Source organism: Anarhichas minor, unplaced genomic scaffold (genome assembly GCF_050575085.1).
Source record: "Anarhichas minor isolate MPS153535 unplaced genomic scaffold, ASM5057508v1 ptg000017l, whole genome shotgun sequence".
In the NCBI taxonomy this organism is placed as follows: Eukaryota; Metazoa; Chordata; class Actinopteri; order Perciformes; family Anarhichadidae; genus Anarhichas; species Anarhichas minor.
Window position 1 is genome coordinate 6090570 of NW_027466463.1, and position 144179 is coordinate 6234748.

Sequence of the window (144179 nt, forward strand, 5' to 3'; positions counted from 1 at the left end):
TAACACGCTGAATTTAGCATGTAGCTTCAAGCACAGCTGTGCTAAATGACAGCCTTGTAGAGACGCCTGCATGGTTGTAGACTTGTTGACATTCTCACCGTCATCATCTCTTCATAGGAGATGTGCATTATGCACTCTTTGTCTTCAGCATTCAGCCAGCTCTTCACGTGATCAAACCACGAGCCATACATAACTAGAAGGAAAGAGAAAATCACAAACGCTCCATCATCACGAGTCACTTTGAACGTTCACGTCTTTGCACATGTTACATCTTATCACGATACATTTCACTCTTACTGCCAATGGCATACAGCTCAGGTTACTGCCTCTTACTCTATTAAGTATTATGATTATTGACATATATGTTAAAATTGAAACAAAATTGAGTACGACCTTTTCCTTGAAAGAACGTGTGGAGGAAGTCGCTCTGCAGGCCCGGGTTGACCAAGTGGGAGGCCATCCCATGATAATGAAAGGCAGAGGTGAACACATCTTTGGGGTTCCTCATCACATTGATGACCTGGAATGATGTTATCACATCCGTTATTAACTTAGATGTTTTCTATGACATCAAAAGGTAAAGGTGTGCCAATCAGACTTGCCCTCGGCTTAACGTCAAAGAAAGATGGAGGCATCATGTTGTACTGGAAATGTGTAGTTAACATGCGTGGAGACGGCCTCTCCTCGAGGTTAAGGACGGAGGCCTGAGTCGTCTCCAGGCAGGGAACACGCTCCCAGGTGGGGAGAGTCTCAATAGAGGCCGGATCTCCTCCGCTCATGATCAGAGGGACAATCTCCTGCGTCCAAGTCGTACCTGAGGAGTAGGACAGCAGGAATGTCCTGAAATCTGTAGGTGGACTTCAACACATTTAATAGTTTAATTAAATTAATTAAATTAAATTGAGTTAATCATTGGGGAAAAAAAGGCTTTTTTACCTAAATGGAGGGGGGGGGGGGGGGGGGGTCCTCTTTCACGGAATCCACCATGTTTCTACAGTAGCCTAGAACGGACAACCCGTACACTGGCAGAGAGGGCCTTATTATGTCATCCGAAGGCAGGGATACCGAAACTCAGAACAAAACGGGCCCCAGTGCTAAAATATGAATTGAAAAAGCCCAGATGTTACTGGTGTTTTTTTATTAATACCTTTTAATGTTTTGGTGTAACTTATTATCATGCTGCAGCGCACATCTCTGCTCTCTCTGTCGGGCTGAGCTCCTCCAACTACACGCACACACACACACACACACACATACCTAGACACACACACATATCTTCCATGGATACAGTTCATTGAATTGATAAGAGTAGCTCCTTGTATTAATAAAATCCTTAAGATAACTCTCCCTACTTGAAGCCATCGAAGTTCTCCGACACGCGTGGAAATGGAGGGGTCAGCGAAAACGGTATTTAGTTGGTTGCAACACACCACTCGGTGCCACTAAATCTCACACACTGTTCCTTTAAATAAATAAATAAACAAATCAATCCCGTATTAGTCCCGCAGTGGGGGAATTTATTCTCTGCATTTAACCCATCCCTAGTAGGGATTCAGTGTCTTGCTCAGGGACACTTCACCACAGCACAGGTGGTAGCCAAGGAACAAACTTGTGATTAGTGGACGACCCTCTCTACCCCATGCGCCACGGTCGCCCCATAAGGAGTGGATGATGGTTGCAGGATGAGTGGAGGAGTTTGGGGGTTAGGGGGTTTGAGGGAGGAGGCCCTTGGGCTTCAAATCAGTTGAAAAACCGCTTCAGCTCATCAGCCCAGAATTCCCTTTTCATTTATTTCGGGGCGGTCCGTGAGCGTCTGTCTAGCGCCATAGTTTGTGCAGTGTGTCCCGCTCGGCTTATTAAAAAAACGGTGGAGCCTGTTGGTGAGAGAACCCGCTGCAATTGGCTGTCGAGTTTAAAGGTGCATAATATGAGATTTGGAGCATTTCAACTGCCTCCAAACGGCTCGTAGCTAGCGATGCTAGGAGCGCTAACAGTAGCCTACAAACTACGGCAAACGTGCTGACAGGGCTAACAGTGTTTACTGGAGGGGGAACCGGAGGGTGGCTGCTATAGAAGAAAGAAAGAAAGAAGCGAGCAGAACAAACCAATTGGGGTCTGATAAAGTCAATCCCACCTGACCATTATACATGACAGCTATTGCACTTCTGTCCATCCCGAGAGAGGGTTCCCTCCTCCTCTGTTGTCCTCCCTGCAGTTTCTTCCTTTTTCTTTTCTGTTAAAGTTTTTTTTTCATTTTTGGGAAATTCTCTTATTTGCTTTCTTGCAGAGATATAGATGAGACGATTTCACATGGCTTACATGAACCAAAATAGACGGCGCGTATAGAGACACGACCACTACCACCCTGCGCTTAAGTGTGCAACATGTTTTTAATGAGGGTGCAATGCATGCAAAGGCTCAGCCACTAAGGTGAGGTCCCTCTCTGGAGATGCCAAAAGTAGCATTTGTCTTTCACTGATCTGATAACCGTGCACTGATTTTTTCCTGTCTTTATATTTATGGCCAAACACAAAATAAAATTATGTTTTTTTTAATACCTCACATCTGATTTTTTTTTCGAGATCTCGCAAACTACTCTTTTTTTTCTCAACCACTACATCATATTAAAATGAACTGCTTTTAACAGTAAAATGTTTGCATGATGACGAACTCACTAGTAAAAAAAAAAAGACTGCTTACCCGACTTGGGATATGTTGCAATGATGATATCATCCGGACGAAAAGAAAACTCCTTGAAGTATTTCAGGCTCTCTGCAGTGTGCCAATATTTGGGGATATAGATCCCTCTGTAAACTGTGTATAACTCTGCCTCAGTCATAGCCCAGAGGAACAATGAGTAGGTCCTCAGTAGAGTTAGTCGGGTACAGGCTGCTGTCAACTGGGGGCTGTTGGGTTCTTGTCTTTACTGTCGACTGCTGACACTCCTCTGACAAAAACCTGTTCAGGTGGGTGTTGTGGGTGGGGTTGATGTGTATCTACAGAAACTTCTTTAAAGTTTCTGTAGACCTACAGTCCGTGTTGTTGGAATAAAACTGAAGATATTTGCAATTTTACTTGGGAGATGTTTTGCAAGAAACCCTACATGCACTCAAAACAGAAAAAGAAATATTAAACCCCCCCACTCCCTCAAAAAAGCTGCTAAACACATATAGCCTTACACAGACTGCACTTCTATTCTTTCTTTTGCTAATGCAATACAAGTTTCTCAAAACGGCACTCATAGGCTTCTTCCTCTGTTTTCGCTGGCTTTTAAACAGACATTCTCAAATCTGCAGCTCAAAGTAAAGCCCGACTGTGAGCATGATACTATTTGTTGGTGTCTAATTATTGTACCATGAGTCAAAGGCAGACTCTGAGATGAGTTATGTCATGCTGGCATTAATGAGAGCAGGTTTTCACCTCGTCTTCCAAAGTGTATCCAGACTTTGCACGTGGTAATATTTGTCCAAGTCTTATCCAAACCCATGTTTTGAAGAGCCAGACTCAGGTTTGAATTCACTGAGCTATGTGTGTGTCACCTGTGACCGTGTCTGAACAATGTGTGTATTCAGCCACCTTCTTAATCTGCACAATTGTGGGTGTTATTTGTCTTGTTGTTTTGGTTTCAAAGCACATTTACTGTCCTGGTCTCTTATCGACCCTTGTCAGCATCTTTTCCAGCTAAAAGCCTAACGAGCTCAATCATTAGCTGCCCAGTAGCAAACAGCAGTTTGTTACTGAAAGTGATGGCTGGCCAATGACAGCTCCTATTATTTCTATGAAGACCTTTTATCATTTTGATTGTGGCTCCTGTACTGTGTTTCTTTAAATGATTTAGAATCTTCACAATAAATAAGTGTATTTTATTTGAATTGTATGGACACTATTGATACTAAACCCTACAGCAAAACAGATGGTAAACTGTATTGTAAGAATAGACATTAAATGCATAGAATGACAATTAGCATGGTGAGTTTATTTTGGCATGATTGTATGAAGTGTATCATACAACGACTTTGAGCTTGTTGAACGTTGAATTGCCGGTGTATTTGAGTTTGAATGAAGTCTTTTTGAAGACACTTTGTAGCACTGGTTGTATTCATTCTATCACAAAATACAGAAGTGGTCGTTGCAATCACAACTGTGAGATTCTCAATCTACTGGGTGAATCTTTCTTTAAATGACAAAGCATATATTTTGATCCTGGATCTCCTTTAAATGTTGTGATATCAAGGAGAATTAACAGCATCCGCAGCAGAGGCAGTAGAAGTAATATTAGTAACAAATAATTATAAGAAGTTGCAATCCAAGTGTCGGAGTTACGTGCAACTATAGACTTCCCTGTCATAAGGCTCAGCCTCAGGCCTGTCCATTACACTGTCCCTGCTCACAGTGTCGTTAAGGTCTCGGGGCTGTGCCTGTCTTAGGTTGTCCCCAGCTTTAACAGGGGCATCTTACCTGTGACAGTTCTTACCTTGTTTACTTGTATGTATGTGTTTCTTTAAGGCAGCAGCAGGTGGTGGTCACCCTAACAGGAGGCACCTGGGCCCGGTGCTCTCCGAGTATAAAGCTCCGCCTTTCTGGCAACGAGGGCGGCCAGGTTGTGACAAATTGGGGTTTCGGCCGGTTTTGATGGGACACAGGCGTGTTTGATTGGGAGATGCAGTAGTTTGCATCTATTTCAGCATAGAGATTGGGTTTGTATGGGGAGTGGGAGTTTTTTTTATCTTGTCTCAGTGTGAAAATTGTGAATCAATGTAAGTTATTGTTGTCTGGCTGGTGTACTTAGAGTAACTTTGATGCAAACGTTGTTCCCCTGCCAGGTTCAGTGGCGTTACACCTTTGGGTTTCGTCTTGTTTGTTGTTTTTTATTAGTGTTACAGTGAGCACATCCATGGTTCAGGGTGAATCGCCAGTTTCTGGTTGCTTTCTCTCGCCACCGGGCTTCAGTGCGTAATTAACTGCATGAAGACCAGGGTTGAGCTTGTATGCAGGTAGATCATGGTTAGGCAGCCAACTAGAGGGGAGCACTTGTATGCTGGTTAGGCCATAGTCTGTGGTTTGTGCACCAGTAGCATTCACTATTCGTTTCATTGTTTTCATGCATTAAATATGGAGTGTTGGACTTCTTTGCTTCTCCCTCCGAGAAGTTTTTAGATCTCTGCACTAAAGAGCAGCTGCTGAAAACTGCAGAATATTATGAAATCGACATTGGTGATAAACGTCTAAAGGAAAGAGTGAAGGCCATTTTGAAATCCAATTTAGTTGAAAAGAAGATTTTGACTGAAGATCCATCAGCTGTTTTTCAGGATGCTGCGCGGTCTCCGCCCCAAATGGGATCTTGTTTAACGACTGACAAACAAAAAGTTACTTACGTTACAACTTGACCACGACAAATTTAAACAAGCAGAACTGGAGAAAGAATTAGCTGTTGGAGAGGCTGCGCCAGCAGACCGAACATGCCAAATTAGAGATGGAGCAGTTTAGACTGTCATTAATTAATGACTACGTGACTACGATTACGTGCTGACGCACAGGAGATCACAGGGCTGGTCACAGAGACATTGGTGCTGTCGGTGGCGGGGAGTCATTGGGCCGGCATGGTAAAACTTTTCAAAGGCAGTAGTAGTCTGCATAATGCAGAAAGAGTTCAATTATTGTCACAAACGGGGAAACTGGAAGGTTGACTGTCATTGGTTCCCATGTTAAAGGTGTTTGTTTAGCCGCACCCGTTTCTCAAGTCATCACTCCTCACTGTCCTGACATGTCACGACAGTGACCCGACTAACCCGTCATAGGTGAACCAGTCTTCCATACTCATGTTTTAACTCATTTTAAACCATGTCCTGAGTCTCTGCATGTTGTAAAACAACACAAGTCTCAGTGTTCTTGCACACTGTGCCTGCAGCACGCCAGTGGTGTTGAGGTCAAGTAAGGCCTACTCGTGGCTGTGCCTATCTTGTTTGTCCTCAGGTTTCACAGGGGGCATCTTACCCGTCATAGATTTGTACATCACTGTGCTTCAGCTCATTTACAACTCTATTTAAATTTGAGCCTTTTGAACACATAATACATGAAGGCAACATTTGAACTGAGCATGTTTTTCTTTCAGGAAGTGCTGTTGGGCAGATCACACTGCACTTGGGGCCAGTGTGATGTGCGCTGATAAAATATCTGGTGTCACTATTGACGGTGATAGAGATTTCTCCGTGTCCGTGAAAACGTCCCAAGTTGGTGCAGGTAACGTTTTACCAACTCATTACTATCGATCTGTTACATTTGTTCTGTCCCGACATTTCAGAAAAAAAACCACTGCTTTCCTTTCAGGAACAGTAGATGGAACACTGCCATCCTCTCAGGTACGGTGACATTGGTACATGCCTTTATTGCAGCGTTTCACTCGTTTTTTTTGAGTAAAGCTGCTGCTGATCCAATGGACATTTGCTAAGTGAGCTGAGCTTAACAAAACTCATCCCATCCATCACATTTCTATACTCTCTTATCCCCGTTTCATGAAAACCTCATTCATTTAGGGTTGATAAAGAAAACCTGCTGTCTTTCACAGGACCCTGCTGTGAAAATAATCATGGAGCACAAGGTGGAACTCATCGACAGTCTGAGGGCGGATCACTTCTTCCTTCTGCAGCACGCGCACGCCAAACATATCGGCGCACAAAGACAATATTGGACTTTGAAGCATATCTCACCGCCAGAAGAAGCTGTTGCTAATCTGATCGATCAAGTGATTGTTAATGGACAAGAATCCTGCTCTCTGTCTTGAAGTTCTCAAAGAGCCTGATGTTCTCCAGACCTATCTGCAGCTCATTCAAATCACAAAACAATGTTGGAAATGCAATGTCTTAGCTATTAATGTAATTGATAAAGAGGCTATATATTTTTTTTTTTAAATGGTTGTGAAGATATGTTGAGTGATATGAGTTTGTCTTGTCTGTGCTTGAGTTTGTACTTTTGGTGATGTTATCTAATGCAAATAAATGAGATTGAGCAGAGATTCAGGCTCAAGGCCTCATCTATTGTCAGTTGGAGACATTTTTTTATTGTTGGCTGTGTCTGACTGATTTATGTATTTCACACTCTGCATGCTTTTATGCTTTGTGCCTCTGACATGGATGTTTTTTTAGTGTCAACAACTACAGCATAATGTTTCTAGGCCATGTTTCTATTTTAACATTGTCATCCCTCATTTTATTTGCGTTGTGTGTGTGTGTTGACTTTCAGAGCCTCTGTGTTGCATGTCTTGTTTGTACTTGACAATGTATAACCGTTTTATTCTCACTTTTTTCATTGTTTGTGCACCCATTGTAAAGTGTCAAAATTGTATAACCTTTTAACTTTAATCTTATCTTCTGTTTTTAGGTTTATTTTTGTAACATCTGCCTCTTGGGACTACAGATGAAAAATAACCTTTTGGCTAACTCTGGCGCATTTTGCAGAAATGTCTTTATTAATGTGCACTGTCCCGTATCAAATAAACCAATACATTAAATTTGTAAATGTTTATTCCTTCTGACTGGATTCTCCCACACAAATGGACAATTATGTGGTTGCCACGTTCAACAGTTTTGTTTCCAGTAAAAAGTATGATGCAATGATCATCCAACCTTTCAAAAGCTTTTACTCAAGCTTTTGAATACTACGTCAGACTATTGCGACAGAATCATGTCAATAATACTTTAAACTAAGCATCTAAGAAACATTGTCATCCTCAACCACACAAGTCTCCTATTAAGGAATGATAAGGCATTCATTTTAATTGAAGGACCCTTTAATGACTTTAATATCTGCACACCTGATCTGCTGTTAAGATGCAAAAACGATTTCTGTTCTGATACTCTGCAGCTCTTTTTCAGCAGGTAAGTGGTTGAACTGTTTAGTGATGGAATTAAAGAAACAGGTGGTGCTGTAGAGGTGCTGGCCTGTTTAACACGGCAGCTCACCAAGATAAGAGGACAACAAATGATCTCTTGCAGGTGGAGAAAGAAAAGGCCTCTGTGTCCCAGAACATCACAGACAGCACACGAGCACAGAAACCCCCTCACACTAGATATTGGTAACATGTATGATGACTCTGCTTTCGGCCCGCTCACTCTGCCATTATGTCTGATATTATTACTGAAACGTTTTTCACAAAGTATACAGGCAAAGCTTGATTATTGAAGAATTGTGTCAATTTGTACAAATTATTTTCCAGTTTAAGGCGCCTGCATTAGGCCTGATTTAGCAGCTGTCACACAGTCGGACGCTTTGTTTCACATGTAATTAAGATACAAAAGACGCACACATTGTATAGAGACAGTAGTAAACACATGTAAAGCACATGTAGGCTATTTGGTGCTGTTTGTTACCAGGATATTTCAAAAACAACATAACAGACTAATGGCATTTATTGGATAGTTGGGCCATGAACAAGGGAACAAGTGATGTTTGATGGGATAGCACCACCATGTGGTCATTTATAAAGCACTTCATATTTTGGCTGATAACTCCTAAAACACGAGGTCTAAAATCAAACTGGATTTCTTCGTAAATAATGAATCTGCCCAGACACAGTGTTAATGTTGTATAGCATCTTTCAAACTATACTGATGGCTTAAGTTTTTGTGCAGCACTTTATTTACATTAAGACAATATATTTTTGTATTACAAGTTTCCTGAAATGATTTGTTTATATATGCAAATGAGGTATTCTCTTATTAAATATGTGCTAATTTAATACATTTCCAGAATAGAAATCTGAACCAGATTAAAAAGGGGAGTTTTGTATATTTGTATCACTACATGAATCTGAAAATACTGTCAACATGTCAAGCTTTGACACATGCATTTGAGGACAAATACTGAGGTCATAGAACCTAAAAATAAAGTTATTACACTACTTCATTTTGCTTTTCATGTGTGCAGTGTCTCTGCGTAGCCGAAACTGAATCAATCAAATGTCATTAACAAAGAAGCTGCAATAACAAAGATTAGTACTACTTGATAATAAATGACAAAAGAGTCTGAAATAGAGTTTTTAGATGGGAAGGAGCTGATTGGCTCGCCTGAAATTCACGTTACCATGATGCCAATGGGCAGCAGACACAGAAAACCTCTGTCATTTGTTCAAAGTTCAGCATTTTGAAGAGTAAAAGTATGTTTTATATATTATTACTATTGTTAGTATTGTAACACAGACCCGTGTTGTGAGCGGAAACATGTGCACCCTGCTGCAGACTGACATATTGAACATACTATTTAAGTATGGGTTGGCACCCCTGATGTGAATATGTTTGATAGTGATTTTTATGCGGTGGAGAGTCATGATGTTGAAGCACTATACACAGCCCAGAGAATAATCCTGCGAAAATGTATTTATGTAGAAAAGTTAAAAGTGCAAACAGTAAATACACTTTAAGCATTCTATGGGATATTAGTGGCATTACTGTCATGACAACAGAGCCAGCTATAAAGTCAAAGTTCAAGATAAATCAATTATTTTTACAGTCAGACTCATCACACGTCTCAACACTACAGGCAGAAACATTCACATAAATGGTTTATGAAGCTTTTATTTAAATAAATAAATTGATTCATGACATACAAATAATTTAGTGTTTGTGGCAGTTTATTCACGTTCAATTGTGGGAAAGTGTCAGAAATATGGCTTTATAGCAGTTACATTATGTTCATTATTTATAATATTAGCTCTCCTTAAATTGATCGCTGGAGCAAACACGTTTGGAAACGCGCAACTTTTACTTTAAATGCGAGCTGTCTCTGTTTACAGCTCTCGACTCCCTTTACTCAATGTTCATTATTAAAGTCGGATAATGGAACATCTGACGTTTTGGTGCGCTGAATTGCATCGCACATTGAATTGCATCGCACATGTTCATTTAATGCGACAATAACACAGACAAAGCGCAACCGCGTTTAGGCAGCATCGGCTATCGAACAACGAACTCACACACAGCAGATACATTTACATTAACACAAGTAGACCAATGGCATTAGGTAATACACATGAACTGACATTGTTCATTAGACAACGTGAACAATGGAAAACAAATTATACTTCGTGCACGGACCGTCATCATGTTGCCCCCCCATAAAAGGGTCTGTTATATTATCTATATGGTAAAGGTGTTATAACTGTTTTGTTCCCGGACAAAAATAAATTCAGAATTGAATGGAAATCACACCAATGGAGGATTAAAATGTATTTATTGCTGAAACAACAACAGACTAATGAGCTAACTAACACTGCTTTAAAAAAAAGCATGTGGGTAATTAATAATAATAAGGACGTAACAATTACAATAAACTATGAACCCTGCCATAAAGGAAAACAATGAAATGGCTGACTTTCTGTGACTATGAGCCAACCAGGAAGACAATATGTTTTTTTATGGTCCATTTAGCAACAACCACCGCATATCAAATGACTTTTTCCAGAAGATGGATAAGAACTAAATCTAAATCCAAGAATGGCACTGATGTTACACCTGAGTTGGTGCATGTTACTTTTGACATCATGCTGGTGTTGCAGCGAATATATCTGTAATTGCAGGCTGTTGGGCTGACGGCGGCCGGTTAAAACATTTTTTAACACATCGACTGGACCTGGTGTTGGACTTGACCTGAAATAGTTTAAGTTGGTCTTGACACACACCCCTGCGTAGAAGTCATCTACTGCTTGAAATGAGGGCTGGACCAGAAATAGCAGCAGTGATGTTTGGAACCCAAACATACCAAACTCTCTGGAACGCAGCCTCAGGTGCACACGTCAATAATTACTATCACGCTATCACGATGTAAATGAACACGATGCAAAAACTACATTGAGCAGCTACAAACCTGGTGCTCAGTTTAACCAGGAAGTAGCTCATTTTATAGTGCTTTTTTAAATCTTCACAATCACATATCCTTTTGTTAATGTCCATGTCCTGAGCTTGAATGCTAAATAAGCTCTTAAAGTCATCTTTAAGTGCGCTCGTGGTGCATTAACAGTCTTGGTTAAAAGATGGCGTCAGCAGTCGGTCTGTAGAGCCTCGGCCATCCAATCAGATCGGGCCACCAGTAACCTCAGTCTGTCACCCGATGACTGGATCAGCTCCTTTCCACTAACAGAGGTGGAAGAGACAGTGGAAAAAAATCTGTTATTCAACTTTGATATTTAAATGTTTGAGTTTGCTCAGATTTGAATCCTCCTCACCCCTGGCAGTCCAGTCCGAGCAGACTGACTCCATTAACGGCCAGGATCCTGTCTCCTGGTACCAGCTTTGCACATCGGGCTGCAGGGGAGTCGGGGACCACCGCGCGGACGAAGATGCCTTTCACCCTCGTGGAAGTGTCCTAGAAGGTGAGGTCAACATGTCATGGCACACTGCAACTTATTTTAATCCCACATTAAAAAGTACAAATTCTCTTTCGGAAGCTGACTCATGATATCAGTGTTCCCACCATCAAAGTAGCTTGAAACCAAACCGCTGAATGTATTGTAGGAAAAACATAACCACAGACTGTCCTTAAATAAACTGCCACTGAGAACAGATCTACATTCGATAGTAATAGTGTATGCAATGTGCAGTATGCTTTTAGATAGCAACTAAATCTGAAACTGGTAACTTGCTTTAGTTTATTGTCATTTTATGTGATCTGCATGGTTGTGATTCGCTGAGACTGTAAACAGCTACTGTGGTTGAACTCACAGTCACTGCACCACTATTCGGTCTCTTACAGCAATGCTAACGCGCTTATGTTTAGCAGTTGTACCAGGTACCATGTTCACGATCTTTGTTTAGCATGCTAAGATTTGGCTACTTTGCAGGGGCGTAGGTTTCATTTGAACTCATACAAAATGCAGGCTCTGTGCTGAGTTTTTCTGCATCGATTAAGGGTGGAAAAGTCTCCATTCGTGTAAAGGAAAACACAAAATATATACTGCCAGATGATAATGCAAATTGTGGCCCATGTGAAACCATTTTACGGGATTTTTGTTACATAACGCATCTACTAACGCCTCGTAACAAGCATACATATGTGTTAGTTGAACCCAAACCACGATCTATTCCTAAAGCTAAACAAGTAAACATAAAAACTAAGTAAACCTTCATTGGGAGTTTATTTTGAAAGGATATTATGTATGTTACGAGTGGAAACTGACCCAACGTGTTAGGGACGGTTGCCATGAACTCGTAAGTCAAGTGAAAAGTAGGGTCATTTTCCTCATAGACTTCCACAAAATTGGACTTTTGCTACCAGAGGTCAAGTTTAAGACCCTTAAACATTAGTTTTACTCTCCAGAGCCGGAGGTTGCCGTCTGGTTGCCAGTAGGAATTTCTTAGACTTAGCAGGATGAACTTCACAGTTTGACAAAAGTCCCTGAGGGAGTTGAGGGGTCGCGGTGAGCTCAGACTTGTCTTTAGTAACAGCAGGACAGAGGTAGAACTATGAACTATGTACTATGTACTATGAACTACAACACTCACCCTTGTGTCAACCAGGGCAAGACCAAGTCCTCGTTCACCTCGCTCCAACTCCAAGCTAAAAACCTCATCATTACTGTCATCGACATGGTCAACCGCCTCTCCCTCCTCCTCCTCCTCTTCTTCCTCCTCCTCCTCTTCTTCCTCTTCCTCTTTTAAGTCGACAAACCTCTTCACGCTGGGGCAGTCTGACTTAAAACGGTCTACTTCCAGTGCAGCGAGACATTCAAACACTAATCCGCCTATGGAGAAAAGAAAAGGACATGCTAAGTTTTATTTTACCGCAGACAAACACGAACGGTGATGTAGCCCTGTTCCGTACCTTCATCACGTGCGTCCACACTAGAAGACCAGGGAAGCGTCTCACCGTCACCCTTCATCCATTTATCAACAGGATCTATGAGGTGGGGGGTGTTGGGCGGGGTGAGGAGACAGGAAGGGTCCAGAGCCGACCTCCTCGTGTCGCCGGGCTCTCCGGTCTGCAGCTCCAGATCTCTTAGCTTCCGGGACAAAAGGAGGACACCGCACGAGGTGAGCTCGTCCGGGTGTTGGGTGGAGGAGGGAGAGGCAGGCGATGAGGTCGATGGAGGTAAGGCACCAAAGGTAGTGGAAGGGGACTGGCGGTCACGGACAGCAGCCTGGGATGAGACCATCTCAACGGGCGATGTGTTTGAAAGGACTTCCGTCTCAGTCAGTTTAGCCTCCATGGGACGACATATAGACCAGTCAGGATCAATTAGAAAAGCATATTTGACATGAAGGCGAACGCTACCAATTTTACACATCATAGTGTGTTTATAGAGCTTGAGCAGTACTAGTGTGAAAATGAATTGTACTAAGCCTTTTCTGTCTCCAGAGGGAGCTGTGTGTCTGATAAATTCCCTCAAGCGATGCCACTTGACTTTACATACGTTGGCATCAGCCGACTCTTTACCAATATGCTAACTTTGCCACGTCGGCCAAGTGAAAATCTTACATGAATTATATTTCCCAACTGCTGTCAGTATTATCTACATTGTCCAGTATGTAAAAATCAAAAGGTACGTACCTCCTCAGTAGCTGTGACCTCATTGGACCGCGAGTCAGAAAGGGCCGCCATGAACTCTTTGAGCTTGTCCAGCTGTTCCCTCAGGGCTGCATCTGTTACCTGCCTGCCCAGTAGGAACTGGTAACCCTCGTCCGGCAGCACCAGAGGATGGTGCGTGTCGAAACTCTCCAGGATATCGGCTGAGGAAAGAAAGGGGTCGCAACTTGAGGATTATCATCTTCACGATTGGTATTGGTGTGAAAGAAAGTAAGGTACAGGGAGGAGAGTTGACCAGGATGTGGACCTCTCACCAGTTTCGTGTGCTGCGGCCCGGTCGTGAACAGATGGAGTCCAGGTGTGTCTGCAGGGAGATGCTGGGCTGTAAAGACTCAGCAGGTGGTTCAGCTGGGCCGGACTCAGGGCAGGGTAGTCAGACCGCAAGGACACCCAAGATGTCTACACACACACACACACACACACACACACACACACACACACACACACACACACACACACACACACACACACGTTGTAGTTAGAATGTCATGGGGAAGCTGAATTACCTTGCCGCTTTATTTTTTATTTCTTTATTCTGATTCTTCTTTATCAGCTGGCCACAGTCCTGTCCCACCTGAAGTCAATGGGAATTGTGCATGCAGACTTTAAACCTTTTTTATAAATATTTGTTTTATTCAGGACAACTCTTTTTATATAAATAACTGCATATAATGTTACACAGAAATACTCAAAGATTTGAAACCGATATCCTTTTTCGCCTACTCTGCAGAAATCACACCACCTCCTCAGTCTGTTATGTCTCTGGTGATTATTTATAGTTGGATAAACCCAACTCGGCTGAAAGTGTACTGTGTATGTGTGTGATCTGTACCAGCAGTAAATTCTTTCTAGGTGTGGCCAGCAGATTGATAGCTGACGAGAGTGTGTGTGTGTGTTCTGAGGCCAGGTCTCCCAGTCCGGCTGCATGAGCCCAGTCCAGGAGCAGGTCGAGATTGGCCCGCATGCGTACGCCTCTGGTCCACTGGTAGAAACCTGGCTCGGATCCTGTGTACACATCGGGGGAGAAAGTCATCTTTGAAATCACTTCTTCGTTCATTTACTTGGGTTTCTCAGCTTTAAAGGTCTAGAGCAGAAATCTGCCACCTGCCTTTTTCATGAAATTTAGGTAATTCAGATTGGACAGGTTCTCAGGTATCAGTAATATTAACAACTGCCAAAGCAAAAGAATAATCCAAGCAAAAATGAAAGGATAAGTCTGGTATTCAATATTATTCTTGCCGTCAATGAATCTCTTGAAAAATGAATCTATACTATCAAAACTAACAAGGAATGTGTGTGTAACCAAAGTATGTGTACATTTACTACCATGAACAGGCAATATTGTTAATTATGTGTCAGTCCCACATACACTGTTTTAGTGCACCAGATGTGTATTATTCCACGGCTGAAAGTAGTCCCAACAAGTGCACTATTTTCTCCTGTTTGAGTTACGTTTGGTTCAAAACTACAAAGACTTATGTCTCCAGCAGGCTGAGTGTTACAGTGCTACATCTACAGTATATATCCATCCATCCACGCATCTATCGGTCTACTTTGATATATTCTAAATTACGTTCCCATAAACAGAACCAAATTCTCAATTACATTTCGAGGGAGCGTATTTTCCCCTGGATTACGTTTGTATTTGACATATCATGAATGTATTTCATCAAAGTCCACAAAAGGCGACATAGGGTGGAGTTTGTAGTGAATGGACTGGTCAAACTTTCACCCAGGATACTGGTGTTTGTGTCCTCTGTGAAACCAAAAGTAATGTACTTATTTTAAGCCAAAACGTCATCTTTTACTAAACTTAACCAAGTAGTTTTGTTGCCCAATTGGTTCAGAAATGTTATTCTGTCAACGCCATTGAACCTACCGCAAAAGTTATGTCACAAAGAATTATCGGCCAGAGAAAGTGCGTATGTGAGTGAGTTTAGGAGTCTCTACTCTCCAGGGATTCTAAGCCTGCATGCTCCTGTGTGCCGAGCTAATACGATCTATGTGGACACTCGTGCACTGGTACCTCTCTCCATGAGCGAGTTGAAGAGTGACGCGTTGATGAAGTAGAAGAGGTAGCCAATGAGCTGCGAGGAAATCTCCGGATGGAGCTGACAGTCTCGCAGCAGTCTCCAGGTCTCTGTCAGAACATCCGCGAGATGCTGGATCTCACCTGGGACCTGCAGTCCACAGCTCTCACCACTCTCGGCGGTCGCCTGCAGGTCAGGACTCTCCCTGAACGGGTTGCAATCCAGAAGGGCCGGCAGGACGGGGTAGAGGACCTGATGAGACAGAATCGGTTGAATAAAGGGAACTGTGCAGCTCAGTATGAGACTGACTCTCCATATGGAACCGGAGAGTGTTGACAATTCCTGCGGGTCCATTTGAGGTTGGAAAAGTTAACGTTGTGTGGTGGAGGTTCTGATCACTGGGATAAACTAAAACATGAAACCATCCTAACCCAGATTTCAGACCACCCATATTGTCTCAGAGCGTCTGTCTCTCTGTTTCTCGCAGTACCACCGAGATGATACAAGAGAAAAGGAATGAGAGCGACAGTTCGTAACATTTCCTCCTTTTTCTTGAGAGCAAGCCTGAACAACGATAGCTTTGTTCGGGCTAATTGTACACAGACATCCCCCTTCCCCTCCAATCTCACTCTTACATCCACCGCGCTTCCGAAGCCAGAGGCCGCCGTAGATCCACATTCCTAAAAAAAGCTGAATATGGCTCATGTGGGCTTGGCATGCCGCTGCAACAGGACTGCTGAGTGAAGAGTTCTGAAGGAATCCACCCTGAGCAGATCGGTTTACATCTACTGTAAGGCCCCTGCGAGCCAGAGCAGGCCAAACATGAAGAGCAGAACACGACAGCCACGGCTCCCGTCACACATGTGACAATGGAAAAAGGGCGACTTATTAAGCCGAATCATTTTGCAGTGTTTCTGGTTGGAAAATGTCACTCAGCGGAGCCAAGCCAGAGGAGATTCATTCATTCGGGGATCACCACATGCATCCATGGCACGCATTGTTCGGGAGTCCAAAAATAACTAACAAAGTGAGCATGCTGTGTTGTCTGCTTGTTTGTGCATTCATTGTGATGGACAAGCAAACACACAGTCTGCCCACAGGCCTGTTAAAGCGGGCTCTGTATTCACTGTGACGCGTCTTCAGTTGGAATAGCTGCTCACCAGTGGCGCCTCTTGTTTTCCACCCCGCAGCAATTACCCCTCGCAGCGGATGGACAGGCATGAAACCCCCCAAAGTAAACAGAGATTTCAGAAAGTGTCGCCACGCAGCACAGCAGCACAGCAGCACAGCAGCGTCACCATCCGTGTTCCCATTTGGAGCGAACAAACTACAGTGTAGTTTGGTAAGAAGTTGGCTGTAATCCACCAGTAAACAGAGTGGAAGAAGGGGTAGCGGTTGCGAACTGGAAACAAAACAAGTCACCTTGACCATTTAGAGATCTATGAGTGAAAAAATGGAGAGGGATCTTCAGGAATTTGTTTCAATTGGGCAAGTTTTAGTTGTTCTTTCACGTCAGCTACTATTGGACGTGTTTCAGACAAGCGTTCACACGTTATCGGAATATCAGAGAAGACGCCTACAGCAGAAACAGCTGATCAGTCATGTCATTTAAATGTTTGCTTTGTCAGAACTTATTCTGCAAAAGTGTTTCCATATCCCATTCAGCCCATCAAAACTTTTTTGCACAATTGAGTAGGCTTTATTTCTTCAAAATGCGCATTCAAATGTGTGAATGGAAACGAGGCTACTTTCTGTCTTGTTGGATGGGAGGTTAAAGAAAAGATGATGTTCAGCTCAGCCTTCTCTTGTTTGCCTTGTTTTCACCGTGGAACATTAAAATGTGCCCTGCACAAACTCAACCCTGGGTCACACACCGACATAAATCACTATGTCAACTCGCTGCACTAGTGAAGGGGAAAGGATACATTCTAGGGTAAATCATTAGGGCCTTAGCCAGATTACTCCTCAGCTTGACACCGGTGACTTCACCACATTCCTCACAAAATCTGGCCTGTCAGTCCAGGAAGAGATGTGGACAGGAGCCCGCTGTGAAGTGACAGTCATGATGGATGACACGACACGCCCGGATTAACTGGCGAGGACAAGAAAAACTGAGACCATGTCCACACCGAGCCAGCTAAATCTGAAAACTGCTGTTTTTACCCGTGAGAGTTGTGCTCGCACCACAACAGCATTTTTGTAGAGATCTCCATCCGCTCTGAAGTGACACACTGAATTCGTCCTCCTTTCTATTTAGTTATTCTTAATGCTTGTCATCGGTGTCACAGGGTCGGATTCCGCAAAGTATTCGGACAAAATCATGCAGGTTCACCAGAAACTCCTTCAACTCAGCCTCCAGCAGCGAGCAGGCCACCGCCTTTGACCTGCAGTCTGAGCGGGAGGAGAAGAGCTCCGCGCCCCGGCAGCGACGGCTCCTCCCCCGACCAGGAGCAGAGCTTCGCCTCGCTGCTCCTCCGGTCCCCGCTGGGAACCAACACCGTCACCACGCAGCTGGGCCCGCTGGAGGGAAGGGAGGCACCGGAGAACCAGAACCAGGACTGCACAGAGCAGACTGTCAGACCCCGCTGCAGTGAAATGAGAGGTTTTCTGAAAGGGACTCTGGTGCTCGGAAAACACTACCGCGTTTGTCCACAGGGGCCACCAAAATCAATGCAAAGTGAAAGTTCCTTGTAGTAGCTTTAACATTACCTGCTGAGTCCAAAAAATGTGCAAACGTAAAACCACACATCTGAACACCCAAATATTTATTTTTTGTTGTTGAGCTATTTCATGCAAAATTGACTCTCAAATTATCGTATGTACAATAAACAAAGAAACTGAGACTCACTCTCCACTTCTTCCAAAACTCACTGCTCACACTGTCTGTTTCTAACTGAATACTTCTGAATCTCCCAATCTTAATAGCCAGAGGAAGAATAGCAGTTCTCTAAAGATCTTTGGCTTCTAGATAAACGAGATACAACATGTGAATCAGGGCCAAACTCTTGTTTGCTGTAACATGCATGCACGTGCTTAATTTTGATTTTGACAAGACAATCAAACCATTTTTCGGCAAACTTAAATAAAAGCTTACGTTTAATACAGTTAATATTACAAGACAGATTTTCTTGTACCCAACCTCCTTGGCAAACGTTTTCAGTTGTCAGGACAGGGGAACTCAGACGTCAAATGTAAATTACATCCCGCAAGTTCAAACTTCATGAGCATAGTGTGTTATATTTTATAGATTATTTCTAGATTTACTGACAAACCCCATCTGGAAGTCATTTGGTTCATCAGGCAGACTTGCTGAGAGAAATACGTCTGGGGCAGGTAGTTAGATAACCACATCCTCCTGCACTGAGCAAAAAAAAAAAGTGCTGCCTAAAATCTTGCAGCACAGCAACTATTCAGGAATTCCTTTAGTCTTCTCTTTAGAGATATAATGTCATATCACTGACGTCCTTCCTGCGTGGGAAACTGATACAGAAGATGCATCCAGCTCATTGAAGGGTCTGCGCGGGAGAGAATCTGTGTGCTCATGCAGCTCAGCTGTCAGTTATGATACCTAGTTCAGCTACTGACTGAGGAGGAGTACTGTAAATAGGCCAGTCTCATCATTAGTATTTTTTTGGATGGTGTTTTTTTACACACGACCACAAGGCTCAAATGGAAATTTGCCTGAAACTTTCCCGGCAAGCTTCCATGTAATATAATGGGTGTGGTGCTTCAAAACTGCACACAACTGAATTGGGACTCCAATGAAATTCTGTTATTTTCCAAGTAACATAAAGAGCTCGATACAAACTTTACACAATCAGATTGTGTTTAAAGCTGTGGCATCAGTAAGCCTGTGAGCCTCTCCTTAGAGCCTAAATTATTTTTCTTCTTCGAGGGGGTGATGAGATAAATGCAAAAAAATAATGGATGGACGTGTTTAGGAGAGTTTTGATCTAAATCCTTTATTCATCACTTCCCAATAAAGCAGGGGTATAGGCAGTTTTATCTGGCATCATTGGGCAAAAATGTTATAATAACATTTTCGGACATATCGTAATTCAAGTGCTCTGAGAGAAAACTAGACTTCTGCACATCCTCTTGCCTCTGTTTCCAGGCTTTAGAAAAATTAGCCTGTGATAGAGAGACTTAGATGTTGAAAGCCTGATTCAACGGTGGAATATACTGTATATCCTGCAGGAAAAGCTGCTATTCAAGCATTGGCAACAACTGCCTAGCAAAGCAACCCCAAAAACAGGAAGACAGACTTGTTAAAAAGATACTGTTGGACAATAGACTTTTATAGAATCTGACTTATTTTTGCAACTGGAGGAGTCGCTCCCTGCTGGTCAGTAGAGAGAATGCAAGTTTTTAGACACTTCTGCATTGGCTTCACTCGGCAGAACCGGAGGTTGCTGCCGGCTTGGGACAGAGAGGGGAATTCTGCGGGAGGAGGGCTCTATTTAAAAACATGGCCACTTGATTCTGCTGAAAAGTAATTGCCATTTTGGTCATAAAAAAACCCGCCAACGCCAGCTTTTGACCAAGGAAAATAAAAACAAATCAGCAAATATTGTACAAAAATAAAAGCAGCATTAATGATCACCTTTGGCCACTAGGGGGCAGTGGAACAACTTGCACACGCAATGTTGACATGTTAGTTGTTATCGCTAACGTGTTAGCAATCGATTCTCTAATGACACATCGAGCAGGCATAGTAACATTAACGTTCTTTTTGATTTGGACTTATTGGACTTATCAATTACTTATTACTTACTTATTGGACTTACCAATAATTCCAATATTCACTCTTCTTTTTTAGCTCCCTGTTGTTCTCCACTAACATAAATATTTGTTTCCCTCGCTGCTAAATGCTCTGCTTTGTGCACCAGCCAATCGCTGACTTTGTGTGTCTGCTGTTTGCTGTGAGTTTAGCTCCGCAGAGCTGCAGAGTGGAGTGATCATTCTCTAACGGTAGTTATGACCCGGCTCACGTCATAAGTAATCATTGGATCCACAAGTAAAATGAAAATACAAATGAGTGGCAGCTTTAAGATTTTGCCCTGTGCAGCTTTTATTTGCCGAGGAGCAACTGTTCCTGCTTACTTGTGTCTTTCAGCATTTCACACGGGGAACGCATGTCTTTGTCTCTCAGCCTTTTTATAAGGTTGAACATGTCCTGTGATGAAATATTATAGGTTGCAATGTAAAGCTTCCTTGGCAGCGCTTGGAGATCCCTGGCTTGGTTCCTTCATCCTCCCCTAACACACACACACACACACACACACACACACACACACACACACACACACACACACACACACACACAAAGGGCCCTTGGTGTCCTGTCTCTCTCCCATGTCAGAATGCCACAAGTGTGGTCTGGCAGGGTGGCTGGTTGGTCTATCTAGCTGTCAGAGTGGCTATATGGGCTCTTTATTCCCAGCCCGTCTTTGATTATTTTCCTTTCCCTTAAACGACACATCATAATCATCAACGAACGGAGTCGCCACACAAGCCGGCATTGACTCCTCTCCTTTGGCCAAGAAAAGTTCCTTGTCAACGAATGTATAAGGATGGTTAACTTTCCCATTCAAGACACTGGAATACTATTTAAGTACATAAATGGTGCATCTATTTATATTCTGTGCATGCTTCAACTATGTGCTTGGTCATCCTCTCACCTTGGTAATGTAGTACACACACTGCTGGAAGGTGAGCATGAGGACCTCCTCCAAAACAGCCATCGTCTCCTTGCTGGCTGTGCGGACACCGGACAGACGTAGTGCCACCAGGGCTGGAAATCACACGCATTAATAAATGACACAGTTGTAGCTCAGAGGTCCAGTGACATATTGAATGTGTGTTTTAGTTTCACATGGGCAACTTTAAACCCTTTGTCAGTGAGATAGAAAAATAAACGTTGGACTTTTTTCCACCAAGAAATGTTCAAATGTGTCACCACTGAAGGTGAAGAAATGAAGGAAGTGTTCCAGTGAGTAGACAGACTGACAAGTAGAAAAATGTTTTTGTATTTATTTCTTAACTTTCAACCTGCTCAATCTTGCAGGGAGACGTTTGCGTCCAACACATAAACCATATTTGATTTGGTAACATTTCGCTTAGGAAATAGGACCCTATAGTGCAGCTTTGATTCTTCACATGGTCACATGTTCATTGTATCAAATTCCTAGCTCAATAGGTGACTAACCCAAGTTCTCCACCTCCTTGCTCTCGTCATCGTCCGTTCCTTCTTCATCATCTTCCTGTCCCTGCTCTTTTCGGGTCCTCCACTCCAGAATAAGAGGCAGCTGGCACTGGATGAACTGCAGAAGCTCCAGACTGTTGGACATCCACACCGCCAGGGGGCGCAGACCTGAGATCGCCTCGGGCCGCCCGAGAGCCTGGAGATCCTCCGGGTTTGAGCCTTCACCGCTGAGACTGCAATACAGAGAGGGAGATCTGCAGTGTTAGTCTGTGAACTGTGACGCGAGTGATTGCTGAAGAAATACAGTAAGGTGCGCTTACTCTTCAGGCTGAACTGCAGCTAGGTCCTTAGTGTGCTCCTGTGTGACAACAAAAAAAAGTAAATGTAAATGTAATATCATAGTAATAACCTTCATTCATACAAAATTGCAGATGGCAATAAAGTAAGAAAGAAAATCCATAAAATACGAATACAAAATGTAGTAAACCACAGGGGAGGTGCTAAATTCCAAATTCGGTATATATCTATGATGAGGGATTGCCTCCAAACGGCTCTCAGCGTGGCGACGCCTGAGCTGTCAGCTAGCGACTAACAGCGGTAACAGTGCAAACAAGTGCAACAGTGCTGACAGAGCGAATAGTGCTAACCTGAGAGGCAACACGGAGGTGGGCGTTGCACTTCCCTGGCAATGTCTCAGGTCGGTGAAAAAACAAAACTTACTGAATCAATATTAAAACGTGATTTGTCCCGTATTGTCGTGTACATACCTTTCAGTATAAGGATGGGTCCTCCTTATTTAGACAACAATGATTATATATGTATTTTTTTTAAATCCAAATTACTGCTGGGGACCTTGATATCCCAACCAGCCGATCGCCCATAACATCTTTTTTTCCCCACAACTCACCCACACAGCACTCTGAACTCCGCTCGCAATGAGCAACAGCAGCCGGCGCAGGTCTGAGGTGTGAAGACATGTGGACGAATACTGCAGGCAAAGACACAGCAAAAATGCAACGGTCAGCGGAGGTCCGTCTTTGACGCTGGTCCTTCCCATAGCAACTATCTCCTTGACAATGCGCTCCTCATCGTCGCTCTCATACTCCAGAGTCGGGCTGTGGCGTTCGGGTGATTTTGAAAAGGGAAGGCGTGTGTTTTGAGGGCTCTGGAGGTCGACGGAGGTTGTGATGCAGGTGTCACAGAGGACTGTTTTTCTGGTATGGCTCGTTGTACTGGCAGAGGAAGTGTGACCCAGCATCCAGGGGACAGCAGTCATGCCGGGCTCAGGAGTGGCATTGTCCTCTTCCTTCGTTTCCAAGACAGAAACAAGAATAATGAAGCATGATTTATCGTTTTATATGTTCTCGCTTAAGGAACTTGGCAAAAAGAAGATCTTAATAGAGAGAAAATAAAACAGTTAATATTTTGCACATGTTACAATCTGCCTGTCCCTTCTGTGTCCCCCTCTCACCTTTTGTGCCGAGGCGAAGGGATCCTTGAACAGAAACAGGTAGTGCAGTCCCATCCCGATGACGTCACCGGGGTCAAGCTGCACTTCTTTTCTCAGTGCTTCGCCATTCCTCGTGACCGCGCCATTCGGACAGGGCCAGAGCACGGTGGGGCCGCCGACGCCATGCCGATGGAAATGGCAGTGCCTCGGGAGGATGTCGGTGGCAAAGAGAAGGGTGTCCGCCTTTGTGCCGTCGTCATGATCACTTTGCCGACCAAATGCAATGTTTGGCCCAGCGAGTAGGTAGATGACAAAGTCCTGAGGGCGGAGAAAAATGACAAATTACCACACAATCTGCAACAATTGCGTTGATCTTCTCCATTCTTTTGTTTTTTGTCTCAAACTCATTACAGCACTGTTTATTCTAATTTTAATCTTCTATCGATATGTTCCTGCAGGTGCTGTTCTGTTCTTCTATGTTTGATCAGACGTGCTTATACTAACTAGCTAGCTCACCTCTCTTTCTTTACGGCGACTACAGTTTGTATGGCTGTGTTAGCAAACAGTTTCCTTTTTCCCACACTCAGTGGACACGGAGCGACATCGGCATTCATTTGACGTCATGTTTCTGGCCACCGGACGAATCCAAGTCCAATATTCACTCTCCTTTTAGCTCTGCTCTGTCAACGTGACAACAGTCTCTCTCAACACCAGCAGTCTGACCATGCGGAGGTATTAGAATACTTGATCCAAGCCTGATTAGACACACAGTCTTTCATTGATCACAGATTAATAAACGAGCACAATTCGCAGGGTTTGACATTCCTCTTGTGATGCCTGTCTTTTTCAACGGGACAGATTTAACCGGCTGAATTAATTCACAAATAAACTCCCTAAACCTTGTTCACAATAGTGTTTCTCAATGGTAGATGATTATATTCTTACGACGGGTCTTTTGGGAAAATAACTGTGACGCAGAGCCTCTGCGTGCCTGCATGTGTGTGGCAGTTGCTCGCCGTTAACACCATGTGTAATCAGCCAGGAAGCAGTGCCAGGGTTGTCTTTTTCTGTTTCCTGATCAGTGTTTTGAAACCTTTTTTCTACGTGCTGTTTGCTGACCTTTCCTATAATGATTCTCTGTCTGTCTCTCTCTCTTTATCCTGAGAAAACATGCTGTTGGACCACTTTACAGTGAGTAAAGGGCATATTGCAGTAGTTACTCCACTGATCAATTTAAATGTAATACAGTACACATGTCAACATGTTAGCAGTAAACCCTTTAGTTACTGTAGCAAGCCTGTCAAGCATATGCAGTTTACAATAACAGGGGCAGATTCTGAGCAATTTCTGAAACATTTCAGTAAAGGGTCTTTTAGGATGAAGGCTATCTGATGTGTTTGGCAAAAAACGCGATCTCAGCAATTGTTGGCTGGGGTTGCTAAAGTGTGAACTTCCCAAATCTGATAAAGAGCAGAAGCTGTTAATGTCCCAGGACCAGCTTTCACACAGTGGGAAAATACTGCTGTTCTTGCTAGTCCTGAATGGGGATTTTTTTTAACATAACCTGTAACCATTCAATTTAATCTGTAATTGGTTAATAATGTGCTCCGTGGCCTTGGAAGTGATGCTGGGTTACAGGTAAGGTAGTTAGCCAAACATGCTAACAATTGTAGCTTACATTGGAGCAGATAAACACATGCCTTACTACAGCTTTTGCTCTTGTATTTTTGGTTTTAAAAAGGCTTAAAAAAAGTACACCACCCCTCCAAACTCTTTAAATTCCACAATTCCCTTTCTGGGGAGGGATTTTAACAGTCAATAGAAAATGGGAATGACAGAGCATTCTGGGGTGGCGCCACCATCTTTGGAGGATAGCTTATGTAGCTACAGTATCTGTCAGAGAGAGGTGACGAGATGACGTATTTTTTTGTAAACCAACCCTTGAAGTTAGCAACGCATTGGTTCCCTCGACAAAAGGTGTACTGACAACTTTTATCATAGAACACAACATTAGAATCTGTTTGTTAACCACAGACCTTATTTCAGGCATCTAACCAAAATCCCATTAAAAGAAAAAAGCATTGATTTTGTGGCAACTGGAAGAGCAACAATTTTGACTCACTTTTGGGTTTTAGGCCTCATTTCTGCAGTACTATCTGTCATTATCTGTCAATCATCAGAAAGGAGACATAGAATGGTCAAAGGACCTTGAAAGCTTGCCACTTGTTACAGTCGCTGATGTTGGCGCCTACACCTAGCCTGCAATTCAAAAAACTGGACCAATGATTTAACCGGGGGTTTCATGCCAATCCGAAGCCATAGAAGAGCTCAAAACTGTGAGCTGCGGGACTTTTACTGCCAAAACCAAGGGACGACCAAAATAGCTCCTCCAACCCCCCCAACACTGTTGTGTGTCTGAATGAGATACCTGTGCCGGGCTGCAGCCCTGCAGCAACAGCAGGTACGGACAGTCGTGAGGAGGGTGAATGGAGTACTGTGTGGTGTTATCGTCGCTGCTCTCCGTCTCCTCCCTCTCCGACTCCTCTCCTTCCCGCTCGCCCCTCGGCCTCGGCGGACAGAGGCCCTCTGTTTTGGGCTGCGACCCACCGTCCCCCTCGGAGGGGACTGCCGGGCCGTGAATGCGGTTCTGTTCCGGGCTCCTTCCCAGGCCATCGGAGCTATGCGCCGAAGTTTGATTCAGACTCTCGCTTCGATCCTTGCGACATTCATCATGATCACTGTCCTGTTTGGCCTCTGTGTCAGAATCTAAGAGGTCCATCTCACTTTTGCTCCTCCACAGTTTGTGGCCTCGTCCCGCGGTCCTCTCTATGAGGGTGGAGGTCACTCTGGAGCGGCTCTTCTGCAGCTTTCGAGCCTGGGCATTGATACCTAACGGGGAGATGAATGAACAAACAAAACCGTTGGGAATTTGATTGAACCCTGCAGTACAAATATGTGCAAATTGAGCTGCTATATAAATACGTTAAGCACATGAGTAATGGCATGTAGCGATAGGGCAACACGTTTTTTTCCTCAAATAAGCGGAGGTGTGTGTGAGCCCATTTGTACGTCATGTGTAGGCCTACATGCCAGAGTCAACACGGAGAAGCCCCACACAGGAAACAGACCTCAGTGGAAAGAAAGACAGAGCTCATGGAAATAAAATAGAAAAGGTTCACCCACTCAGCAGGCATCCACAAGCTGACACTGATAGAGAGCTATCACAAGCTGCGCCATTCATAAAAGCAAAACACAAAACAGGACGCACTCGTACATCGCGGCCACAGCTGTGTCAACCACAGCCGGGGGCCCTGCGGTAGAAATGACAGTGAGTGGTTCACCGTGCACATTCACGCACAGTGCCGTGGTGTCCAGCATGCTCCGCTGCATCATGCTTTGTAAATATCAGTGGATGAGATCATTTGCTGTGTAAAGCTTTATTTTTAAAGCTTTAATTTATGTTAAAACTGTAAAGTGTTAACGAAAGGGTGTGTCACCAAGTGTAATCGATTCGCACGGTGTCTGCTGTCTTTATTGAATAAAAAGAAATGATTCTCTGTCGTTTTTTAATGGCAGCAAGAATGAAATCGAAACCAAAATTTGCAACAAATTGAAACAAGGAAAACAAAAAAGAAATCGTGAAGCTATTAAAATATGGTTTGGTCTGTGTGGCTTGGCGATTTTTTACTGGAAAAACAACATGCCAACAAACCACATTTTTACTGTGAGAACTCTAAAACTGGATTTAACACTGACAATACTTCATTTAATGGCACAAGCTGTTATTCCGGGACATGCCGACACCCTGAATGAGGATGCGGGTTCTGACATACCGGCAGTGACGGTGTCTTTGTCTTTGGATGTCTTCTCCTCTATCGAGCTCCTCCTCTGGATTTCGAACCGCCGCGCCAGGCCTTCTCTGGGTTTCCATAGCGACTGCAGGATGAGGGGCCTCTCGTTGTCGCTAACGACGCGGAACCCCTCCGTCCTCCACCGATGTTCTCCGGTGGAGCCAATGGTGTCGCACAGAACATAGGACTTTGCCTCCTCCTTGCCCAGGCCATACCTAGATGACAATGTCAAGACAGATGTTATCATCAGGATGACAAAAGGAACGCAAGAAAATGAATTTAGCAATCCAATAGTGCTTTTGGAAACTAGCTTCTTGCATTGTAGAACGCATTTGAAAACAATGTCTATGCCTAAGACTTGAAAAGGTTTCAGTGCTCGCAGCATCTCATTCATACCCCCAAAGTGTCCAACCCAGTGATGATGGACTTGAAAGCATCATAGACTGAACCAATTTTCAGCAGTCTTTTCTAATTTTACTACATACACAAACGGGTACTGCACAAGTATTCCCATATTATTTATTATTTTTGAAGCAGTTATGAGTACATAACAATTCAACACATGGGGGCCACAAAGAAAGACTCTGTAAAATGCACCCTTGCTCAATTCAATACACGTTGTCAACACAGTCTTGGTTGGTCTGACTCTGACCAGGAGCTAATGTTAGCTAATGTTAGCTAATGTTGCTGTGTGACTGACATTTGTGAGTTCATGACTCTTCTCCACTCGTGTTACATGCTCGCATTTAGCTTCATCCTGTAATTGTCACTGGTGGCCGCAGTTCAGTAAAAGTCACATAAAATTTGCTTTAAACCTGCATTAGTCTTTTTTTTGGTCACTAGGGGGCAACGCAACAAGCTGGACACACAACATTGACATATTACCACAAAGTTGATCCGCTGAAAGTATTAGCAAACAATTGCCTTTTTTTTTTACACACCAAGCAGACATGCACCACACGAATGTTCACTTTACTTTTAGCTCTAGCTTGGTCCTAACCAACTCCTGACAGCAAATGTCTGGCTCTTTAGCAGCTATGTACTCCACTAGAGTCGGGTGATAATCTGTGGGTTCGTCACTACAAGCGACTCCTTTCACAACAGACATTTGATCCATCATGAATCTAAAAGCATCAATTAGAGCAACTTTAATTTAAAATACTTCAATGTACAAATATGCTGACTGATAGAGGGTTATTAGCCATTTCCCTGAACTAATCCTCATCATATCCTAACCATGGATCATCCATTGGACCTGCATAAAGCACAGAAATTAACTTATTAAAAGTCGTAGTCTTGGCAGTGTGCTTGATGTATTTGCTAACCCATTACTGAATAAGAAATCAAGCAACGATAGAGCTAAATGTCACTGTAAAATTCTCACGGAGGGAAAGGAAAACTGATTTACTCTTTCCTCTACAGGCTGAATACCTCTCGTATTAATCATTCCATTATGTTTTTGGATGAAAAGTAAGCAGAGGCTGACAGACATTCACTCTCCGGAGAGACCGCCTTAAAAGCCTTGGCCCGACACTGGCTGTCTCTCACACGAATCTGTGGTTTGTTCAAGACCCTTTCAGAACTACTAAATAAACTATTTGGCACACGCACACACATGTGTGCACTGCACTGCAATTATCACAAACAGAACAGTGGGTCAGGTCAACTTTCATCTGAAATATACTAATCACAACAGCATGAACATGCCCTCCTTTCATCAACCGCCAACGTTTTGTGCATGGAGGACCGTTATGACTGCTTTTTATATACAAATGACGTAGCGCAGAGGTATACTGCAGCAGAGGAAGCGCGTGGATGGACTTAATATAACTCACACAGGGACCCACATACGAAAGCAGACACATATGGTGGACAGACGCATACACACACAAGTGCACAGATTACACATGGTCTCACCGTTCGAGGGCCTCTTTGACGAGCTCTTTGGCACTGGAGTGCGTGGTGGCCAGGACGCTCTTATAGTGAGCTCCCTCGCAGATCTCGTTTCCAAAGATCTTCAGGATCCCTGGAGCCGTTATCTGATTGGACAGCTCGGACGGGTCGTCCGCTCTTAAAGCATCTGCGGGGATCACTGCCAACGAGACGTGACAACAAAGGGAGGAAGTTTTGATGGTGGGTCTCAGTTGTGGTTCCTTATTATTGATGGCAGATTTGCCATTTATCATAGACCCAATCATAACATACGCACTATGAGTAAACATACCTATCTATACGAGCAGGAAATTATATGTGTCAGTTGAGCTCCATTTCTCGTATGCAGCAATGCCATTCAAAATCACATCACAAAATCTAGCACTTTAAGTATGAATATTGACATTTGTATGTATTCTTTGTTTAGACTATGGTCTCAATTTCAGTGATTTAAGTCTCCCTTTTCCCTCAACACAATATGAAAAACAGTGACAATGACTGCCACTTGTCTCCATGATGGTTTTGTTTGTTTACCCACAATTAAAAGCCCCTCTCAGCAATTTAGGATTGCACTTTCTTAAAGTTAGGTACTCAGTTAGCTACTTAGTTACTCAAGATCAAAGCGGCTGCTATAGCTTTTAGTTTCGAGAATGGTTCAAGCTCCAAACAATGCTGAATCCTACGTTTCCCATAATGCAATCGATTGCATTTTTTTGTTAGACCCTTCGTGCCAGTTAAACGCCCTCGTCAAAGTCCACATACCCGCTCAATTCTCTACTCAGCCGAGCTGGAATAACCCTGATGACATCATCGGGGTCCCTCAGAAAAGCTCGTCCAGACTTTACGACTGTGACGAGTAATCTGAGCCTTTATCTGTAAAACCGCTGGCTCTATATATCATCACAACAAAAATCCCTGGATAAACATGCAGGGAGAAGTGTGAAGTCGTGGTGACTTACTGCTTCCCTTCCTGGCTTGGATGGACAGCGAGGCCCTGATTCCCGCCGTCAGCGCCATAGAGCCAGCATTGGAGTCGGGGCCGCGATGAAAGACGCCCGAGAGGCGGTTAGTTTGGCGATGGATGCGGCTCCTGCCGGGCTGTCTGGCGGCCACGGCCTCCGCTGCCCTGCTGGTGGATGAACTGCCAGCAGATGAAGCTGATCTGATGAAAGGAGGAGAGGTCTGTGATCAAGACGCTGAATCCCTTCCAGCTGATTTGTACTGTACCTCTGACTTTGACTGGCTGTGGAAGGGCAGTAAGAGATGAAGGAAGATTCCCTGTAGGGTGCTGCAGGAATTAGTCCTAAAACCCCAAAATGAGTCAGCATTTTTGCCCTTCTGGTTCCCTCAACTCTTATTCAATGTTTTTCTTTAATGGGCTTTTGGTTAGGTGTCTGAAGTAAGTTATGTGATTAACACAAGCTCAAGATATTTTCATGTTTTGTTTGACGATTTATGAAATGTGTCAGGAAATACCCCTCACGTGAATTTTGAAGCTTTAACGCGTCTTAAAAAAGGCGATCGCTAAAAAGTAACATGACTGGTCGGCCTTTAGCTTCAAGGTGGTGATGTGAAGTCACGTGACCGTGTTGTGGTTCCTTCGTAGCCATAACGTTAGCTTTTTTACTTCTGCCAATTGAATTCGCGCTTTGAAAATCATAGAACTTGTGTTCATTTGTGAATCTTGTTGAACAAAAGGTGTAAGTATAATAAGCGTTTGTTTGCCGAAGAGCTTATTTTCTGCAGAAATCCCAAAAGAAAAATCCCATTGGCTTTTTGTCGAGGGAACCACTGCGATGCTAACATCCCAGGTTGGCCTATAAAAACATCATCCTCGCAGAGTTCCACGCCATCGTGTGAACAGAGGGATGGGGGAAGGCGAGATCAACTGTTTGTATGAGAGAAAATATAATGTTGGCATGAAGAAAATATTTAGTAGATAGATGGTGGGAAAAAACGAAGCACAAAACATTCTGCAACACAACATCATCACAACCTGCATCACAGAGGTCCTATAATCTCGCTACAATGCAGCGCATACATACATGTCTGTCTTTGAGCACAATGCCGTCCAGTCCCCTTCACCATGCCTCCCTCAGCTCTCTGCTCTCAGCACATTAATGAAATAATGAAGTGTTGTTTTACTTCTGACCAAGCCTGTAAGCTTCTTATCGCCGCGGTTCAAAGGTTCTCTGCACTTTCACCACCCTTTGGGTATAAAAGATTTAAGGTTTCTGACCAATGATATTAATGAAGCTGGTTGCTGCAGAACAGACAGAAGGCTCAGTGATGGAACATGACGGCACATGAGCAGCATGTCAGTGGTTTGGTGATTTTGATACATAAAACAGCTTTGAGGTTGATGAGGAGTTCAGCGCTTAGTTTAAACCTGGAGAAACCAGCGTTCAGTTTTTATGAGTTTAGTGTTTCATTTTGTCTTTATTCCATCAGATCATTCTCCAGCCTCCCCTTTAACCAATGAAAGCACTTCTCCTTCTGATAAAAAAAATAGAAGAGAACTAGTAGACTGTATGGGGTTTCCCAATGACTTTTCATGAGCACAAGAAGAGAAACAACAAAAAGTGACAAACAAGACTCTAACATCATGACTCTCTCACAATTCATTTGTACAAAGAGGAAAAGCCCCCGCGGGTCACACTCACTGCTGGGATCCATCACTTGTCTTCCTTCCCAATTTGACAAACCGTCTCTGTGGCGAAGCTGCGGGTAAAACCGGTGGTCTCGGTGGGAGAGAACGCAACTCCTCGGAGGAAAACTTCGTCTGATTCATTCCCGTCTGACGGACTCGGGTGCTCCTGCTCGACTTAAACTCTTCCAGATAATTTCACTCGCGAGGACAAGCGGTTACCATCATTGCGTCCCGTCGGTCTGCGATGTGCGCGGATCGCTTCGCGTCATTCCAGGGGGGGGGGGGGGGTTCATCCAGGACAGGCGTCACAGTCACTTAATTTTACGCACAGGCGCCGCAGATGTTTCAGCCCTCATCCAGCTGTTGGAGCTGCTGAGGGGTGCGACGGCAGCGCGTGAGCCCGAGGGTGCAGCTTTACTGTTTCTGTGACGCTGACACGTCAGGTGAGAACTATTATAATTATTATTATTCACTCCGCGCGCAGCTGGAGGAGGCAGTTTGGGTTCAAACTCTGACCGAAACCGCTCTCCAGATGTGCGTCGACAGCGCAGCTGCTTGGAGATGCCAAGCGCGCGTACACACCCGCCCACCCATGCTAAAACTTTCAAAATAAAATCCTCACAGGAGAATGAGCTTCAGGCTGTGTTTTTTTTATCTTCATTCTAAAGCCAGATAGCTAATATTTCGGCAATGAGAAAAACTCACGATTTGTAGAGTTCCACTCAAAGCAGCAGAGAAACGGTCCTCCTGCCCACCATGAACCGAGTGAACCAAAGGACCAACTGCTGCTGCGTTCATGACACCATCTTCTGGCTGCGCACAGATCTGAATTTATAGTTTAAAAGTAACGAGCTTACTGTTCTAGTATAAGCCTGATTTATGTTATCACATGTCTTAACTCACCTTGAGTAAAAATATCAATAGCTTTCTTTAGTCCAACCTCACTAACATCATCACTATCACTATAACATTGTGTAAGGTTGACACATAGTGGGCTGGATTTCATTTGACAGTTTTGTTTAACAACAAAACAAGCTAGCTATCCAGCCATGCCATGCACTGATAGACTACACTGATTTTTGTAAATAAGATAATAAAAAAAATGATATGAAATTCAATTATATGTATTAATGTAACCAGCGCATTCATTTAGAACAATAAACAGGCAGTTCCACTGAAGTGAATTCGATGTATGAAATTGGTGTATTGTCCCTTTAAGTTCAAGTTTGTCCACATGACTTTGGATTTCAGTGGAGGACACTTCATCACAGTGTTGCCACTTTACTCAATGTAAGTAAAGGATTTAAGTACTTAATATAGCTAAGAAGGTGATGCCAATCTTATTGATCCTAATCCTATGATACATCCACTCTTACCAGGATTACTGATGCTAACACTGATACAGAATATAATGACTAATGCTAACATGAGGCTGCTAATACTAAAATAGACCATTGTGCCAATATTAATACTAAATATGATGCTAATACTTCACCTAATATTGATGCAACCTCCCCCTGCTTCTTCTACTATGTTAATGCATGAGTATTAATGCCAACAATCAACATGGCCCTGATCCTGAGGCTGTGTGTGCCACCAGTTGACCACTAGATGGTGAGCCCTGCAAACAGCTGAACCTCCTGGTGACCCACTGAACAGTTTACGTGTGTACATTGTTTACAGGAACAATTAAATCAAAGGTTCAACTGTGAATTTTTTAATTCATTTTGTCAAATTTTTTCAAAGGCCGTGTTCTCTATGAAATCATCATCAAGACTTCCCAGGGCTTTACTGACCTATAATGCCCAACTTTCGAACATTCATTTTGGTTTATTGTAACCTGACTTTATAGGTCGCCTGTACAATTCAAACATCAGCCAGTGGGGCCCGGAGGGAAATCCCTCCAGGCATGCATGGTGAGATAAAAGGCCCTGGGCCCTTCTTGCATAACTTGAAACCGCTGATACCCGAGGACCTGCGACAATGGATAAATACAACACAGGGCTTCCCTCGCGATGAGTTCACCCCGGCAGGTCCCTCTGCCGGCTGGCTTCGTTGGCATCGGAAAGGAGATCCAACTAATCGCAGCAGCATCTGTGTGCCAAGGGCTCTTCTTGGAACACTGAGGATTTAACGTCCCGTAATCAGATTCCCCTTGTTGAACGAGAAGGAGTGACACCTGCAGCAGGACTGAGACTTAACAAAGCCTCACCGCTCCAGAGAGAAGGAATTCCACTACAATATAACTTAAAGTCGAATGTCTTTCCTAAACATAAAGTTCCCTCTCTCCACCAACGTTGGACAAATCAGCTATTTTGCATCACAAACCAAATACAAAGCAATGCACTGTGTAATTCTAACTCTGTCTTTCCTCTATGGTTTGGCCTGAAATGATTTGCATGCAGAACAGGCCTTGGTATATTACGCTTTTATCTGATGTTTTTTTTATTGTCAAAACTGATTAATCAGATAAACCACCACCACAAACTCAAAAGATTACTGAGAACTTCAAAGATCAGTGACTCTTTAACTCAGGCGGCTGTAACCGTAGCAACTACAGCCCAAACTAAATCAGACGGACTCGGTAGCTCTCATGTGTCCTCTGTAATGTTTTTTAGGAAATGTCAAACTGCAGGGATTTGAGTTTATAAACATTTTTGGGAGTTTCACTTGCAAGGGAAGAGTGCATCATATTGTGATCCGACCCGGCGATGTAACTGTAAAGCGATATGTCTCATTAGGGACTTTTTCACACTAACTGTTAAAGCAGCAGTTGGTATCTTTTTAGGAAAATAACTTTTTTTTGTCCCATTTGCTCAAACTGTCACTATATCCTGACAGTAGTACATGTGACATTTAATCTGTGGGGGAAAAAACAGGTTTCTCTGCCTCATTAGCTTTTGCAAGATTCCACCGTGGCCCAAGAAAAACAACCAATCAGAGGCGACGCAGCGTTTTAAATCCCTGCTCGTGAACTCTAATCAAACTGTCAATAGGCGGCGCTTGATCAAATATAAATCTAAAGATTTAGTCAGAAACATATTAAGAGCAAGGTTAAGCCGTAAAACGAGAACGTCTGCTCCGGGTTGCTGCATTCTGACACCTTTTGCCCGAGCTTACACAGCTTCATCAGCGCTGGGCTGTCAGCTGTTTCACACTTACATCTTTAAATGTGGGATATCCCACCCTGATCCCAGAGGTCTCACTAAATCCCCCTCCAAGAGCACAGTTATCTCTGACCTCTCTCTGCGATCCCTGACATGGAAAAAGGGTGAGATGACTACTGTGAATCAAGGTTCTAATACGTTTTTAGTTATCTATCCCTCTGGAGACGTCGGCCCCTTTGCATTTCACCCTTCCTAACAAATTAGAAGGAGCTGGTGGCCACGGGGCAAGCGAACAGAGACCTGCATCTGTTCTGTTATGAGAGGCGACAAGTCACATGCTGTGTTGAAGATGCTTTCTGTCGCCGCAGTTTTGTTTTCACTGAAAGATACTTTCTTCTTAAAACCCAAAACCATTTCCACGGCCTTGAGGGGGAACCGGTGCTGATGGTCCGGGAGTTAGAGACGCGTTTCCCCCACCTTCACGTGCAGCTTCCTGTCAGACAGGAAGCAAGCCATCCACTGCTGGGAAGAGATTGTCCTGCAGCAGAGCCAGATTGAAGCCGTTAACGGCAGAGCTGAGGTCCACAAACAGGATCCAGGCATAGGTTCCTGAGGGGTCCAGCCAGGCCCTGGAGGATGAGATGAACATACCTGTTGGCTCTGTAGAAACTGTGGGGGGTCAAGGAGTGGGTTAGTGATGGTTCTGAGGCAGGACTTTAGGGCCCGTTCTGTCATCATTAGGTCCAGTTGTTTATTCGGGGACAAGTTGGCATTAGATAACTCTTCATTTGCATATTCAAAAATAACATTTCAAAAGTATTAGAAAATCTGAAAAATTATTGTCTCAATGTAAGTAATCAACCGAGGAAGTTTCACCTATTCACCTGTAGTGCCTTCAAAATGTATGTCATTTCACATATCCATAAAGGCCGTTTTCTCCAAATTATTGTTTTCTCAATCTCTACTTCAGGAGCACTAACAAACAGCAAACTTTCTAGTTTCATTCCCATCTATATTCTGAAGGATTTCACTGACGGGTTTATTCCTTTAATTCGTAGCCTGATTTATACAACATTTTAGACCTAAAACATGGCAGAATGGATTTTCTGTTGACAGTAATTTCTGATTTATGGAGAGATAAAAGGAAATATCCTATATTCCCTCTGTAAAAACTTGTGACATTAAATCAATTTTTATTTGGCTTCATCCAATCTTCAGGTTTCAGTTCTGGAGATGTATGCTAATTGGCATAGATTGTGGAGTGGCAGAGCAATCGGCCTACTAACATTGCTAGTGTGTACAGAATTGCTTGAGTAAACCTTCCGGGCTGTAAAATGAAGGCTTTACATTCCTTAAATGTCTGTAATGTATTCAGCTATATGGACGTATGAAGGTGCAGACAGACACTCAATGGGTGGGGCTGAGGACCTGTTGCTGCACCTCTCCCACACACAGACGTATCATTGTGAGGACCTGACATAAGCCCAAACCTCGTACATTTATGTAACTCACTTCACCCCGACCCTCTGCTCCTGACTGCTGGTCCTTCATGAATTGTGAGGACCACCAAAATGTCACTCTGGCCCGGCTCTAGTCTGCCTGTAATTATATTCCTCACTTTATAAAACCGTGATGGCATGATTCAGCAAAAGCGACAGATTTCAATTTGTTGAGTCATGTGTGTCATGTTGTGTGTGTGTGTGTGTGTGTGTGTGAGAGAGAGAGCACGCCCGTCGTGCTTGGACTGTACAGACTGGGATGTTTTCAGGACTGCTACCAATGAGCACCATGCACCAGGGTGAGTTACAACAACGACAAACCCTGGCTGAACTCAGCGGTTGCATACGGATCAGGCATTTAGCATGTTTAGAGAGTCAAAATACAGGTTTAGCAAGGCAGTGAGAGACGCTAAACGACAGCACTCTGAGAAACTGTAACACCAGCTCTCAGCAAGTGACTCGGTCACTCAGTCAGATCACAAGCCCAAAGCCCCCCCACTCCAGCAATGACGGAGGCCTGCAAGCTGGTTGCCCCCGAAGGCTGCGTTCTTTCCCCTCTGCTCTTCTCCCTATATACAAACAGCTGCACCTCAGTCACCAGTCCGTCACGCTCCTGAAGTTGGCGGATGACACCACCCTCATTGGACTCATCTCTGGTGGAGATGAGTCCGCCTACAAGTGGGAGATTGACCATCTGGTGAACTGGTGCGGTCTGAACAACCTAGAGTTCAACGCTCTAAAGATAGTGGAGATGGTTGTGGATTTCCTGCTCCTATCACCCTGTGTGACTCCCCCGTCGACGCTGTGGAGTCCTTCCGCTTCCTGGGCTCCACCATAACCCAGGACCTCAAGTGGGAGCTGAACATCAGCTCCATCACCAAGAAAGCTCAGCAGAGGATGCACTTGCTGAGGCAGCTGAAGAGGACAATGATGGTGCACTTCTACACAGCCATCATTGCGTCCATCCTCTGATCCTTCGCTCTGCTCAGAGGGTGATTGACTGCAATCTGCCGTCCCTCAACGACTTGTTCGCCTCCAGGACCCTGAGGCGGCGAACAGAGATTGTAGCCGACCCCTCTCACCCAACTTGGACACAAACTATTTGAGTCCCTATCCCTCAGGCAGGAGACTGCGGTCCATCAGGACCAAGACCTCACGCCACATGAACAGTGTCTTCCTGTCTGCAGTTGGGTTCATCAATAAAGCCCACTGACTCAGACACTTACATCCCCAGGACAATTTCTTACAGTTACACACCCTTGCACATCTTTTCTCTATCAATATACACTTGCAATTTTAGTAATACTTGTTTTAACATAATGTTATTTGTTTGTTTATCATATAAAAATTGGAATATTTTCTATTTTTAAATGATGTCACATACTAATGCTTATTGTTATGCACCATTCACCTAGTCAAATTCCTCCTATGTGTAAATTTTGGCAATAAACAGAGAGAGATAGAGAGAGAGACAGAGAGAGAGAGGGGGGGACAGAGAGAGAGAGGGGGGGGACAGAGAGAGAGACAGAGAGAGAGGGGGAGAGACAGAGAGAAACAGAGAGAAAGAGAGAGAGACAGAGAGTGAGTGAGAGGGGGAGAGAGAGAGAGAGAAGGGGAGAGAGAGAGAGAGAGAGCGAGAGGGGGGAGGGGGCGGGGCCAAGCAAGCTGACACCCTGCCATCATGACAACCTCCCATTCAACTTATTCTCCGCTGACTCCGAGACGACTTTTCTTTTCCGTCTCTCAGCAGAGCGGAAGTTGCGGAGCGTTTCTCGGCGCAGGTCGGTCCACGCTGTCAACAGAAACCGAAGCGCCTCCGCAACACGTACCGTACCGGTCTGTGTGGCATGTGACAGTCAGCGAGCGTTTTTTTTTAATTTTTTTACCGCAAAGGAACAGGGGAAAGCTGTCGACCGGTAGCGAGGTTTAAATAGCTCTCCGTCGGTTCCCACGGTCTCCCGCCGGCTGACAAGAGATGGAGCCGCTTTGCGGACCAGAGCTCCCTTTCTGGGTGAGTACGGTTTCCCGTCACTCGCTGTGGTCCGCTCCCCTGGTTTTTCCACGAGTGGCGTGTATGTTACAAGATAGCCTACTGTAACTCCATTGGCCGTGTGTATGTATGCATGTGTACTACCTGGCAAGGTTGAGCAATGTTATGCCATGCTTTTCTTTTCTTTTCCGGGCAGCCATTTAGAAGTACACCAGCGGTCATAGCTAAGTATATATATAACCCTCTTAATAGCCTTTACTGTGTTGACAAGCTCCCAATTAATGCCGAATTACGTATCGTTTGCTGTATAGAGAGGCAGGACACTGTGCTGTCCTCGAGGACATGTACTCCTGTAGGAAACTGTAAGATTATATAGCTAAATATGAATGTTTTGTAGTATTTAGTGTACACCTTCGACACGATAAGGTCGGGGAACTTATCTCAGAGTCAGTATACAGTAGCTACGTCCCTCTAGGAATAATACAGTGATAGTACACTAGAGATAACAATACTACAAAGTATGTATCTAATGGATAGCATATTAAACACATGCTGCAGTCTCATTGGGAATATTTCTGCATGGTGATAAAATCACATAAAGTATAATAGCTACTTTATACACATATCATTGTAGACAAAATCACCAACAAGAGATGCATATCACTGTTAGTCACCACAGACACCCTATCAGTAAGTATCATGAGTACTATAGGAGATAAGAAATACCGTAGTAGGGTATTAGGATGAGGTAGTACCACACACAGACACGTTAAATCCTAATGGGAATATTATGGAAACTTTCTATTTCTTACACCACTTTTCCTCAGAGAGCTGGAGGATGACGCTCTGTTAAAGGTAACCGGGGTCACACAGAGTGCCTTTTCTACCCACGCAAATAATAATGTGTGTTTAATCCTGTGAATGATAAACATGGCAAACACGCATTCCCACAGCCATAAATCAAACCACTGGTTCACATTGACATCTGATACAGATCTGCGCAAGTTCTGCCATGAGACGTCATCGAGGACTCTTTGAATTGGATATTACACTGAGGGCCGGCTTGTTTTTGAGGTGATCTGAGGTGATCTAAACTGGTTGCTGCTGTTTACGACCACTTCAAACAAACAGAGGCAGTTGTAATCACCCCCAGCACTCAAAAATGCATGTTCTGTGCGAGTCGGTTTAAACACGAAGGCTTCAGAACAAGGACTTCATTTGCAATCTCATTGTTTGTAAAAAATATGTCAGATACAACCGGTTTTATCTCCAGTTGATAAAAGGTGAAGCTCAAAATAGACTTACGTTTGTAAAACCAGCACTCCAACAGCTCCTTGCTTTGTAAGGAAGATTAATTAACAAGCTTTCAAGCGATAGCCTGCACACAATCTTGACGGAAAGGGGCTTTAAAGGTCCTGTGTATCTGCTAACACGCTGATATAATGGTTGCTTTTCACTTTCAAGTGTCACCTTCAAAAGATCAACATCTCTTAGATCTGATCCCAAAAGCGTGCCAAATTTGAGACCACGCTTGCTGAACAAGAACTTTGAAATTGTTGCATTTGACTTTTGTGTCAGTGTGTCACTAACATGGGGAAGTCTGAAACATTGATTCCTGTGCAACAAAGTAACAATATGTTCCAATTGAATTGTAAACTCTATCTAATAGGCTACCAGATTAGGACTGCAACTAAAGATTGTTTTCGTTATTGCTACATCTGACGATTTGGGGCAGTGTGTAGGAATTGGTGGCATCTAGCAGTGTGGTTGCAGATTGCCACCAACTGAATACCCCTCTGCTGAAGCCAGGTGCAAAACCCCGGTAACGCTTAGAGCCTCGCTCTGAGGCCATCGTCGAGTGTTGACAACGAACGTGCGTATTATTTTTGGAATCATTTCATGTGACAGGTTAGGAGATTGTGTGCACTGCTATCGCTGGTGCATTTGTTTTGCAGGGTGGGTTAATGCGTCACTCATTGGAGCAACAACAGCAGACTGTGGCGTGGATGGCATGCAAATGTTGGAGCGTGTTATAGCTGGATTCTGTGACTGGCATGTGGGACATGATTTACATGTTGCGTGAGCTGTGCTCCCTGTCTGACTGTGCCTGGTCATAAAGTCCAAAATATTGAGATTGAAAGTTCATTCTTGATGTTCGCAAACAGCAGTTGGTAAAACAATCTCGCTACAAAGGCCAATAATAATGGTTCACTGTGAGCATTTTTAGGTAGCCATGTCCATCTCTGCTTAAAGGCGCAATGTGTAAGAACTAGCCACATGCTCCAAATGTGCCCACTTCAAAACATCCAAACTATCCCTTTAATACAGCTGTTAAAAAAAAGGTCAGCCTTGAATAGCATTAATAACTGGATTTGATTTAATAATCAAAAATTGAAAATCCACAGTTCTATGACAATTGGGCAAACTTCATTTGCTTAGGAAGATCATGAGATATAATCAAAAGCTCCTGAAGAGCTTCTAATGGACCTTTTGGTGAAATAGTTTCCCTAAGCCCCGACTAACGCATGAATTGACCGTGTGCTCCAGTTACAAAAGCTACAAGGAGTGTATTCACAAGGAGGCGTAGCAGCAGCAGACATAATGTGTGGCAGGCAGCACAGACATGATCCCAAACCCATTCATCAGCAGCAGTTAATACCAACGATTCAGACTGTCAGCGGCGGCTTGGGTTACCCTTGTGTTGATGGAGAGCTCGGTGTAAGCTATAAGGTGTTGCATAAGTCTGGACATATTTCATGTCCTCCCTAGTCGAGGTTTCGCTGCTGTAGGCTGAGGCTGAATAGAAATTGAAGAAGTGAAAGTCACGATGTCATGGAGGGGCGTTTGGTGGGAAAGTTCCCTGCTTCCCAGTAGTCAGCATGTATCTGTTGAGGGTTTTTTTCCGCACTGTGAATGACTGCAGGGAAATAATAACAGTAATGATAATGGCTCCATAAAGTAAATTCAGTATTTTCTTATCTAGGTTTGGCTTGATGAGTCATTTGTCATTTCTTTGATCCCAAATTTCGTCTCAGTTAGAAACATCTCACAATCATTGCATCCGAATATTTGCCTTCCACTCGCCCATCCACTCATTTATCATAGATTTCACTTGTTAAAACCAACTTCCAGAACTTAATTCAAATTAACAATTAAATATAAAATGTTCCATCAATACAACTTCCCTGCACCCGATTGACCCGTCACTATAAGTTCCACCCCTGAACGCAGATTGGCCAATCATAGTGTAGTATTGGCCTCGCTCCGACAGGGTCCGACATCTATCCGGCTCTGCTCCATAGACTCTCATGCAATGGTTTCAGATTTCCTTAATTTTCAGGCTGATTTCGTGGATTTGGAGCTGCTCACGGTTTAATGTTGTGTAATAGTGATGCTCGTTACCCAGAGGGGTTAGAAGGAGATATACGTTTCTAAAACATTACATTGCTACATAAAAAACCTGGGGAGCTAACATTAGCAGCTAGCGCATATTGTTCACCCTTCTGTCTGCTTCTCTCTTGATAAATGAAAAAATGATAATGTTAATTCATGGAGTTATCCATATCTGACTGCAGGCCGGCCTGTGATTTATTATCCTTCCTGTCTGAGTCACTTCCTGTGTGTTCTGCAACAGTTTTATTGGTTTTCACTTTCAAGTAAGACAGAAAGTTGCGTCTAAAGCACACGGATAGGAATGTCTATGTCTGCATTCAAGGAATCCGTGAGCGTCCAGTAAACTGTGAAGAACACAGATACATGAATAACACTGCTAATGTTTTCCATGTCGGAGTGCAAACGAACAGCAGCGATTCCTGTCTTTACTATCATCGGCCTTAACCAGACAGATTTTCAGTGTAACAGGGAACAGATGGACAGCCTGCAGCCATTTATTCTCTCAAACCTCTGAATACACTAGAAAGCACCCCACACCACCTGCACTACTTTTAGAGGTGTGTTGGCTGACTGTTACTGACTTAGACTCCACAAGCTGGTACAGATTGACATAGCATTAACTGACCCTTCGCTAGGTCCCGCCCCTCGAACACAGACTGGCCAATCAGCGTAGTGTCGGCCAGCTCAGACCAGGGTACGACCATCCAGCGACCATCCAGCGGTGCTCCATTGACTCTCGCGCTATCGTTTCTGATTTTCTTCATTTTTTTCAGGCTGGTTTCGAGGATCTGGAGCGAGTCATGAGCCCCTTTAACACAGCCTGTTCACGGCGGGACTGTTGCTCCGTATACCTTCTGAGCAGAGGGCGCGATCCTCCTGGATATATTCTGGAAATGCATATTGTGAAGCCTTCTGTGTGCTTCTCTTTGAAATCGTCTTTTCACAAAAAATGAGATCATATTTATTCAGAGAGTGCAGTTAGTGACAGTGTGGGCTCCATGGTAGCTCTGACAGCTGGACAGAGTAGCAGCCGGGGGCGTTAGATAAGAAGATTGATATCATTACCGTAAATATGAGACTACTAGGGCTGCAACTAACGACTATTTTGATAATCGATCAATGTGTTGACTATTAGATTGATGGATTATTGATCAGATAAAAAGTGTTTTTTTTCCCCAGTGTTTTATTACAAAACAAGACTTAATTCTGTGTGTTCTTGTACAATGCTTTTACTTTTCTTTCTTTGCTAGTTACTGTTGGTCATGATGGTGCCCCACATCTTAAAAGATAAAGGTATTTAAAAAACAAGCAAAGCAGGCAACTAATTCTCTCATTTTTAATTATTCTTAATGGTCAGATTGGTTTTTAATTTCACTTCTTTATTTTAGCATCAACTGTCTTTTAAATGTATATTTGTAAAGCTATTGAGCCATAAATTATGTTTATTATCATATTTGATTGGATTTTGCTCAAGGAAGTTTCTGTTGTGAAGAAATGATTTACTCAACCCCGCTCTGACTAACGGCATGTTACAATGTTACAGCAGTGTCTCTCCAGCTTAATGTCCTGTTAATTAGCTCGAGCTGAATCTGCCGTCTCTGGCGGATTTGTGTCTGGACAAATCAGGTTGATTTAAAAACGTAACGTAGAGAGAAACCTTCTGTTTGTGTTCTCTCCGTTCTGTGATGGATCAACAGAGCCAGGCTTTGGGGCCTGCCCTGGTCGTGAAATATATTTGTAGAGTGCTGAAGGGAGTGTTGTGGTTTGGAGGGTTGTTCCTCTTCTTGCAGATTTCAGACTGCTGGTCTGCTTCCCTCTGGCTGTTTCAGAGCTGCGATGTGATACTGTGGTACTGTATGGGCGACTGTGGCGAAGTGGATAGCAGGGCCGTACTTCAATCAGAGGATCGGTGGTTCGGTCCCCGGTTCCGGCTCCGCTAATTGCATGTCGATGTGTCCTTGAGCAAGACACTTAACCCCAAAAATTGCTCCCGTAGAAATGTGATAGAATCTGAATTGTAAGTCGCTTTGGATAAAAGCGTCTGCTAAATGACTGTAATGTAATGTAACGTATTATGCAGACTGTAGACGACTATATAACATGCTACAGAGGGTTGTGTTGAGAGTGTCGAGTGTGTGGGATGCTCGCACACGCTGTTGAGCCTTCTCCGTGTGATGGGCCGTATTATACAGACGAGGCCAGCCCCTGTAGTTTAGCCTAAGCAGATACAATGAACTCCATTCTCTCCTCCAGGCATCACTACGCCACTATATCTATAGATAGCAAATAGTTGTTTGTTTCTATACTATGACTAGTAACTATATGTTAGAGCAGTGGAATTTGACAGGCAGGGACTGGCCTACTGAGCGACCCCGGCATTCAGATGAGGTTGCCCTAACAAGCCACGAAAGACAGCTTTGGAAGTTTAGCATGAGCAGACCGTAATGTAATGTAATATACTGCTAATGTAAACTTCCTGCTTCTTCACAGTAAAAGCTTTCCATCACTCAGCCTCAGGAATGCTTTTACTGTGAAGCGGGTACGGCGATTACTCATCGTTCAGAGAGAGTCACTTCATATCTCTTGGGCGCCTTCAAATCGAGCGACGGGGAATAAATAGAACTAAAAGTTCAGGTCAAAACGGTGCACGGTGCCGCATCGCTCCTGGCCAGTGGCAACCTTCTGAGAAATAACAGCCGACCAATTCTGTTGATGTATAACAGGCAGCATTTTTGTTTGTATAACTTGATCTTGTTATTCTTGTTAGTCACTGAGTATTGAGAAATACAAAAAACTCTTTCAGTGAAAAGTGTTTATTTGCACAAGTTTACTTTAATGCGTTATAGAAAAACTCCATAATCGTACACACACTTCTACTCTGCTTCAATGCCATCATTTGCCACACGGCCTTTATTAGAGCACATCAGACTGGAGCAGGTTTCTGTTTGTTTTTGAAGTCGGGCTTTAGCAATAGATCCCTGTGGCTCTGAAACCGTCCGTTGATAATAGCTCGGTGCTACGCAACAATCCCACGAGTGAAGAAACCCACGGGGGGGGGGGGGGGGGGGGGGGCACTCTCTGCCTCATCGTCTAGAGGACTGGTTTCAGGCTCCCTGTTCTTTGATTGTGAGGTCTAAGCCTGACCCACTGAAGCCGGCTGGCTGTAATAGCAAAGCGCCTCACCCCTTTTCTTTTTCTTTTATCTCACCTTTTGTTGAAGTTTCAAGTGTAGTGATAACAGCCTGAAAGTCTGTGAAGTGGAATGAAGGGCAGCCATTATGCATTTCCTAAGAGTGTGTTAGGAGCAGCTTTTCTCTCCTTTTTTCATGATTATCATCAGAAAAAGTCTGCTTTGGTTATGAATGATTATAATTTCTGATGCCTTTGTCACCATTTAATAGCTTCTATTTGAAATGCTCCTCACGGTGAGCTCTGGACTATTAATGCTTATGAAATGTGTTTGAGTTCAAGATATTTCGTTATCAACAATGCTGTGAATTGATATTGATCGTTAACTTTGTCAAGCCTCCACAAGTTCTTCTGTGCAGAAAACCGACTCTGTATCAGGTGAATCATTTAAAAAAAGGGAGTGACCACATTCTTTCATAACAACCAGAGGAGCCTTTATTTTCTCCCCTCATCCATGGAAACAATCTCCCGTTTTCACTTTCAGAAGAGCGTTAATATCCGCTATCAAATGTTTGAAAAGTTTCCCCCTTGTCGTATTTGCTCACATGAATGTTCCTTTTGAAAGGCGAACTACCGTAGCAGAAACGAATTAAACCCCGTCTAGTTTACATTCAGTGCCTTTTCTCACCCGTGTGTGTGTGTGTGTGTGTGTGTGTGTGTGTGTGTGTGTGTGTGTGTGTGTGTGTGTGTGTGTGTGTGTGTGTGTGTGTGTGTGTGTGTGTGTGTGTGTGTGTGTGTGTGTGTGTGTGTGTGTGTGTGTGTGTGTGTGTGTGTGTGTGTGTGTGTGTGTGTGTGTGTGCAAGTGCAAAGACAAACTCCTCGCCTGGTACGGTCAGTTAGTAAACATGATATTTGCTCGCTGCCTTTCCCCCCGTGTGCAGCGGGAGATATCTGAATGCTTTTAAATTTGACATTTACTTTTCCATGCGGAGTGAGATAGGGATGTGTTTGGTACACGGTTCATATACAGTCATGAAAAACCTGGAAAAGTCATGGACAAAAATAGATATATAAAGCCAGAATTTCGTGGTCGTTTGCCTCACAAATACCTGTATAATAAAGCACATGTAGTTCAGTTAAGATCAACTGAAAATAAATCTATATTTGTGAATTTTTAAAACAACGTGAAATTCAAATCTGGGTCAAAAAGAAAAGAAAATCAGCGAAGCTTTTCGCTCGTGCTCAGTTCAATCTTTCCTGTCAAGAAGAGTAATGAAACCACCAGTTTAACATGCTGCGGGCTTAGAGCTCATGAGCCAGAACGGACAGAACTACTGAAGGAGAGATGGGCGTTTCACAGCTGCCCCTACACACACACACACACACACACACACACACACACACACCAGCACGAGCATCACCCATCACCTCCTTACCACTACAACACTTTCAAACACACACTTGGCCTTACACGCGTGATTCACGCAGGTGGGTGTGCCGGTGTATCTAGCAGCTGTGTTTATCTTGGTTCCATCTGTGGGTGGGCCCGAGTCAGCGTTTGTCCAGGGGCCCACGGGAACCGCTGTGTCACTATGATTCATGTTTACTTTACCTTTCTCCTCCGGATGTCCACTGGATCACTTGGTCATTGTCCCTCTGCAGCAAAATAAATGAATCATACTGTTTTCATACAATGTCGTGGAAAAGTTTAACATTACCATATCGCCACACGTAGAGCTCGAGTTTCTTACCTTGGTGAACCCAAGCCCGTGTTTTCAGGTCCCTGCATGCTTTTGATTCTAGTGTGGAAGCAGCAGAAGTGACCTAGATTGATTAAAGTGCTCAAGTTAGGCCGAGCACGTGGTCGCCCTTCCCCTGGGCAAGTCACAGACAAACCTGTGCTCCAGGACAGACCCAGATTCGGCTAAGCCGCTGCCCTCGACCTCGACCTCTCCTTCGACTAGGAGCAGAGCTTCCCCTCTCTGCTCCGCTGGAAGCCAACACCGACACCTCCACCCTGCTGGAGACCCAGGCCGTACTGCTGGACCCGCCTGAGTGAAGGGAGGTACGGCAGAACCAGAACCAGGACCGTGTGGGGCAGACTGTCAAACTCTGCTGCAGTAAAATAAAACGTTTCTAAATGGACTCTGGTGTGGAAAACATTACTGCTTTTTGTCCACAGAATGAAGTCCTCCTAGTAGCTTTAATATAACTGATTAACAGCTGCAATAAGTCTCTGATCTGATTCATTCAGGAAGAGAACACAGTATCACAGTTGTGAAGCTCTGTATGCACTTCAGTACGTCACATGGTCTCATTCCTCAAAAGCGGGATTGAATTTTACGTTTGGTATTTGGTATTTCCTGCACACAGGCCCACTCCTGCAGCCTCCGAATCTGAAAAGACCCGTTTAACTTGCTTCTCTCAGCTAAAGCTGGTTGTCTGCATTTAAGGTTATTGAGAGCTTGTAAACTTGAAGAACTTGAATTTCCAACATGTTTGCCCCCCCCCCTTTACTATAGAGACGGGGAAATACTGTCAAAGTGTTTACTGATATCACTTCAAGGAAAACATCCGGTCCGATAAAGTTCTTGTGGTGTGTGGGGGTGTAGGAGGAGCGGTGATGCCACGTGTGTGCAATGTCAATAGCGTGTGTCTGAGTCATGATCTGTGCTGGTCAGTGGGAAGGTTCAGATAGCACCGCTCAGATGGCGTGCAAGCTAATGTGCTGTTCCCCATGCTGTGTGTCTCTGCAGGAAGCTAATCAGACGCTCCACACAGATCGGCCCGACCTCCCAGAGTGTTTCCAGCTCTCTGTCCTGTCATGGCTGCCGTGCGTCTACCTTTGGGCCGTCTGCCCCATCTACCTCTTCTATCTCAAGAGGAACAACAGAGGCTACATCATGATGTCCATCATGAACAGGTTCAAAACGGTGAGATTCGCTTTTAACACTGTGTACTCCAAAGCGCACGGTAAGACCGATGCATGTGATTGATATTGGTCGCTCAGTGTTATGAATACAGTTGGTTGATGAGTACTTCATTGGTGGCTCCAAAACAGTTAGTTTTAATTTCACCGTCGCCATCTTAGAATACAGCAACCGATGAACGAAAGTTACCATATTTGGAAGGAGGAGGAGGAGGAGTGATGTAGAGACGCCGGATACGGCTGTGATAGCGGCAACGACCTGTCAATCACAGTAGCCCCGCCCTAAAGCTGACTCCTCTTTATGGTCCATTGTACTCTAAATGGACCATAATTACTAAATGAACATCATGCTGTATTGAAGAAGACTTGAAACTAGAGATTGAGACCATAAACTCATGTTTACAATGTTTACTGAGGTAATAAATAAGAGAGAAGTAGAGCCATTTTCTCATAGACTTCTATACAATCAGAGGAGTCGCCCCCTGCTGGTCAGTAGAGAGAATGCACGTTTTAAGACACTTGCATATCGGCTTCACTCTGCAGAACCGGAGGTTGCCGCCTGGCTGCAACGTTCGTATATCCAGCAGCAAAAAGTCAATGAGCCAATCAGCCCACTGCTGAACAAAACGCTGTTCGCTTTTTTAGTCAAAGTTAATTTATGTTGAACGTGTCCATATTGCACCAACTTAAACACTGCACGTATAACAATCCGTCCACCCGTCTCTTGTGAAGTAGGTCGGATGAAGCATTCTTGAGATATGTGAAGGACACGCACAGTGATTCCTTGCTTCATAGTCAGATTTGACTCTAAATGCAAATGGTAATTACTAACTTCTGAACAATGAGCACAGGAAAAGCCAAAACCCCCCTCCCTCCAATGCTTAGATAGATTACGGGCCAGTTAATCATCTCCCTTACTTCCCTGTGTTGTCTTTCCTCCTCTCTCTCTGCTGCTCTCAGGTGTTTGGCTTGTTGTTGTGGATTGTGTGTTGGACCGATCTCTTCTACACATTCCACGAGCTTCGGCAGGGTCACACCCAGCCGCCCATCTACTTCGTCACCCCGCTGGTTCTGGGCATGACCATGGTGAGGATATGTCCACCCAAAAACAGTTGCCTCTTTTCAGGTTTTGTAAGAAGATGTGTGGTTCTGTTTTTTTTAATCGAATGCTCTTGCTGCCCTCGGTCAACTGTCTTTAACTCAAAAAACTTGTTTGGGGTCAACATGTTGAATAGTTCACAGTATTACTTTAAAGTATATATTCAAGCCACTACGGGAATTTCAGGTCTGCAATAATTTATTTTGTTATAAATTAATCTATTGGATATTTTTTCAATTCATTTGTTCAGTGTTTTAGTCTTTGGTCCATATAGTCTTCACAATGGCTAATTCTATACAGTATGTACTACGCTAAACATCATTATTTACTTTTTTAGCAGTTAATATACCAAAAAATTGTCATACATACCATTTTATAATAGGACATCAATTGGAATATCACTGCCACTTAAACTTTACAAGATCTTCCTCCTCCTTATTAAAGAATAAAACCTTAACTCCTGCTTCAGCCCGCCTAACCCGGCGGCGTTGCTGCAGTCAGCGTGAAACCCAGTCAGACCGTGGTTCACCTTACATGCCCTCAGTGATTCTGTCGGGGCTAATCTAACTCAGCCTCTCACTCTGGCCAACCCCATTCCCCCCCCCCCCCCCCCCCTCCTCCTCCCTCTCAGCTGTTGGCCACGTTTCTGATCCAGTTTGAGAGGTTACGCGGGGTCCAGTCCTCAGGGGTCCTCTTCATCTTCTGGTTCCTATCTGTGCTGTGTGCCGTCGTGCCTTTCCGCTCCAAGATCCTCCAGGCCTCCAGCCAGGTGAGAACGCACCGTGGAACCTCAAATGCCTCTTCACCTGTCTGTCATCGCCCTTTCATCTTCCCCGTCACCGCCTCCCTCCGGCTCTTAGCCCATATTTTCTCGTCTCCTTACCTGCTCGTACTTTGCGGTTATCTTTGCTCTTCTTCTTCTTTCACTTCTACTCCTCAGTGTTCTTGAGGTTTAAAGACTACTTCATCAGTAGTCCCCCCCTCTTGTTGTCTCAGGAGTTGGTTTGAAGCTTACAGTGAGTGGATGTCTTGGAGGGGTCAGTCCAGGACACCACTAATCGGAGAGGGAATAGTAGGCCTGTTGTTTCACTGCAGTAGTGCACTTATCTCACCTCTAGTGCTTGCATACAAACCTCTACAGGTCACAACGCAGCATATAATGTGAGAGGCTGGAGAAGATATGCACAGCAGCAGCCAACATGGAAGAACATGTCAAATATGTTATCAAAAGCAGCCCCAAAATACAATATTAACATTTCCATGGGGGTTGATTGGAGTTGTTGATGAATACCTCTGACCCAGTTGATTATTTGGCTCGGTGTTGGGAATTCTGGCTACCAGAACTGTAAAGCTGTAATCTACCAGAACTACAAGACGCCTAATTAGTGACCTATTAAACATTTCTGCTATAAGGCAGAAGAGTGTTGTTTTCAAGAAAGAAAAGGTTAACTTTCAGCTGCTATAATCAATATATATATATATTAGTGCTGGGCAAGTTAACGCGTTATTATCGCGTTAACGCATTCATTAATTAACGCCGACAATTATTTTATAGCGCGTTAACGCATTTAAAATTTTTTTTTAATTTTGAAAGTCCGTTGCTCACTGGCAGCGGTGGAGGAATGGAGACTACTGGACATCGCTGCGGTAAAGTCAGCAGACACTCGGATCTCCATGGTCAACTCAGCAGATACTTACACTTTAGTGCACCTATATGCTGAAAGTCACGGTAAACGCATTTAAACGGCACAGATCGGGAGCGAGGGAAGGACTTTGAAAGTTAGCGGAAAGTTAATGTGAGACAACATCCGGTTTCTTCAGACGAGCATCCGGTTTTCAGAATAAGATGCCAACAAAGTATGAATTATGCTGCATCTCGTGAGTTAAAGGGAAAATACACCTAAATTGTGGGTAAAGTGTCTTTATTCTTTGATCGCTGGGTAACCATCATCACCTCTGAGTTACAGCATTATATTGATGAACAGTAGAGCTGCATTCACATGCTCTGACTGTCATGAAGACAGACATTTTTGCTGAAACGTGCGGAAACATTTTATTCCTGTTGCACAGCAGTGGAACGTTTCACATACAGTCACACACTGAGCACAGATAGTGAAGAGATAGAACTGCTACTGTGTAAAGAGAATACTGCTGTTAAAAATAACCTTATTTGTTTAAAGTGTTTACAAACCAAATGTTATTGACCTTTTGTTCATATAGCAGTACTTTTAAAATAAAAGTGCGCAATACACTACTTTTGAATTCATTATTGAACTTTGCCATAACAATGAGATTAATCGCGATTAATCTCAAAAAATCCATGCGATTAATCGCGATTAAAAATTTTAATCGTTGCCCAGCAGTAATATATACGTATATATATATATATATTTCTCAACAGTGGATCCCATGATACTTGTATGTAAAAAGGATCACTTGTAGTGATGAGCCCCAAAGCATTGTAGCGTCTTTCAGCTCATTGTTTTTGGTTTTACAGTTCACAACTTCATGGTTTTGGATCAGTCTCTCATCAGCGTTGTTTCCAACCGTTTTCAGTGAAAAGGCTTGAAACCTGCTGTACACTTTACGGTCCAGCACCAGATGGAAGACAGACAACGTTCTTTGCTGGTGAAGATAGTGGAGCATTTAGCAGTTCAAATGGTTGTCAGAAACACAATCCCAGAATCTATCGGCTATCGGTCGGATGGCGATTTAGACTTTTAGAAAACAGTCAGTATTTTTGGGGTTACAGTGGAGCCAGTTTAGGCTTAGGTAACTTAACCAATGACAATAGCAATTGTGTCCACAAATGTGCGATAGTTATTTGGAAAAGTTGAAGTGCCCTCTCATCCGCTTGCCAAATGGCTGACAGCCATTGGCAGTCGCGCGTCCTGTTATATTTACAGTGGTTTGATTGATTAATTTCCCCAACCGGCATTCCGCGAAGAGCCGCCCTACTCTGCCTCTGACTAGTACTTGTTGCCTTCTTTGCAGAATTTGTGAAGCTCATTGCTAATGAACAGGATCGGTGGAAGGTTGGTCTGGTTAATGATTTCAACTCGGATGCGGATGGCATATGTAGTGCTCTCATATACAATCACAATGTCCTAATTATAAGAGAAAACAGCTAATTGCACCGTTGTTTGTTACATCTCGACAGCACAATTGTGTTGGGTCTTTGCTCTCATACGCATGCATGTGTTAACGTGCACGTTAATTATCAGAGTAATGCTGCTTACTCTTGATTAACATGATTACGTTGGTTCATATTCATATTCATATTCAAGGATAATCTGATTTATGGCTAAAGCTACGGTGGATTGTTATGGGGACCTCAACAAAGTGAGAGCATGTAAAAAACGTGGTGAATAGATATCCACTAGACCAGATGTATGAGAAACGTGAGTCATCATGATGGCACCACACAATAAGACTAAAACTACATCTGGCTGTAAGATCTTTGTTCATCAAGCCATACACTGTCCATGTGTGGGCGAAACACACCTATCCAGCCTGCAGGTGTGTGTGTGTCAGAGTGCAACACTTTTGTCCAACTGCTGTCACAGATTTTATGTTGCAGTCCTTTTGTTCCACATGATGGAGGGCATTTGGCATTTTCCCTCAAAACTTTTAGCTTTCTTTTGTTCATGCCCCCCTAAAATATAATACCTCAAACCAAAATATGAGGTAAATGAGAAGTGATGTTAAAAAGTCTTGTCGGGGACTTTTTTTTGCTGCTATAGTGATAAAAGTAAGACCAACCGCAGGCAGCCAGACGTGTAGGCAGAGCGACAAGCGGGCGGTTAACCATGTGTTGAGGTCAGCCCAGGCTACTGCACAACTGTGCTGCTGTAATCACGTTGATCCAGGAAATTAGACCATGAGCGAGTATGATTTAGAAAAAGTAAAGTGATTCTGCGCTACTATTGATAATCGTGTTCAGCTGATTTAGATGTTTGTGAGGAAAAGTGCCTGGCTTCCCTCTTTGGTGGTGTGTGTGTGTTGCGAGTATAACTCAAATGATGTAAGTTGACCTTTGGTACATTTGCATGAGTGCAACAACGTCTCAATGTTGTTGATGCACGGCATTATTAATGTAGTTTGTTTAAGGTGTTTACAGGAGACTCATTCCCCCGATAGACATGAAGCAACATTCCTCAAGCTCTGTTCCATGTTGCAATGGAAGCTGTGTGTTTGCTACGTTTGTAGTCGTTGGTACAGAAACTCGTGCTTAATGGCCACAGGATGATCGACAATGTAGATCCTCCGATATTTCATCTACCGCCATCATCGTCTCTAACTGTTCTGTCCAGCAACTATTGAATGGATTGCCATGACGTTCTGTACAGACTTCCATTGACAATGGCGTTAACATGATTTTGTGGTTTTGAGTGAGATGTTTTGACGATTATTGGATTGATTGCTGTGAAATTTGTTTGCGGTTAGTTGTACGCTGGGCATCCTGCTGGCCAATGGGAGGCCGTTAGATGCTGGGCTCTGCTGGATGACCTCAGAACAGTTTTTAAGGGGATATAAGGAACTGTAATGTTAGTGAAACTCCTGGAAAACCGGACAGCGCCATTCAACCATGTCTTTGTTTTCTGTATACTGATCTGCCAGAATAAAGGACGGTGGCAAGAACAAATGAGACATGTGCCTCATGGTGCATTACGTTTTTGTTTATGCACAAATTGAATGAGCTGATGAGATTTTATTTTAGCACTTGTGCGATTTCATGTGACAAATAAATTGATCGATTGATGGAAGAAGTCTGTGCTCCAGTTATTTCAGTTCGTGAAATTCTGGCGTTAGCATTTTTGTTTTTGTTTTATATATATGTTAACGCTGGGAGCAACAAGACCACAGGGTTAACATAGACGGCTAACAACACAGAGTAGCGTATTGACTGGCTTCTTACCAGCTTGTTAGCCTTGGCTAGCTAGGTAGCTTCGAGCTAGGTGACCGTGTTTCAGCGACCAGGCTTCATTTGGTCCAGCTCAGCTCAATCTACGTTCCACCTCGTTGCCCATTTTTGGATTATGTTGTGTCGTCGCTGCCAAGATGGCAACGGCTGGCCCCGCCCACTTCCACCTTCATTTTGGCTCCTCAGAAACCTACGGGTTACCTCACAGAGACTATGTCCATATTCTCTACAGTATGACTAAAATAAATGTTTTTATATGTCTGACACCTTAATATGGCACAAAAATATGCAAAGTGCAGTTTATAGTATGACAGTATGCAAACACTATACCACTCAATATACCACAATGCAATGCAGTAGAAACAACAACGTTCATACCAGACGATGGCTTCCACTTCACCAGGTCTAATGTGTTCAGACTTTATGATTCTCACACATCATCGTTTGGTCAGATAAGATTGGCACAGGATACCATGGATACGCGTCTCCAACCGGCAAGAAGGCTCTCAGTGTGTACTCGGTGTGTGTAATACTATTGTTTATTCACACAAAAGTATGTTGAAAGAGCACACATATTGAGTTTGCGATTTCGGACGCAGCATTAAGGCTCTGTTTATGCCGCCATTAATATGTTTAAGTCTAAATGTCATTTTTTACTGTCTTAATGTCATGAAGTTCACTTCACTTTCAAAAAGAAAACCATTCGGACCCTAATTTGCTTACATGTAAATACACTGTTTGACAGAAGATGCTAACAACTGTCTTAACTCACTTTTTTGTGTGTGTGTGTGTGTGTGTGTGTGTGTGTGTGTGTGTGTGTGTGTGTGTGTGTGTGTGTGTGTGTGTGTGTGTGTGTGTCTTTGTCTTTGTCTTTGTTTTTTACATTTCAGAACGAAGTGACCGACAAGCTGCGATTCACCACGTTCTACTTCTACTTTGGCCTGGTGGTGTGTGAGCTGATCCTCTGCTGCTTTAATGAGAAACCTCCTCTCTTCTCCAATGTGGTCACAGACCCTGTGAGTTACGCATCCCGCTGCGGTGTCCGCTCAGTCTCCACAAAGCATGTGTGTGTGTGTCTCTGTATGTTATACGTGAGAACATCTTATATTCCTGCTGAACACTGTGTTTGGTGTCCTGAGTGGTTGAAAGTCTTGAGTGTGTGCTTTGGGGCCGCTCCGTGCTTGTTCAAGCAGGTCGCATACCATTCACGCACACAGAGAACTTTTTACTGGCTGCTCCCAGAAGTATGTCATCATTATCCTTGTTCAACCTCTCTGCCCTATTTGTCTGGACATTTTCCCATTTTCTCAGAATCCCTGCCCTGAAGCCACAGCAGGATTTCTCTCCACCATGACGTTCTGGTGGTTTACACGGTGGGTTCACATAGCTCTCTGCCACCCACTGCATCATCCATAGACTGACACTCTATTATGAATATGTAATGATTTGATTTAGTAAATACAAATCATTAAGAAACAAATAATAACATGGATTTTCTTTTCAAAATAAGCTTTTTAAATGTAACTCTTCATAAAGTCATGTCACTGTTATGGCAGTCACTGCCCCCTCACCTTTCAGTAAATCATGTACCCCTAAACACCACTTTTTATGATTTTTAGAAGTGCAAAGATAACATTAGGCTATAAACAAACTACACCATGGTCTCATGACTTCACGTCACCACTACTAAACTAGTGTATGGCGTTTAGTAGTGTCATTTAGCCACTTGTTAGCAGCCACCTTTTTTTATAGACGCGTAAAAGCTTCAAAATTCAAGTGTGGAGTATTTACTGACATATTATAGGTTTTTACAACAAAACGTTAAAAAGTCAACCACAGACCTTTTTTCAGGCATCTAACCAAATACCCATTCATAAAACTCGTTAACCTTAAGATGGGGAACCGGAAGTGTTTAGCCTGCTCAGAGCATGTGATTGGCTGAAAGGCTAGAGTTCCGGGACTAGTGAATACTGTTATGGAAAGGGATATTATGAAATAAAAAGTGACTTATGAAATATAAAATCATTGGGAAAGGTGCCATAATAATAAAATATATAAAGGTTCCATTATATGTGATATTTATTTATCTACAATTAAACAATTAAACACTGCTCCCTGCAGTATGTTATTGTTAATCACATTAATGTCGTTTTCATTCCTGAAGGGGCTTTGTAACATTTTTCAATATCAGAATACATAATTGCAGGATTATGCCTCGGTAGTTTCTGTAGACCAGTGACAACATGTGTATACTATATCTTGTAACAAACAAGATAATGCTCTTTTTTTTTAAATGGCTATACAGCATCTTCTTTCCGTTCTTTCCGTCAGCCAACCACTCACCATGCCGGAAAATGCATCAAGCCAATTTCCGGTGAAATCCGATCCACTAGTACATAATGATGATTAGCAAATCCAGGAAACTCAATTAAGTGTTTTTGTGGAGAGCATTCTTACTGAGTTGTCTCAGTATCTCAAAGTTGTCTAAGGCCCTGTCCACATTACTCCGTTTCTCCTTGGATGCAGATTTGTCAAATAGAAACGATCTCCGTCCACACGGGAGTTTCAGCATCATTCTCGAGTTGATCTGCGTCCACACGGCAGCCTTCGAAGGCGGACAGCACGTGACCATTAACGTACACTGGGCATGTGCGTGACGGTGTAAACAGGAAGTGGATTGCTTGCTTAGTTAAAAAATAATAATACGACAGAGTAATAAAGTATTCTTTAATAATGAAAGGTTGTATTTGATACTTAAAATCTCCCTCTATAAACTCAAACAGACACAGTTCGTGGAAAGTTTTAAAAGTTTTATTTTTCAGACGTAGTTACAGCGCTGCGGGTCTCTCTCTCTCTCTCTCCAAATGTACTTTAACATCAACACTTACACATAAACGTTTACTAGATTATGGGTCCATCAATGTGGTCTCTCATTCGTTTCCTCCGTGTTGTTGATGTCTGTTCTCACTAGTAGCTCTGAACATCATGTCCGCCTAGCTAGCTTCTAAGCTAATTTTAACATTACCGCCAATGGAGAAATGCTAACCGCGATTAGCATTATAGCGCTGCGGGTCTGTCTCTCTCTCTCACATCAAATTTACTTTAAAATCAACACTTACACGTAAACGTTTACTAGAATATGGGTCCATAAAGGTGGTCAACACACGTCTCTCACTCTATTCTGCTCTTGCTTCGTGCAGGAAAGCTTAGCAGATCGCTAACAGTAGATCCGTGAAATAAAGACCATGGAATCCATAGAAGAGTTTCAAGACTTCAGTGTGAATCTTTCTTATTTGTAAAACTGTGAAAACACAATATGAAATATGGCTTTACAAACTGTCCCTATACATATTACATGAATACAAAACAACAATCCATGATATAGCCAGCATGTAACATGTCCGCCTAGCTAGCTTCTAAGCTAACTGTAACATTACCGCCAATGGAGAAATGCTAACCGCGATTAGCATTTAATACAACACAAATGTTATACTAAACACGCGAATATAATATATCTACGTACATATTTTCATGCTTCATAAATACATACTTACAGACTAAGGTCTCTCAAGGCTACCAAACGGAAGAAGTAAAACGTTAGTGCAGCGTGTCTTCTCATTAGAATCTAAAAACAACGAGCTGCTCCATAGGGCTGATGACGGTCACGCTGCTCGCTAATCACTCCAATAACAGCTGCTTCCTCCACAGAAATGCAGACTTTTACAGCACAATAGCTGCTGCTAGCTGTTGTGCTAGCAGCAACATCATGTAGCTGTTGTGCTAGCAGCAACGCTTGCAATTAGTTACATGTTGAAATTAATCGCTGGTAGCCCAGTTTGTTTTCTTCCGGGTACAGGTCACGTGATAGTGAGTGTGACGAATCAGGGACGGAGACGTCATGGTTGGCAAGAACCAATCCAGTAGCGAACACGGGTGTGGGCGTAATTTTTTCTAAGCACATCCGTATCCGACCGTCCACACGCAAACGCAACCCTGGAGTTCTCAAATACCTCCAACCTCGGCGGAGTTTTCAGATTCCTCCGTTTAGGGTGCTCCAAAACTCCGGCGTAGTGTGGCCGCTCAGTGTAAACGTAGCAAATACGGAGTAAAAACGGAGTAGTGTGGACAGGGCCTAAGATAAAGGATTTTAGTTTAAGAATCACTTATTGTCTAGAGAATGAAACGGGGGACAAATGAAAGAAAATGACAAAGATTCTAAAGCAGTCAGACAGCTGGAGGCTGACGACCCTCTAATGTCTCCTTTTGTTTACAGCAATTCCCCCTTTTAGTGCTGAATTGCTAAATACATCAGATTACGTTAAACTGCTGTTTCTCTTTCTCTCAGCTTGGCTATAAAAGGCTACAAACAGCCTCTGGAGAACAAAGACCTTTGGTCTCTGAACCAGCGCGACAGCTCCAAGGTGATGGTGCCCAAACTCCTCCAAGAGTGGGAGAAGGAGCTGGCCAAAGCCAAGAGGTACGTTTGTAGAAGAAGAAGAAGAAGGGGAGATGGATGGATGCGGGATGAATTCTCCATTTCTGAAATATACAGTACAAGCTGAACGTTTTCCAGTAGGTCATATAAAAGCTTTACTTGGTGCCCCAGTGCATGAAAGCAGACACTGTGTTTACTGACAAAGACAGCAGGTTATTGGGAGAAATCAGGTTAAAGCAGGAAACCGGAGAACCGCTGTAACCTGGATACTACAAAATGCACAGCTGGTCAATAATCACATTTATCCCTTTCCATATTTTTTTTTAACCAGGGCTGTCTTATTGTAAATGTATTACTGCCATATGATGCTGGAGCTTCAAGAGCGTTTTATTTTGTTACGTGTTTCCCTCGCCGGTGCAGTGAGAGACCAGGCTCTGTAGTGGGAACACGGCGTTCCCTTTTACTGCGCAAAGGTTTGTGCCTTTACATGCAGTCTGCTGTAGAGACATATTTGTTCTTATTGAGTTCAGTTTTAGTAGAACCTTGGATTCAATTACCTTGGATACAGCTGTGGGTAGTGATGTTTCCTTTCATCTCTGCCGCAACACACTTCTCTCTGAAGTGTTTGTCAGCCCCAAGCTCATTGGTTCCTACTGAAGACATTCATCTTTGAGAACGGGTCACAATTATATAATTTGATTAAAGAATAATTGAAAACAACTGGTCACTATTTTTTGGGGACTGTTTTCAGTGGCGGATTAATCCACATTAGATGCTCTAGTCAGTATTTGTGGCAGCAGGACGGGTTGTGTGGGATTGAGTCAAAATAAACTTGTGTGTGTGTGTTCACGGTAATGAAGGAACATGTCTGCCAGTCCAACAGTGTGGCTCCTTGATGTGTTTTTTTAATAGTAACAATGGAGCTCTATGGCACAGAGGAAGAAGATATATCCGGCTACATTTTACTGCAGTAGGATCAGTTAATGGTTGTTTTTTGACAGTAAGAAAAATGGAGAAAATTCTCATTATCCTTTAAGGGATAGAGGGACAAGAAATCTGCTTTCTCCAGCAGAATCTAATTTGAGTTAACCAGGTTTCTTTAAAAAAAATCAGAAATCAGGTTAATGCAGAAATGGGACACCAACCAGGTTACCTAAGCGCATGTCAACTTACTGTATGAGACTTCAGATTTGTGTCACAGAAACGGGTACTCTGATTATACTTCCTCTGAAAATTTAAGTCAAGTGGAGGGTATGGCTAGCCTCCCATCCACTTTTTAGTCAGAGAAGAGAGGGAGAAGATGTTGACTTTTAGGGCAGGGCTCTTTGTGTGTGTGTATGTGTGTGTGTGTGTGTGTAGGGATACATGAAACCATGAGCATTTGTTTTGTAACCCTAGCAGCAGGATAGCTACATCTAATATATAAAACTGTGCCCACTGCTGCTACATGTCAACTTAAAAGAACACACACGCTGACTGCAGCGAACACGGTACATAGAGCAGACATCAGGGAAGATAGGAAATGCTTTGCTTCACTTCCGTTTGCAGCGTGGCTGATGAATTCCTCATGTTTGTAATTTATGTTTTTAATGTCAGAGCCTTTAAGGATGATGTATAATGTGCTGCAGGATTAATGAGTTTTTACCACGTCTGTACGTTAAGTGTGCTCAGCTGCATACTGGAGTTTAGTTGCTTGGTCACAGAGAAAAGGACTCAGGCTCTACATTGTGCTACTCCGGTGAAAAGCGGTTGTCATGCACAAACACACTCGACATGCCTTGTGAACTGTGACCTCCGGGAGGCGGCTTCCTCTCTCTCTGTGCTGCAGTTTTCCTGTCAGGGAGTTTTGCTGTGCTCTCTCTCTCTCGCTGAGAACAACTTGTAAAATGATATGGAAAAGCTTCATCGGGCCTTTTCGATCGGGTCGTCACCTGGAAACCTGTTTGGCTTTAAGCTGAACTCCATCACAGTCGTCCTGTTGAACTGCGGTCACCAATTATTCCACTGCTGGAATCCGACTCCTGCGCTTTAAGCCGGTATTATATTAGATCTTGTGAAGTTTGCCGAAACATTCCTTTCACTGAAAACATTTCTCGCATTATGTGTCACTGCCTGACCTCTCTCTGACCAAATGAACATTCTTGTTAACAAAGAAGACAAGGAACACACTACAGCATTACGTGTTTTTTGTTAGCATTACTACTTACTACTGCAATAATCCAGCTTTGTCAAAGGGATTTATCGTAACTGATTATGAAGTATGGAATGTATTTTACATGGTGTAATTAGGAGCTTTAGAAGTTAATCCATTCATCAATGATGAAAACAGTTATTAGTTGCACCCTGAGTGTAATTCAGCCATAACTTAAAGGGATAGTTTGAATGTTTTGAAGTGTGGGTACTTATCCACAGTCGGTGTATTACCTACAGCACGCCCACAGTTTGAAGTAGCAGACAGGAGACCCAGCGCTGAAGCAAAGCAATGTCCTGCTGTAGACTGGGGCAGCAGCAAAACGTGTTTTATCACCTAAAAGAAAGGCCCACCTAAAATAATCAATATCACTATATTTTGAATAGTTTCACCGCCAGACAGCCCTCTCCGACACATTATTATACTTCCCATTGCATTTCTTGGCAAGACCGGATCTGTGTAGCCGGTTGATGAGGAGAGGATTGGTTAAGGTTACACATTGACCTTGAGTAGTTACGGTCAGGATAGCCAGGGCAGAGAACATGAACAAATCAGGGTACCGGTACCTCGGCGAGTATGGGCGCCTGGCCAATCCTAATGCTTAAATGCTACGCAGGGCGGGTCTTGCTAAGAAAAGCAGTGGGATGTATAATAACACTCTTAAGGCATTATCTATGATGTCTCCAAAGCAGAGATGCCTTTGACGGTGATTTTACCTTTCCGGATGTGGCGGTTGCTTGCCGTTCCCTGTGGTTTGCTTGTCAATAGCGCCGTATTGCAACATTTTGGTGATGACAGCCCTAGTTGCTGACCCTGTCCACATCACTACATTTCTTTCTTACCATGCTGGTTCTCCTGTCTGTTTCTCCAAAATGGTGCTGACCGCCATCTACTGAAGATAATGCACGGAATATGGATGAGTATCTCATACAACCCCACTTAAAAAAAACAAAAAACTATCTCTTTAAGTCAATTTATTGTTAAGCCACTTCCTGACTGCGAATTACTGCCTAGCTGGGACACTCAATAACAGCTTTGAGTGAGTCTCATACTGTTGTTATGATACTCAGCTGTTCTCTCCTTTTAAATCAAATCAGTTGAATAAGCTACAGATTAGCTATCCTACATGACTGCCCATCTGCTATTAAGATTTCACTGGCAAATCATTTCCTGCGTTTAAATGGTAAATGGACTGTACTTGTATAGCGCTTTTCTAGTCTTCCGACCACTCAAAGTGCTTTAACACTACATGTCATCACTGATGACAGGGAGTGCTCACATATCTGTTATTCTCTCCATCTCTCTGTCTCTTTCCTATCCAACAACCTCCCACAGTGAAGAGAACCTGTCCAGCCAGGCTGTGTACTCCAAGCCCCCGCCGTCCACCACCAACCACGTCGGAGGAGGCGGAGGAGAAAGCAGCCCGGAGGAAGTAGAAGTGCTGTTGTCCAATCAGAAAACTGCGTCCCGCCAGCCGTCTTTCCTACGTGCCCTCATCAAAGCCTTCGGACCCTACTTTCTGATTGGCTCGGCCTACAAGCTGCTCCAGGATGTCATCACCTTCGTCAACCCTCAGCTGCTCAGGTAGAGGAAGAGGTTCAATGTTACTGCTGCACGCACTCCTTTACTACACTGTATTTCCAAGTTTGGTATACAAATAAGCTACCATTGTTTCAGTGTTCCCGAATACTATTTTCAGGATTTCTTTTTGAATGTTGTGTGCATGTTTTTGCATGCTGCTGTGCTTCGTCCAATATATGGTAATGTCTTTTTAAAAAACTGCATACTATCCTTGTTCAGGATGCAAATTGTAAATACAGTGTTTCATTTGATCTTGATGGACTAATCTTGATAGCAGCTATTTTATGGAAGCCATGTCTCGCTATAGAGATAAGGTATCAGAATTGGATGACCACACAGTTTCCCTATATGTATTTTGTCACGGTCATGTGGTTGAAGGCCATTTAGGTCACATTTAGTGTAATTCTAATGTCAAATTGTCTTTTATCTGTCAGTTAATTTTCTTTCACATAACTTATTTTGATATTATACACTTCTGTTTTTTTGTCTGATATGTGATTGTGAAAGCTCCCGACTAATGTCGTTACGCTTATGTCATATTTTAAAAAAAATAGATGATTTGCTATACTGTTTTATACTTGATCATTTTAAGCCTTTGCAAATTTGAGACCAACATAAGGAAGACAAATAAGAATAGAGAAAGTAAAGTTTTCCTTGTTTAAGACTGGGATGTTCCCTTGTACCAGTTTTTTGTTATTGCTTTTTGTTGTAGAACTTTACAGAGCCTTACATCTTCATTGTACCTGCTCATGCTAAACATCCAAAGCTGTCTTTCGTGGCTTGTTAGGGCAACCTCATCTGAAAGCCGGGGTCGCTCAGTAGGCCAGTCCCTGCCTGTCAAATTCCACTGCTCTAACATATAGTTACTAGTCATAGTATAGAAACAAACAACTATTTGCTATCTATAGATATGGCCCATGACATTGAGAAGGCTCAACAGTGTGTGCGAGCATCCCACACACTCGACACTGTCAACACAACCCTCTGTAGCATGTTATATAGTTGTCTACAGTCTGCATAATACATTACATTACATTACAGTCATTTAGCAGTTGAAACAGGACAATAAGTGTATTCAACATAGGTATTCAAGAGAACTGCTAGTCACCAGAAGTCATAAGTGCATCTCCTTGTTTAAACAAGCATCCAAGAGCATAAACCAGAGCAAAAGTACAGTGCAGAAACAAACGAATACAATAAGTGCAACAAACTAATACGAATACAATATCATCAGCTAGCCAACAACAACCAGCTAACAACACGCCAAGCTTACTAGCACGTTGCCGTCGGCATGATGCTCAACCCACCAAGCAGCGGCCAAATAATCATCCTCGCCTACCTCACCTTAGCACCTAGCTAGCAAGCTAACAAAATGCTAGGTCAGCTAGAATTCTGCCTGAGCCACCGAATAAACCAAGCAAGCAAAATAGGTTAAGATAGCTAGCACGCTAAGCTAACTATTGTGCCAAACATTCCTCCTCAGCCACCTCACCTTAGCAACCAACAACTTAAAGAGTTTTGAAAAAGACCAGACAATCAAGAAAAAGACACATAGAAACCTGAAAATATTAAATATTATTTAAGAGAAATGGTAACAAAGACCAGCGTATTTGCACAGGTTTAGTTCAACTGAGACTTTTAGCCACAGATGATATTTTGTCAGAAGAATATCTTACGTTTCATGACTGTGGTACACTGTTACACGTTAGCAGATGGGTGATGCAAATACACAACATGTTGTTTATTGATAACAATCAACCTGTGTCAGACGAGCCACAGATGAGATGAGCTTCTTGGGAAGGCACGCAAATGGAGGTGTAATGACCCTCTCACAGCATGGTGGCAAAAAGGCTGGTTGCATTGTCTGGGGAATGCATGGCTTGCATTTAAAAGTGGTGTTGGGGTTTCTGCACCGAGTGCAGAGGTGCCAGACTGTGTCTCAGAAGTCATATTTTAAGATCTTGCTGAAAGTTTACAGCGAGGGTGTAAAAGAAAAGGACTAGAAAAGGTGTTTCATCTGGGATCTATTACTGTGTTTTTGTGTGTAAACCCTCGCTGCAGTGTTCTGTATGGGGCCAATATTGTAGCACAGCTATTTGCAAATGTGTGTTGAGAGCAGTGTAACTCGTATCTCAGCACAGCACGGCTCTTTACGGATAAGTTCAGTGTTGTGATTTAAAACCATGTGTCCCTTTTCCCCCCTCACTCTTACAGGATGCTGATCTCGTTCACAAAGCAGAAGGGCGCTCCCGATTGGTGGGGTTACTCGCTGGCCGCCCTCATGTTCTTCACGGCCATCTTGCAGACTCTCATCCTCCACCGTCACTTTCAGTACTGTTTCGTCACCGGCATGAATATACGCACAGCCGTCATAGGAGCTATCTACAGGAAGGTATGCGGTGATTCTGAACATCTTAGTTTAAAAGAGACCTCAAAACCGAGAAGAATTCTCTTCATATAACACATTTTAATTCTAGAGGAGATGAAGTATTCCTTACAGAAAATACATTTACTTCAGTGATCGGTACAGTTGTTCCCCCCCCCATCGTTGTTCTGCAGGCGCTGGTGATAACTAACGCTGCCAAGCGTTCGTCTACGGTCGGAGAGGTGGTCAACCTGATGTCGGTGGACGCACAGAGGTTCATGGACCTCACCACCTTCCTCAATTTGCTGTGGTCCGCCCCTCTCCAGATCATGCTGGCACTGTATTTCCTCTGGCAGGTACGTGCACAAATTACACGTCGGGCGACTGAAGATAGTCGTGACTCTGCATTTCCCTCTATAGTTTGTTTCCATGTCCACATATTTAATGAACACTGGGGACCTGTGCTTTATCTCTGTGTTTGTTTTTAATTGAATTTCGCAGTGATTCACTGACTCTGCGGTATTTTACAGAACCTCGGCCCATCTGTCCTGGCTGGAGTCGCTGTCATGGTCATGCTGATCCCATTAAATGCCGTCATCGCCATGAAAACACGAGCCTACCAGGTATGAGCCGTCCATTGATTTTCAGAGGAACCACATTTTGATGAATTATTCCCCACTAATTGGGTTGCTAATGTTTTTTTGTTTTTTTCAGTTTTACACAATTGTAAAGCTATCCCTTGAAATCTTGACATTAGTCATTGTATCGTGTCACCAGGTCAAATACTGTCTGGTTTAGTGGATACCAACAGCAGCCTCCGCTTCTGTTGTATCATTTTGTTTTACATTTAGTTTGAATACAATGATTTCTTTGCAACGTGTCCTGTAATTCCAGCATGAAATATAGCTCGCACTTCAAAGAAGTTGCCTTTCTCCACTTTTCTCTATTTCTTTGGTGCTTGGTTGGTCTATTACTTCCCAGATAAAGAGCAGTTTGCCTCCTTGTCCTAGTCTTCTTCCTCCGCTCTTCCTCCCTCCCAGGTGGAGCAGATGCAGCACAAGGACGCCCGTATCAAGCTGATGAACGAGATCCTGAACGGTATCAAAGTCCTGAAGCTGTACGCCTGGGAGAACTCCTTCAAAGAGAAGGTCCTTGCCATTCGGCAGAAGGAGCTCAATGTGCTGCGCAAGACGGCCTACCTGGGAGCTCTGTCCACTATGGCCTGGACCAGTGCCCCCTTCCTGGTAGGGGCTCAGTCCAGATGTCTAAACAGGCTTTGTGAAACAGATCGGTCAGGAGTTACGCATTTGGTGATTTTTGTGATAAGATGAGAATCTGCACTGTTGTTTACCAATTAGGAAGTCTTGTTGCCTCCAGGCAGTTTACATAAGCCCATAAATCATGTTTGACAGCCATGAATACAATCCAGCAGGTGTTTAGATAGCCTAGCCTGTAGTCAGAAATTACAAAGGAGCTTTATTTGAAGCTAGTTAAGAAAGCTGGTGATAAAGAGCTCATTAATTTTTAGCCCCTAATCTAAATATTACCTGCCGAAACAGATTTTGTATTTATTTTGTATTATTTTTTTGATTTTCCTAAATAACACAGTTGCAAAATGGACACATTTTCATCAAAAGCATGTCAGTAAGAAGCTGTTTATGGGAGGTGGTGTTTGGCAATGGAGATGAGTGACATATTGTTTATAAGTTCCATTAGCCAGTAGAACAGCAACAATATACCACTCAGAGTCAACTTACCATCAGCCACCTTTTCATCTCTGCGTCTCTTTAAAAAAAGAAAATGTATATATCTCTCATGCTTGGGGAGAGGAGGTGAGTGTTGCAGGTGGGAGGTTTGGACAGCTTTGTCTTGGCGTAAAGATCAGCTTGCACTATCTGTGAAGGGTCATCATTCAACGCTTCTAAAACGTGCAACCTTTCTCCCCATACTCGAGTCAGCATTTGAAAGCAACATGGGCTTTCTACAGTAGGAATGCAGAACAAATGCAGAATATTTAGGGACTAAATGTGGGAAACATGGTGCAGATGATGGGAAAGTTTACAGTATAATGTTCAATTTAAACATTTCTGGAACTTAAAGCAACATTTACATGACATGAGCTGCCGCAGAAAGGTTGGTTAGATAATGTTAGACTGGCCTCCCCTCTCGACCTACTGACAATACCAGAGACTAACCGGGAATAACAATATAAAAACAAGATCATTTACTACACTTTATTTATACAACACTTCTCCTACGGGAAGTAGATCAAGGTGCTTACATTGAAAAATAAAAACTCATTTAAACAAGAGTAAATAGACAAAAATATTAGACTTTAACAAGAATATAGCTGATAGAATATATAAGTGAAAGTTAAAAAAACAGACCATTAAGCTAAAAAAAAAAGGTTAATAATAATGACATTAATTTAAGTCAAATTAAATAAATAAGCTTTCAGCTGTTTAATATGTTCACAGGTACAAATACTCTCTAATAGCTCTTGGCAGGATATCCTATAATTTTGGAGAATCGTTTGAAAGAAAAGCTGTGCTGCCAACATTCTTGTGCGTATAATTGTGTGTATTAAAACCCAGCAGTAGAAGATGTGGGAGCTCATAAAGTAGAGAGTAAAAGATAATGGGAGCTGATGAAGAGTAGCTAAAACCTGGGTATTATACTCTCTTATCTCTTCGTCGTTTTGGTTAAAAGTTTTCTTTCAATTGACTGTTTCAGAAGACCAGCAAAAACAGCAATAATATATATATATATATATAGTTATCGGGTTTTCAGAATCTTTATTTGTTTGTTTGATAGTGATAAAAGGCAGTTTTGTTCTTCAAAGCACTTTTACCGTCTTAATGTGTGAAGTCAAATCTAACTAATTGAATCATTTACTGCAAAGCAAACCTCAAGTTCAGATGGCAGTGCAACATTACACACCGCTTCTCATCAGCTGACTGCCTGTTTACTGACCCAAATCATAACGATGATATGTAATGGTGTTGTTGAAGTAAGGCAGAGAAATGCCATGACAAATAAAGGAAATACTATTGGAGCCGTATGACTGAACAACTCCTTTTTTTTTTTTTTCTGGCTGGCGTCTACAACAGTTCTCTGCATCCGATGTTCTAGGTCACATGACATCATTTAATCAAGCTATCGGTTGATTGATAGATGTTCATAGGTGGTGATAAACTCTGTACTGTGGTGAATATCTCCATCTGTTGATAATGAGGTCATTGCTGCGGAGTCACTGGTTGACTCGGCTTAATGTGCAAGTGTGTGTAGCATCACGGCGCGGGTGAACTGATTGACCTTGACGTCTAAGTGGCCTGTTTGCCGATGTGTTTCCAGGTCGCCTTGACGACGTTTGCCGTGTTTGTGACCGTGGATGAGAACAACGTCCTGGACGCAGAGAGGGCCTTCGTATCGCTCTCGCTCTTTAACATCCTCAGGTTCCCTCTCAACATGCTTCCCCAAGTCATCAGTGGCCTCGTGCAGGTAGGAACTTTTAATTTTTTTCGTTTCGTTTCCCCCCCTTTTGTTCTCCTCTCCTGTTCCTGCGTGTGTTTCTTGCTACAGGTCTCATTGAGTGCCCGTGTGTTTATTCTGCGTCGCAGGCCAGCGTCTCACTGAAGCGAATCCAACGTTTCCTGAGTCACGATGAGCTGGACCAAGATTCAGTGGACAGAAAGAACACAGCCACAGGTGAAATTAGACACGTCTGCTCCTTTGTTTAAGGTTGAAACATGTTGTCTCTCTTTTCTTTTTCTTTTTTTCCCACAATGCCCAGCTTCAGTCAGTTTTTTTTGCATCTCTGATGTCATTGTACAGAAGCCCTGAGAGGCAAGTGAGAAAAAAGAAGCGTTAAAAAAAAAAGTCATGAACACAGGAGAGAAAAAACTATTGAGTTCAGACTTTGATGAAAATGAAAATATGCATTGTCATGATGTGTTGCATTGTCATTCCGTTGTGTGAACTCAAAAGGCTCTTTAGAGCAAAGTCGCTGCTTCCCACTTCCCCTGTGACTCGGAGCCTGAAGAGCTTTTCAAGGACTAATACTTAAAGAAGAATGCAGTCCAGTCTTCTGCTCAGTCCGACCACATCGCGCTGTCACCAATTCCAAAAACCTTTCTTGCTCAACAGGGTTTTCAGTGACAGTCGTCAACGGGAAATTCAGCTGGGCTAAAGAAGATCCTCCTGTTCTGCAAAAGTATGTCATGCATAGCTACATGTTTGCACTTGTCATGTGTGTACATATTGTCTTATCTGAATCATAAATGTGTAAACGTGCCTCGTGTGTTTGCAGTATCAACGTGATGGTGCCGCAGGGCTCCCTGCTGGCGGTGGTGGGCCACGTCGGCTGTGGGAAGTCCTCTCTGATCTCTGCGCTGCTCGGTGAAGTGGAGAAGCTGGAGGGAGAGGTTTCTATCCGGGTAGGACTTCTTTTCATTGTCTGTATAACAATCAAGCAAGGATCAGGTGATGCATTGAAATCCATGTAAATACATTATGTCTGTATGTATGTAGATACAGCTGTATTCTGGGGTCTGCTAATTGCCAGTTTGTGGGCCTCTCCTCAGGGATCAGTGGCATACGTACCCCAGCAGGCCTGGATACAGAACGCCACCCTGCGGGACAACATCCTGTTTGGGAGGCCCTACAATGAGCCGAAGTACTGCTGCGTTCTGGAGGCCTGTGCCTTAACTCCTGACCTGGAAGTGCTGCCCGGAGGAGATATGACTGAGATAGGCGAGAAGGTACAAAAGAGAGACACTTTCATTTTCCCATTCTCTCATTTAGTAAATACTTTTTGTTTCTGTTCTCAGGCGCCAGCTTTGCTTCTCCTGTCTTGATGTCTATCATCAAGCATCAGGCTTCAGACATTTAATCGATTCTGATTAAATGTCTGAAGCCTGATGCTTGATGATCAAGCTCCCATTTGATTACGGTTTTGTCTTTACAAACATCTTTTGTAGTTACTGATACATTACTGAAAACAACTTGCATGGTGGATTCTGCTGACGTGTCTCGATCCCGCAGGGCATCAACCTCTCCGGTGGGCAGAGACAGAGGGTGAGTCTGGCCCGGGCGCTGTACAGCGACACTGACGTCTACCTCCTGGATGACCCGCTGTCGGCCGTGGACGCCCACGTGGCCAAACACATCTTTGACAACCTCATCGGTCCAGAGGGGGTGCTGAAGGGCAAGGTGAGGAGAGCTTCCGTGTTCTTGTCTTTTTTTTTTTTTTTTCAACTAAAATATGTACTTCTATCATTTTGTGATACAAAAAAAACATGTAAACAACAGTGCAGAAGTGAAGGAGTAAATATGTGACGCAGCCTCAGAGAACTGCTGTCATGACTCTTGATTTATTAGAGGAAGTTGGGTGTGTCTTTTTACCACAGAGGAAATTGTATCTTTGATCAGTTTATATGACTTTGTTTTTCACTTATATGACACGTTTCTGATAAGAGCTGGTTGACTTCCTGTTGGACTGAAGTCTGCTGGGAAAGTGCAAATATTATGTTCCTGATTGAAGTTGAACTTCGAGGGCCAAAGCGCAAAACCTCCTATCTGCAGAATTTTCTGATTGCCGGATTTCACTTTGGATGATGAGAACAAGGAAGGCTGTTCATATTCAGTCTGTCTTAAAATAATCCCGCCCTTTGTTGAAACTTAATTTAGAGCATCATTTTGTAGAACCTCTTCCAACTTGCACCAAGTGCAAAATATCCTATCTGCAAAATGCCTGGATCATTTTGCAGGTTTTGCTCTTCGGCCATCGACTTGTAATAAAAAGGTGTGCCTGTGTTTGTCAGTGATATGATGTGTGTAGTACAAACAAACCAATGCTTCTTTTGTTGTTTGACTCCAGACACGCATTCTAGTGACACATGGCATCAGCTTCCTGCCTCAGGTGGATAACATCATGGTGATGGTGGAGGGCAGGGTGTCAGAGATGGGCTCCTACCAGGAGCTGCTCAAACAGAACGGAGCCTTCGCAGAGTTTCTCAGGAACTACGCCCTGGAGGACATCGTAGAGGAGGAAGAGGCCACTGGTAGAGCAGCACTTTCTTTTGCTCTTATATGTTATGGTTGAGCTTCATTGAAAAGGAAAATAAGCTCTAACATCCTGCTTACAATGCTTTTTTTACAGAGGACTCAATTGAAGAAGAGGAACTGTTCCCTGAAGATGCCCTGAGCAACCACACAGACATGGTGGACAGCGAGCCGGTGATCAATGAGGCCAAGAGGAATTTCATAAGGTAGAGGAACTATTTCTTTCTAACCACCTGCAAGGATTAATATTCTCTCCATAGAGTCTGTCCTTTTCTCTTGAATAAGATCAATGAATAAATGTCAGGCAGTAGACTGTGACCGACAGGATATTGTTATTTGGTCATACAACACTTTTGGTACATTTTCATGCCCGCTGAACGGTGATATGTTTTCGGGTTGTCCGTCTGGACAAATATGTCCGTCCCTCTGCTCCATTCTCCACGAAGATCCGATATTGGTGGTAAAGTAAAGGTCACTGTGACCTCACGTCCTTCCAGTCATTTCTCTTCAATGCGATATCTTGAGGGAGTTTCTTCTAATTTTGCGCAAACGTCCACTTGCACACAAAGGAATGAACTCATAAGATGTTGGAGATCAAATGTCACTTTGTTCTCACGTCTGTCCCATTTTTGTGAAAGCGATATCTTAGGGACGCCTAAAATATGGCACAAACACCCACTTGGATTCAAAGATGGACTGATTAAAATTTGGTGGTCAAGGAGCACTGTGACATAACAAAACCGATTTTTGGACACCACTCAATAATTCATATGCTAATCATGACGATAGCACGCACATGTCTAAAAGCATAAGATGATGAGATGAAGTGATGACATTTTGGACAGACATGAAACTCGACTGGTTGGCGGAGGCATACGACCGCGAGGCGCTTGTTCTAGCCAGACGTGGAGGTGATCTTTTCTCCCTTCACAGGCAGATCAGCATCATTTCAGTAGACGGAGAGAACCCCAAGTCCCGCTCGGTGAGGAGACACACCTGCAGCCAGAGGAAACACAGCGACCAACAGGAGAAGAAGAAACCACAGGAGATGCAGAAGCTCATCCAGGCAGAGACCACGGAAACGGGCAGGGTCAGTCTTGTCTCATGCAGATTTCTTTAATCGGCCTTTTCCATTTGACAGACATACAGATAGACATGCTGAGGCCTGTGGTTTCTCATTTTAAGGGCAAGTTCTTGCAAATTTAGTTAGACTAAAATTGAATCTGATGCTAATGGACTGAAAAGACGGGTCCAATTCAAATGCTAAGCTGTGGAGGCTTGTCAGGAATGAGCTCTTATGAGTAAATATGAATGCTTTTTATTCATTATTTCATTACCCCTAATAAGATATATTAGAAATAGTCACAATACTTACTTACGTATCGTTTAATCATTTTAGATCACAGACGCATCAGGTTGACAGATCAAATCACATCTACATGAGTGCACCTTTTCTGATCATCAAAATAAATATCTATAATATTTATATAATAGTCCAAAATTTGTTTCAAAATAGCTCATTTACAAAGTATAGTTTGTATAAAATCTGTACTTCTTTGTCATCATATCCTCAAATCTTCTCCACGTCCATAATGTTGCAATATCACACTATTACTATTACAAATTATTATTTCATAAAATCAAAAAATATAATTATATATATATATATATATATATATTAACTAGAAGGACACCCGCAGAGCGCAGACCTCCGCCAAGGCTGTTTCAATAGGGAGAAAAATAATTAGTGTAACCCCTCCGTCATTAACATAACCTCTTTGGAGGAAGTAATAACTTTTCAATAATTATAATTTTGATACATTTGTCATTGAGGCTGTCTGAGCCAACCTCGACTCAACGCTGTCCCTCCCAACCAGGTGAAGTCAAAGGTGTACCTGGAGTACGCCAAGGCGGTGGGATTTCTGCTGTCGGTGTTCATCTGCTTCCTGTACGGCTGCCAGAGCGCAGCGGCCATCGGAGCAAACGTCTGGCTCAGCCAGTGGACCAATGACGCCTCAGGAAATCAGACCAAGGAGAATGTTCACATGAGGGTGGGGGTGTACGCAGCACTGGGCATTGCACAAGGTAAGCAACACTTGAGTGTCATAATAAGCATTAAAAGAAGCACAAAGTCATTTGAAAATCATTTTTTGAAATGTTCATCGCTGTAGTGCCTTCATTATCAATTCAATTTTTATATTGAATTGATCAACCATCGGGTTTTTTTGTCCGTTATTCACCAATCCATACATGTATATGTAGACAATTAGGATGTACCGACAAATTCAAAGGCAACCACGGATGTTATTCAAAAGTAAAGAATAGAAAGTGAAAAGAAAAGCGAGAGGGAGAGAAGAATTCAAAATAGTTCAACGATTATGTGATCTGTTTGGGTTTGGATGCATTTCCAGGACGGGTTTGCTTACATCGTACATAGCTGCACACATAGACACTCACACATACATGTTACCACAGTTTCCTGCCTACATTTACCTTTATATTTGGGTTGTAGTTCACCGGCAGCAAGAGAGATCTGAGAATTGATGGATTCATGTGTTTTTTTTTTTTTTTTTTGCATAGCTGATTGTCGTTGTCTTAACCCGAACCCACTGATATCTGTCATGTTAAGGTGATCCAACCATTGTGTTTTCAGGTTTTATGCGCTGCCACATCATGGTGCTAACACTCCATGGGGCCAAATGCCTCTTCCACCCACACAGCATCTCATTGCAGACTGCGTTGAAATAAACCGAATGTATTTGCCTTTTAGCCAGTTGAAAGGTTTCTTTTTCTGCAATGAGCCCACCGGAGAGATGCTTTGGGCAGGAGGACGTTCAAGTGGCTCCAGATGTGTATTCTATGTCTACTAGTAAATCCTTTCTCATTCCACTATAAAAACCTTCCCTCTCCAATATCTTTTCCCTCCATTCCCACTCCTCTGACCCAACCCCGTCCCAGGTATCCTGGTCATGATCTCTTCCTTCACACTGGCCATGGGGAACATCGGCGCGGCGCGGAAGCTGCACTCTAACCTGCTCACCAACAAATTTCACACGCCCCAGTCTTTCTTTGACACCACGCCTTTAGGACGCATCATCAACCGCTTCTCCAAGGACATCTACGTCATAGACGAGGCTCTTCCGGCCACCGTGCTCATGTTCCTGGCCACCTTCTTCGTTTCTCTCTCCACTATGATAGTTATCGTTGCCAGCACACCCATCTTTGCCGTTGTCATAGCGCCGCTGGCTTTCATATACATCTTTGTGCAGGTACTCGGGGAAAATGTTGCCAGATGAGCCTCTCTCCTCCTCTCTTTCTTCTTTTCGCAAATGTCCTCTTCTTGAGTTGGCATGCTGCATGCATGTTGGAGCAGCAGCTTTATTAATTTTCCAGTTTCAGCCTTTGTCCCTCCGTAGCCTGTGATGTTGTCGGTGATGAGCCTGCTTCCACACACTCCTAAAAGACAATACTGGCCCCAATGAATATGCACACATTATACAGAAGTACCATAACTCAGTATTAAGTGATACATAACCTCCATCTAGTGGTGGACCAGTGTTAATACTAGATCAGCTTCATATAATGGGTCTTTACTGTGGGCCAGCAATGTGTCTGGATTGGTTTGAATGGGATTTAGGGTGTGTAATGTGTAGCCCATACCTGCCCGTGTGGTCTTATTATTTATTTCAATTTATTATTATTTCTGTTATAAAAAACCCAGTTGAAATCGTAAAGTGGTTGTAAAGTAGCAGAGCTGATGTCTGGTCAGGTAAAGGGTAGTTTGTGTGCGAGTATCTGCGGATCTTAAAAAACATCTTTCTCATAATATTCAAATATAGAAGGATTTTAGTCAGAGGTTAGTAAGTGTTCGCTTTCATGACAATAAGACAGTGACACATACTTAGAAGTTCTTTAGATCTGGTGATGTCTAATTCAGGCAGAGATGGAGAGTAAAAACACAGACTTGGTGTCTACATAAGTAGAATAAATGATTGATTTAAAATGAGCAGATTTCCTGTTACATTTCGGTGAAACACCAACACTTCAAGAAATGTTTAAAACTTAAAACCCCTCCCTCAAAAGAGATTTATCATTTGCTGCTCTGAACATTTGGGATACTGTCCATTGCGTGATCAGAAGGCATCAGCCAAGATGTGAGCGATCCACATTAAATCCGATGTCTTTAAGCTGCTGGACTCAGCTCGCCTGAATCGGTCATCGTCAATCAGCACGACTCTCATCTCATCGGCTTTAAAAGCAGCCTAGCCACTGCCAAGCACCAGGTACAGAGCCACGAGGTGCAAATGTATGGCCGTGTGAAGTCACAAGTGATTAGGCATATGGTGGTAGAGGGAGAACTACCCGCCCCCCCCTCTACTTTTAGCTGTGGTGGCGCACAAGAAGCGACGCATCTGATGTTTTCTGTTTGTCTGCAGCACATGTTTTCACCAGACATTAGGAACAGGTCCTAATCCATTTAACGCAGGTGGTGTTGTGTTGTCACACTTGACCCCTCCACCCCCCCTCCCCCTTCTCGCAGGTGCGCTGTTGTTGGCTAACTGCCTGTTGTGCCGGGCCTACAGTATGCTGCGGGCGGCCAAGCTCATGCACCACAACATGCTCCAGGGGGTCCTGCAAGCTCCGCAGGCCTTCTTCGAGAGCACACCCACTGGACGGTTACTGAACCGCTTCAGTAAAGACGTGGATACTATAGACTCCCACATCCCAGACAATGTTGACATATGGATGCGCACTTTCTGGTACACACTGAATGTGCTGCTCATATGCTCTGCTCTCACCCCAATGTTCCTCATAGTCATAGCCCCGTTAATGGTGTTCTATTGGTGGGTTCAGGTAAATAGGAAACGCGTCTGCTAATTCATTAATACAACATGCATGTCTGAGAGTGTGTGTTGCTGGTAGACCGTTGCATCTGGTTGAGGCAGTCACTGCTGTTCTAGTTGCTGTAGGTGCAGGGTAGTCGGGTCTCTGCGAGTGCAGGAGTCACAGCTGGCTGGGGCTTTAATGGCTTAGTGTAGTTTTAAAGACTGTGGAAGCTCTGGTCAGCAGCGCCACCTGGTTCAGTTGGTTACACCAAAGTTCTATTCGGAATTCAGATAATTTTTGGGCAAATTTAAATTCTAGTTCTATTCCATTGTTTTTCAGAGGCAGGGCTGCTCCGTAGGCAGAGATAATCTCACGAGTTGTACTGCACTATGTAACAGAAAGAAGCCACCTGCAGTAGGTCAAATTCTACCTGTGCAAGCTTGTTTCGTCATCCATCCACTCTTTTTTTTTTTTAACCATACCTTTCTGCTATAGTAGATTGCTATAGTAGCTTCTGCCCTCTGAGGTATAATGAGGTTATTCCTGCCACAGGAGCATCTCTGTCTGCCAGGGCCGGGCTGTCGGTGCCGGATGAACTATGGTAGCAGACAGAGAACAGCAGTTGTTAACGGTGGTTTGGTTAGTTTTGATGGCTGCAGTTTTGATTTCTTTTTTGTAACCATTAATACGGCAAATTTACAGAAGCCCTGAGAGGGAAGTTAGTGAAACATGATTATGTTGATCCATTGTCTAAGTCTGATCTAATTTATTTTCTCTCCTGTGTTTTTTTTCATCTGTGAAAACCTTGTGTACCCACGAGATTATGTAAATGAAAACTCACCTGGTAGAAGACATAAATGCTGACAATGTCCTATTTCCTACATAGTCGTAGTGGTGCACGTAAGCCTCTTGTGGTCAAAATTAATATTACAACAACAAACACCTTTTTCCCCGACCTGACCAATCTTTTTTCTCCCTGTTTTCACAGATTAAAAAAAAGTAATTTAGAAAAAGAGTCAACAGGCGACAAACCCTTTTTTCACCCGTTCTAAAATCATAAACACTAGATCAGACAAGATGCATCACCAGAATTTGTTCTTCTCACTTTCATTCAAGGCTTCCGTACAAACTCACCCAAACTAATTCTTTGCAAAGTAATTACTCGTGGCTTGCAAATATGAATGTGATTATAATATTTGATTCTCACTAGTTTGAAGACAAATAGGGCGTGGCTCTCCTTTGTGTTCATCTTGTATTATGTTGAGATTAAGAGATACGGTTAACGTATAGTATTGTATTTAATGGCCATTTTAGATTTAATAACACACTATCTAGTGATGGTAACACACTCCTGCACTATCTCTGCTATTGCAGCCTGTTAAAGGGGCACTCCATCAATTTTACACTTGACGTTTAGTTCAATTATCACAAGGATTACTTATCAGCCTGTGAAAACAGTTGTATAATGTTTTCTGATGGGGGGGTTTCCAAATTTTGTGAAAAAAAAGTAAATACCCTAGATGATGTCACCAGGGTTACCTCAGCTTTGGCATGAGAGTTGGAAAGTTTCCAGTGCCCGAGGAGCTTGAGCCATACTAGGGAATAAAAGTCCGGATATCTCTGCAGGCCTCTGCTGCTTTTTATTTATTTATTTTGTCTTAGCCTTAAGGATGAAAAAAGATAGCCAATATATCTTTAAAGCATTTCCTAAACATACTTATAAATCAGTTTCATTTCAAATCACCAGTCACAAATCAGTAGGAAAAGTGTAGCTATAGGTAATCACTCAAATCATTTAGAGGAGAAATTCTCGCGGCGTTTATGGTCTGTGTGCATTTAACCTAACTGGACCTTCAGCTGCACAAACACAAGCTCATCTTATTCCTGTGGCTTTGTCATGGCATCCATCCTGCATGGCCGGCGTCTTTGCCGCTTCGTTTGTCTATTAGCTCCGCTTCTGCTTGAATGATACATGTTGAAATTCTGCAAATGAAAGCCAACCCCCTCTCTGTACAAATATGATGGCACAAAAACACGCAAAGCCAAACTGAGCTCTTAAAAACGCCAACGTATTTGTATTTTGTTATTAGACTATAAATGCATCCTTTAACAATATGTGTGATGAAAAACACCTCCAGCTGAACACATTTTACTTTAAGTTATTATGCAACAAGTGATATTTGTCGTTGCCCTGACTACGTTGGTAGCGTGATTGGCCCTTGAACCTGCAGACGAGACATTCCTAAAGTGAATGCAGGGCAGTACATTTGCATGTAGACTTATGTAACCTTAGCTGGCATCCTGTCAAAAACGTGTAAACTGCAATATGAACACTGCAGGTGTTTTGCTCACACAGGCTTTCTTTGTTACTTACCGCATGCGTGCGAGTGTGTATGTGTGCGTGCATGGGCTTGTCTGTGTGCATCATAATTGTTTTTGAATATCTGAGGACAGCTCGTTCAGTTGTAATGTTGTGTTTATTTCTCCCCTCCCCCCCCCCCCCCCCCCCCGGACCTCTGTAGAGATTTTATGTCGCCACGTCTCGGCAGCTAAAGCGTCTGGAGTCGGTCAGCCGCTCGCCCATTTACTCCCATTTCTCCGAGACCGTCACTGGCAGTAGTGTAATCCGAGCCTACGGCAGACACTCTGCCTTTGTCGTGATGAGTGATATGAAAGTGGACGAGAACCAAAAGAGTTACTACCCTGGTATAGTGTCCAACAGGTGAGTGTCCTGTTCCAGCTCAGCAGAACAGCAGCTGTGTTCCAGTATTTGTCGTCTCCTCTCTTAACCTTCGGCACACAGCCAGCTGTCGTGATGAATGAGGCCTTTAGTGGGATAGTTTGACACGTTGGGGAACTCACTTTCTTGCTGCGAGATAATGGGGAAATCGATACCACATTCATATCTGTACGGTGGCTACAGTAGAACCAGCAGCCAGTTAGGTTAGCTTAGCACAAAGACATAGATGGCACTAGCTCCACCCAAGTGTTAAAATGACTATTTTGGGTTTTACGGAGGGTTACGTGCGGGACTATTTCTTGTCCGGTCTCAGAAATATTTTACCCGAGATAAAACCACAGCTTTTCATTTATACTTTGTGTGTTTGTGAGGATTAAACAGACCACATTTAACGTGTTCTTTAGAACGCTTTTTAAAAGCCACACACTGCTCCTCAGAGCAGCATCTGTATTTTCAGCTTTGCTCCAATGACATGTTGTCCCTTTGAATTCTCGTCAACAAAACTCTCAATCAAATTGTTATGTGGCTGCACGAAAACAGGGACGGTCGAGTCCAGTTCATCTCACGCCATGACATGATGTCGTTCACATAAAGTCCAGATGGAATGCAATTGCCAATTTATGTTTATTTGAAAAGTGTCATTTTGGCATGAAAGCCAGTGGAAACGTTTCAAGCACATGCTGTTTGATTTAGCATGTTTATCAACCAGCTCATCAATGATGGTTCTTACCAAGAGATGGATTATTATGTGGGTAAGGGAGGCACAAAGCTGAATGTTGATGAGTCCATCTTTCTCTGGACGGAGTTCCCACATACGTATGCCTGCATTCAGCAGCATAATGCAGGCTCGCCATCAACAACTGCACTGTAATACTAATCACTTAGCCAACAGATGCAGTAAGTAAACTCCATCACATCCGTCCTGTGGGAGATGTGAAATACGGACTTGACTATTCAATATTTCAACACTGGAACACAGCTGCTGCCAGATGTTTCACTAAGTAGAAATACAGGTTTTCAAGGACTCACTGCAGTGGGGCAAGTTGGCATTAAGTAACTAAATATGACCTCACTCGCTACAGTGTTCACTTACCACACAATATACTGCTGTGACTTCTCACCCGTAACCCTGCTGCAACACTGTCCTACAGGTGGCTCGGAGTGCGTATCGAGTTCATCGGGAACTGCATGGTGTTGTTTGCTGCTGTGTTTGCCGTGACTGGAAAGGAGAATCTGAACCCAGGCCTCGTGGGTCTGTCGGTGTCCTACGCTCTCCAGGTACGCTGCTACTGTCTACGGTTACATGATCCATTAGCATTTAACTGTTCACGTAACACGGTCTGTAAACCAGCAGATGAGGTTAGCTTTGTTTACAAGTCCTAGGATATATAGGTAGGTTAGGTCAAAAACGGTCTCACTGAGCTTCCTGTTGTTACTACTGCCTTGTTTTTGCTGCTGTGACTGTCAAAGCACTTTGTGAACTCTGTTTTTAAAGGTGCTATATAATTAAAGTTATTATTATTATTCATGGTGACTATCTCACCATTAATGAGGTTTATTATAACAATGGGTCACATTAAGTCTATATTAGCCATGTCTTTCTACATGTTGATGTTACAAATAACTTAATATTTATTCGGTTGAAGCTGCACTAATCATGATTTTTATGGTTCAAATGACTGGGAAATGTGTGAGGGGTTGCTCGTTATGACCAACTGAGAATGTTCAACCAATTAGGCAGGTCAACTCAGTAAGGAGATGTTTAGCCTTTCATCTACCTGTTAACTATTTCTACCATTTATCCACCAATTGTAGCTTTTTAGCTACTAATCTTTCATGGTTAGTTAACTATTTCTACCATTTAAACATTGATTTTAGCTAACTCTTTAGATCTCACTACATCACTCTCAGTTGTTCAGGTGTTACAGCTGATTCAATATGTGGATATATTTTCAATTGAATCACAATTAATATTGTTATGCCTCCGCGCCGGCGACAGCCGTGGTCTGAGCTATTCTTTTTATGGGTTGTCTGTGTGTTCATACGCCATTCAAACAGCACTTGTCTGTATTGTTTTTGTAGGTGACCATGTCTCTGAATTGGATGGTGCGAATGACTTCAGATCTGGAGAGCAACATAGTAGCAGTGGAGAGAGTCAAGGAGTACTCTGAGACCAAGACAGAGGTATCTATTACTGTGTGTGTGTGTGTGTGTGTGTGTGTGTGTGTGTGTGTGTGTGTGTGTGTGTGTGTGTGTGTGTGTGTGTGTGTGTGTGTGTGTGTGTGTGTGTGTGTGTGTGTGTGTGTGTGTGTGTGTGTGTTTGTCCTGCAATTAAAAAGCATGAATTTACTCACATTCCAAAAAACTTTCTTGCTGCCAAGTCATGTTCTCAAACAACACAGGACCTATAAACTCTAACTAGATCCAGAAATGTCAGGTTACCTGGTGCCAACAAGGCCCCCCCCCCTCTGTTACATAAGACAAGCAGGGCATTTGTACTGTAGACGGTGTCTCCTTCAGCAGCCATCACAGTAAGTGCCCCTTCTAGAGCCGCTATAGTTGTTAGTGAACGCTTTTGTTTGGAGCATCCAGTTTGTCTCAGAGGTGAAATTAATGTTTGGCAGCTCTCAGTGACTCTCTGAGAGTGATAAACAAATCTGTTCTGCTGAAAGCCAAACAGGCTGATGAGTTGTTCAGAAAGTTTTCCCCGTCAGAAATGCTGCTTTTCTGTTCACAGGCCCCCTGGGAGGTGGAGGACAAGAAGCCCCCACCCGAATGGCCCATGGAGGGGAACGTGGAGTTCCACAACTACAGCGTCCGGTACCGAGAGGGGCTGGATCTCGTCCTGAAGAACCTCACGATGAGCGTCAAAGGAGGAGAGAAGGTGGGGACGGTGTGTGGTGAAGGCGATCAAACATTTGGGTCAACAGGGTTCTCTTATCACCGCGGTGTGTATGTTTCTGTACAGATTGGTATCGTGGGTCGCACAGGGGCGGGCAAGTCCTCCATGACGCTCTGCCTCTTCCGACTGCTGGAAGCTGCAGCAGGAGAGATCACCATCGACGGGGTGAAGATCTCCGAGTTAGGGCTGCACGACCTGAGGTCCAGACTCACCATCATTCCACAGGTACACAACACACGAGATGACTGTCTTACTCTTTATCCCACGTCTCCACATAATATCATTCTTGACGGCAGCGTTTCTGAGATTTAGTTTCAGGCAAATCGGATATCTTTTGTTTGTTCAGTCGGTAGCTACATGTCAAAAGTACAAGTTGTGTTTTTTACTGGGAGTTACGACCTGGAACTGTTTCTTGGTGGGAAGTGAATCCCCGGTTAATTGTCCTCATCGTGAGGTTGTCGATCCACCAGTGGTAAAGACATTTGCCTGCCTAGAAATTGCTCCAGCACGTAACTCCTAACTTTTTTTTTTTTAACCATTACACACTGTTTCCTCCTGTTTTCAGTCTTTATGCTAAGCTAAACTGATCGCCTGCTGGCTCTAGTTTCATATTTAGTGCACAGATATGAGAAATGTCATCTCTCATCAAGAAAGCAAATAACTAGTCCTTTTAAAAATGGAGTAATCAATCAACAATAAAGGAAAAGCAAGAAACATTACTACTTCCAGCTTCTCAAAGAGATTTTGTTTAATTTTACATCATTATGAATTGAATATTTTGGGGTTTTGTGTGAACGCTTTTGTTATGCAAAGTCTACGGAAAAGCCACCAAAATCAAAAAGGAAATTGCAGAATTTCTCTTGTTCTCTTGCAGCTGGTCGTCTGTTTTCTTCCACGCCTGCAAACCTTTTTCTTCTCTGCCACAGGAGCCTGTGCTGTTCTCAGGCACACTGAAGATGAACCTGGACCCCTTTGAGAAGTACAGTGACGAAGATATGTGGAGAGCTCTGAAACAGTCCCACCTCCACAAGTTTGTCAGCAACCAGCCGGCAAAGCTGGACCTGGAGTGCTCAGAGGGAGGAGAGAACCTCAGGTCGGTTCAGAGGGAAAGAGATGCAGTACATCAGCGTTTGAATGAATACTGTAGGTAGCAGGCTAACCGGAGGCTCTCTGTAGCGCTGACTTTCATGTGCTGTTGTGTCTCCAGTGTGGGCCAGAGACAGCTGGTGTGTTTGGCTCGAGCTCTCCTGAGGAAGACGAGGATCCTCATCCTGGATGAAGCTACAGCCGCTGTGGACCTGGAGACGGATGATCTCATCCAGTCCACCATTCGGACTCAGTTTGAAGACTGCACCGTCTTTACCATCGCTCACCGACTCAACACAATCATGGATTACACAAGGTTCAACATATAGGAGTACTTGCTTTGCAGGCAAAATGCACCTTAAAAACCAACACTGAGTTAGTGTCAACCCGAACTGTTCAAACTAATGTCCCCATCAACAAAGATAACATTTCAAATATAGGTGAAGCCTGTGAGGGAACAGAGACCGTTGTTCTTCCTTTAAACGGATAGTTGGGGTTGTATGAGGTTCTTCTCCATCGTCACTGTATTACTGAAGTAGATGGAGTTTGGAGAAGCAGAAAGGAGAAGCGGTACCGGAACAAAGCAATGTGCTGTTGTGGACGGGGGCAGCAGTAAAATGTATTTGAGACACCAACAACAATAATCATTATCAGTTTAAGGGTACGCTATATTTAGAATACTCTCACCTCATTACCTTGCAGTCAGACGGCTCTTTCCAACGGGGAACTGAAGCCGCCGGAGTTCATCGACAACTTTTTACCTCGTGGAACACGGGAGTGTCTGGTCTACCGCTGTCTCCATTGGTTAGTTAGTTAGTTTGGCGGTAAAATCTGACGGCAAGGTAAAGCAGTGAAAATATTGTAAATATAGCATGCACTGGTATTTTCTCAGGTGGGCTTTTCATTTGCATGGCTAAAATACATGTTTCTGCGGCTCCCGCCCACAGCAGTACATTGCTTTGCTCTTGTCTGTTTCTCCAAACTGGCAACGTTCCGACTGTCGTCCACTGTAGGTAACATACAAACATTTTAATACGAAGGGGGAATTTACCCTTAAATGTGTTGGTAGATGCATTCAGCTTTTTTTTCTTTCTTTTTTTTGAAAGCATCATTGTGAAAAGTATCCAGGCTTTGTGAATGACTTGCTCTCTCCTCTCTCTTCTTGCAGAGTGCTGGTGTTGGACAAGGGACAGATAGCAGAGTTCGACACTCCAGCAAACCTCCTGTCACAGAGAGGGGTCTTCTACGGCATGGCTAAAGATGCAGGGCTGACACAGTAGAACCGCCTTTTCCCCCAATGTTACAGACCAGGGTTCAGTCTGACTCTCTTTTTTACACCTGGCAGTGGAACTGAAGAGTACCTTTTATGTGCACTTGGTATTTTTTTCAGGACACTTGCTGCAGGTTTTAAATTAAGCCTGAACTCCTTTGCAGACTTGGATGGATTAGCAGTTGCAAACAGATGTAGTGTTTGCCTGAACCCGCATCAGGACATTTACATACTCTTCTGTTATTGTCTTAAGTTTCTGGCACTGACTGTATTGTCTTGGATGGTAAACACTGTCTCATTGGCATTTAAATAGGAAAAACAAGCCATATGTGCAAATACTAGTTGATCCAAGTCTGCTCTTTAGTGCCTTCTGCCAGTGGGATGAAGAAAGCCAGTGAATGTATCATTTCCTAATCGGCTGTCAGCTGCAAAACAAAAAAAAAGGAGCAACTTTTTTATTTTATTTTTTCTACAAAGAAAAATACTGTGCCACTGTACTTTCCTCATCAGATAAAAACATACACTTTTGTGATAAACCCACTTATTTTTGTACTGCACCGTTATTTAAGCTACTTTTTAAATAATTGTATCGTCATAGGGAAGTTTGTTCAGTTAAATATGTGATTCTTTTGTGAACCAAATCTATTAAAACTTGAATTCTGTACCACCAAAATATGAATTATGATAATGCCTTTATTAAAAAAAAAGGGAAGGAAGAACAATGTTTGTGTGGTGCTTTGGTACGATGTTTAAACTCACGGTAATCAAATCTAATGTAGGGATTAATGATTGGATTTAAAGGGTAGAATGCATGTTACCAAAGAACACTGGTGACAAAGAACAACTCATTAGGACTGAAAATGTTTCAATTTATAATGCAGCACAATTAAATGTATTATATTTATATATATATATATATGTGTATGTATATATATATATATATATATATATATATATATGTGTGTGTATATACTTTATATATATATATATATATATATATAAATGTTTGAAATATAATAAGGAACTGTAAATGAGAATGTAATTATTCCAGTCATCCACTAGAGTGTGCCCACAGCCAATCAGGGATCCACCAGAAGCTCGTCTGTCTCCAGTCCCCTCACTTGGAGGTTGTCTCAGTGTCTCCATGGCTTACTGGTTTACCTCACTAATGAAGATGTTAGCAGGTTTTTAGCCTTCATTTCCCACTTAGACTGACGTCATGCAGTAACAGCACCATGGCAGAACTAAGAAGACGAGTTCGCCTCACATCCCTGCCAGCAACATGTCTCTTTCCCCACAGACACTCACTGTGGCTTGATGTTTCACAGAGAAGCTGCGGTTAGCATTCCTCAACGTGTTCCTCCTATTGCTGATGCTTTGAAACACACAAAGCATCACACACTCTCTTCTGTCTCAGCAACGTGCCAAAAGCGACTACATGACATGGTAGGAAGGTTTGGCTCTGGCCGTCTGATGACTTGCCGGATAAGTTTGTGCTGCAGGCGCAGCAACCACAAGTGAGAGGAAGATAGCAGAAGCTCTTTGTTTTCTTTCTTGAGTGTAGTGCAATGTTTGTCTGTTCAGACCAACCTGATAGGCCTTCTGGATGTTCTTTTGCTATATTTACACCACCCACGGTTGTCTAAAAGGAAAGGAATTTTGGAAAATATGATTAGCTGCTGAGCGTTCAATGAGAAGGGTGATACAACTCAAGTGTGTACACTACATATGAAGCTACAGCCAGCACATGGTTCACTTTGTGCTAAGCTAAGCTAGCTGTAGCCTCATATTTAGCATACAAATATCTGATTAATATAAGGCTACAACCAGCAGCCGGCTAACACGTATGGGCAACATCTCATTCGTTAAATTCCAATAAAAACTAAAGTGTAAACACAACTGAATTATTGTTGGTGGTGTGTGTGTTTACTGTGTATGGGTACTTGTTTTTGACAAAAAAACACTATTTAAACCAATGATTGCACAAATGCACACTACATGGGCAGATCTTTGTTGTGGTTACTTTGTGTTTTTGGAGTCATTTTGTCTCTTCGAGTTCATTTTGTGTCTATTTTGGTCGTTTTCTCTCGTTAGTCGTTTTGTCTCATTTTGTGTCTTTTTTTCATGATTTGTATCTTTTTCGCGTCTGTTTGTACTTGTTTTGTGTTTCTTTGTTGTCAGTTTGTGTCATCACTTTGTGGTCGGTACATGTCTCTTTGAGTGACATTTTGCAGGTGAAGGGCTGGGGACACGTTTTGCCTCTGGACCTGCGCCCGGTAGTCCATTCATGCACATGGTAGCCTACACTATAAGCTCATTATCAGCTGTTCAATAGTCTGTCAGCAAAGCTGAGTTTCCGGAGCTGTTTGGTTTGACACTGGATCCACGAAGAAACTTGCATCACATTGATCTTATATCGCATCTAAATTCACTGTTGTGGGCTTTACTCCAAATTACACAAGAATGTAGTTGAGGACATGTTCTAGTAGCTCTTCCTTTTATTGAAGCTGAATCCTCAAATAACCTCTCGCCGTTCCTTTGGATCATTTTGTGCTTTTATTATTTCATTGATGTTTCCTGACTGAAAAAATAAGCCGATCATTTCCTTCATATTTGTAGCCCCGAGATGCATCCATCTCCACTTGGTTTGACGAGAGGGAATTAATTCCGCCTCCAAACAAAAAGTTTGTCCATGACAGGTTCAGACTGTGTGAGGGCCGTGTCGGGATACGGCTCTCCTTTTTCAAATTTTGTTCAGCAATATTGAGCTCTTCAAATGGATCTGATGAGAAGTTTGTACATGTCAACATGGATTTTATGCAGTTAGGTTGAACAGAAAGTGACCATAAGAGAACTACAAGAATGAAGTTGGTCCATAAATCACCGGAAAGAGTTAATCATACATGCAGAATGTGTGCAGTTGTTTGTCATTGGCAGCGAAATAGAGCAAATAGAATCCTTTTTACAGGATTGAGACCTGCAGCTCTGGAAGTTAAGTTAGACTCGAGATAAACAGGCTGTATTTATTTGCTTTTCATGCACACACACACACACACACCATGTCTGCATCAAGAACAAACAATCTCCCACACAAATACTTTGCCACAGCGTGAGTCCACTGTTATTGCACTGGAAGGCAGTCTAATAGCCGCGCTGTCCTCAGCTGAACTGAGGAGGAAACCAATCTGAGAAGTTTACACAGGAAAGGAACGAGCAACTACACCTTCATTCATTAAAATGCTCTGCCAAACCCACACACCCACATCACCCGATCTTCAGAGTAGTTGTCCTCATCTCACCTCTGCTGGCCTACGAGACAGATTTGATAGGGGTGTCTGCAAGGTTGTGTTTGCTATTTGAAGTTCCAAAGGTATACGAAGCCAAACCCATGAATTACAACCTGAGAGTACTGGGTGTTGCATGTTTTTCTGGAATGTGTGCGTTCTTGAGATTTCCATGAGTCCACACGACTAATCCTGTGTACAAAGACACGCTTTGTAGAATGTAGAACATGTTTACTGTTAAGTTTAAGTCCCCGGCTGGACGGTGGTTGGTGAAAGAATGGAAATGTTTGTGCAGCAGCAGTCACGTCACGTCTGGTCACATGCTGAGACAGGAAAACAACTCTTAATCAATATAACATTTACTGCACCTGCAATGTATTACGGGATTATGAACGTGAGTTTGTACGTCTTTCAATTTGAAACATTTAATTTATTGTGAGCTGAACAGTTTATTAACAGTAATTCACAACTTTTTATACAGTGCAACTAGTTGAAAAAGCATAAAGGAAAACTACAAAGTGTGTTTAAGGCCTTTATTACAGTGATACTTAGGACAGAGCAACATGTTAACTCTGAATATGCTTCAGCTTTCTCCATTTCATTTTGTTCTTTATTACATCCAGTTTTAATTACATTATGTTTATTTTTGCCACCAAACTAACTAATGTAATGCTCCAAACTGAAGGGAATAAGAGAAATATTTTAACTTCTTTCACTTTATATTATTTTGTCAAACCTGAAAGAAATAATTTATTATTGCGTTTATTATTGCTGATCACAATTAAAAGAGGATCATTTCCCGTCTTTGTGACTAATCTGTTTGTCAGATGCATCATGCAGGTGAAAGACTTTTCTAAACATTATAATAATGTGCAGGAAAAAAAGCTCAAGCACAATCAAAACAATAATCTCCTAATGTGTGTTAAGCACATCCTCGTACATTTCCTGTGGGATAAAAAGTACATGTATCACAAATGAATTGAATTTTCCAACAGCCTATGTGTTAATAAAAGAGATCACATTTATTCTTAATGATCACAAAATAAATCTCTCTTTCTTTTGTGATCAGCAATGAATTAGATCTCTCAGCCATTCAGACAATCAACAGGATTTCTCACACAGACTCCACCATGTAAGATGATCCGGGAGGCTCTGGAGGGTTTGGTAAAAAAATAAAGTATTTTGTTGCAGCAAAAACAAATTTGTTGAAATTATGAGACTTAGAAAATGTTTAGTAAACCATCTCAATTGTATTCAATGGATATGATTTAAACCAGGAGTGATGTTGAGAGGAGTTTCTATTCTTTCAACATAGGTAAACATATATATAGATTTACATATTTACATATCAAATTACTCAGTGGTTTCTACATAAGAACAGTGTACCGTCATAATCAGTAGACATTAAACGCAAAGCACACCTACATCGTCATTTCTAATTGCTACAACTATAAACGAAAAAATTGACCTTATTGCAATTGTATTTTCATTTCGTGCAATCATCAAATAATAACCTATATGTATATTTTTTTAAAGCAACAAATTGCCCTCTTCCTGCGTCTTTGCGCACGGTGCGCTCCGGCACCGCTGGAGCCCGCAAAGGGTTAAACGGGGTTACCAGCAATCCTTTTAACAGGCAGGTGCCCCGCCAGTCCCAGCCCAAAGCTTACCGCTGACTTTTTAAAAAGCTTCTTCCAACATCTCGGGAGCAACTCATAACTGTCATTGCTGCGAGCAACTTCATGTTAACGGTGATGGCGGTAGATCCTTCGTATACATAGAGCATCTTCGGCTGCACAGGAGGGATAACAAACTGGATAAATCAGCTGACACGCATCAGGCTCACACGCGTGTGATGCGCCATTGAGTTGCGTCGTCGTTTCACCTACTTTTACATTCAGAGCCGTGGAGTTTTACTCAATTGCTGGAAATCTCAGAAATCTGTCAACTTAAAAAGAAAGAAAGAAAGAAAAAAAAATCTTTCGCACTTGTTGAGTTGAGTTCCGCTCTGGAGATGTGGTGGATGCTGTTTCCACGGTGGATCTGGTTCCTGGCGTGTGTGTCAATGTGGATGGAGCACCAGGACGGAGTTTTGCCCGATGTCACCTATTCACACCCGGGGATCTGCCCCAATGACATGAACCCCAACCTGTGGGTGGATGCCATGAGCACCTGCACGCGAGAGTGTGAATCTGATCAGGTAATGTCACCAAAGTAACCTTTCAGAATTAAGTGTTGTTAGTTATTCTGCATGCAATTTATGTATTAAAGAAAATTATATTATATGTTTTTATTCATTTTCTGCTCTGGATTGTAATGAATCTCTATTCTGGTATTTATCATTGTTGACTGTATGGAAATGCCTTCCAGATGCCGGCAGCCTCCCGCATCTGTAACTCTTTCTTCTCCTCTTACAGGAGTGCGAGTCCTTTGAGAAGTGTTGCCAAAATGTGTGTGGGAATCGGAGCTGTGTGGCGGCCCGTGTCCTGGACGGGAAGAAAGGCCCCATGGGAATGCCCAAGGAAGCTACCTGCACCAGTTTCATGTGCACCCAGCAGGGGTCTGAGTGTGACATCTGGGACGGCCAGCCGGTGTGTAAGTGCCGGGACCGCTGCGAGAGGGAGCCGCACTTCACCTGCGCGTCCGACGGCATGACCTACTACAACAAGTGCTACATGGACGCAGAGGCGTGCTCCAAGGGCATCGCCCTGGCCGTTGTCACCTGCCGCTTCCACCTCACCTGGCCCAACATCAGCCCGCCGCTGCCCCAGGCGACCACTCTTCGCCCTACCACTGCTCCTCTTCAGGCGACCATCCCGCCGCCCACCGAGCCCGAGACGCCCGCCGTGGTCAGCAGCCCCGCTCACCAGACTGTGGCTGTGGGGGACACAGCCAGCTTCCTGTGCGAGGTGACTGGTCGCCCTCGGCCTGAGATCACCTGGGAGAAGCAGCAGCCGGAGGGGGTGGAAAGGGTAGCCATGAGGCCTAATCATGTGCGGGGGAACATGGTGGTCACTAACATTGGTCAGCTGGTCATCTACAACGCCCAGCCGTACGATTCAGGCATATACACCTGCACGGCTCGGAACCCATCTGGCTCGGTGCGGGCCGACCACCCGCTAACTGTGCTGCCCACGGAGCCATCCAAAAACCCCGCGCCCATGAACGTGACACGCTGCCTGCCAGAAGAGTGCCTGAAACCTGCCGATAACCCAGAGGATTGTGGGAGCGAGATGGAGAAAGTCAGCTGGTACTACGAGCCCAAGACCAACAACTGCTTCTCCTTCACTCACTGCCACATCGACAACCAGCAGCCCAGGAAGGTGTTCGAAACATACAAGGAGTGTATGCAGTGCTGTGGTCCCGAGCTTTCGGGCCCCTGCGGGCTCCCCAGCCCGCAGGGGCCCTGTAAGGCCTACGAACCGCGCTGGGCTTACAGCAGCACCCTGCAGCAGTGTCAGCCCTTCATCTACGGAGGGTGTGAGGGCAACGACAACAACTTTCAATCCAAAGAAGCCTGTGAGGAGAAGTGCCCCTACCCGAGAAACCACCACTGCAGGGCCTGCAAGCCGAGAGGCAAGATGGTGACGAGCTTCTGCCGGAGCGACTTCGTCATCCTGGGCCGCATGACGGAACTCACGGAGGAGAAGGACTCGGGCCACGCCCTCGTAACCGTGGAGGAGATCCTGAAGGACGAGAAGATGGGTCTCCGCTTCTTCGGCAAGGAGCCCCTCGAGGTGACCTTCCTCAACATGGACTGGAATTGCCCGTGCCCGAACATCACGGGTGCCGCCGCCGAGGGACAGGTCATCATCATGGGCAACGTGAGCGACGGCATGGCCGTCCTTCAGCCGGAGAGCTACGTGGGCTCCTCCAGCCCCCGCCGCGTACGGAAGCTGAGAGAGGTCATCTCCAAGAACACGTGTGACATTCTCAAAGCGATCACCAACAGCCCGCAGTAGGGTTAGGATTAGGGAGGTGACGTGTACATGAAGTTTAGATTATACTACACCAGGCTGCTGTCTGCTGAGCATTAACTGCAGTTATGTTTAGCATTTGAGGATCATTCTTGTAACATTTAATGGATGTCGTTCTTGTTTTTGAAAGTTTTCAGGAATCCCGATGAGGGACCCTGTCTGTTATGGCGCGGCCATTGGTGTTGTGTGATTGAAATACCATGTATGTGAACACACGAGACATCCGTCATGATCCTCTTGTTGCCTTAATCCCCCAGTCTCCAACTTCCCTCATGCCCTCTCTTGCCTCCAGCTGAAATGGAGTTTGCATTGAAGCACAAAACCGACACGATTGAGTTTGATATTTATGTACATAATTTAAGCGTCACAATTTTTTTCCGATTTATTGTTTTATTGTTTTATTTTCCAGCCGTATTTCCACCTGGCACTTGTGATATCTGATCACACTCCTTCCTTCATACATTTACCCCTTATTTTAGTCCTTCAGTCTTCATGTTGTGTAAATGCATCCATATACCCGTGCAGGGTATTGCACATACAGTACGACAAGGTAGATTCGGTTCATCCAAATGAATGAGTTGTAATATATTTTATTAACCACCACACTTTGTCACAGTCATTTATTTGGCATCTACTGGCTATTACTTTTTTGGCTATTTATTATCATGTCAGCTTTTCTTTTATCTTGTTTTTGTACTTCACGTTCTCCCTCTGAAATGATTTTGTATGATTCTGTGGAGAAAATAAAGATTTGAGATTTCCCATCAGTCTCCTTTTATTGAGTTTTATAGTGATCCTATCCATGTACTATTGGATTATATTCAATGACAGGGACCGAGTGGTTTCAGCGTTTCAAGCTTATTACATTACATTACAGTCATTTAGCAGAAGCTTTTATCCAAAGCGACTTACAATTCAGGTTTTATCACATTCGTAGACCGTAGGCGCAGCTATGGGAGCAATTTAGGACAAGGTACACATTGAATGTGTGACTACATTTTAGCTCTAGCTTTCAGTGCCTCTGTACCTGATGGAGGACAGAGAGTGGCTGCTCCTTGTACCTGTGTGGTCACTCTGACCGGCTGTGATAAAATAGACTAGGGAATAGCAAATCCCCAGCCCCCCCCCCCCCCCCCCCCCCTCCACCTCATCCTTAAAAAACCCAAAACAGAACCCATCCATTCTAAAGACCCCTGTGGCATTGTAAAAACTTCACCCTGTTTTGCTTCGCCTCCCTGATCCAGTGTAATTGGGTAAGGAGCCCAAGCTGTAAAGCTCAGATCCAATCCCAAACGAGTTATGTGTTTCATGCCGTGCCAGCAGGCGTCTCTGGGTTACTAGGAACAGGCCTTGGTGGGCTTCGACGAGGGTGTTCCACTTCCCAGATGAGATTCTGTTTCTCCCATCCAGAGCGGTCGAGGGAGGCAGGAGATCAGCCCATGTACGGTGTTCCTTTACTGGCAAAACCCCCGGGGAGCTCAGACCTGCACTTCAGCAGCTGTTGAGACTCTGAAGCAGAGAAATATTAGATCTGCAGCACCTTGGATTGCATCAGAAAGCCATATAAACAAGGTTCACTTCAACAATGCAAACCTACCAACAGACATTTTATCGCTTTTCAACAAACACTGTTTATTCATTTCAAAATCACACACTTGTTATTTCCCCCCTAACAGTTATGTATCCAGAATGTAGCTCCTGCGCACGTTCTGAGGTCACTGGGTTGGACGGGTTCATACACGAAGCCACGTTGAAGGTTTAATTTGTGATTATCTTCATCTGATTTGAACACTAAGAGTAAACCATTACGATCCTGTAAGAGTACTGTCCAAAATGCTTCTTTAAAGCTAGGGATGGCAATGTTGTGAAACTAGCAAGATTTATATTTAAAAAATCATCCGACCCCGAAAAACAACAACCCAGTGTTGCAAACTCTTTTTCCGATGAAAGTAGCTAACAGCGCTAGCTCCAAAAGACGCTTAACCTACGGAGAAAATACGCCAACACTGACAGTCCGCCCCTTCAGGCCATATGCATCTACAAAAGTTATTATGAAAAGTATTTTTTGGTGATATACATCTGTTAATCCATAGACATATATGTATGGTTCATGTGTAGATTGCCAGGGTATATTGCTGCGTGCTTGTGTGAATGTATCGATCCTATGGAAGCTCATTTCTTCCAAGAAAAGAAAGGGACAGATTAATATGTATACATGATTAAAGTCAAAATACTAGTAGATATAATGTAAGTCCAAATATTGACTCATGTATTCAGAACTATGAGGGAGTAAGTCAAATTTTAAAAAATAATTCAGAATCAAATTTCGTAATATGTCATCATTAAGCCGAGTGAGATGGTTTGGGGATGGGATCAGAGAAATTATGTTTTTTTAACTTTACAGCATGATGTATAATAGTTTATCAACACACATGTATGTGTTGTATTCAAGCACATACATAGATGGTGTAAATCTACTAGTGAATACACTTTCGTGGAAATGATTAAAGTAATGATAATGAAAATGCTTGTTGTGCAAAATTCTGTTAATTTTGTTAAATTATTATTTTTTTTTTTTTGTGGAATACTTGGTATACCTGTTCAGGAAAAGGGGAAAAATGAGAAGAAGAATATGTATTTATTATTCATTGCGGGAATAAAGTATAAGCTTTCATAGAGCTTTCAGTATTAGTGGCATGCAGGCATTTTGAAGATAAAGTTGAAATACCATTTTACAAAAGAAATCTAAATGTTGAGAATGTTGTCCGAATTTTGAGAATACAGTCGATATGTTAAGAATAGAGTTGAAATACTATTTTGAGAATGAGGACAAGATCTCGAGAAGAAACCAAAGCACACACTAGATTTTGACTTTATTCTCAAAATAAATTCTTCCTGCTCTCATTTTCCCCCTTATGCCTGGTCCTAATACTCTTCTGCATGTATTAGATATAGACACCAGCAAATGAGGGTGAGAGAGGAACAAAACCCCGGTCCTGGCTCATGGTTGTTAAACTACAGGTACGCTTTATAACATTTTAAGCCCAACATGTTTGGAACCGCTGGACGTCGATCTGTTTAAACCACAGACTGGAACTTTGGGGGAAACTTATGGCTTCTTAATGGTTGTCGGTACATATGTGCACTCTATTGTCCTCTGATTTAGCTTGGATCGAGTCCAATTGGTGAATTTTATAGCAATCACAGATGCAACCAACAGTTCAGCTGAGGGAACTAGTTCACCTATCAAACAAAAAACCTTCAAAACAACCTCATTTATTTTCCTCTCCTTTCCTCCTTTTATGTCCATTAAAAAACCCCAAAGAAACACCTCTAACCACTTCAATGCGTAGTCTGAGGTCCACAAAAGCCCAATTTATTCATTTATTAACACTTAAAATTCCGAATATTTAAAACATGTGTGATCCTTATTTTTCAAGTCCTTTTATGCTTTTCTAATTTGAGTCGGGCCAAGTAAAAGGGCACAAGAGTTATGCTTTGATATGCAGTCCGGAATTTTCTCTCACATATTGTTTTTTTTTCCCCTCTCAGGCTTTGCTGATTTGATGGGGTCAATGCGTTCACAAGCTCAGTTCACACAAGGCAGGAGAAGTCAGTGTGGTCCACATGCGGGGCTCAGATGTAGACCTGCGGCAGGTAGAGAGAACTAGGAGGCTAGTGGAGACCGGTACAGTAGAGCCGGTTACACTCTGCGCGTATTTCTATGCAGAGCCCTCCGTGTTGTGTATCCAGAGGAGAGGACAGTGGCACATGTTGAACAGATCAGCTAGCCGGGTGGTTTGAGACCTCTGATTCATGACCTGCATCTGTTATGGCCATATCATGTGTAACGTCTATCGAAAAGATACAGTAGCCACTCACACGCATCGACTGCAGATGAACGGGGTCCCATGGCAGTATATCATCCTGAGGGCAGCAGCAGCCGGGAGCTTTTGATGCTGGTAGGTGGTAGCTGCTGTGCTCTGGATGGGGAAGTGATTGAGAAATGCCATTCCGCGCCTCACGCCGAAATGCTGCTCTTTGTCTGAAAAGGCCATCAGTGAAAGCCAGGAAAAGATGAATAAAGGCGTCATTATTCTAGTGTTGAGTCTGAGAATCTTATATGTCTCTACTCATCAAATCTGAAGCCTTTGGTTTGGTTTTCACAAATGTGCTGATCAATTAATTAACTTTTAGAAGGGGTGCTTCTCTCCCGTTGAAGCACTTATGGAGTATAAAGCTCGTATTTGGTCTCATTAGTGCAGAGCAGTGTACTGGCCCCTGTTCCAGCGCAGTGCAGCTTAACCTGACTCTATCAGACGAGGTCGAGTGAGCCACAGCATCCTCTGGTGTTGAATGAAGCTTGTCTACATAAAGCTGCTACAAGCGTTCTGCACACAGACCCATTGATAAGAGGTTGGAAATATTCAGTAGGCCCCAAGTGTCATCTGAGCTGTCTAGAGTTCTGACATGTAGTGCAGGTCTCCTGTGAATGTGCTCTGCAGGACAGTCCCAACAACTGGAAGTGTGGGAAATATCTGATAAAGATGTGTGTTATTGTTAGCGATGCCGTTGTTTTCTCATTCTGCTGAGCGAGGCTAAGCGAGCAGGAGTGAAGTTGCTTCGTCTCATTTATTTGTCCTATTTGCATGAGCTATCATCGGTCTATCTGGTGCCAGCCGGTACCTGTAACACTTACAGCTTATGATGAACATGGCGTTTTATATTGCTTTAGTTATAGTTTTCCTATTGTTATCGTCAGAGGAAATCAACCACCTGTTGATGAGCACTAAGGGAAAGCTACAAGCCTGCAGGCTCATGAACAATATCAGGAGGAAAGCAAATATACACGTGGTGGATGGGCAGGAGGGCAGCAGCTGGTGATGCAGAATCTAGAGTTTAAGAAGAGGGATTCATCTAAATAACAAAGCTTGTTGCCTTGCAGTTATGGCTAATGTTTGTGGCTAATGTGTGATAATGTACTGACTTCATACATGATTCTGTTGATATGTTTACCTCTTGCTTAAAGTTATGGTTTGTTATGGTAATCAAACTGCAGTATTATTATTTATGGTGCAAGTTTTATTTACATCATTGTCTCACATAACTGCTTGGATATTGTAACATTGCCCTTGTTGAGCATAATTATCTAATTTAAGGAGGCAAAACTAAAAACGAATGACATGTCGGTTTACTCAGTGATTAAAAGAAGTGTAGATATATTTGGATAGATTCCACAGTGGCTAATTGACCACCATTTGATCTGTGACGCATATCATTTTATTGTGGTTACTGGAATAATTTTGGACAATTCCTATCGGCCTATGGTTCATCTTCCGGGGATGATGTGACCAACCTGATGCAGTAAGTGTTCAGCTCCACTAGAGGGCAGTAAAACCTCACGTAACGTGTCCCACATCCATACTGAAGCACGGTGACACGCTGCTGTGTTCCACTTCACGTCCCATCTGTTGGTGTATTTCCTCGTGAACTCATGAAGCACTTAGACCACTTCAGAGCCCAATGGTCCGTTTGTTGGGACCGTATTACCCCGCAATGCAGGAACACGTTAAGGAAAAGTAGTTCTGGTGCTGCTCGAGTTTTACTGTCCTCTGCTGGGAAAGTGCTGTTATGTAAGAACCCAGATAATTGCCCATGTAATGAAGACATTAAAGGGCGCTCTATTCAAATGGTTCTGCAAAGCTTCTGTCTCCCATCCAGCAGCCAGATTACGCTTTTTACAACCTCACACTGTAAACCGATTACTGAGCCCGCGGTCACGTCCGTTCCACCGCTGCTTATGTAATAAAACGGCTGGGACAAGATATAACCACACACAGGGACACGAGGTGCACACTCAGCAGGTTTCACTGCTCAGAGCAGTGACTGACTGGCGGCAAACGAGGGGAGAAGGTGCATCCTCCCTTCACTTATTTACACGAGTGACACCTTTCTGAAGCAGTTTACTGGGCTTGATTGACTGAATATTTCATCAGTTATTTTTGTTTCTTTTGTGCATAAGGAGATCCCATGCTGACCGTGTGTTATGGAAATGATTAGAATAGTAAATATCAGCAAAGATGACATAACTGCCGAGTGTTTTTCACATTAAACATTTAACTCGGAGCTGAATATCATGTGCTTGTTTACTGGAGCTATGAGGAGATCTGTGTGAGGGCCTTGAACGTGTACACAGGTCATGTAAACAGAAAGAGGACGTGTGCGTGCGTGTACTGAAGTCTGTGGCCAAGGGTATGAATACAAGCTATTTATAGCTGTAACTGCAAGTTTGACATTAGCATCTGGTGTTAAGGTAGTCTAATATGATGCCACATGTAAAACACAGTTTCCCCTTCATTTCCGCCCGAGAAGCTTTTAAGAACTGGTCAAACATTTTGGGAAAAACTCGTATTTACTTTCTTTCGTAGAGTTTCTTTGCATTCAGTGTGGAGTTGGAGTCAGGACGTGTTTCGCCTAGCTTACCGATAAAGACTGGAAGTAAGGGAACACAGCTAGCTTAACTGTGTCCAAAGTGAAGACATATCTCTACCAGCACCTCTAAAGCATACAAATTAAAATTTGAATAAAAAGTTCTCACACTAAACTCGCCTCTTATATCACAAAGTGTCATTGTTATATCTATGTTTATTTATGCGTTAAACTAAGATGATAGCTTAAAGCTAGCCAGGCTAGCTGTTTCCTCTTGCCTCCAATCCTTATATGTATCCAAACAGAAACGTTCAAATGTTTTAAGGAAAGTAACGTTTTGGAACAATTTATTGATAATTGCTGTATGTGTACATTTAATAAACCAGATACAGAGCTTTAGAGGTTTGGGATGGTGTGTTTTTGAACTTGAAGAACCAAGCTAGCTTTCTGCTCCTGCTTCATCTTTAGGCTACGCTAGGTTTGACTCAAGCTCAACGGAGAGGCAAAGGCCCTAATGGGACCTTACTCCGGGAAAAAGACAAATACTACTTTGATGTTGTTTGAATTGTGCCATCAATTTAAAAGATAATCTTTCATTTTTTACTTTCTTGACAATATTATCTTTTAAATTGACAAACATCTCTACGGTGCCTGTACCGTACATATCTTTCTCTCTGCTGAAGGCATTGATCGTCTTTAATCAATCTCGGAAAGAAAGTAATCTTCACGCACATACTCTCCAGAACATTGTACTGTTTATCTATGATTGGAAAAGATAATCTCATTTTATACTGTGACAGCGTTGTACATTCGACCCTGATGGAAACATACACATCTGTTTGTTTTTTATGGCTGAACCATGTCTTGTGCATTATTTAATACACATTTCCCATAATTGCAGTCTAAGATATCGCGGGAAACTTTAGTATCTTTAGAATTTAGAATACATTTTGGTGCACAAGTTTGTAATGACTGACATTAATGAGTGAAGGTGAAAAACAATATCAACATTGCTAGAGGGTACATAGGAGAATCTTATTCTATGTATAAAACATTCAATAAGGTTCAATAAAACCAAGGCAATCTAAAAGAGACCAACTGCAACTCGGACGAGAAATCCAATGTTGTTGTACCAACAAAAACAAAAGTGTTCTTTTTCTCTTTTTGCACTTTTTTTCCCTTACGTTTCCCTTAGATGAGCATTTGGAGTTTTCCATTTTATCACCCGAGAAGGTCTACCGGTTTGCTCCTTCTAAATGCGAGTAGTGAGTGTACATACGTGTAAGTGTTTTCGAGAGCAGTGGGAGCTGCGTGTCCAAGTGTTCGCCCACCCCTTCATAGTGTTGTATTTTTGGAACAGCACACGGGCTGGTCAGGAATAGAACAGCAGTCAAGTGGAATGGGTTGACGGCCTGGAAGGCCGGTCTCTTGTCTGACTCTCCTTCACTTCCCCGCGTCCCAGAATCCTCTCCAGACTGGGAGCGAGCTTGAGTTGCCTGAGTGTGTCTGGTCTAATCACTCACACTGGCTCCCAGAGCCAACATGACCCGAATCCTTCCCCTCTCTCCTTCCTTCATCAGAGAGAAGGAGACAGAGAAAGAGAGGCTACTGTTCTAAATCTCCACTGTCCCGCTTCTGTTGCATGTATTACGCAATCTGTTTTAGAAGTTTAATCAGGGTGCTGGCAGAACAGAAAGGCACTGTGTGTGTGTGTGTGTGTGTGTGTGTGTGTGTGTGTGTGTGTGCGCGTATGTGTCTGCGAGAGAGAGAGAGAGGTCAATACATGATCTATCAGGGCTGTTACACACTCTGCCATGTCACATACTCCTGGTCACCAGCAGACAGACAGCAGTGCAAACATCAGTGTCATAAGTAAGGAGCCTGATTTAGCTTCAGATTAGAGCAGTATGGAGGGTACACTCCATTAAATGCAACAACAAACCATCTATTCTTGGCACAGCGGAGTTGATCCACCTTGATCCAAATCTGCGTGACATAATTTCTGATGTACATTGGCATTAATTGCGTAAAGAAAAGGTTGCACCAGGACAGGAAGATTCAAATTATTACTCATTTGAAGCTAAGTTGATTGTTTAGAAGAACATTTACCCAGGTACTGTGCCTGTACAGTTGAAGTTTTTAGGCAGTTGTACTTAACATAATAAAGTATTTCCATTTTATGCTGCTAAATATTTCTACTTCATTCCTCGACATTTCAGAAAAATGTGATACTCTTTTTCTGCTCTACCATTTTTAAATATTCTATTTTTGCACATTTATTTTACTACTCTACACTGCAGATTAAGATTGCACATGGAATACATATTTGATCTAATAAGACGCACAGGCGATCACTTTTGATTAGCTTATAAATGTGATCCATTGTTAGAGGTTAACACACACAGTGTTTAACGTGGTTAAAAATGAGCTCGACCGGGTACGACATTTAAATGTTGCTCACGTGTTGGAGCAACAGTCACAATAAAACAGCATTGTGTTACTTCAACTTAGTACTGAACTTATTATTTTACTGATCAATGAATTGATTGACAGGAAATTAATTGCAGACAATTTTTATGATGAATTAATTTTCATTTAAAAGTAAGGCAAAACTACCAAATATTCATTGTTCAAAGTACTGTTTGTTTGGGTTTCACGCTGTTGATCAGACAATACATGCAATTTAGATATGTTATATTACCTAACGTTTTATTTCTGAAAAATGATTTGCAGGTTATTAATAATAAAACCAGTTGTAAGCATGGTCTTACTTTGGTATCTCCGCTTAAAGCTAAATATTAATTTTACAGAACTGTAAACTGTTAAAACAATGTTGACATTATATTACCTCACACAGTTGATTGGTGAAACAGTTGCTTTGCAGATACATAGCAACATTAGCATTTGTTTAAAGTCAAGTCTGACTCTCCCTTCAGCTCTGTTTGGGTCTCCACAAGCTCCTGAGAGAAATATTTGGCTCTTTAGCTGCTAAATGCTCCACTACTCGCTAGCTATTTGCTAACTGTGCCCGTCTGCCGCTGTCGATTTTCAGAGCTTCCTGCGCTTGAAATAGCCGCTTGCTGCAGATGAAAATGAAGTTCATAAAAGCAAAACGAAACAACAAGCTAAAAGAGGCTAAAGATCAGTACTGAAGTCTCTGTGGGTTTATCACTAAAGAAGACACGATTTACAGTGCGAACATTTGATTCATTGTTGATGAGCTTTAAAGGAGCATGGATCTGTTGGAAAAAATAGAATGTAATATCATTCAGTATATTTTCTTCCTTTGTGTTTCTGTTGCCTTCGAATGGGCCGTTACATACAGGGCGGGTCCTCTCCGATGTTATGGACAAACCTAACAGTAGCTCCAGAGAGGACCAGTTGTGTTTTCATGTTAGCCGCCATAGTTCTCCTTCGCACGCGGGAGAAGTTTCAGTTAGGTTGCAATCAACATTTTGAATGCACAACTTTTACTTGTAATGGAGAATTTTCACATGGTGGCAATTCTAATTTTACTTAAGTAAATGATCGGAATGACTATTGTTCTTGCTGGTGATAGTTTAGTCACAGTCGGCATAACAATGAGAAAACTATCTCGCTTGCTGCTGGTATATTTATTTATTTATTTAACGTTTCTGTCATTCAGTACAATTTGATTCAAATGGGGGTCTCTGCTCAAGGGCGTAAGGACTAGTCACGACCAAAGTTTGGGAAAGACACAATTGTCCCCACCAATATTTTGTTAATTTTAATTGCCTGTTAGAAAAAGTCAGCAGACAACGTTTTTTATTCATTTATTTAATTAACTATTTATTATTATTATTATTTATTTGGTGCAGAATACTGTTTTGTATTTAAACTAAGGTTTTGTTACTGTTATTATGTTTAAATCAGTTCCAAGTTACACAAATGTTAATATATTTTAATAAAGTTTGCCTGTTCAACATAATATCAACCATGGGGCGTCGTTAGGCATTTATTAAAATGCCTAACGACGACAGTGATCTGAAGCCCCCCTCAAATGTTCTTCACCCCCCCCAAATAATTTGGCATTATTGGCTTAAAAAAAAAAATAAGAAAAAAAAAAATATATATTTTTATTTTGGTGATGTCATTAAATTAAAGTATTGTTTCTCACATGGCCAAATAATTTATAACTCTAACATGCTACATATGTGCGTGCGTTCTGGTTTGTATGTTTTCTCCCCCTTCAAATTACAATCCAACAGCCTATCATCATACGTAACGATATAAAGTTGACACTGTCAGGTCCATTCTCCATCCATTGTGTGCAGTCCCTTTAAGAATTAGGATTTGGGAGTGATATTCTTTATTTTAGAAAAGTTCATATTTGTGTTGTCAAATTTCACTATGACCCTCAAATTCTGTCTCTTGTGTTATCATATACTGAATGCAAGTAAAACTACAGAGCAAAATCACACTCTTTCTGATTGAACCAATCTATGAACTGTCTGAAACAATGGATATCCGCGGCCCCTAATGGGCCCCATACTCCTGGGGGGGGGGGGGGGGGGGGGGGGGGGGGGGTGGCAGTGTCCCTACCAATGCTGAGACCAAACCTACGCCCTTGCTCAAATTTCATTCTAGCATTTCTGAAGTAAAGTGCTTTAAAGTTTATATATATTTGTATATCTAAAGACCACAACTGAAATGAGAGAGACGTAGCAGGTTATTGGATGAAGTATAACAAATTTTAATTTTCCAATGTTTGCCTCACAGTACAGTTCAGTTTGGACTTTACCCTGTATGTAACGAGACTCTCCACTCGGTTGTTTCCAGAGCCGGAGAACACGGAAAAGAGTAGATACAGAGTCCTCCGCCTCACCCAATGCCTCAGCCAGGGGCCTCGCGGTGGCCCCGGAGCCAGACGTGGTGATAGTTGGGGCAGGGGTCCTGGGCTCTGCCCTGGCGGCCGTCCTAGCCCAGGACGGGAGGAGGGTGACGGTGGTGGAGAGGGATATGAAGGAGCCTGACAGGATAGTGGGGGAGCTGCTGCAGCCTGGAGGATTCAGGGCACTAAAAGAGCTGGGACTGGAAGGTCAGTGATGGGGGCTGCTTCATGTGTGTGTGTGTGTGTGTGTGTATATATATATCTGTGTGTATGTCAGTGGTGGGCCGTGCATTTTATACCTGGGCCTTCACTGCTGTCCTGCAGCTGAAACACAGCTACGGTTATTATTTGTTTTGTGTAAAAATGAAGCCAACACCTATAGATAGAGTGTCACTGTTCAGGGGGTATCATTTCGTTCTGAATGTCTGCAGTAACTCCGCACAAAGGTACGGTCATCGGGCACATTCAACTTCCAACTGCTACTGCTCACATATGCAGCTGCAGAGTGCTGTACATGGAAGTCCCAACTGAAAGCACTTGCACCTCCCATGGCAACTTTTCTTACAGGAACACTTGGCCAGTTCCTGTCAACTGGCTGCGATGGGGGGTAACGTCGACCAGCATACCTGCCATTTCTGTGTCCACCCCCAATCAGTAGGACTGCCGATGTCTGGCCTGGAGATAGTTGTCTGGCCCCAGATGATCCCAGCCTGATAAGCAGCACGCTTTGCATGTTCTCTCAGGGCTGCCTGAGTTGGTGGAATCGAGTTGTAGGGCCTTTGTTTGCGGCCAAAGAGATCCAGTCTTGCTTCATCCACACCAGTAACTGCGCTTGATCTATCGCCCCAAAAAAAATTGCAGCGCACAGTGCACGCAAACATGCCGCTCCCTTTGGCATACCTAACTTTTCTTAATTGTGTGACAAATCTGCAAAAACTGACAAAAAAAAATCATCCTGTCTTAATCAGCGCGGCATTCATAATTGGAAAATGAAGTATGAGACATTTGATGTTTTATCAAAACACAATTAGTAGAGTGGCTCCAGCCGCCAGGCTGTAAAATCTCTGCTGTGTGTTGGCGGAGAACTTCATTAATTCCTACATGGTGTTGATCTCAGCTGAGTCCTCTTTCTCTCTTGGCTCTATTGTTTGCAGGCTCTGAATAAATTGCTTGTGTTAAAGCGGAGCAAAGCTCTTAAACCCAGATTTCCCTTGCTCATCCCGTCGTTCCCTCATTCCCTCCTTCATCCCCTTCTCTCAATCTATCCACCCATTCCTCTTTCTGTATCAGTGTTTCTCTATCATGTCGGATCCGCCTCCTTCCTCCCTGATCTGGGAGAGTGTTATCCTGAAGAGCCTCTACGGCAAGAAAAAAATATCCATCTCAACAAGTACTTCAATTTTGTATTGATGCTTCAAATCTCCTGCCAGTTCAACTTGAAACAATGTAACTTGTGTCACCAACACAAACCCTCTTTCTTGATGCGAGAATTGTCTTCTTCTTTCTAACAATTATTAACTCTGTTTTATCAGCATTTAACAGCCAAAAAGTCATGTCCTCCATTTTATTTTTTATATCTGATTGCATTGGTTCTGAATTTAAATGATTGTATTTGCTATAGGTGATGTTTTGGTGCTCCCTTTAGCCAATGATATAACGAAATATGGGGTTTAAGGGACAAAAGAAAGGGCACCTCCACCTCAGGTCATGTTAAGGCCCTTACAGAGACAATGCGATTTGGGCTACACTCACCACGGGGTTTAGCCTGGAGGCAGCCTCTGGTTCTGCCGAGTGAAGCCAATGCGGAAGTGTCTGAAAACTTGTATCCTCTGTACTGACCAGAAAGGCAAAAAATAAGTCAGATTGTATAGAAGTCTATGAGAAAATGACTCTACTTCTCTCTTGATATAGTACCTCAGTAAACATTGTAAACATGAGTTTATGGTCTCAATATCTAGTTTCAAGTCTTCTTCAACACAGCATGATGTTCATTTAGTCCATTTAGAGTCAAATAAACCATAAAGAGGAGTATGCTTTAGGGCGGGGCTACTGTGATTGACTGGCACTACCAGAGCCGTATACGGCATCTCTGAGCCCCTCCACCGCGTTCCAAATAACTTCTGTTTATTGGTTGCAAAAAGAAACAAGATGGTGACGGCGAAATTGCCGAACTTTTTGCTTGTTCACGGCAGTCCACAAATCAGTGGTTGACGTCAGGGGTCGCTACGTCCACTTCTTATATACAGTCTGTGGGTTCAGCGCACATCTGACTGTTCGGGGGATTCGCAGAGGACAGTGCAAAATAGGCAAGATTTCTAAACTTCTAGTGGGACTACGTCAATTTGTTTTTGCAAGCAAAGAAGATGCATCTGTCCATGTGCTAGCACTAGCCCTGCTAGCACACCTGATGCGTGTGTTGTACAGTTCTTTAGACACACACAAGATTAGTTTTTCCTCCGTTTTGACTTCCATTGGCCATGCGACCATTGGAGCTAGCCAAGCGGCGAGAGGATCTCAAGGATTACCACTTTAAATTCTCAGTGCACATGTTGGTGTAGCGCTTGAGAGAGAGAGAGAGAGAGAGAGAGAGAGAGTACGTGTGTGTGTGTGTGTGTGTGTCAGTGTGTATTTTAGGGGTTCTCTGGTCTTGTTGCCACTGGCACCAGCCTGCAGGCTTGGCACAGGAGACCGTGTTCACCTCACATGACAAAACCCTCTACTTCACTAAGCTTCCAGAAGACAAGTGAATGGTATGGAGGGACGAAAGGCGAGTAGAGAGAGAGAGGAGCCTGTATGGATGGTTGGAGGGGGGTGTTGTACAGAAACCTTTAAGGGGCTGCAGAAAACCATGAAAGTCCTCTCGGGTCAGGTTTAGAATACAAGGGCTGAAGGAGAGTGAAGATGTGAGCAGAAAGAAGTCAAGGGCAATGGAGGGGTGTCAGTGGCAGAATGTGCTGGGTGGGTGGGGGGGTAAAGTTAGGGTCAAATGGGTAGATCTGGTTAGGGCAAGGCCAGAGAATAGGGAGGAGGGGGCGTGACAGGAGGTGTCCACCAAGTACATAGCTGCAAGCAGACACTTGGACACGGCCCAGGAAAACTGTGCCTGGGTACATCGTGTTCACTCTCCCATTTCTCTCTCTCCCACGCACACACACACACACACACACACACACACACACACAGTCAGCACACACGGACCAGCCTGACAACACTCCCACGCTCAAATTTGTTCGGAATTGCTGAGACATATTGACACAAATAACAGCCTAAACACAGAAAACAATCTGTTAAGCCACACACACACACACACACACACACACACACACACACACACACACACACTGGCTGTTTACCTCTTGTAAACTGTAATCAGGGACAAAATCCATAGCAGATTCCAAATTGAGCAAGTGCTTCTGAAGCACTCACAGTTTTGGTCATTTGATTTGAGGGATAATGCAGCAGTTTCAGCACTGTGGGAAATATTGCTTTAATCATGCCTGTTAGAGGAGCCACCTGAAGCATGCTTGGCATATGGGAGATTGTTTCTTTTATTTAGCTTGCCCTCATTGACATACATGGGGTGGAGAAAATAATAAGAAACACCTATTGATATAATGCAATGCAGTTCGACAGCACCACGGAACAGTTTTAATCAACTCCTCTCTAAAATAGTTTCAACAAAAAACGAAACATTATAACCTTCATGACGGGAGGATTTATTGCAGTACTGTTGGATTAATTTGAGCTAGATGTACCAAATACACAGAGTATAATGGGACTAACTTGGGAACCCACTGGGGGAAGCAAGGGTGGGGGTGGCTGATTAGGGGCCCACTGGTCATTTATACCCCATGCCCACCTTGGATGTTCACTCAGCCCTGCCGTGTGTCTGAGTAAGGCAAACACTCCACTTAAAATACCCTCTACACTGGTTATAACGTGATAAAGGGAAGCGCAGAGGGACGGTATGAAGAAAGGCTCTACTCTGTTAGATTTGGTCTTCGGCCGCATGGCCTCTCCTCCCCGCCGGCTGGAGTCGACTCCCTCCCACGTGGGCCCCTCAGGAGCAGCTTGATGAAACTTAAATGAGTCTTTAAAAAAACAAACACTCCGCTCCATTAGAGATTTGCTGTGACGCAGCACATCCACTTGACTGGGGAAGCCTTCGGAGTCGGCAGCGATGGCTCTGTGTGAACTCACTGAGGAGTGGCATTGTGGATCCACTCATTCCAGGACGACCGCTCCACTCGAATACAGATGGAGGCCGTTGTTAAAATGAGATGAGATGAGTCACCGCCTGTGTTTCTCATCTTGTCTTCTCGAGGTTTAAGGTTCATCTCCAGGGAAGCTGCCAATATGACTCTCTTCTTTTTTTCCTACCAAGCTGTCCTCGGGCCGCTCTTGTAACATTTCTCCTGACTGTATCCAATTCTCCTGTGCATTCCTTCCAGCTGCAGTACAGCTGATGCTGGCGGCTCTGTGATCATACAGGCTTTGGCACATTATGTTCTAGTGTGTGCCTGTGCATGTTTGGAGGTTGAATAATCTTATTCCTGATCATTTATCACTATAATCTGCTCAGTCCTTAAAGGGGTCGCGTCACCCAAATTACGGAAAGCTTATAAGTAAGAAGCCATGCAGATGGTTTTGGTTTATATTTAACAAGGTTTTGAGACATCTGCCTCCAACCTATACACGTTGATGAATGGAGTTCCCTCTTGTTAACAGTTATGCAGTTTATATGTCTAAGGCTTTTATAGTTAAAGGTAAGAACAAAGGAAGTGGATCTGGTCTGCGCTGCCTCTGTCAAGGTTGAAAGGAGTAATAAAGTGTGCCGTCTTGGTTTAGACCACGTAGCCTCTATCTTGTCGGTTGATGACTTTAATGGCGGTTGCGAAAGCTTAGACGAATCAAACACGTTTGGGAAAAAGAATTGCGTCACTTTTTTGCTGCGTAACATTGCCGTTCTGTGTGACGGTACTCATGACAAAAACAACAGCTAGAAAAAATATATTGACGTGTAAATTAATTGCACAAAAATAAGGCCCCCGGTGTGTAAAGGCCTTTAGACGATCAGATAAACACTTTGTTTGATGCTGAGGCCCATACTGTACTGTTCAATACAGTGAGCTCTACGAGCAAAATCACATTTACCCTGATTGTAGAGGGGTGGAGACAAGGTGGAGTATCTCTGAATCTGGACAAATAAAAAGCAAAACACTGCTTGGATAATTACTACTATAGGAGCAGTTGTGGAAAGTAAAGTAGATTTCCATTGTGCCTTTTTGGTTTGCTAAATCTATTTGACTACTGGTTACTTTTCACATTAAGACTGAATAAATGTATAACATGCAATGCATTATTAAAGATTAAACCAGTTCCCAACCTTTTTTATCTCAACAAAGAAGCAGTGTCCATGAGTTTGGACAGTGCTCTAACAAAATGTAAGTTTGTTGCATCTAGCTGACCCTTTAACGTCTAGTTCATTCTGCAATCCAACTTTATGTAATTCATCTTTAACATTAAAATGATACCAGGGCTCCACACCAGCTTTTGAAAGTGTCTCCCAGGCTGGCAGCCAGGGCTACGCTTTTGGTTGCCAAGACTGAAAATATGGTTGCCCTTTGTAGTTACCCGATATTTTGAGTAATTACGAAGCTATGCAGTTATACTTTAGCATAATAATGAAAATGTGACGTAAAATAATAAAAACTTTATTACAGCAACCAAACAAAACCCCACTGTCAAACAACCGAACGCATGTTGTTTGGTTCTGGTTCTGACTATAACCATGTCAAATATCCCTAATCCAGCAACTATTAAAAATGTATTCATATTTCACTGTTTGCTGTCCCTACTTTTTTAAAAGTGGTTGCTACTGATGGCAACCAAAGGACAAGAATTCGTTGCCAATAACTCAAAATGGTTTCCATTTTGGATTGCCCTACTGTCAGGCCCTGAATATTATGAGAAAGACTACAATCTCTCAATTATTTAGAAAAAGACAAATTTAGTGTCATGCAGAAAGGAACTCAAAAACATTTAAAAAGTACAGCTGATGTTGAGTGCAATTTTATTTCGTGTGTGTAAATTCAGACACACACTGTTTCTCAGTTCAACTGTTTCTAAAATGAACACGGACACACACACACACACACACACACACGCACACACACACACACACACACACACACACACACCTGTTCAGTTGATCCTGATGACTCACTCACCCCCCTCTCCCTCCTTTGCTATATTTGGACTTATCTCCGGGCATTAAGAGGAGTGTGTGTGTGTGGGTGGGTGGAGGGGGGGAGACATGATCACATTCACAACTGGGAACAATTCCTGCTGTTCACACTTGGTAAACTGTGTGACGTCAATGCGCACACGTCAGAGCTGGGGAGACACCGCGGCTATTTACGCAGCGGTGCTCCCTCCTGCTGTTTCCAATCCTTTAAGTGACAGAGCATTTTACACAACCCATCGTGACGTTTAGGTTCGGAGTTCCGACTGCAGCGCGCCGACGGTGCCAGGTCCAGACATGGGCCTGCTGTCTGGCTTGATTGAGAGCAATAAAACAGGATTACACTGATTGCACCAGAAGGGACTTTTAAAGTTAACGACCGTATGTGTAACAACAAAATAAAACCAAAGCCTTTTCTTTTTTAAAGCTGTCCGTCACAATATGAAAGAGTGAAGGGGGATCTGAAGGTGAGGGATTGAGGACCAGTGGCAGAAAATACATTCCAATGTTTTATTTGAAACACTTTCCTCCAGCTCATTACACTATTGGTTGACTCAGACTCTCCACAGCTCTGAACAATGGAGGCCTCGGCACCTGCTTCCCCCTCCTGCTGCGTTCCAGCGCTTACGCTCATTATTTTTTTTCCGATACTGCGCAGTAATTAGATGGCTATTCCTCCAAGTCAGCATGCTCGCTCCTTTTAAATGTGACCAAAATACATCGATGTTGCCACCCTTGGTCTCTCTTGCCTCTCTTGCAGTGCAATCATTGTATGAGGCAGGGGGGGATTTAGGTTATCTTAAGAGGCGGTTACTGTGTGAACACTTTGTGGTCCGCGCTGCTTTGTGACGTTTTATCGCTGCTGCACTTATCACTCCATCAAGTAGAATGTCATCGCAATTACACAGCCACACAATTGCCTTTGCAATATTACATCATGATCTGAGCCTCTATTTATAGGACATGCTCCTGTTTGAAACTCATTTTCAATTTATCTACAAAGTTCAGACCAAACTATATTAATTTGTATAAGTTAATGAAAAATCCTTTAAGGCCTTTAAACACGGGCTTGTTTTTCTGTGTGGTTAATTTGCACGTCAACATATATTTTAGAACTGTTGTTTTTGACATGAACACTTTCACACAGAACATGAATATTACGAGGTGAAAAAGCAACATCATTTTTTTGGTTGATTCTGAGCTTTCACACTGCGAATAAAGGCCTCAATTCCAACCAATAATATCATGACATCAATCTGCAACTTTTAGCAACAAGGGAGGAGCCACAGTCCCCTGCTACATTCTAAGCCCGCCCACTTTTTAGCGGTCCAATCAAATGAGAAAGTTTTGATTTAAAGTCCCAATGAAACGGAAGTTAGCACATCCTTAGCTTCTAATATTTGAGCGGTACCGATGAAAAGCAAGATGATGAAATAGATTTATTGTAATTTTTCTTTGCATATACCGTAAAATAATGATATGACCGGGGAAGTGATCTCTAAAAGGGTCAAAAAGGCTTTTTAAAATATCATCTTGACTTAAAATTCCTCTTGTAACTTTACATCGCACAAACATTCTGTTTCACTGTGGAATACTCACAGTACAGAAGCTTAAGACGCTCTAACTAACGTTTCACTGGGACTTCAAATGAGTAAGTGGCTTGTTGATCACAGAGAAGCTGTACGTCTTTGGAGAAATTCCTCCGCCAACAGGAAAGTTCAGTTGGTAACTTTAATCAACCAGTCAGAGCCGGGACTCAAACTTCCTCCTTCTACTCTCACGACTCAACTGACATGTCACAACATGTTTGGCCCCATAAAATAACTCAAATAAATCAAAACTCATCACTGAGAGAGTTATACACCAGCTATGTGTCTCTCCGCAACTGTCAAGTGAATCTCATTGAAATGCTGCAAATTTTTTTTTCAAATTAGCTGCGTTGAAGGCACATCAATTCGAAAAATGGAACAGATCCTTCAGGGATTGATTAGCACCAATCCAGATATTATTGTTCTAGCTGTCAAGATAATGTTGGCAATATTTCATAGTGTCTGTCGATGAAACAAAGCCACATTTCCATGCCACTGCACAGCCATGATGATGCATCTTGTATAAGGTTTTAACAGTAAGTGTGACATCAGCTGGAGATGGACAGACTGGACAAACAGAAAAAAATCCAGTTTCCAAAAGTTCCCAAAAAATGTATATTTCTTTCATATTCACTTTTAATGTTTTTCTCTCTTACATACATTTGTCATTATTTTGTTGTGTATGTAACTGTGCATGGATTGTTCCTTATAAGTAATCTTGCCTTCCTTTTTGTTTTACTATTTTAACGATACTCTGTTGAGGTTTTCTGAAGCTGAAACATCATAATTAAAGCTGCATTAATCAATATTTTTTTACATAAAATAAGATCAAATACCTTCTTTTTTACTTTGACACTATAGCTTTAATTCTCTGGTGTTAAAGCTGCACTATGTAATATTTTTGCATTTAAAATCGATCATAATACTACTTGCATTGTGAAATATGTCACTTAAAGCAACTAATGCACAAAGAATAATTATCCAACTCTGCAATCCTCCTCAGCTGTACGGAACCTTTGTTCGCCTCTTTTAGCTCATTGTTTTGGTGCACTACACAGCAGACAAAGTTAGCGACTCGCTGGTGAACACAGTGTAGCATTCAGTGGCTAAAGAGCTACGTGTTTGTCTCTAGTGTTGCAGGAGACAACAAAGCTAAGAGGAGATTTGCTATTGGACATTTGAGAGACACTCAAAATGAATGCTGATGATGCTTGGTGTCTGCTGGATGTGAAAGTAGGAAACTGTTTGCTAACATGTTGGTCGTAGCAGATGCTTTTTCAGCTTTTGCTACTGCCCTCTTAGTCCCTAAAAAACTATTCATGCAGCTTTAAAAAGTGTACAGATAAAAAATAAAAAAACAGGATAGATTCAGATCCATTTATAGAATTTAAAGCACTTCTTCTAGAAAAAAAAAAAAACCTGAATCGGTGCGCTTACATTACGTAACAGCTAATAACAAGGTCCCTCTGGCCAAGAAATCCACAACTGTCTTGTGACCTTCATCAACGGTACAAGCTTCCTCCTCATGCTCTCCTCAACTGAGTCAGATCCTCATGAGGATCAGAAGTGGCTGCTTGTGACACAGCAGTGGGCTATATGCAGTATGTATGAGGAAGCGTGGCATTCAGGTTTTAAACAACAAGAAAAAGCAACCCCGCTGGTCACCATCATGCTGCATTCACATGGGACCGGATATCATTTTAGTGAACAAGAGCAGGACGGTAAAATTAGATGAGACTGGCAGAGTTTACTGGCTGATTACGCAGCTCCCACACACCGCAGAAAGCTGTTCAAGTTTAGAATAGAATATTAAGAGAAAACTGCATTTTATAGTTACATGCATTACCAGAATAATTACATAAAATAGTAGACACAAACCACTTCTATTAAATATATCATATTCAATCACCACAGGATCATATTGTCGTACGTGTTTGGTCCCATCCCGTATGGACTAAGTAGGAAGACACAGACTAGTGTTCCCCTGTAACGGGGGGGGGACAAAAACCAAGCCAGGGGGGGACATGTGTCTATGAACAACTGTGCTGCGGCGGTGAGTGAGCGAGTGAGCAACCATCTGAGATTAATGAGTGAGGATGACCTCAGCTAACAGCGGATACTGAAGCAGGATGACCGCAAATGAATCTGGCGAAGCAGAAAATCAACGCTCTCATTCAGCTGTGAAAGTGGTACAGCCCACTGTGTTCGCCGTTTCTAACAACTTCCACCTTTTCACTCTCGTCTTGATTTAAAGCTGAGCTATATACCGTATAGGTGACTTTCTGTGCGGGAGGCTTCAAATGGCAGGGAACTTTAAATGCTTGAGTAGGTTTGCTGTATACTGCTTTTATACTTTGCTGCATTTCAAGGGGAAATGTGTGTGTTTTTTTTTTTTTGCACTAGAGTCATGACAGCCGTAGCTATTAGTCCCTTTGCAGATTTGGATTTTACATAGAAAACTTATGATGAGTTTACAAAATCCACAGGGCCGGTTTAATGCACCTAGGGCCCTGGGACAATAATGAGCTGTGGGCCCCTAATCCGACCCCCATCCTCTCCTTGGCCCGAGTTTGTAGGGATATGGAGTTCAAAGCAAGCAAGGTCAAGCAGCTAAATAATGTTGTTGGTCAACATATCCTCATGGAACAGCTCATATGATATCTAAAGAAAAGTTATTTTTGTGTGTTCTCCTACGAACCTCCAGCAACATGAAGGATTAGTGCGCCTGCTCAGGTCCCTGCAGAGCAAAACCTGTTTAGGCAACAAAACTACTTGGTTTGGGTTAAAAAAGCATGTTTGTTATGTAAACTAGGTACGTTAGTAAGTACATAAGTGTAACTTAAAGTTACTGTGAAGAACCAGGTTATGAAACAGTCTCAATTTGATTCTGATGCCTGTAAGTAGTAGTTAATGCCTGTCATTGGTGCCACCGGGTCGGATTCCGTGCCTAATCATGCAGGGGCACCAGGAACTCCTTCAGCCCGCTGAGAGCCAACACCGACACCTCGCTGCTGGAGGGAATGGATCCACGGGAGAACCAGCACCAGGACTGCTCGGGCCGACTGTCAGGCCCTGCTGCAGTTAAATAAGAGGTTTTTTCAAAAGGGAATCTGGTGCTTGGAAAGACGACCGCTTTGTCCACATAGCGCCAAAATCAACACAAAATGAAAGTCTCAAGCAGCTTCAAAATAAGTCAGCGTTGACTTTTGCGTTCACACAGGACACGAACAGCGGTCTCCTGGGGGAAAGTGCTGTGAAAGTTACTCAGTAATTGCCTCACAGTTAATGTATTTGTCAGTAATATTAATCCAAGAATACAGCCAATCTTTCACTCTTGATAATTTAGTAACAATCTGAATGCAGGACTTTTACTTGCACAGTAGTATTTCTACATTGTGGTGAATACTTCCTCTCTCACTGCAGTAAGCTGCACACGGCATGCTTTATGCTTGGCCAGTGACACTTTATACGAGCAGATACCAGGGGGATGAGAGAGGTCAAATGTTTTATGACGACTTTCACAAATTGGCCGCTTTTACAAGATGCATTTCGTTCTCAATTCTGAGCGTCCATACCAAACAGCAGAATGCAATTTGGGTAAACATTATATATGGCTTCTAAGTCAGTGTTAATGGGATGCTCCTCTCTATTGCAGTGTCTCACTTTGGTGATTTAAGCCGAGCGTGTCGTGACATAAAATAATCTCATTTACTGCAGCTTTTGACTCTCTCCTCAGTCTCTGCTTTTCCTCTCGCCCTACATCTCTCTCACTCACTCACACCGCCCGCTCCTCGCCTCTGTGGCCCGTCAGCGTCACTTGTTACCGTGGGAAGAACAATGCTGACATCACACTCATTATGCAATTCCATCAACTCGGGGCAGGGCGAGCTGCTTTTTTTAGCAACCGCTCGAGAGCAGCGGGTCATTCAAGCCTGCACATCTGCCCTGAGAGGGTGTGTGTGTGTGTGTGTGTGTGTGTGTGTGTGTGTGTGTGTGTGACTGCAGCGGTGCGTGCATATGCTAGTAAGCACGTCTGCATGTTTATGTCCGATACAACCCGGAAGATGGTGAGAGAGAGAGAGAGTAATACAGGGCCAGAGAGTGAGAGAGAAATACTGCAGTAACCCAAGGGCAGCTTGCTGCTCAAGTGGAGGGATGATGTACCTCCTTCTAACACACACACACACACACACACACACACACACACACACACACACACACACACACACACACACACACACACACAGAAGATAGCCCAAAACAAACCTCTCCACTGACTAGCCAAGGTTAACTGTGGCGCATTGAAACATATGTTTCTCATAAGGGACTTTGACTCTCACTGTGCTAGAACGCTACAGGCTCTCAGATGCCGTGTCACTTTGAAATATTGCACCAGCATGCACTTTCACTAAAAGCATACCAAGGCTAATTTAAATTTCTCAAATATCAGGCTGTTTTGAACGTGCACACACACAGGAGGAGAAGCTCTCCATGCGACGGAGAAACTGTTGGCAACTTGTGCCAGCCTGCCATGCAGCCCCTGGAGTGCTGATACAGAGAACAGTCTATCTCTCCTGCTCTGGCTGCTCCGCACAGACGGAATAGAAAACAGAGGGGGAGGACTGGAGCTGAATCCCAATGTTTCTCCTGAGCCAGCTCCTTCCTGTGCTGAGGTACAAGCCCTCAGAATTTCTGTCTTCGATCCAGACTAAAATATCTACTTAAAAAAAACAACCAGGATTAGGTTTAATGGCTTTGATGAACTCCTGCCTTTTCCTCTAGCTCCATCATCGGGTGCATTTTTCAATTTGTCCAATACTGTGGTTCATGACCAAATAGCTACAAGACTAATGACTCTCCCATCAGCACCAGCTGTACTTTGTCTTTAGTGCTAATGAGCAAATATTAGCGTGCTAACACACTTACATGGTGAAGATGGTAAACACCATGCCTGCTTAAAAGGGGAAGTGTGTAGGATTAAGGAGGATTTATTGGCAAAAATGGACTAAAATATTCATAACTATGTTTTCACCGGGAACTAAGAACCGTGTTTTCGTTAGCTTAGAATGAGCCCTTCATATCTACATGGAGAAGCGGATCTGCCATGTTGCACCGCCCAAGGTGTCCGTGGGCGACATTCCCCCGAAAAAAATCTCCAAGCGGGGCACACGGTTTGGATCCGTGGGAAGTGAGATCCAAAAAAACACACCTGCAATTACCGCTTAATTGAAAGCTTTGTCTGCTTTGTCGAGTTCTCATGCGACACTGATCTTGATATCGTCACACTGGCTTCCCGTCACACCCAGAATCCAGCTTTTACACTAGAGAGCTGCTGAGGCCTGACATCACCAGTAGTTCTCCGAGGTCCTCCGATCAGGGATTGTTGTTTTTCCACATCTTGGAGAAAGACAGCAGATAGAGTGCACCAGGCCGATTCAGCAAAAGTTGACCTGGTTATTGATAACTTTAGCCCAGTTGCTCCAAATCAATTCATTGGACATCAAATAGATTCACTCTCGCATATTTAGGGAACAATACTCTCTCTCACACACACACGTCCTTGGGGGGAAATGACTTGTGGAGGAGACTGCAATATTTTAATGAAAGCTATAATTATCACGCAGCAAAATCAATACTCTCAGTTCCTTTTAGGGAAAGGGGTGGGGGGTTGTGTTGTTCGAGGTAAGACTGGAATGAGCCGTGGGACTCTGCGCAGCACAGCCCGAGAATAAGATTTATGGAAAGGCTGTGTTCATAGCTGATTGGTTCTAATTGTCTCCCAGCTAAGCAAGAATCCCATTCGGCTAAATGAGCCAGCGATCAAATTCAAATTAATTTATTGGCTGGCAAGCACACAGCATCTTCACTGTTCAGACGAGATACTCGTGCTTTCGGGGGGATAAATAAAAACAGTCATTATAACAGCTGTGTGGCTGAAGATTAAGGAAGAGCATTTACGTGGCAGGGCTTGTAATTTCGATGTTAATAATTAACCATTAAACTGTTAACAGACAATACGTTCTTTGACCGATTAATGCTAACAGTTAAATGAAATGTAATCTTTTTAACATGAATAGCACTGATCCATCTTAAAGGTCAGCCCATAGGTGAGTCTGAGCCGGAGTTGTTGCTAACCTCAGGGCTAAACCCCTTCACTTTAGCAAGGGTCAGCTATCGGTCCAAAAATACTGAAAATATAGCATCCTAGCTTGTGCCTGTATGTGAGCCCACAAGTGACAGAAAGGTGTACACTACTTTAGATTTAGATAGAGATTATTAAGGTAGGTTGAGAAGTACAGGCTTATGACTCTTTTGAATATTTTACTGTTTCCACTATGCTTGCGGTTCATTACAGCAACTCTTGTTCATGGTAGGTGTGATGGTAGCTTGTCATCTTTTTTAAAAATATAAAAACACAACTCCAGAGAGTTGGACTCCCCCAAATAGCTGAAGTTGAACTTCAAGCAGCTGCTATTTCTTCATGGGAGTAATTATTATATATAAGTTATAATATGTGAAATCCCAATAAGATACGCCTGTGTGTGTATTTGTTTGCTGGGTGGTGTGTCGTGTTTGTTTGTCTGCCGGTGTGAGTGAGCACTCAGGAATACTGACCTTAAAAGCCAGGCAGCAACCTCTGGTGCTGAGAACTGGAGCCAACTTGGTCGTGTCAACAACTGCAGTTCCTCAAATGGCCACTTGAGGCTGGCTCCAAAAGCGAGTCAATCCCCATAAACCTGCATGTTAAAATGCTCAACTTTATAAACATGCTTACAAAAATAACGGGTTTGGTCTTTATAGCCAATTTCCCTGTTGATGACAACTATATGAGGGTGAATTTGTTTTGGTGGAATGAAGTGGTCATGACGTAATATTGGATATTAGAGTACTGTGGCTGGTGCATGAAGTGGACAGTCCCCAACTTTCTCATCTAGACTGGTGAATAGTTCCTCACACAACTGCGGAAATATACTTCTTCTCCTTGTTAGTGCAAAAAGATAAATTGCTGTGCTGGGGAATTCACTTTTAATTCAATAAATCCACATCTGAGATTAGAGGGTCTTCCCTATAAACAAAGCTTAATTAAAATGGGACTAGATTTGCGTTTTTATGGGACATTTGAGCAGTAGTAAATTTGCTGATTCTGTACAACCATCCACACATCTATAGAAGGACTCTATGGCGTAGGCGCCAATGTGCAGAGTATGTGCATATGAGCTTGAAAGAACACGTACATTTAGATAACGTTTCACACATTAACATGTCTCTGTCCTGTTGGTGTGCAGACTAACTGGGGTTATATTCTTGTCATCAACGCCTGAACCAGGAAGACATAATTAGCTCCTGAGTCGGTGACATGCATCAGTAGGTCATACTCTCGCATGCCACACACATGCAGCGTGGACGTGTATACAGCAGGTGTGTTTATTTGCTTGTATGTTTGTGTGCAGCTATGCTAAGATCAATAAACTACTACGGCTCATATTTTAAGATATCATTTCTGTAAACAACAAAACAAACAGACTTTTGATTATTGGATTATATTGACATCTCGTAGCTGCTACAGTATCTATTTAGAGCACAACCTGCTCAGTTGGGTACTTAAAGAGTAACTAGATCCCTAAAGAGATTTTTTCAGCTGAAAACCAATGTATATCGGTATTTAATAGTGTTGGTGTAGATTCAGGTCCTAATGTTGACATTTTAGTGCAAACATTTGAATTCTTCTTTGCTATTGCCTGATCTGCAGCCAGGTGACATATATGGAGGCAGCTTTCTTCATCAACCCCACGCCCCCTCACATAAAAACAATGTCTCCCATCTCTACAGACTGTGGAGAGAGTAGTATCAGTAGGTGACAAACTCCAGTTCTGAAAAGTGAAGCCAATGCGGAAGGGTCCTTAAACCTGCATTCTCTCTACTGGCCAGCTGGGGGCGACTCCTCTGGTTGCACAAAGAAGTCTGATTGTATAGAAGTCTATGAGAAAATGACTACTTGTCTCTTGATTTATTACCTCAGTAAACATTGTAAACATAAGTTTATGGTCTCAATCTCTAGTTTCAAGTCTTCTTCAATACAACATGATGTTTATTTAGTAAATTATGGTCCCATTTAGTGTAAAATAGATGACAAAGCAGAGTATGCTCCAGGGTGGGGCTACCTTGTGATTGACATGTCGCTACCGCTAACATTTGTTCACTGGTTGCAAAAAGCCAAGATGGCGACCGCCAAAATGCCAAAAAAACTACATCCACTTGTTATATACAGTCTATAAGTATCTTTGAAGAGTGGCCGGTACCCTTTCAATAGCCTGTGAATGTGTAGCTAGCTTACACACATCACAGCCTTGCCAGTAAAGTCAAATTCATAATTGTTTGTAAGAGCATTTTTAAAACAGTAAAGTCCCTCTAAATGTTAAAGTAACGTGGACCAAGCCCAGCAGTTCATGTGGTGCTTTTTATGTTCTGTAACTGTAGCATGAAATCATGGTGGAATTAGAAAGCTTGCAAACTATCCAGCCCCTAAATGAGTAAAATTTAACTTAATGCTTCATCCACACACTCTTTACACACAGCTTAGGAAAGCACATTGCTATCGCCAGATAGATTCACCAGATTCTGAAATGTTTTAACGGCTTAATTTCAAGGCCACAGAAAAGAGAGAAAAGGATTGCGCTGTGCTGTAATTGTAATGCTACAGTGGTAACAGAAAGTGAGCCGAAAATAGACGTGACTGGGCTTGACTTAGTTTAGGTGGTGTTCCCCTTTGAATGTGAAGTGACATCCAGGACACAGCCCAGAGACAAAAAACAACAACATATTAATTAATAACTACTTGAAGAATCTTTGTATTTTTTAAAACCCCAACTTGCACAGGTACTTTGCTGCTTAATGTCTCTGCTTATGAAATTATTTTGCAAAGGATGAAGAAATTCACTGCCACTCCAGAAATACAAATGAAAACGTAAGATTTTACAGGAACTGCAGGTTCAGCAATACACAACATTTAGAGTTTTGGTGAAGTGCTTCCACCACTTTCCTGTAATTACATACACATATATATTTTTTTTATTTCAATGCCCGCTTGCACTTATCTCACCATTGCCCCATAGCCTTAACCACAACTTGTACCAGAACATCTCCTTCCCAAACTGATGGCATTTTCTCCCTACGCGAGTCCTGGTTATTTTTTCCAGTGGGTCAGCTGATAGTGGTGTCATCGGTGCTGTTTCCAAGGTGCAGACTTGCATACAAGTGAAGTGACGTTAGAGAGGCAGTGGACCTGGCCGGATCTATTAATAGGTGAGTTCTAAAAGGGAATGTGTGTGTGTGTGTGTGTGTGTGTGTGTGTGTAGTGTGTGTCCATTTGTGTGTGTCGGCAGTGAGAATGCAAAGCGAACAACTGTAAGGAAAGCAATGTCTTTGTGTGACAGATGTATGTGGGCTAAAACATAAAGTGAGGGGAAAGATTGGAAATATAAAAAAGTACAATTATAAAAAATTATTAAATTATAAAATAGCTATAACTTTGTGATTCTGTCTAGGCCCACCACTGTCACTCACACACCTCAGTGCTGAAAGGTAACTTCAGTAACCATGATGTGCTCCTCTGTCTCCCTCTCCACTGTGTTCTTACACATGCATGAATGTGCACGTTGGTAACTTAAGACTCTATTCAGAGTTCACATGGACTCCTACCTGATTGGTCCTCCAGAGGAGAGCCGGTGTGTGAGGGAAAGGAGAAGCGTGACAACTTAAAACGCTCACTAAGAAACCTTTAGCTGCTAAAATCACACTGTAAATTCTGCCAAAATATATATATTTAACTGTTAGAACAGGAAAATGATGATAACATCATGTTATGAAAACTGGTAGTTTGGATCATGAATGGGTTATTCTAACCAAATAACAGCAGCAAGAGCCAACAATTGTTAATGCTGACATATTCAGAGAAATGTTTTTTTCTGCTGTTCCTTACTGTTATGTCATCTATTTTGTTTATATTATAATTACTTTTATTGTTTCTGTTTTTACCATGTAAAGCGCCTTTGAGTACCTTTTAAAGCGCTATACAAATAAAATGTATTATTATTATAAGTATTCTACGAAAAGTTCTGGCTCCACACTCATTCCATCATTCATATCATTCCAGTATTAGAGAAAAAAATGCTCTGGCTTAAATGTCTTGGGCGCCGGCGCCCTTTCAAAAAAGATAGTGAAAGGGGAGGAGAATTCTGGCTTGTTGGCAGACTTAAACCGAGATTCTCCATCCAGTGAGCCAGACCAGGGGACACGTGGCTGCCTGCTGATGGACACTGCTGTGTGTTGTTGTGACCTGGCCTTTTTGAAATGGGATGATGACATTGTAGTGCACATTTAGGACCATGACTCAGGAGCAACGTTCAGGGCCTTCTGGTTACTGCTTATGTGGTAACAATATGGAAAAGGCAACTCAACTCACCCTTCCAGTCCGTCAGTGAAAACACACACACACACACACACACACACACACACACACACACACACACACACACACACACACACACGAGAGGAAGCACAGACAGCTGTATTTGTGTGTTATTCGTGGTAACTCTGGGCTTGCTGGCACCTGCTGTGTTTCATACTCAGTGAGTATTGTAATCAGCCGCGTGGTCTCCAAACCAGGGGAAAACAACCATGGGAATAGAACATCTATTTACAACCCGAGCCCGGCCGTCCAATTCAACACCAGGCAGCCAACGAGCCTACAAAAATTAAAAAGAGCAACAGCTGCCACAACAAGTACAGAGCGAGAGGGAGAGGAGGAAGATGAGAAGGGGAATCCAAAGAGGTAAAAAATGTGTATTAAAGTTAATGTTAGACTGGAGAGGAAGAGCAGAGGAGAAGGGGCACAAACATGATACAAACTGCTGACACATTGGCGACCTTTGCCCTCTGATGAGTTCTTCAACTAGGGGTCAACACAGGTGCCCATTTATTTTTGGCCACTGGCAGAGATGTACAGGGACACGTGTGATGTCCTCCACCTCCAGTAAACCCAGACACACTCTGTTACAATGTATTGCTCAGCACTAAGAGACACACAAACACACACACACACAGAACCCCTGAGGCTGGCATCGACTTAGCCCTCAGGGTCCAAACTAATTTGCTCACAATCTAACACAGTCACTCCCATGAACAACTGTCTAAATACTCACCCTGCTGCAGGGCACAACCGAGATATAATGAGATCCCATTCGTTTCTGTGGACGTGCGTGTGTGCGCCTGCACCTTCAAGCACGGTTCTCAAAAATGCACACGTATATTTGCTTGCACTCTTGGTTGCAATCGGCCTGTTAGCTCAGAACGTTTAGAATGACCATGATCATGCTTTACAGTGAGGGTAGTACCACGGATGTAGGAGTACAGAAATAAATACATGTAAAAAATGACTCATGAATGTATTCATTTCAGCTTTTTATATCTTTGTTTTATTTATTTATTTCTGTGTTCATTTCAGAATGTATTATGTAATTACTATTAAGTCATTTTTAGTCCAGCGTATCTTTTCATTACCTAGGTTTTTGCACATTTAATGCTGGTGAGTATTTAAATGACCATAATGCATTATTTTTATGAAACCAAATAAGGCTGAGCGCCGCTGTGTAGGAGTTCTCCCGGGAGAACGAGAGGGTCGCCTATGCGCCTACGGGTTGCGGGGAGCAAGGCTCTGACTGTGGTTTGTGTTTATGCACCAAACAGCAGTTGGGAGTATCCGGCCTTCTTGGAGTCGGTGGGAGGGGTCCTGGAAAGGGCGCCGCCTACCGACTCCATAGTTCTCCTGGGGGACTTCAACGCTCACGTGGGCAATGACGGAGAAACCTGGCGGGGGGTGATTGGGAGGAACGGCTTGCCCGATCTGAACCCGAATGGTGTTTCGTTATTGGACTTCTGTGCTTGCCACGGTTTGGCCATAACGAACACTATGTTCGAACATAAGGTGGCTCATAAGTGTACCTGCTACCAGAACACCTTAGGCCGGAGATCAATGATCGACTTTGTAATCGTATCATTTGATTTGCGGCCGTATGTCTTGGACACTCGGGTGAAGAGAGGAGCAGAGCTGTCAACTGATCACCACCTGGTGGTGAGTTGGATCAGATGGCAGGGGAACCGGTTGGAAAGACCCGGCAAACCCAAACGTGTAGTGAGGGTAAACTGGGAACGTCTGGCGGAGGACCCTGTCCGGGAGGTCTTTAACTCCCACCTCTGGAAGAACTTCTCACACATCCCGAGGGAGGTTGGGGACACGGAATCCGATTGGACCATGTTCAAAGCCTCTATTGTGGACGCGGCCGCTAGGAGCTGTGGCCGGAAGGTCATCGGTTCCTGTCGTGGCGGCAACCCGAGAACCCGGTGGTGGACACCGGAGGTGAGGGAAGCCGTCAAGCTGAACAAGGAGACCTTCAAGGCCTGGTTGGCCCAGGGGTCTCCTGAAGCAGCTGACAGGTACCGGCAGGCCAGAAGGGCTGCAGCTGCGGTGGTCGCGAATGCTAAAACTCGGGCATGGGAGGAGTTCGGGGAGGCCATGGAGAAGGACTTTCGGTTCGCCTCAAGGAGGTTCTGGCAAACCATCCGACGGCTCAGGAAGGGAAAGCAGGGCTTACCCCAGGCTGTTCTCAGCAGGGGGGGGGGAACTGCTAACCCGGACGGAGGACATCGTCGGGCGGTGGAAAGAGCACTTTGAGGAACTCCTAAACCCAACCAACATGTCCTCTGCAGAGGAGGCAGCACCTGAGGACCTAGGGTGAGGCTCACCCATATCCCTGGCAGAGGTCGCTGAGGTAGTTAAAAAGCTCCTTGGTGGCAAGGCGCCGGGGGTGGATGAGATCCGCCCTGAGATGCTGAAGGCGCTGGACATAGTTGGGCTGTCCTGGCTGACACGCCTCTTCAATGTCGCATGGGGGTCGGGATCAGTGCCCATGGAATGGCAGACCGGGGTGGTGGTTCCCATCTTCAAAAAGGGGGACCGGAGAGTGTGCTCGAATTACTGGGGTATCACACTACTCAGCCTCCCGGGGAAGGCTTATGCCAGGGTGCTGGAAAGGAGGCTCCGACCGCTTGTCGAACCTCAGATTCAAGAGGAGCAGTGCGGATTCCGTCCCGGCTGTGGAACAGTGGACCAGCTCTTTACCCTCGCAAGACTACTGGAGGGGCTCTGGGAGTTTGCCCAACCAGTCTACATGTGTTTTGTGGACTTGGAGAAGGCTTTCGACCGGGTTCCTCGGGGTGTCTTGTGGGGGGTGCTGCGGGAGTATGGGGTGCCGGACCCGTTACAACGGGCAATCCGGTCTCTGTACGACTGCAGTAGGAGCTGTGTCCACATTCTCGGCAATAAGTCAGACACGTTCCCGGTGGGTGTTGGCCTCCGCCAGGGCTGCCCTTTGTCACCGGTCCTGTTCGTGATTTTCATGGACAGGATATCTAGGCGCAGCCTGGGGGCGGAGAACGTCAGTTTCGGGGGTCTCGGGATCGCCTCTCTGCTGTTTGCAGATGATGTGGTCCTGTTAGCCTCCTCGGATCATGACCTCCAGCATTCACTGGGGCGGTTTGCAGCCGAGTGTGAAGCGGCGGGGATGAGAGTTAGCACCTCGAAATCTGAGGCCATGGTTCTCTGCCGGAAACCGGTGGATTGCTCCCTCCAGGTGGGGACGGAGTGCCTACCTCAAGCGAAGGAGTTTAAGTATCTCGGGGTCTTGTTCACGAGTGAGGGTAAGATGGAGCGGGAGATCGACAGGCGGATCGATGCGGCTGCAGCAGTAAAGCAGGCGCTGCACTGGACCGTCTTGGTGAAGTGGGAGCTGAGCCGGAAGGCAAAGCTCTCAATTTACCACTCGGTCTAAGTTCCTACCCTCACCTATGGTCACGAACTCTGGGTCGTGACCGAAAGGACAAGGTCGCGGCTACAAGCGGCCGAAATGAGTTTCCTCCGTAGGGTGGCCGGGCTCAGCCTAGAGATAGGGTAAGGAGCTCGGTCATCAGGAGGGAGCTTGGAGTCTAGCCGCTACTCCTTCGCGTCGAAAGGAGTCAGCTGAGGTGGTTCGGGCATCTAATTAGGATGCCTCCTGGACGCCTCCCACTGGAGGTTTTCCAGGCGCGTCCAACTGGGAAGAGACCCCGGGGAAGACCCAGAACACGCTGGAGAGATTACATCTCCCAGCTGGCCTGGGAATGCCTCAGGATCCCCCAGAATGAGCTGGAACATGTTGCCGGTGAGAGGGAGGTCTGGGTCGGCCTGCTTGGCCTGCTGCCACCGCGACCCGACCCCGGATAAGCGGTGGAAAATGGATGGATGGATGGATAAGGACGTATTCTGTGTCTTATATGGGCTTTGCACAAACAATATTACCGTATGTAGTTTTGTTTGCCAAAAGCCAGGTAGAGCGTGTGAGAAAGAGATGGTATATGAACCAAATTTGATGTGCTTTCTACGATATATAAACATGAGATCCACAAGATACATATTGATTTTCTCAACTGTTCACTGTTGATAATAATTTTCTTTTATAGTGTAAACATTTTGCACTATAATTACAATTGTTTTCTTTTTATTTGTCTGTTTTCTTCTTTCATTTGCTTTGGCAATACAAACGTCTTTGCAGCTCAATTCAATGAAGCAAATTCAAATCGAGTCTCCCATGGATCCGACATGCACCTGTGTGGGGGGTCGGAAACACACACATATGTGTGCATGTTTGTGTATATATACACAGGGGTGGGGCTGCGTAAAAAGCCCTATAAACACCAATCACAAATATAGTGGGTCACTGTCTTGGGCAATGTATCTCCCAGGGAACTCCAAACAGAACATCGGGGCTATGCATGGGGAAAAGGTAGGAATAGGTAGAAACAGTAAACAGGAACAGGTGACAGATATGACCTGTGGGTGTTTCTCACTGTGTCTAACTGTCACGTCTCAGTTTGTTTACTGCTGCCGCCCTGGGCTTTTGTCCCAGCTAAAGTAACTTCCTCCCCAGGATCCTGTATCCTCATCCTCGGCCGCTGAGCGAGATCTCATTTGCATAATCCTTGTGAACGCATTCCCTGTAAAGATCCCTCGCAATCATCACAGCCGTGTAGGTATCAACTTCTGTAAGCGCTCTTTCCGTGAGCCGGGCGTCATGTGATAATGGCACATATAGGCCGCCACTGCACCGTGCCAAACCTCTATATTATGTCATTTGGGTATATTTCACTGATATGAAATGAAGATGTAAGCTGAACCTATTGTTGGCAGCTTTGTTCTCCTCTCTACGACCCTATAGATAAACTGACTTGTTCTTGTTCAGATGAGTTTTTCTTTTGGGGGGGGGGGGGGGGAGTTCAGCGCAGTCTGTCGAGGGATGATGAGTGGAAACACTGACTCAATCAACCTGAGCCAGTGAGCCCAGTGTCTGTTGGCCTCCTCGTCTCTGGTTTCCCTCCTGTTCATTTGAAACCCGCTGTCTGTCACTGCACAACGCAAACACGCACACACACACACAACCACACACACACGTGCATGATCTCCCCTGTATGCCCCGCCGGCGAGGAGGCCGCTCTCGTTCATTCCACTCGGACTGTAACCTGTACCTCCGTCACATCCTCATTCCTCTAAAACAAGAGATCAGCTTACGTAGTTTTTCTGGCTCATATTAGTCTTTATCGCAGAAGCATACGACCTCCACAGGCTGGATAAGCAGGGACAGACATTGAAATGTGAGCTCGTGGAAGAGGTAAAAAAAAATTATAAAATGAACTGTACATTATTTACATCTCGGGCTTTAAGCTGGCAATGTTCCTGAGAGCAGCTTACAATAAGTGAGCTGATAGAAAGCCAGTGCTTTCGTTCAAGGTCACTTCTGACAAGATACATGGCTGTTGATGGACACATCGGTTATTACTGCAAGTGGTGAACCTATGACCTTCTGCTGATGAGTAGTCTCCCTGACAACGAGCCCAGCATGCAATCCATTTCATTCGCTGTTTATGCATTTAGATCAGTGGTTCTCAACTGGTCTGGCAGAAGGACCCACCATCACCCCTTAATGACAAGCCGCGACCCAAATCGAGGAAAATGTTCAACTTCTCAAATGTATTTAATGAAAAGATGGTGCAGTTTGAACCTGAGCTGAAAATGTCCTCTGCAGTCGTAGTGTAGGGAGCTCTCTTGTGCAGAGAAATTGTTCCTGTAAGTCCCCGTCCCATACATGTTTCACGTAAACGAGTAAAACTGCTTTGTTTGTTATGTCTGTAGATTTGTCCATTTGTAATGCAAAATGACCACTTGCCTAAATTCGAGCTGTGGTCTGTTGTTTGATGTCATCCGACATGTCTTCAATTCGTCTACTTATAGTGTCATTTGACAGAGGTATAGTTTTCAGTTTATCCTCTGCTGATATTAGCATTACAAGGCATTAACGCCAAATATTGTTAAGGAGTATGAATAGATGGCACTCGATTTTTTATTTATTTTTTCCAGGCAAAGGCCCGCGACCCACTGAAAACGGGTCTGCGACCCAAAAGCGGGTCGCGACCCACCAGTTGAGAATCGCTGATTTAGATGATGCAGCTATTCGGAATGACTTACAATTAATAAGCAGATAAGTTTATTTATTTAATGTCTTGTTTTAAATCAGAAATGTCTTGTCTTAATGTTTTTATACATTTTTTACCTGTTGCTGCTGTACTGACTGATGAGTCGCCAACTTAATTTCGTTGTATGTTTTTACAATGACAATAAACATCCTTATCCTTGTCCTTAAGTTCAGTATTTTGCTTATTGACAGTTTGACAAGACACACTGCATTTTGATGAATGCATTTTGGAGATGGAAGGGTTTCAACCTGCTACCGCTATTTAGCCATAGCCGGCGTCAGGAACTTTTCTTTTGGTGCTAAGGGGAAGCTTGACCAATACGTGGGGGGCTAAGCAAATAGCCAATTTACATGACTTCAGAGTTACTTTCTAAGGAAGTTATTGTCTCAATAAAAGCAGATTAGGGTCACAGCACCTTGTAAATTTAGTTGTTATATTGAACAGGGCCAAAGAATATTAAACAAAATAGCCTAATACAAGTGAATCCACAGCAGTGACAGAAACGTCGTTAACATTCAAAAGTGAAAGACTTTAGTACCCAGGCGGCCACAATTGACTGCTGTCAAGCTGTCAGAGCCATGGAGCCCACACTGTCACTAACTGCATCCCCTGAATAAATATTATCTAATTTTTCAAAAGTGATTCAGCAGAAACTAAAAGTTAAAAAGATAACGTTTAGTTAAAAGTGAACCATCATGTCACCTGGTGATCGAGACAGTGAATTGAGACAATGAAATTAAGGAACAACGGTGTTCATGTAAAGCAGGGTAGGTCTTTATTCTCTTTATTCACTGATACAGTCATTAAAAAGCTAAAGCAGCATGTGTATAACTTCAGTATGCCTTCAGTAGCTAGCGCAGCACAGAAGTGCTAACGCTAGTTAATGATGTGCAAGCGCACTTTGCTTAGCTCGTAAACGTAACGTTTCAACGCTACATCGAAACTACACTATGATTGGCCAGTCTGTGTTCGAGGGGAGGGTTAGCGAATGGTCAAATAATAACAACATTATAGGCCTACATTCAAAATGCAACAAATACAAGAAGTGCATTTATTCTATATGCATAACCAGAAAACTGTGCATTGTTAATAATGTTTAGGATGAAATGGCTATCACAAGGTCAGAAATGAATTTAACAATATCCAAAGTTTAGCTGCAGCGAGAAGTGCAACGCATTTATTTAGCCTATGCCAGTTAACTATGCACACACTTGTAAAACAAACTAGCTATCATCAAGTCTCAATGAATATATTTCTATTGCAAACAAAAACAACTGCAGCACGACGATATGGGCCTACAGGTGTTCTGCTGTGCATCCGTTATAATGTAATGGTTATAATGTCAATCGCAACGTCAGAAATTAAAGGAATAACATCCTCAGTGCAGCCACAACGAGACCAGGACACAGCTGTTCTTCCATGGTAACGTCCGTAGTTATTTCAACACAAACCACATTTTTTTCCTAAATCTAAGAGTGTGCTGTGTGGATTCTGTCGCAGGTTATAGTTGCTGCGTTTTTTAGAATTACTGATCGTACAAGGGGGCAAATTATTGTCTAAATAATCTGATAATTGATGTGCCTTTAGGGTGGAATTAGACTGGGAGTCTGATGGATTACCACAGAGATTGCTTTATGGCACTTAGAGAGCTTTTCTAGTACAGCAAACACAGCCAAAGCTTTTTCTGGAAACATTCACTATCGGAAGGAGTGACAGGCCAATGACAGACGTCACAAACACGTTCATTGACTTCCACACTAAGGTGTGGTTGGTTTCGTAATAATGTACCTTAGAGACAAACAGAAACAAACTCACCTGGTAGGAAGGAGCGAGTAAGCTATGACGCTTGCTTTGCTACTTTGAGAATGACGTGAACATTTTCGCTGGTGACAATGAAATGTTAGAAATATTAGCAGAGTGCGTACACGCCTCCTGTTAGCGTGTTAGCAGTAAGTAGTGAAGTGTGTGAGTAGTTTACTCCAGGCTGAGCTCAGCAGAAGGATTGTATTAGGAGCAGTGAGCGGCTCAGTGGGGCTAATTGGGAGCGACAGGGCCTGGTCGGTGTATTAGGGTCCAGCTGACTGGAGTAGCTCAGCTCAGCCACACAGCCAATCTCTGCAGTTCCCCTTACTCACAGAATAGTACATTTCACCGCAGCAGGGTTTACTGATGTTCTAGTAAGTGTGCCCAACTTCACTTTATCGTCCTTCATCTACTGCTGCATACGTTCACATAGACACACCATTTCAACTTTAAAACACACAGCTATAGGACTCAGATTTTTGAAATGTTCAAACCTAAATATTCAGGTTTTTTTTCTACATTTCTCTCAGGCACATCAATGAACGTAGCGCTCAGACTATGAACATCTTTGAACCTTTTCACCTTCTCTTCAACCTCTTCGTACTCAATTCATACTTCACCAAGAGATTCCAACTTTTAACCAGTTGCCACCGCTCCTACTTTATTGTATTAGTCCAGCTTTTTTTTTTTTTTCGCAGTTCAAGTTTCCTGCTTCAGCTCCACAGCTTCGCAGAAGATTCAAGTGTCTTTGCACTTTGACACTTCAAACCCTTTCACGTCTCAGGTCAACAACAACTAAAGACCCTTTTTCAGTTCTTCAAACTCCCACAACGTCCACATGCACAATATATTTCACATTGTTTTCAGTATTTGCATTCCGACCGCCCCATCAACTGCAATACTTCAGCAATCAAGCAATTTTTCTCCTTTTCTAGTTTTTTGTCTGCTACCATCCTGACAAAACATGACAAAAGATCCATGTCCATGTGTAGACCTACAGTATAAAGGATGATCAGCATGACATTGACTAAAGTACAAAGGCTATCGATCGATCCTCAAAATGCTTTTTGGCTGCAGGCCATTATGAAGCAGAGCTTGGTATTCTGCCTTTTCACACGGGCCATTTTGTCCATTAAGTGAGTCATATTTCAATTTAGGGTCAGGCTGTTGAACTGGCCTAACAGGACCTACGCAGACCTTGTTGGCTCACTCCATAAAACTCCATCTGTTAATTGAGCTAAGAATAACCACAGCGACAGAGGGCCATAAAACTGCACCGAAGCACTTACAAGCTAACAACATAATGGTTTGTTCACATCTTTGACATTAAAGATCACTTCCTTCTCCTACGTTTGACCATGCTCACTACCTGCAGCCCCTCCGCTCCACTGGCTACATGTTGGGGGCAGAATGCTAATGTGCTGCCATTCAATGTGACAAAGCGGAAGTGGAGCTGAATGTGATCATTAATTGCGAGCCACAATGGCGTCCATATGGGGAGGGCATGGCTGTGCATAAAGAACCTCGGTGCACAATGGGCTAAACATCTCTCACAATCGAAGCCTGTAAAGGTGGGGGTGGGGCACTCTCGAATGTAATGTGCAACATGACAGATTAGGCAACACATCACACATTAACAAAATAACATTGTGTGGCAAAAGAAGGAGAGGAAGACAGGGAGACTTTGACCTGGAGAAGGGCGAAGGGGGGGGAGTTCAGTTTAGAGGGTATATCCAGGTTGAATGGCTGCCAGGCAGGAGGGCAGCTTCTCACACACTGAGATACATAGAGGCATGCATACACACAGGCAGAAGAACAAGCTTGAAATCCTCACGCAAGTAAGGGAAGGTGATGCAAACAGTCCTCTTTTCTTACCACGAACAGGATTGAAACACTGACCCCCAACCCTTTTAGTGATCGAGAGGAGCTCTCCTCGGTAAGAAGCAGCCCTCCGCGGATCAGAGTCTGGAGTCAACGTGGAAACAAATCATTCCCTGGCCAACGGGTAGAGGTTCAATTAGATGCACCGCCTCGAACGGACTAGAATTCAATTATGTAAAGAACGAGTTACGGTTGAAGGATGGAAATAAACAAGGTGCTCTGATGTTTTATTCATCCCACACCCCAAAATACCTCCTGCATTAAACAACAGCAGCAGCAGCCGGCTTTAGCTTCACAGTCTGGAGTCATTTTTTTTCCCTCAGTGCTGTTTGCCTTTAAGGCCTCTAATTAGACGGGTAGACATTTTTCGTATTTGCAAAGACTGGTGTGTTTTGAATTATTCTACTGCAAGAAGCTAAAAGAGCTACACAGTGACGGCAACGCTCTGATAAGTGAACATGTGCCTTAGAAAAGATTAACCTAGACAATAACTCAAGACAGCGGCAGCTTTGACTAAACGGATTCTGTCTGAGGGATTTATCAGCACTAACAACCGAGGTAGACATCGAAAATGTTACTCGTGTCAGCTGTGTGGTGCTAGAATTGATTTTAACCACACCTATTCAGCATTTATAAACAAATTGATAAATGGTTTGTAACACTCTCATACCACCATATTAGTTGTAAGCAGATTACAGTAAAGATGATTTTGAGTTTTTATGAAGGTCATAATATGTAGGATTTCTGTCTTGGTTGTAAAAATATTTGCTCCATTTCCTGTGACGGCGTCACAGTAGACGTCACCCTGTGTTTCGGCAGTTTAATTCTTTGAATGTGAAGGAGCAGTATATGTTATATCAAGTAACATATACTTGATATAAGTGCACAGGAGTGTTATTGTCGGCCTAAGGGACCGTAGTCCAGCTTCTCCTCTCAACTGTGCTGTCCTTTTCCTGAGACCCGCACAGCCTGTGGCATCAGTTTAGCATGCAGTGCAGCAGCTCTCCAAATGCCCACCACCAATGAATCATCCACATTCTTACGCACACACACACGCAAACACACACATTTAATCTCATCCGCATTGCCGACAGCTCGTTAATTTTACACTCGGTGAAGCCGTGAAGAGCATTGCATCAATATCTAACACAATCCACTTTGCTGAGAGCGGCAGATAAAAACACACACACATACAGAGAAGTACATACAATAGTTAATCATCATAAATGGCGTGTGCTGTTACGAATGCTCACGTGTGTAAGTACGTACAGTAGCCTGTTCTCACTATCAATGCATCAAGTGCAGTAGCTTGGTCAGCGGCTTCACACTATGACTCTATAGGTGGCCATAGTTATATCGGGAGTAAAAGAGGTCAGAAGTCCTTGTGAAGAGAGGTCAGAAAAAAAACACAGGACTGTCACACAGAAGGTCACGGTACATCATCATACGTCATACGTAAAACCAAAAGTCAACGTTGAGTGGTTGCGACGTACATAAATAAGTTAATTTATGTAACACACTTAACTTTATACATTTTTCCGATACCAGTATCGGAAAGTATCGATACAGCCTAAATTGCTGGGTTGGGTACCCGATCTTGCTATGCACCAATCCCATATCACATTCTGTCATTTATCATTTTACAGTACATTTATACGTTTTATATATGACAAACTGAACTGAAAGGGAAACTTATCTACACTGTTTTTGTCAACAGAGTCAGGTGGCTTTGAAGAGAGCCTAGATAAGTTTTACATTCAGTCCAGTCCCCCATTGGAAAGGGGGTAAAATGAGCGAAGAAAATATTCTAAATATTGTCTTTCTTATAGGTGGCTAAAACACGTTTTGCTGCTGCCCACCCTCCACAGCGGTACACTGCTTTGCTCCCGTGCTGGTACTCCTCGCTGTTTCTCCAAACTGGGGGCGTGCTGACCGCCATCTACTGTTGGTGATACGCGGATAAATACCTCATACCACCCCCCTACAAAACATCTAAACTATCCATTAAACGTTGACATCCACACCTTTAGTTTTTGCCTCTCTCTAAGAACGGGAGTTTGAAAGCCAGATAGATGGGCCTTGGGTCTTGATTGAAAACCTGCAGTTGAGAGAATTGTGAGAGAATTGACCTTCTCTCGGAGCTCTCTGTACATCAAAGGAATCTTAGCAGCCATCGCTGCGAATGATTCATTGGCTCACAAAGTGAGGACAATACACACACACACACACAAACACAGAAAGAGAGTCCCAATCAGTAGCATCCAAACATGCTCTCACGTCTCAGGCTGATGTAGAGCTGAAATCCCATCCACTCCATTACATCGTCAGGCAGATGTCAGCAGATGTGCACAGAGCTGCTCATCTTCCCACCGATGGCCCCGGCAGCAAAATGTAACGCTATTGATTAGCTATCGCAGGAACTGTATGCTGTTAAAAGGAGAAAAACACCTGTGAGGAGGAGTGGAAATAACACCGATTGGATGAAAACACTTGATGTGCAACGTGATCGCACCAAGTTGCTGATGAAAAGAGGCAGGAGCACATGCTCTTCCGCCGCCGTGTGAATAATAGTCACACTGTATTTTAAAAGGCCTCTCAGTTGGTGTCTCTGTTCTCCACCCGCCGAAGACTTAACAACGTGCGAGGGGGCACATGCCCGAATGCAGACTCGGGCGCTTACCCCTACCGCTGTGGTTACACGATCCAGAAACTGGTCCTCTGGTTCTGCCCGACGTTCAACTTCCTCTTTCACCACCCCTCGTGCCCACCGCAGGGTTTCCCCCTCTTTCTTCTCACCTCATATTCCTCCCTCATCTCTCCTTCCGCTCTGCCGTGTCCCTCCCTTGCCCTCTGATCTCCTGCCCCCCCCTCCCCCATCAAATGGTAGTATGTATCTGCTGGCCCACTGCCGTTGGCTAGGGCGGCGCTTTCAACCCAAGGATGAAAGAGCTGATCCTGTAATGAGAATCTTAATGCCCGAGAAACAGTTTGGCTCTAACACACACACACACACACACACACACACACACACACACACACACACACACACACACACACACACACACACACACACACACAAACAGGCACAGACAGACAGACACACACACTCGCAGGCTTTTGAAAAAGTGATTTTTACAGTGCTGCTCGGCTCACAGCTCGACTGCATGTCTAATGTGAGCTATTTAAAAAATTCTGCTGCCGCAGGAAAGTTGAGTTAAAGTGGTTATGCAATTTCAAAATATCACTCCTCGCTTGGGGATGGATTGAATGTGTATGTTCAGAGCCCAGAACTGGGTGTTAGCGGGGCTAGTAAACATTTAGTCCACACTCATTACGCATGATGAAATCCACTCTCATTACAGATTTCTATAAATTTGGCCTCGGGCACATCCATACTACAGGAGAGAAGGGAAGGGATGGAAGAGGAATTTGATATCATTTTCTTATCATAGTTTATAGTTTTCCGCAAACCTCGGATCCGTTATTTTTGTTTCAGTGTAAGTGATGTAGTACAGCGAGCGACGCGCAGGGCAAGTGACGAAGTATATCCAGCAATCGTTATTGAATGTTATGTCCAGTTATGATAATGAGTAAGAAAGTCTTCAATGGACGGGTAGGAGTTGTGGTGAATGGGTCAAACAAACACAGGGACTTATACCCAGGAGACCGATGTTCGTGTCCGGTGTGAAACCAAAAGTATATGTATATATATATATACATAACGCTTGTTATGTAACATTATGTAAGAATGTCCTCTAAGGGTATTAGTTGTCTACACGATAGTTACGTTAACTTAACCAAGAAGTTTTGTCGCCTAAACCTAACCAATTGTTTCACAACGTTAACCACGTGTCATTGTGCGTTTCTGTAAGCGCGATACGAGGCTGATATGAAACGTATTTCTGAAGCTTTTTTTTGGTCCAGAAATGTCTACATTTAACTTATCCCTTGGTTTACAGAAACATACAACACCCCAAAACAATTCTGGCAACTGGGTTGCATGCACAGTTGCATGGAATTCTTCCTTTGCCTTCCCCTCTGAATGCTGGTTACAAGGAAACCAGAGGTATCAGAAATGAATAACATAAAAAGAAAGAAAGAACACTATGTACAATATAAAGAGTAACAGAAATCAATGTTATCCTAACAGATTATTCAGAAAATGAGACCCAAGTTGTAATAAACTGGAAATAGCCTTCAAAATAGCACTTGTTGCACTTCACATTAGCATTTCTACAATAGTAGCACTTTAGCCAGCCTATCTCACTCCCGTATAATAACTCCCCGTGTGGTTCCCAGCAGCAGTCAAACATTGTGTGGTCGCTGAAAGGCTCTAATCAAAACCACATGGGAGGACGAGTGAGTGCTGGCCTTGAATGCGTGTCCTCCTTTGAGCGTGTCAAACATTCGCCTTTAAGGAATCAGAAGAATGCAGCAGTGCAAAATAGGTAGGTCAGTAGCTGTAACCCGTGCAATCTGTCAAGGAGTGCACGTCATTGTCAGGCCAACAAAGGAGAAGGTGGAGAGCACATGTTTTGATTTTCAGTCTCGGTACGTTTCTAAAGATAGATACTAAAGTATGATGAACTGGAACTCCTTCAAACGCTTGTGCGCATTCAATTCTCAACAATTGTGACAACAATGTTACATATGAGAAACCATATTACAAAGTTGAAAGTTAAATAGCAGGGGGGGGGGGGGCTGTACATCCTCGGGGGCCACAAGTCTAAGAAGACATCAGATGGATCGATATTGCTGAAAGGCTTGGAGTTGGAGCAGAGGAATGAAAGCTGTATCGACCCCGCAGAGCAATGATCTGAGGCTGATGTTACTGCAGCCGACAGATTTCCCAGCAGGACTTGCTCTTGAGGAGTCCTTAAAACGGCACAGATGCGAATCCTTCCATTCCACCTTGACCTTTCGCTGAATATCGTGTAGCACATCAGAATGCCATTTACTCTCTCGGCTGGTGAAATATTTAAACCGTGGGAAGTGCAGCGCCTCTCTTTTCTGAGAGGAATATGACAGAGGCAGGAGCCGCATGTATATTTTCATCCGTGCCATAAATCAAACATGGCGTTTGGGGTGATGGCGCCTCAACATGGATAAACAAAGAGCACTTTGGTAAGAGTCTGCTTTTGTGATTTACTGCCTTTGCGATCAAGACTCAAACAACCTCACCTGCTCTATTCCAAGAGCAAACACTGATTATGTTTAGAAGCAGGCATCTTTCACATCTGTTCTCAGCTCATCTGTCCTCCTGATCACTTCTCATCCTATCAGCCGGTAAAACCATGAGACGGAGCGGGAGAAGCGCAGGCAGAGGAATAGTGATGGACGGTTTTCTTAATACTCCCCGGAGCAACTGTCTGACCACACTTTAACTTGCCTCTATCTATCGGAGAGAGGAATTCTCCAGTGGTGAGTCATCTTAGGTGGTTGGCTCTCTCTCTCTGTTCATGCTCACGTCACGTACAGAAACACATGGCAACACCAGCACACAATACTGATGTTCATCCTCCCTTTTCATTTGACACGTGATCCGAAAGCTTGTAAACTGACGGTTCACCAAACCCTGCCCGCTAAGCAGCTTTTGCGACGCCTTTACACACCAGGGGCGTGACGAATAAAGGGCACAAAAATGCAAAATACTTGCCTGCCTTATGTCATATGTCCAGGGCTTTTTATTGTGAAAGGTAAAAACCGAAAGAAGTGGCTGTGGTCTGTACCGTCAAGAAGGAAATTAAGTAATAAAGTTTGTCGTCGAGGTTCAGACTACAGCGCCTTCGTATTGTTTTTCATAAATATAGGCGCATCTCAACCCGTTCCGCACAACATAAGCGGTTGATGCCTTTATTTGTGGTGAAAAAGCTCAGGAAAATTGATCTTGTTGTGAAAAAAATGTGTCCTTTTTGCATTCTGTGTTAACGTTAAAAAATATATATATATTGATGTGCGGAAAAAAAACGCCCGGAGTGTAAAAGCATTAAAGCTTTTCATTTTAGTACTGCATTGTACAACGTTTACACTCACAACGTTGACAGATTTACCACTTGAAAGTCTTAGTTATCTACAAAATAATCCTTAATTTCAGACAGAAGTAGACAAAGTCTGTCTTCTTGTGTCAAGCTACTGACTGTCTCATTTTTCGTCTCAAATGATCTAATCAGCTGTAGCTAGCTAGCTGAAATAAATGAGTTGGCTCAAAACCTCAAAACGGGCCTGGTCGTTGGAGTATAAGCATTCTCAACTCCAGTAAAGAGCAAAACACGTCATTCTAAACTCTAATATCGTAGCATCTTGGCTCTCGCAGAGTGGAAATGTTAGTCCTGAATGGGTGTTTTTCTAACCTGTAACCCCAAAAAATAATGTAGCTACTGATGTGCTGTTTGAATTTTAAGTTATTTATATAGTCAGTAAGCCAACGGTTGCAGTTTATGCTACAGCAGACAAGAACCCTTTTTTGGAAAGGCGATTAGATGCCAATTCCCCCAGATCCGTGTCACTACAAAAAAGTTTAGCATGAGAAAACCTTGTTTGGAAGACATGTTTTAATTTGTCCTGAATAGGCCTCAGCTGAGCGTGGGAAGTATAGGCTGCTCCAGACATGTATGACAAGAGCTTTGAAAGCCAACAGAGACACTTTGTAACCGTTTAATCAGTTAAAATTCCTCTCTTGTATCATAATGCTGCACTATATGGTACACTAACACTGGTACCGTGTGCCCTATCAGTCTCCTGATAGCACACATAATAGAAAGTCAGCACAGAAACAGCAGAGTTGCACTAAACGCAAAATCATTTAATGGTCTGGTGTTCCTTATTCTAACCACCTGCCCTGATTCGGTATCACTATTGCAATTTGTGAGGGAAAGTTGGCGGCGGCCAAAACAAATGCAGCCTTATCTCTACGGTGCAGAGGCAGGAGCAGTTGCAGACAAAACATCCACACACAGGCAGAGATTAGAGAGGAGACAGTGCCTGGGCTTCCTATTATTAGAGCAGAGGTTTATGGTCGGAGAGAGCTGCAGGGAATCGCTGAGATTAAATTACACAGACGGGGGAACATCAAATACAGGAGAAACTTCCCAGGCTCTGGAGAGAGTGATGGGGGTTCAGGAGGAGTCGGGAAGAGAGAGAGAGAGAGAGAGAGAGAGAGAGAGAGAGAGAGAGAGAGAGAGAGAGAGAGAGAGAGAGAGAGAGAGAGAGAGAGAGAGAGGTATTACGCCAAACCCATCTCCATCAGCGCCTCTACGCTCGGTTGTCCTCAAACACAGCACCGAGCGAGGCTTCACTGGAGTAATGCAGCCATAGAAACCGTACAAATGTGCCTCATCACAACGGGGCGTCTGTAAATGTTTAAAGGCTTAGATACCATCCAGTGTCTGCAATGTCATAGACGCATCCTTTGAATTGTCGTAAAGACTAAAGCGTTGGTTCACCCAAGGTAGAAAAAAACACATTTTCTCCAAAAATGTTATTACTTTAATAGGTTTATGTCATTTTGAAAGTGTGAAGGAGTTCCAGTTCATCATACTTTAGTATCTATCTTTAGAAACATACCGAGACTGAAAATCAAAACATGTGCTCTCCACCTTCTCCTTTGTTGGCCTGACAATGATGTGCACTCCTTGACAGATTGCACGGGTTACAGCTACTGACCTACCTATTTTGCACTGCTGCATTCTTCTGATTGTGTTAGAACTGGGTCTGCAACTAACAATTACTTTCATTATCGACACACTTTTTTTGTTCATGAATCAGTCTCTAAAAATGTCAAGAATTATTTTGGTTGTCCAACCAGTGATGAGGGGCAAATCCTCACTTTTGAGAAGCTGGAGGCTGTGAATGTTTTAGCTCGATTAAAGATTAAATCGATGATGAAAGTGTGTTTTTGATTCATTTTCTGTTGACTAATTGATTAATCAACAAATCTTTTCAGTGCTAGACTTTTTGTATCCCCTGTGCCTCACTTGGACTTTCCCACTATATCAGTATTCATCATATCCTCATACGACGGTTTGGTTTTATATCTCACCAAAAAGGTCTTTTGTTATTTTCCGTAAGTTTTTCTTGCGCATATCCAGCAACACGAGCGATCAGAGCCCCTGCGGTGTTTGGGAATCAAAACTCCCTGTTTAGTAGTACTTGGTTTGGGTGGAAATCACTACGGAAGTGACGTTACCTAAGTATGGAAGTCACCTGATAAATAAGTCAACGGCAATAACAGGGACTTTATCGCTCTTTCGACTACGTCACCTGTCCTGGCTCATGATTACGTCCAAATTGAAGACAAGGAAGATACGATTTGCAGCGCATTACTAGCTATCGCTACGAACAGTGTATGAGAGCAGCCTGCAGTATTTGATATCAGATGATACTGTTAAATACCACCTGAGAGGGACAATAAATCCATTTTTTCTCAGATGGAACAAGAGAGCTAAAACAAACTAATAGCTAATGGCTCGAACATCTAGCTCGAACACACATTGCATTTATTTGCCTTTGGTGAATTGCTGGGCCCTAATTCATCAGCTTCCTTTCTGCTTCAGCAAGCCATTATCAGCATGGAGAAGGTGAAGGAAATGTGTTGTCATGGCTACATGGTTTGCCATCAGCGCAGTCAGAAATAAACATCTGTGTATCTCCCCTTTTGTCCCTGTCTTTTTATTCACGCGTCTCTTTCTGTAGACCCCACCTGCTTTCTCCGGGTTCTCTTCGTGACTTGAGAGGGCAGGGTACCCTACATAGCTCAGAGGAGGAACCCGCCTTCCTCAAAAGGAGTAGTCATTATTTTCAGGCCTTACGTCAGCGCAGGCTATGATGCAGGTGCGAGGGGAAAGAATTGTTCCAATGCCGTATTAGCATACAAGTGGTCCCTGCTGTGAAGTGTCAGGCACAGGTTGGCTGCTAGGAGGGGGGAGGGGTAGCATGAGAAGCGAGGATTCTCCTGCGATGATGCAGACACCCTGCAAGGGCTATTTTTAAACCTACTGAAGTGTGCAACACCCTTTCGGCACCGCAACCTTCGACTGCACCTTCGAAACCAAAACAAACAGAGAGGGAGAGGCCGACGAGGAGGCATGAAAGTGCAATGGCAACAATGCATCTCGACACTTCTTTTTTTTTTCCTTTCAAGCTCACAGAGTCACAATGAAATATGGATTATGACTCCATACTGCTGAGACGTGGTGCTTTTAGGTTGTCTGGCTTGGAATAACAATAAGGTCGAATGGATGATCCCCACTAAAATGACTTGGCAGCACTTGAAAGGTGACTGAAGGTTCTGTCCTGGCCAAGCACAGCACAGCTTGTATTCATTAAAGTCTCAGCTACGGGTTTATCAGCGAATAACACAGACTGGATGGGGCTGTTTTTCATATATCCTCTTTATCTTCCCCTCTCTCTGGTCCTTTTTTCTTTCTTTTCTTTCAATCAAGTGAAATGTTGAGCTTCCTTGAATTGCAGATGTGCTTCCCGCTCATGTGGTGGTATCTCTGGCCCACGAGCCTCTGAAATGTCACCGCCTCACTGTACAGGCCAAACTCAATAACCAGGAACAGGTGCTGAGCTCACTTCCTAGCGTTCGTGAAGGCAACAGCTCTGATCACAGGCTTAATATAGAAGCATAAATGTCAAAACCTAGCGGCACTTATCCACACTCAACGACAGCATGGAAAATGGGTAATTTTCTTCATGATATACAAGATTCACCTCTGGGCTACTGATCTAAATCCTCATCTGCTATCAACTACAATCCAAAACATTCTGGATTGCGCTCCCAGCTCCTCTCTCTGTTCCCTGGCATTGTGCTGAAATACATGGACCCCATCTGTCTTTGCTGGAAGTGATAACTAGCACTGTCCAAACGCAACTGAGATGTATCATCTGCACTTTAGGATGACTCACTCCGGCTTGCCCTTTGCCTTGTAAACACTGTGTTTACAGCGCATCAGCCATTTGGGTTCTCCAACAGAGGCTTAATATGAGTGCTTGTTTGAACAAGTGGAAGAAGTCTGCCAAAGGGGCGACATAATTCAGCTTAATTCTTTCCATTGCCGTTTCCTTCAGTACTTGTAAGCAGCTTCATATGGAGTGTACAGGCATGAGATTGATATTAATCTTCTCATCCAACTTTTGGCAAAAAAAACAACTGTTCTTAGATTCTGCCTTTCTGGATATGTCCAGTAGGTAATTTCAAGTTATGCTATTTCAAAAACTTGATATCAAGTATTATTTTTAAGACAGAAAATACCAAATACTGCCCAATATTGGAAAAAAAAGTATGTTTAGGCTTGTTTGCTCTCTTGCTGAGAAGATTGATAAAGATTGATACATTTTGTACGCGATGTAGCTACAACCAGCAGCTAGTTAGCTCAGCTTGATACAAAGACTGAAAGAATGTGGAAACAGCTAGCATGCCTTTGTCCAAAGTTAACACAATCCACTAACCATCACCCCTAAATCTTATATCTTATTTGTTTCATTTCAACTAACACCAGAGGGGTAAAAACAACCCACTTTAGAGGTACTGGTAGGCACCTCTTAAGCTCCTCTGTTAGCTCCTGTTAGTTGTTGTTAGCTACAGATAGAGTCAGGCTAGCAGCTTCTCCCTGTATCCAGTCTTTATGCTAGGCTAAGCTAACCGGCGGCTTCATATTTACTGTAAAAACATGAGAGTGGCATCATTCTTCTCATCTATATCTCGCCAAGAAGCGAATAAGCATACTTTCCAAAATGTTGAAATATTCCTTCATATTAATTGTGGTTAAATTTCACAATTAAATATTCCGGTGCTTAAGAAATTCTACTAATCACTGCCTTTCTTTGAAGCTCTAAAGGTGCTGGTGGTAGGATTTTGCTACCTTTAGACAGAGCCAGGCTAGCCGGTTTCCCATATATCCAGTCTTTATGCTAAGCTAAGCTAGCGGGCTGCTGACTATAGCTTCATATTTGTCATAAAGACTTGAGAGTGATGTGAGTCTTTCGACCTCACTCTCGGAAAAAAAAGCGAATGAGCATATTTTTGTCCGATAATGTCAACATCGTGATTAAATGTCACAATGAGGTATTTGTCAAATTAAATCTATTATGGCCTGTCTTTGCTTCCATTCTTAGCTGAGAAAAACACCCTTCAGAAAAAAACACAGGTCCTGCATGCCGAGCGTACGACACTGCTGGGCGTGTGAGAGATACAGAATGATAAGGACCTGTGTGTAATATGTGAAGCTCGAGTCAGGAATGTATCTCTCTGAAGCAAAGGGGGGAGAGCACACTCTGGAACTGACAATATGGAGTCTCAGCAAGGCAACACCCCACACCCTGGGAGTCTCCCAGCTGGTGTGACCAGACCATCTGTGGGCCTGTTTATCCCAGAGAGCCGAGGTGGTCGTGTGGAACTGTGTGTCTCTGTGTGTAAATATGTGCATGTGTGTGTGAATGTGTTTTGAATATAGTTTACCACTCAGGCTGCAGGGGCTTTGCGAAATATATTGAAAAGTGACAATTTGAGATGAGGACTGAAATAGTTTATCTGGTACAGACTGACCCAGTTAAATACCATACAGAGCCTCAGAAGGGACACAAATAATAATAATCAAATAACAATCAAACAGTAATCAATTAATAATAAATTATAATAATAAATAACAGATAAAATAAATAATAAAATGTTGAAAAACAAAAAAAAGTACTTTTGCATGATTTTGCAAAGGTTTTTCAAGCGTAGCAATATGGAGCACTCCATTTTATGAATTTTCTGTTTATTGTACCACAAGTGAGACAATAATTAGCTAGCTAGCGCACCCACTGCGGCATCCAGAAAGAGCACTGGGCTTTGAAGCCAATTTCATAGTCATACCGTGTAATTACAATTGTTGGGTCTGTCCCGAGATGCCATTGTGTTTCCTGATAGACTTACAGTGGGGAAAGATCTTGAATTTGTTTTTTAGGTAAACCAAATTCCCAGTATGAACACTTATCATTGGGTCTTAAACGTTGTACATCCATGACCACTTCACCGGGAAGAACTCAAATTCAGACGGAACAAACCCCTGAACCCCTGGGTCTAACCTGTGTATCAGCAGCAACAGAAAGCCAGCTGATCGGGAGGGGAGTCTTGAGCGGTCCGGTATCAGCAAAACTGTTGCCGCCATTTCGATTTGCAACAGCCGCTGACTAGAGGTCAGTTTTCGGAGCTGCTGCTCTTTCTCCTCCCGACAGAGCCTTCAGCTGCTAGCTGGCTGATCGTTGCCTCTTTTGCCTTGTCTCTACATTTGAGGCCAATCTCAAAATCAAATTGTATAAACTTCTCCCACGCTCCATTGTTGCAATTGTTTACATGGTGCTGAACTGACCGAGAAATACATTGACCTAAATGAAAAACTTCTGCGAGATCGGTTTAGTCAGAAGTACAAAGTAGAACAATCTAAACTGAGACTCTTACTGTAAATAGAATTCAGAACTACACGTATCCTTCCAGGCCATATCAAGTGTTTTATCTTTCTATCGGCTGCATCACTGCTAAGGCCTTATGGGAAGCCACGGCTGTCTACTTCTACATGATGATACAGAAATGCAATTGTGGTAATTAACTAAGTACATTTACACCAGGGCTGTACAATGTACAACATTGAGGTACTTGTGCTTTACTTGGGTATTTCCATTTTATGCTACTCATACTCATTCTACTACTCCACTCTAGTTGCAGTTTAGATATCTATGAGTCTCCACTAAACTTCTCAAATATTAGAGAGAGGACCACAAAATAAATACAAATTTCAACATTTAGCTTTTTTTTAAATATCTCATGTTTAATTTGCCCAAACCGTATAAAAACAACTCGCCTTCAGAGTGAAAACAGTACATAACCCCTGTACAAACCCAACATTATGTGAAAATAAATAAACAATATCCTAATAATTAGTGGCACTGGTAGTGACATTTTTTTTAGCTTCAGACAGAGCAGCAGAGTTTCCAGTCTTTATGCTAAGCTAGGCTAACCGGCTGATGACCCCTGTGTCATATTTACTGTACAGACATGACAGTTCTTCTCATCCATTCCTATGCAAGAAAGCGAAAGAAAGCCTACTTTCCTAAATAGTGAACTATTCCATTAAATGGCCACATTGTATTTAAAATTCACAATTAAACATTTATTTCAGATTTAATAATCCTGCATTAATAATCTCACAAACCTGAAGATTTACTCTAGCTAGCAAACTATGTTAAGCATTCAAATTAGTACCATGTCAACCAGTAAAATCCATTCTGCTTTTCCTGTACGCTTCAGTATTAACCAACAATGAGTTCAAGGGCAGACCAGGTACATTTGCTACTTTAAACTGATATTCCGCATTTAAGTATTTTTACATTATTGTACTGTTGTATTGACACTTTAAGTCAAGGCACAGGATGACCGATTGCTCCACTTCAGAAGTGTAACACAACTGTTACTTAATATAGCCTTTCATGTGAACCAAACGACAGAGTTACACGACATAATGGTGCTATTAAGGGCACTTCAGTATTTGGCATTAGGTCAAGTATTTAAGAAAGGAAACAGTTGCATAATAAAGTCGTTTATGAGCACCTATAACAGGCTTTAGGTGTGTTTAGCTGGGTAGGTTTGCTCAGCCGTATTGACACCTGTGTACACAGCAAGTCTTTGACAAAGGAGGAGGAATTGTTTCAGCATAAAAACACAAAGCCACATCCTCCTCAGACCGTTGAGTCATACGCAAATGTAATTATGTCTTTGGTGAGTATAGGGTTTTGGAACTCCAAACATTGGAGCATGTTTTGCTTGTTCTTAACTTCATAGGACACCCTAACCCATGGAAGCCAAGCAGCGTGATTTAGACACTCTCAAACTGTTACAGCAATGGATGCTTTCAAACATACCACACCGACCCTGAAATAGACAGGCTAAATAAATGCAATGGTTCACACTGCTACAGTGAGTCATGAATGGCTCTCCACAGCTGTGATGTCGCGTGGCTACGAGACAGTAACTCCCTCCTCCCCCCCCCCCCCCCCGCCCTGGGGGGGGGGGGGGAGGAGAACCCTGAACTGATCCAAAGTTTACCGTCGATACGCTACGAGCTGCGTGCTTGCCACATGGACAAACAGCCCAGTCAAGTCATTTTCTTAACCTCAAGTTGCCCTCATGACACGGAGCGGCAACTCCTAGCATGTGACTGTCAATACCATCGTCTGCTCAGGCAGAGGATCGCCCAATGGCAAAATCTGCTACTGGTTCAATATTTTAAAAGAATAGAA

At 43.2% G+C, this 144179-nt stretch overlaps 4 protein-coding genes across 6 annotated transcripts in view; 2 read left to right on the forward strand and 2 right to left on the reverse strand.

Annotated features, from left to right (window-relative positions):
* The window catches only part of sult2st2 (sulfotransferase family 2, cytosolic sulfotransferase 2), a 3717-nt gene extending 878 nt beyond the window's left edge, over nucleotides 1-2839 (reverse strand). Inside the window, exons 1-4 of the mRNA XM_076093307.1 lie at nucleotides 2701-2839; nucleotides 603-814; nucleotides 394-520; nucleotides 99-193 (exon numbers count right to left, since the gene is read on the reverse strand). Coding sequence (XP_075949422.1) covers nucleotides 99-193; nucleotides 394-520; nucleotides 603-814; nucleotides 2701-2839 — 573 coding nt within the window. The remainder of the gene's footprint in view (nucleotides 1-98; nucleotides 194-393; nucleotides 521-602; nucleotides 815-2700) is intronic.
* A 7368-nt stretch (nucleotides 2840-10207) lies between these two features.
* On the reverse strand, nucleotides 10208-32175 carry LOC142951518 (ras-associating and dilute domain-containing protein-like). The gene is made up of 18 exons (XM_076093112.1): nucleotides 31704-32175; nucleotides 30000-30202; nucleotides 29026-29200; nucleotides 27091-27323; nucleotides 25686-26146; nucleotides 23279-23575; nucleotides 22715-23113; nucleotides 22128-22165; nucleotides 21811-22040; nucleotides 21284-21396; nucleotides 15599-15854; nucleotides 14405-14577; nucleotides 13827-13971; nucleotides 13537-13715; nucleotides 12811-13189; nucleotides 12492-12730; nucleotides 11216-11355; nucleotides 10208-11123 (listed from the first exon to the last, which is right to left on the reverse strand). Exons 1-18 carry the CDS (start codon nucleotides 31829-31831, stop codon nucleotides 11030-11032), a joined length of 3882 nt encoding a protein of 1293 aa, XP_075949227.1. The 5' UTR covers nucleotides 31832-32175; the 3' UTR covers nucleotides 10208-11029.
* Nucleotides 32176-37942: 5767 nt separating this feature from the next.
* Nucleotides 37943-84087, forward strand: abcc3 (ATP-binding cassette, sub-family C (CFTR/MRP), member 3). 3 transcript variants are annotated; one of them, XM_076093118.1, is made up of 31 exons: nucleotides 37943-38307; nucleotides 47565-47741; nucleotides 48698-48823; nucleotides 49468-49605; nucleotides 54651-54776; nucleotides 55072-55133; nucleotides 58106-58237; nucleotides 61722-61970; nucleotides 64182-64359; nucleotides 64527-64688; nucleotides 64863-64955; nucleotides 65373-65576; nucleotides 67687-67833; nucleotides 67953-68040; nucleotides 68479-68545; nucleotides 68642-68768; nucleotides 68916-69092; nucleotides 69376-69543; nucleotides 70211-70394; nucleotides 70493-70601; nucleotides 71329-71485; nucleotides 72273-72480; nucleotides 74936-75249; nucleotides 77745-77944; nucleotides 79114-79240; nucleotides 80045-80146; nucleotides 80700-80846; nucleotides 80931-81089; nucleotides 81791-81957; nucleotides 82072-82266; nucleotides 83119-84087. In XM_076093118.1, the coding sequence occupies exons 1-31, from the start codon at nucleotides 38272-38274 to the stop codon at nucleotides 83228-83230; spliced, it is 4638 nt and encodes a 1545-aa protein (XP_075949233.1). In that variant the 5' UTR covers nucleotides 37943-38271; the 3' UTR covers nucleotides 83231-84087. The 3 variants fall into 3 exon arrangements, with proteins under 3 accessions (XP_075949233.1, XP_075949230.1, XP_075949231.1); XM_076093115.1 differs by lacking the exon at nucleotides 74936-75249 and adding an exon at nucleotides 73354-73664 and having other exon boundaries at nucleotides 83119-84086; XM_076093116.1 differs by lacking the exons at nucleotides 37943-38307; nucleotides 47565-47741; nucleotides 48698-48823; ... (17 more) ...; nucleotides 71329-71485; nucleotides 72273-72480 and having other exon boundaries at nucleotides 75019-75155; nucleotides 83119-84066.
* A 4431-nt stretch (nucleotides 84088-88518) lies between these two features.
* LOC142951634 (WAP, Kazal, immunoglobulin, Kunitz and NTR domain-containing protein 2-like) lies at nucleotides 88519-90466 on the forward strand. Its single transcript, XM_076093303.1, has 2 exons — nucleotides 88519-88704; nucleotides 88922-90466. Exons 1-2 carry the CDS (start codon nucleotides 88519-88521, stop codon nucleotides 90464-90466), a joined length of 1731 nt encoding a protein of 576 aa, XP_075949418.1.
* The last annotated feature ends 53713 nt before the right edge of the window (nucleotides 90467-144179 follow it).

Coding starts and splice junctions, on each gene's coding strand:
- LOC142951518 (XM_076093112.1), bottom strand. CDS start 31,831: ATGAATCAGACGAAGTTTTCCTCCGAGGAGTTGCGTTCTCTCCCACCG. Junction 23,576..25,685: donor AGGGCTGCAGCCCGGCACAG/GTATCTCATTCA, acceptor CTCCGCCCTCAG/GACTTTGTCATCTACCTACT. Junction 12,731..12,810: donor TGTGGACGCACGTGATGAAG/GTACGGAACAGG, acceptor TTTTCTCCATAG/GCGGATTAGTGTTTGAATGT.
- LOC142951634 (XM_076093303.1), top strand. CDS start 88,519: ATGTGGTGGATGCTGTTTCCACGGTGGATCTGGTTCCTGGCGTGTGTG. Junction 88,705..88,921: donor GAGAGTGTGAATCTGATCAG/GTAATGTCACCA, acceptor CTCCTCTTACAG/GAGTGCGAGTCCTTTGAGAA.
- abcc3 (XM_076093118.1), top strand. CDS start 38,272: ATGGAGCCGCTTTGCGGACCAGAGCTCCCTTTCTGG. Junction 38,308..47,564: donor GACCAGAGCTCCCTTTCTGG/GTGAGTACGGTT, acceptor GTGTCTCTGCAG/GAAGCTAATCAGACGCTCCA. Junction 72,481..74,935: donor AGCACTGGGCATTGCACAAG/GTAAGCAACACT, acceptor CCCTTCTCGCAG/GTGCGCTGTTGTTGGCTAAC.